This window comes from Girardinichthys multiradiatus, chromosome 23, assembly GCF_021462225.1.
Source record: "Girardinichthys multiradiatus isolate DD_20200921_A chromosome 23, DD_fGirMul_XY1, whole genome shotgun sequence".
Taxonomy (NCBI): Eukaryota; Metazoa; Chordata; class Actinopteri; order Cyprinodontiformes; family Goodeidae; genus Girardinichthys; species Girardinichthys multiradiatus.
In genome coordinates this window covers 30,402,515-30,506,719 of record NC_061815.1, presented here as the reverse complement: position 1 = coordinate 30,506,719, position 104,205 = coordinate 30,402,515, and the positions used below count along the sequence as shown (strand labels likewise).

Here is a 104,205-nt window from a genome sequence, read left to right as displayed (position 1 = left end):
GTTGAAAAGGACCTTCAGGTGGAGGATGTGCTGCCAAACCTTTTGTCTGAATTTTACTAGGATTGTGCGAGGCACAAATAAAACATTTTTTACAGTGATTTTCTGTTACTACTGAAAATCCTTGTGTGAACCACTGTAGCGTTACCGTATCAAGCATTCCCCCTTTGGAGACATGGTCTAACCCATGACTCCATTTTGAAAACCAGGTGGAAAATGTTTGGGGAAGCAAGGTTTTCCATCAGCTGAAAACCACCCTTTTTCAGAGTTAGAACATCCATTGCGTTGCCAGAGCTTTTTCTCTACTGGCGTGGCAAAGGAGTGCATTTCAATTAAAGCGAAAGAGGGTTTGGGGGTCGACGGTGAGGACAGAAAAGCAGTCGAAAGAGGAAGAGTAGGAGCGGCTTTTGCAGCTGCATCAGCTGAGGTGTTTCCCAGGGAAACAGGATCAGTGTTGTGTGAGTTAGCAGTGCATTTAACAACAGCTATTTTAGAGGGTAACAAAATAGCATCCAAAAGGCCAGAGACTTGAGTAGCATTAAGAAAAGGTTTACCATCAGACTTTAAAAAGGAGCGATGTTTCCACAATGCTCCAAAATCATGAACTACGCCAAATGAGTACCGACTGTCAGTATAAATGGTAACAGACTTCCCTTCAGCCAATTTGCAGGCTTCTGTTAAAGCCGCCAGTTCTGCAGTTTGTACAGAAAAATGCTCTTGTAAAGGGCCTGACATTAGGATTTCAAAATTTGAGCATACAGCAAAGCCCACCAGGTTAGCACCCGAGTCTGAGCGACGGGAAGACCCATCAATGTACAAGGTGAGGTCAGAGTTTGGAATAGGTTCATCAGAGAGGTCTGGTCTGGGAGTACAGAAAATCTGTAGTACTTCAGCACAAGAATGAGGGTCTCCATCATCAGCAGTTGGAAGGAGAGTGGCTGGGTTTAGAGTGGTGCGACGCTTTACAGTAATGTTGGGCATGTCAAGAAGGACAGAAGTGTACCGCAGCCAACATGCAGCTGAAAGATGTGATGTTTTTTGTTCAAGGAGAATAATCGATACAGCGTGTGGCACATACACCGTTAAAGGAGAATAACCCACAATGTCTCTGGAAGCCAGAACAACTTCTTCTGCTGCTGCCACAGCTCTGAGACCATCCAGGGAGGCCTGGAGCTACTGCATCAAGTTTAGAAGAGAAATAAGCGACAGTTCTAAGATGTCCACCATGTTGTAAGAGGACAAAGGACATGAAACCTTTCTTTTCATCCACCATCTGAATTAAAGGTTTCGCCGGTTGGGGCAAATCTCAAGCTAGTGCCTGCTGTAGTGCATTTTTTAAGTCTTGAAATGTTTTTTCTGCCTCAGGTGTCCAGGTAATGCGATCCTGGGCAGAGAGACTTTTCCCATAAATCAAAGAAGACAAAGGACTTTCCAGAACAGAGTAACTGGGAATAAATGAACAACAATAAGAAGTCATTCCCAGGAAGGACATCATTTGCTTTTTTGTGGGCGGTTTAGGAATGTTGGCAACTGCTTGAGTGACCTCAGTGGACGTGGAAGAGTGGGAGGCAGCTGAAATCACATGTCCCAAGAAAATAACTTTATTTTGATCAAACTGCAGTTTTGACAGAGAGGCTTGATCTTCCTTAGTATAAAGGTGATGTAACAATTTCAAAATGCCTGATTTGCATTGCTGCTCAGTTGGTGCACAAATAAAAAGGTCATCCACATACTGAAGGACAGAACCTTTAGTAAGATGCAAATCAGCCAAAGAATCTCTCAATGCAGCATTGTAGATAATGGGACTTTCACAATAACATTGACACAGTCTAGTAAAAGTGTAAGGTTTACCATCAAACTCAAATGCAGAGTTGCAAATGCAAACCAAATTTAGCTATCAGGATGCACTGGGACTAAGAAAACTGCATTTGAAAGATCCACAACAGAAAACAAGTTTGCATCAGGAGGAATTTGGGACAAAATAGTGTGTGGATTGGGCACAGATGGGGCGCATGGTACCACAGCTTTGTTTACTGCCTGTATATCTTGCACAAATCGGCATTCAGCAGGCTGGCCTTCAGGTCGGATTTTTTAACAGGAAATAAAGGTGTTCTAACTGGTGAGGTGGGAGTTGGCACAATTAGTCCTGTCTGGAATAGTGAGTAGAAAACTGGCCTAATGCCCTCAAGCCTCCCTTCTCAGAGGATATTGTTTTTGGTGGGGTATATAATCAGACTTAGGAGCTATGACAACTGGTTCACAATCAGAAATTAGGCCAACATCATATTTCTGAGCTGATCATATTGTGGAAGGAACTGAAGACAATAGAGGAGAAACAGAAGCCAGACTGTGAGTTATGTCCACCAGCTGAACTATGTGTGCACAGTGAAAAGAAGTGAAAACGTTTTTATAGACTTGATGTTTTTGTGAAAACCAAATGGTTGGGTCAGAGGTTACTATCCAATCAGAAATAAGAGTACACTTTAACACAAAACTTCCCACATCTCTCCACTCCATTCTCACAGTTTTGTCAAGGAAACATGAGGGAATGAGTTATCTACTGAGAAAAACTGTTGTGTTTGAGACAGGTTAACTTGCAGGGCAGCATTGTAATTATTCCAAAAGCAAGAAACCGTGTGGAGCCAATCAGAAGAAGTATGGAAAAATCTTTGTTCATAAGATTCATCCGGTCCACTCTTCACATTAGCAGAACAGTGCAAAGCATCATGACTCATAAAGTCAGCATGTGTAAGCACGTAAGCGTGATTAAGTCTGACACACGAGGACCTGATGGAAGCTTCCATTGGTACATGTATAAAGGCGTGTGTTGAGGTTCAATAATGCTATCCCTGATATCCTTGCAGCCTCAACCTCACCCAGTCCGGATGTTGTGAGAAAGAACAGATGAAGAGCAGGAAATTAAGATTAACACAAGTTTAATTTGGAAGATAATAAGTCCAATGATTTCCAATGCAAAATGAAAACATACAGAATAACACAAAGAAAGAAAATTACGTAAGGCCTTACGGAGAGATTGCAGGTTTCAGCAAAGCATGGCTGTCTTTACCCAGATGTCTCTCTCATCACAGTTGCAAGAACATTTTTATACCATCTACTTCAAAGCTTACTGACTGTGCCTTCCCCTTATGCAGTCTGGTGTTGTAAATCAGCCAAGCTCCCTTGTGATATCTATACCGTGCCCAAAAGTTGACATTTATTGCTTTATTGTCCCTACAGCCAGCTTTCACTGCTTGCAGCTGTTGAGAACTTTCTAACCTCTGCTTCACCCTTGTTCCATCCTGACTCCTGCTGTGATCTGTGATCTCTCCTCAAGGCTCACTCATGTTAAATCTCAGTTTAATGTTCCCAGATGCAAACTAAACTAATAGCATGAAAGCACATGATTTTAATTCTCAACACGTGTTAGGTGAATAATGAACCCCAGTGAAAACATCATCAAATGATTTTGCATCCGCACATGAAATTTGTATTCCTGTAGTGGATGACACCAACGTTAAAGACAATGCACACATCAAATCTCGACCTATCAAATTAATAGGTCAGTGTTGATAAACCAAAAAGGAATGTTTAAATTTTTTCCTTGTTTGTGTACTGCAAGACAATGGTACAGAAATCGTTCTTTTACAGAAGCCCCTGAAGCAGAAACTGAGTAAACATGACGAAACTATTGAGTCGAGAAATGGTTTAACCTCTTCTGTTTTATTCTGTTTTGGTTGTGTATATAGTGTTTTGTAATATGTTTGAAAGGCTTTGTCAGTACCTTCTAAACAATTTTCTTCCTGTCTCTGGGTTAATTATTGAACACACCAAGTGCATTAGGCATTGTTTTATAAGCTTCAGCAGATAAATGAGCATAATTTCCACACATGGTGTTGTTTGTGCTTCTAAGTGTTTTATGGCCTCTGTAAGCATCTGAAATTTACCCTCTCCTGTACCCTTCTCCTTCAAACATCCGACACACAGTTTAAATTTTAGATTAAGTTTAAATTAATTTTTGAAATGAAACAGTTCTCACCCGATATAGAAGTCACTCTAGTTCTTGTAATCCAGGCAGCTGTTGACGCAGGAGACGGAAGTCCAGGTTCCCCCTAAGTCTTCTCCTCAGGAGGACTGAAGTGTCCTTAACGGGTCCTCCAGCTTGGCCAGAGAGCTGTCGTCACGTCCGCCATGTGTCCAGCTTGCTGGTTCCTGCCGACCAATGACAAGTTTGTTATGGAAATCTATTATGAATAGAGTGAGATACTGCTTCAATAAATTGATTTCTCCCAAGACTAGTTTTTAAAGTGATTATTTCAAAGGCTCACAGCGTTTGAAAGGCACAAAACACAGTTCAGTGAATGCACACTGAAGTCTTTAGCGTTCCTTTATACATTACAAATCTTGACAAGAAACAGCTTCTGCAAAAACAACTCCCTAGTTAGAGACAATAGAGTGTTCTTTTCACAAGGCCTATAACCTCCTGTCTGAAACTGCTCAGGCAGTTTTTACTCTCTTCCTCTACAAATCTCAGAACACATTCAGCAAGGTTATGAGAACAATTAATTAACTCTTTTGCATGCAACTATTATAACTGTTGGTTAAAACAAAATCACTTCTTTATACCTAAAGCATAAGACAATTTTTCCACTACAGGTCGCAGGCCAATAGAAGGAGCGGGCCTTCTGGTCGGGGCCTGGGCTGGGGTTATGGATCGGGTCTTGGGGATTGGTTGGTGCCAGGACTGGTGTTTTGGCTCCCTCGGGATCACTTGGATTTCTTTGGATTTCGGTCCCTGGCTTTGGTGCCCGGTCTGTCGGCTGGGCGGGAGGCACCGAGCAGTGTGCAGCGTTGATTGGGATGTAGCTTCGCTTTAGTGGAGGGACTGGCCGGCCGGCCTGCTTGGTGCAGCAGGGTATGCCATGCAGGAGTTTGAGTGGCTGGCATGCTGGGGCGCCTCCGGGGTTTAAGTGTGGGGTTGGCGGAGTGCCTGGTCTTTGGTGTGCTGTGGAGGTCTTCCTCCAATGCTTCCTTCTGTAGCTCTGGCCCCTGTCCGGGCTGCGGTTGGGTGGGTGAGGCATGTCTTGTGCCTGCCTGCACTGGGGCGGCTGGCAGGTTGGCCATGCATGGACTGTCTTGCATGGACTGGCGGGCTGGGGCTCCTGGCATTGGCCTGATGGTTAGGCGGGCTCGGCAGTGTGCTGCTCCACTGGATGTCGTGTCCAGGGGGGTGGGAATCGAGCTGGCAGGCTGGAGTGTGGCGTGGAGCGGTTTGCAGCATGTGGGGTGGGGTTGTGTCCTCTTTTTGGATGTGGGGTCGCTGGCATTTGAATTGGCTGAGCGATGATGGTAGAGCTGAGCTGGTTAATTTTTGTCCCTGGGCTATTGTTGCATTGGCAGTGATGTGGTGTGTTTGTGTGGTTGCAGGGGACGTGGTGGGGTCCAAAGGCCAAGAGTGCATGCCACTGGCCGGGGACCTCTTGTGAGTTTGTCCCGTCTTAGGGTGGGGTTGGGGGTTCTATGTGAGAACGGTGCTCAGTGGTGTCTGGTCTGTTGCGCCTGTGGGCGAAGCCGGGGTGGGGTTGCGCGAGGCCCTTGCCTTGCTGTGTGCTAGGGTGCAGGATGCAACGGGGGTGCTTGAAGCAGGGCTGTGTGTGGCGCTTGCGCTGTGTGGGTGTATCTTTGTCGGCATTTTGGGGATGGAGCTCATCTGTGAGGGTGTACCCCTGTGGGGAGGGGATTCGTGGCATTTGGGTACGGGGGAATGTGTTTGATATCTGTGTCCAGGTTGGGGGTGGCCCTGTGGGGAGATTCATGTTGGGGTTCATTCTGTTCTGTTTCATTCTGTTGCAGCTCTGGTTGGTGGGCTTTTTTGGACCAGGTAGACCCCTCTTTTGTACATGGCCTCCTCTCCAGATGGGGATGGAGGTCGTTGGGGACTGGGGTTTGGGGCGTTGGTCGCTCGGGATCGGGCAGTGCTGGTACAAGTCTGGGCTGGTGTTTGGGCGGTCTGGCTGTCTCCACCCCAGAGAGAAGAGGACCATCTCCTGGGTCCGGGGGGTGGTTGCCACTATGGAGTATCGGCACCTGGACCTGGGAGTATAGAGTATGTATGGGGAGTGTGAGTGAGTGTACACGTCCATCATTGTGTGTCTTTACGTTGGGTGCGTGGGTGTAAGTGTTTTACACATCAGGTACGCATGAGGGTGGGAATGTGTCATTGTGACTGTGTGTGCCTGATTTTGTGTCAGGTTAGGTCTTGGGCTGCTCCTTCTCCTGGATCAGTTTAGGGCCAAATCAAATGTGGGGCCTATTTCCTTTGCGCCACACTCCCTGCCGGTGGCTGGTGTCTCTGCCTGCTGGTGTACTTGTGGTTCTCAGTGTCCAGGCCTGGGTGCTTTGGTGTGTGCCGGCTCATTCCCGGTGGCTGCTTGCCAGTGCTGGATCTGGAGCACCTCTGGAGCTGGTGGTCCCCCTGGGACTCTCCCTGCTCTTCTCTAGGGGGGTTGCAGTAGTCCCGGCTGTGGTTCTCCTGGGGTTCCTGTGCTCTGGTGGGCCTTTTGATATCTGTGGCTTGGATCTCCTCCATGTCTGTCTCAGGCCCAGAGGGGCAGGAATGTGGCTCCTCACACTCGCTATTGCATATTTTTATGGAGAAACCTTGTATACACAAGTGCACTCACACTCATAGGTGTTTACATTCAGGTGTCTACAGATACACAAATGTTCTATATTGAGCTGCAGTTACCACTAAATACATCTTGCATTCATTAGTACCCTAGTGCACTTTTTGGTAACAATGCTGTTATTATATATGTTTCTGCAGATGTAGAAGCAAGCAGGGTGTTATCTTGTAAACTCTTCATCCTTCTTTCTCTTCTCCATTCTTTTCTCCTTCTCTCCCTTTTTCCTTTTTGCCGCAACTCTCTCTCTTTCTCGCTTCTTATTTTATCCTTTTTGTTTCCATCTCCGTGTCCATAACAATTGAAATAATCCCAAAGCAGTTTCTAATAAAGTTTCTTTTAGAAAGATCAGGCAGAGCATTATGGATTTAGCTGTAATGCTCCACTTGTGAAAGTAAATCTGTTGGGCTTCTTCTTGGCAATCAGACAACAATTCTGAGTGCTACTCTGCTGGACAGGACAAAGTAAAAAAAAAAAAAATTTGAAGTATGAAAGTGTAGAGCTGCCACCCAGGCAAAAGAAAAATAAAGCTTTATCACTGCAGGCAGGTATCTGAAGGGGGCATCATCATGCATACCCTTTATGCTCCAGCATGTTTATTGCAGTTGTTGATTAGTGTATTCTTTATGGGTTTGGGGTAAACTATGTAGTGCTGTGCAATTTGACAGACTGGACTGGTTTCCCTACAGCTGGGTTTCTTTTGAACACATTGGGGTGGAAAAAATTGCTTTGGGTGGGTTGTTAAAATTTGGGCTGCTTTTCACAACATTTGTTTTTTCTTAGAAATTATTAATGGGACAATTCTATCAAAATAGTTGTCATTGTCTAGCAGAAAAGTAGAAACCTCCACATCTCAAAATCTTAAAATGTTGTGTCTTTTTACTCATATCAATAGTTTTGAAAAATATGTCAAACTTGACATCATCAATCAGTGATTGTCATTGGTTAATCAACTGTCACTGTGAAATTATATTGGTCAATTACAAAATCTCAAAATGATGGTAAGAGTTCATCTAATATACACTGAGGTGCGGCCTTTACTTTGGTACGTTTTGGCTTGATGTTGAGAGACAGCTTCATGCTAAAGGTGGAAAATACAAAAGATATTCAGAAAGCTTAAACCAGACCAGCACCACATCCCAATTGGATCTGGTGCTGGTCAGAACATGCACAGACATTTTTGGAGGCAGGTGCTAAGGCCAAAAAAGGGCATCCATTGCCAAATTTATTCATAAAATTTAAATGAAAAAACAAATATTTATGTTTTTATAGCCTCGCTTTTCTTGGCATTATGATGCAAAATTTGTAAATGAAATAAATCAATGTTTTGCTATGCAACATAGTCAAAAGAAACACACTGACTCAGGTGTGATAACATTATACATTATAACATTATTTGACTGTTTTCTGACAAAGTTGAAACATTACACTAATAATTTACCATTACCAATATCAATATAACTCACCGCACATTCATGTAGCTCAACTTAAGACCTACCTTTCATTTTAAATCACAAACCTACTTTAGGTGATTAATGTTAACATTGGGTTTTTTATTATGCTAATAAAATCAAACAGACGGCTAAGTAACATTTTCCTGCTTATTCATAATTTTTTGGTGCTGCTCTATATCATAGAACATAATATTTAGCCTTCGACATATATTAGCCTGTAATGTTAACTACCTAGCAAAATGTTAGCACGAGGACCAGTAGAAATGTTTGCATGAAAAGAGCTCCTTGAGTGAAACTTTTAGGCTGACGGGTGTTTGTCTACTTAGTTTGGACATATAAAACTTCCATATAAAATGAAGCTGTCGGTCAGTAACGCTGAAACAAAATCTCATTTTATTTGTTAAAATGTAATTTTTCAGTACGTTATACATTCTAATGTTCTTGGAGAGGATTGTAATTATAATATGTCCATCTTTTAGAATAGTGCAAGACTGATAGAAGAGGAGAGAGGATGAAAATAGAAGGATAGATAAAGAAGGAAAGCTAAGAGTGAGGAAAGAAAGTGTTAGACAGACAAACGAGGAGAGAAAAGAAGATAGACATTACTACTGCTATTACTTTATTCGTTTTATTACTCTTAGGAAATGCTAGCAGTGTGTATAGACTCTTTCTTGCTATTACACTTGATTTCATTTGTTTAATTTAATATTTTAAAATAAATGAAACCATAACTGTACCATTGTTTTCAGTATATCCTGATAACATTTATTTAAATCTCCGAGCTGGAAATGTCTCCGGATTTGATTTCAGAAATCTGATCACCTTACCTCAGGTGTGGGAGGAGGAGTGTGAGGCAAGGCGAGGCTTGTGCTTGTGTGATTGACAATTGACTTGAGGGGGCCAGGCATTTGTTGAGTGGGCATTGGCCCCTCTTGCCCCTGCGTAAAGCCGGCCTCAGTCACAACTGGCAATGAGCTGCACATGTACAGAGTTTTTGTTCATTCTGATGATGGTATTACTTTATGTTTGTTTAGGAACAAAAACATAACAGAAAAAAAACATATCTTGTACACAGAAAAAATTATAATTTAGTGCAATAAACAAAATCAACTAATGAGTGAAAATTAAAATGGTGCTGTAGGGTTGAAGCTATTTAATGGGAGAATTAAATTTGGCCACTATAGGATACATGCATTTGTATTTGTATATACAAATGCATGCCATACATTTCACATTTTTATTAGTTAGATATTACAACCAAGTATCCACTTCCTTCTTCATATTTATGCAATACTTTGTGTTGGTCTGTCATATAAATTCCTTCAAAAACAATTGAAGCTTGTGGTTGTAAGGTGACAAAATGTGAAAATGAGCGTGGATACTTTTTCCAATCACCACTAGCTTGTTGTTCTTTTTTCTCATTTCAGTTCTGTCCCATGCTTCAGTTAAAATAAGTAATCTAATATGGTGGACTATGGCCATGTTTTACTAAAAGGGAAGAGATACTCAAAGCGGTTTGACAAATAAATCTGTAAAACCAGGTGTCAGAGTCAAATGTTTTTTAATTTAAAGAGTTAGATTATTTTGTAGTAACAGTAATCTTTCGATTTATTTATTTATTGAGTAAACAGAGCTAAACAAACTGAGAGCAGGGAAGCCCATGACAACAGCCCATGAGGAGAGAGTTTATTAACAGTTGTAAAACACCTCTACCCAAGAGTGAAAGACCCTCATACAACCTGATCACTGTAATTGGAAAAGTAAGCTCCTATCTGGGACTATAATAGGGAAAAAAGCATCAAAAGCAAAACATGTATTTAAAGACTGTCAGTGCTTCTATCATGGCATCTTTATAGAATATTCTATAGAATATTGATTCAATATTGATAAACTTTTCAAAAGCCAAGCTTCCACTTCAATAGATCATAAGATATTCTCACCCTGCGAAATTTACTCAAAAATATCTAAACTTTGGAAAGTTTTGAAATGTATTTCTTTTGTATTTTTTTTTTTTTTGTAAGTCACAGAAAGCTGATTTTCAAACAGGACTTTTAAAAGGCACTTTCAAACAAAACTTAACACACAGGTAGTTTTACCATATTTGCTTTTCTCCATTAAAACTCCATTAAAAAATGACTGGATACCATCAACATTCACATGTCATTCTTTATTAATAACAAACAGGTAAATAAGGAAAACAAAACAGTACATTTCTATGAGTCTTAGAACAAATTTGTATTTCAAGATTGGCCCTTCTAAATATATATACTTATTGCTTTATAAGACATTTAACAGCAAAAAAAATGTACATTAGAATTTTAAAAATGTTTGACTTTGGTTGCTGTCAGGTAATTATTTCTTGTATTTACAAAAAGTGCAATATTTATAGTAAATATAGTCATATGAAATTTAAGTGTTAAAGTTTAACAATGTTTTTCTGATGGCATATTGATAAGAAAAACTACTGTCGTTCTTGTGCGCTCTGTAGAAATTTTAGACCCTAAAATGGAGGGAAAAGGTCAAAACTTCGGTTTTGACCCTTTGACCCAGTTTTAAATCAACTGATGGATGGTTGAAGACAGAGTGGAGAAGTCAGTCAGTTCCATGTAAAATCCCACGTATTCAGATGTTATTAGGCAGTGTTATTTGTGATCAGTTGTGGTAAGTTGCCCTCAGGCTTCGCTGATGATAAGTTATTCAAAGCTTCTGAACAGACCTCAGTCACTGGATGTTGTCATTTTCATTTTTGCTGCCTCCAAACACAGCTCTACCCAGAGCGATGAGACCGAAACCCACAACTGCAGCTGCACCAGCCGCAAGTACAACCTCACCGGCCTTCTGCACCTGCAGGGGAAGAGAAATTCTGCTTTAATTTATCTGATTTATTGTAGTTACTTCAGAAAAAATCCTTCTAGGTATTTTTAAGAGTTGGATATAAATAGATACCCAATCTACAGGGGGATCATTTAATTGATAAATGAATTAAACGATCCCTCTGTTAACAGGATCTGTTAACAGGAACTAAAAAACGGGAACATATAACTAGTTCTGTCTTCACTCCACTGGCGTTCTGTTCGTTACATTGATTTTAAAATTTTGCCTTTGGTTTTTTAAGAGTTTTAATGATTTTGTCCCTTCATATTATAGGATCATCGAAAACACCATTGATACACAAAAACACTAAGGTCAAACAACCAGTTTAGATGTTCTGAGGTCCATTCCGAAAAGAAGGGGTGCCTTCTCTGTTTCAGCCCCAGAACTGTGGAATAAGCTACTGATTTTAAAGACCCATCTCTACTCTTTGGCGTCTGAATTAAATAGAGCTTGATATCTTACCTTTTTTATTTTTATATTTTTTATTTCTTTTTGAAATAATGACTTATTTTATTCATGTCTTGTGTTTTTTTTTTCTTTTACGCTACTGCTATCAATTACTTTGTTCTTGCTGTGCAGCACTTTAGTGTAACTTGTTTGCTGTAAAGTACTATATAAATAAAGTTGACCTTGACATTATCATGAATGTGCAGTTGTATGCAGGTCAGCTCTGCCTACATTAAAGTCCCCACAGCCCGTTTGCCCCTAAAAAGCTCCTAAGCTACTTGCAGATACACCTTTGTTCAACTTCCTTCTAAATTAATGTTTTAGGTTTTACATTATGACATTGAAATAATAGCTTCTGCTTAGCCATTGCAGGGTTATTGGATCTTGTGCCTTGTTGTTTTTCTGGGGATTTCAGTTTCCTTCCACTTGTCAGCTGGTGCTTATTGCACCCTGTAACTTTCATCCTGCCTTTTAATTATTTCAAATGTCCTTTTTCTCAAAACTTGTTTGTTCTCAAGCATGTTTCTCTGCTTAATAGTATACTTTTGAGTATCTAAGGTCAGAACTACTCTCCTTTAAATCATCATTAATGTTTTTCAGGGAACTGTACATTACTTAATCATTATTCATGCCCATGGCAGGTTTATATTTAAAATTATTTCCAACAAACAAGATGTTTTTTGTATAGAAATTGAAACGGGCATCTCTCAATAAAATGTGAAACGAGTATCAATTGAAAGTTTTTTTATTCACGTTATTCAAAAACTTTTTATACCCTACTCAAATATTAATGGAAATTGTTGAGTATCATTTTGCATGTCTTTACTGGTATTTTGACAATTTATCTTTGAGCTCCAACTCTTTGATGCTGGAAGTCCTCCTTGCCATCACTCTCATCTTTAGCCTCCTCCAATGATTCTCTGTCAGACTGAACACAGGACTCTAGCTGGGTCACTCCAAAATCCTAATATTACTTCCACTCAGAAGAAATCTGCCAGGTGTATGAATAATTTTGCGATTATATGTTGCTGAACTAAGAAGTATTTTTTCTGTTGCTTAAAGGAGTACCAAATTTATTAAGCTGAGCTGGAGCTGATAAAAAAAAGTTAGTATTCAAGTATAATTTTGCAATTTTAAATGCATCTTTTAATTTTGGGGGGTCTGTTGTGATGGCTTAAAGTCACCACTCTGTGTTCTCCCTTATGCTGATAACATTTATGAAAGGGTATTATCTGTAATTTGTGTCTGAATTTTAGGTTTTGCAATTTAACACAAAGTTATTTCTTGGAAGAGACAGGCAGAGCTGTAAATTCACTGTTAAAGTGCATGCTATATAATATCACATGCTAGAGCCAGAACCAGAATCATAAATGACTCACTGCCGGGTCTCCAGGTTCTCCTGACTTCCCCCTCCTCACTGGATAACTCAACATATAAATTTTCACTATTTGAACTCCTATTAGAGCTGGAAACTTAGCAACCACTACTTTTACTTCGAGTGGTCATTGTGTTTAGCGTTGGTGTCAGAAGTCGGCATTTCTGAAATATTGTTAACTGTCTTAGCTAACTCGGCTGTGTTCTTGGCTGCTTCTTCTTTTTCTTGTCATGATTTTTCTATACATCTTTCTTGATTTTAGTCATGAAAATGAACAAAACCTGCTGTGATCTACAAACCTGAACACAGTTAAAAAGAAAAAAGTTGTAAAAATGATGTATAAAGATGAAGCAGATGTGCTGTGGTTCTTTGGTGGTATTTAGTGTCTTGGGTTCTTTGCATAAAACTCCTAGCTGCCTACCTGCCGGGACTCTGCCTTGCCATAGCGCAGTTCGTTGACAAAGTGCTCGCAGTTTCCCCTGATGATGCAGTACGGCAGCTCCAAACCAACCATATTACAGGCATCATGCACAATAACATAAGCTGGACGGGGTATGTAGTTATTGTCCAGACTGTTGTTTATCTCCCACTTGTTTGTTCCCACCACATCCCAGAGCTCCTCCTTCTTAACAACTGCCTTGTCGTACAGGACGGACATCATACTGCTGTTTCCTGCACCAGGGACTTCAGCTGATAAGACACAAAGAATAACAGGAAATTATCATGGGGGCACTTAGGCCTTGGTTTTTAGACCTTGTCTTTTGTGATTTTAGCACTATTTGCAGGTTAAATCCAAATGATTTAACTGTAATGTAGCGGATGAAAAAAAGTGCTGGCAGCTAACTATTCAATTTAATTCAGTTTAATATAGTTCCAGTTCACAAGGCTTGTTAGCTCAAGTCACTTAACAAGACAAACACATTCAGTTCGGACACTTATAGATGGATGGAAATACATTGCAGTTCAATCATAGTTACAATATAAATGCAGTTTATAGTACCATCTGGTAAAAGTTATATTATTCCAGGAAATTGCATCAAGTCGGCTTTGCAACGCTCCTGTGGAAGCATGTATTGATGGTGGAAAGTTACAACTCCTTTATAACATAAAGAAGCTACTTGTGCTGTGGTCCAACTGCTTTGATTTGTCAGTGATGTAAACCCAAATTTAACTGTGCTTTAGTTGCTGTTTTAAAAGCCATTGGGATTTTCTGACAAGTACTTAGACTAACTGCTGGTAGCAATTCAAGCTAACATGGCAATTTTCTGCATGTTGTGCTTTCAAACACTTTCAGAACATGCTAACTAATAGGTTTCATAGTACTGTGTCTGCGACTGGTACAAATCAACACAAGTGCAAAGAACAGTTTATTTTATTTTGGTTATCACTAAATTGTGTGCACAAGGCAGCCATATTGGACTTTTGTGTTAAGGTTGGTAAAAAGAACCTTTAAATTTAGCTACTTGAAATTCTGATTTCTCTGGACCTGTTGATTAGAGTTTATATAATAAAGTTTTAACTTCTAGGTACAAATGAAGCAGCGTCAATGAATATTATAAATTTTCCTTCTTCTTTTCTATTTTAGCAGTTGTTTTTATGATTTTACACAGCAAACTGAAGAAGTTTTAGTCTTGTTGTCCTGCTGTTTTAAAATGTCTGTAAAGAAGGTATATTTTCTAACACAGACCCCTTTTCAGCTATCAATAAACTTGTTTCAGATTAAAACAAATCCAAAATGAATCTATTTTTTATTGTGAAAAAGCACACGCCCCGTGAACATGTGGCCTGTCATAAGCTGCTTTTTCTCCAAGCTGGTATTTGGAAACCAGTTCTGTGTGTGTTGACTAACTCACAGGGTGGTGCCAAGTGAACGACGAAGCCATCACCCACATAAACAGCCCAGTGCTGATAAGAGCCACGGAAGATCTCAATCAGGTCCCCTGGCTTTGGTTTCTCATCATACTGGGGTTGAAAAACAGACAGAAAGAAGTTGAACGTTGCAACAAAGGTTTTTTTTCTCAACTTTTGACCTAACTGGACTCCAAGAGAAGAGGTGGATTTAACAATCACAAGACTTTTACAATAAATGAAATATATACAGTAAAACTATGTACACCTAATACCTTGTTTTTCTACTATGTACAATAATCCCATTATGTTTTACATATTTTCCAGTGCTTGGTCACACATATATGTAATAACAGACAAGTTTCAATTTAAATACACCAGTCTCACCAGTGTTGGAGCCATTTCAGGGCTTTTTTTAACCTGCCGAGGCTTGAAATGCTTTCACTTTCACTAAAGGTCTGCAGAGACAAAAAACAACCTTTAATACAAATTCCTTTAGCAGCTCATAACATAGGATTTTCAGGACTGATTCTAGCATAGGCTAATCGTTAGATAAAACCACCCTATCCTGACGGGGCATACACATCAATAATTTACAGATGTTATTCTTTAATTAAAAATTACATTTAATTAATGTTATTATTAAGATGCTCCATTGCTGAAAACATTGTGTTATAGGCGATCACAAATTTTCTACAACTGATTTTTATCATGAAACAGCATTTAACGCAATTTAATGTGTGTTTGACCCGTTTAATAATAGAAATTGCTACACATGAATAGATGTACAACAATATAAATGGTTTAAATAGGAGCATGATTAGCGCATTGCCTCCCAGTTTTAAGTATAAATCATTAGTAGGCACAGCTTACAGCACAAAAACGTGAATCGATGCGAATTTCAATGAACGGGTGTGTGATTACATCATCCCGGTAAAAGCATTTAGAAGGTTCCGATGCGTCCCTTACCTCAGACGATGGGTTCTGATCCTGGTTCCGTGAAGTGCCACGTTACCGGTGTCGCTGACAGTAAAGATCAGCTGTGACCATCAGCTGTTAGCTCTAAACACGTGACCTCAGTGGTAAAAAAAATAAATAAAAACGACGTCACCGAGCAAACGTCACGGCGCATGTTTATTCATTTTATGAGATGTGAATATCTTGAGTAGAGCGTTATATAGTGAAATAATGTTGATAATGATGGCGCTGTCTCTTTTTTATTACGGTGGCATACCAATTCAGTTTTTATTTTACAGGAATTTTGAATAAATAAATAAACTAAATGTAAATAACATTACATTGCCTTTTAAATAGCTCGTGCTTCTTGAACTTTGTCCACATTTTTATCACGTCTTAACCCAAATTTGAATGTATGTAATTGGGATTTTATGTCATAAAACAACACAAAGAGGATCATCGTGAAGTGAAAGAAAAGCGCTGTGTGGCTAAACTTTTTCAACATATATCTGCAAAGTGTAGCATGCATTTTGTATTCAGGCCACCTGCGTCAATACTTTGTTGAACCACCGTCTCTATGGTTACAGTTGCAAGTGTTTTGAGGTGTGTCTGCCAACTTTGCACACGTAGAGACTGAAGATTCTGCCCATTTTTCTTTGCAAAATAACTCAAGCTCAGTCAGATTGGATGGAAGGTGACTGTGAGCATTAAATAGAAAGTACTGGAAAAGATTCTCAGTTTCATTTAAGTGTGTACTTTGACTGGGCCATTCTAACAAATCAACATGCTTTGATCAAAACCATTCCACTGTAGCTCTGGCTGTATGTTTCTGGTCATTGTCCTCCTGAAATGGATACATTCAACCTACCCCGAGCTCTTCACAGCTTCTACCAGGTTTTCTTCCAGGATTTCCTTGAATATGGTTGCATCCATCTTCCTATCAACTGTGACTAGCTCTCTTGTTCCTACTGAGGGAAAATATCCCCACGCCATGATGCTACCAATACCATGTTCCATGGCTGGGGTGTTGTTTTTAAGATGTCAGTTTTGCACCACACATCATGTTATGTTAGTCAAAAAGTTAATGTTTAGTCCCACCTGACCAGAGACCTTGTTTCACATGTTTGTTATGTGCCCCAGTCACTGTAAGTGGGACTTCTAATGGCTGGCTTTCTTCTTTACCCCAGATTTATAAAATGCATGAATAGCTGCTCTGTCAACAGACTTTCTCATCTGAGCCAAAGCTTGTTTGCAGTTGTGCCAAACTCTATCTAGTTTTTTGATGATGGTTTCAACAACATTGTGTGGGATGTTCAAAGCTTGAAAAATTATTTTATAACCTAATTCTTCTTTAAACTGAAAGCTGCGAATCCTTCAGCAATGTTTGTTATCATGAATTGCTTAGATAGTCGAAGTAGAACAAAACCAGAGGATGAAACCGACTCAGCACACAGGATAAGACGGTAAATGAGGTTTATTTCTACTGTAGACTTTGTTTAAGGAATCTTGAGCTGGAGTTGTCCAGAAGCCAGAGGAGGAGGAGGTAAACCCAGGAATCCAAGGAGAGAGATAGAGAGTACTGGTGATGAGAATATTTACAGTGCAGTCCTTAGGAGGGAGTATTACCAGATGTTGGCAGGCAGGTAGGCAGATAGGCAGGTTGACAGGCAGGAGTCCACATAACTGAGGTTATGTTCCAGCAAAAGTCTGTATCAGCAGCTACCTTAAGAAGCCCATGAGCTCATTAGGAGAATGCGTTGCAGCTGCAGACAATGAGCTGCCAGAACCAACCAGAAGGGGAGGAGCAGAGATCCTACATTTGTTGCCTTATATTGATCATAATTGTTCTGTTTTCTATGCTTTCAGCTTCCATTTGTCTAAAATAATAAAAAATAATAATACTTTATTTTAGATTGTGTTAGTGTTTAATTCAGCATTCTTACATAGCTAACAAATTATACTAAAATAGAACATGTATTGCTTTCCATCATTGTTTTAAGTGAAAATCCACATTTATTAAAAGCATCATTCAATATCATTTACATTTTCAGTCTCTAATTCAACCTCTATGACTTTAGTCAAAACTGTCCAAAAAAAGGCCATGTGTGTGTAGATTATACCCTTTGAACTCTGGTTATCACTCATATGATTATTATTGACATGTTGTAACACACAGCAAGGTTTTATCAAGTGACTCACAGCATGAAATAATGTCAGTCTGCTAAAAGTGAGATTCTGATGAGAAAGCAGCAAGCTGATGCACCGGACTGTAACTGTATGTTAATTTGCAAAAGGTGGACTAACATCAGTCCACTTTTGACCGACCAGAGCTAATCAGAACGGGTTAGACCTGTCAGGATCTGCCATTTTGGATTTTGTTTTGGTTTTGTGTTTGTTTACTTTTCACTTAGGTTTTTCTGTTCCTTTGGGTTTAGTAGTTATGTGTCTATTCCTTCCTGATAGTTGTGTTTTCTCTCCTGCCCCCTAGTTTTAGTAGTTCTTTCTCCTCTCGCCCATAGTTCCCTTGGTGGTTGCTTTCTCATTTATTTATTACTTGGTTTTCTCCTCTGATTATTATTATTATTATTACAGTTCTCTTGGCTTCTTTGGGTTTTCTAGTTTAGTTTCTCGCTTGGTGTCTCTGTGCTTGTTTACTGTTAGGTTTTTGTTTCTGCTGCATTCTTCTAGTTTATTAGTTCCCCTTTTCCCTTTGGTTTAAGATCCCATTTTGTTGTTATTTACCCAGTTGCTTGTTTCCCCTTAAGATTAGTTGTTATTTCCCAGCCTAGCTCTTTTGTATAGTTCCTCATGTCCCTACTTTGTCTAGTTAGTGTTTCTTCCAGATTTAGTTTTGTGTTTTATGTTGGGGTTTAGATTATATATGGTTCCTTAGGTCTGTTTTCCATTAGTTTAGCTTTTCCCCGTTCCCCTGTTGAGTTCTTCCTAGAATTACTATTTATGTGAGTTTATGTTTAGGTTTCTTTCCCTAGAGTTGTCTGTAGTTTAGTTTAGTTCTCCCTTCCTGTCTCTGCATTCTGTAGCTCCTGTTCCCATAGTAACTAATTCCTTTAGTTCCCTTCAACTGGCCTGCGCACCTTCAATCATTCACTCTGATTACCGACCTCTCTCTTGCCCATTGTCTCATCATTCACTTCCCCCGTATTTATACTCACCTGTTCCCAGTGTTCCCTGTCGCCACGTCTGCAATGGTCCCGGTTCTCAGCCAGTGTATTTCCTGCAATCTATCTGCTTTCCAGTCAGTATTGCTCCAGCTCATTCCAGTGTCTCATGCTAAGTTACCATCACCTGTAAGTTATCCTCATTCTCCATTAAACCATGACCTCTGCTACAATCTTGCTGCCTAGCGTCTCTCTGCATCCTAGTCCGACCTCAACATCAACCTTGATAAGACCATAATTTATTATGTATTCAAAGATGCACAGAAAGGGAAGATGGTAATCTGAGTTTAACACACAGGGATATTTATTTCACTTAATAGGATCAAGTTAAAATCGTCTCCTTAAACTCTGATAACGTCATTCAAATGGTATATTATCACTCTGCAGACATTACAGTAATTACTGGTCAGATGAAAGTCACTGCCTGAGTCACCTCCAGCTTGGTGAGAGGACTCTGTCCTTTGACCTTACTCATGATCTTACATGTGATGTAAAGATTGGTTTTTTGGACTGTACTTGCTACATCTCAATGTTTTTAATTTTATCCCAGTATTAGGGTTTCATGCATTGAGGCATGTCAGGTCACCAGAGAACCACATGTCTGACACACACCAACATGTGCTGTCAAAATCATGAGGAACCTTTATTTTGTGGGTGAAAACCACAACACTTACCACAAGTTTAATGTAAAAAACAAAAGCTCAGGCAGATAGTTGGAAAACTCACCCTTGTTGAGATTCAAGATTTAAAATTTTAGGCTTTAAAGTGGGCGATAGCCTAACGTTGTATCTGCACTTCTTTACCACATTGTTATATAGTTATAATGCTGTAGCTGTAACACGTTCTGTGGTTAGAAATAATCACTTATATTCATCTATCCATCCATTGTCTCCACCCATCCAAGGTTTGGCTCTAGGAGGTAAACCCAGATATCCCTCTTCTTAATAACGCTATCCAGCTCTTTCTGGGTGATTTTAAAGTGTTGCCAGACTAAACAATGGCTGTTGACCTTCCAGTGAGGTCTGGGTCTGCCTCCGGGTCTCCTGCCAGTTTGATGCACCTAGCAAGCATTAAATGACTACAGGCCTGTCACCCTGACATCTGAGGTCATGACATCCTTTGAGCGACTGGTGTTGAAGCACCTGAAGGACATCACAGGCCCCCTGCTGGACCCCCTGTAGTTCACCTACCGGGCAAACAGGTTCGCAGATGATGCAGTCAACTTGGGACTACACTTTGACCACCCAGGGATGTACAGGTCCTTCTCAAAATATTAGCATATTGTGATAAAGTTAATTATTTTCCATAATGTCATGATGAAAATTTAACATTCATATATTTTAGATTCATTGCACACTAACTGAAATATTTCAGGTCTTTTATTGTCTTAATACGGATGATTTTGGCATACAGCTCATGAAAACCCAAAATTCCTATCTCACAAAATTAGCATAGTTCATCCGACCAATAAAAGAAAAGTGTTTTTAATACAAACAACGTCAACCTTCAAATAATCATGTACAGTTATGCACTCAATACTTGGTCGGGAATCCTTTTGCAGAAATGACTGCTTCAATGCGGCGTGACATGGAGGAAATCAGCCTGTGGCACTGCTGAGGTCTTATGGAGGCCCAGGATGCTTCGATAGCGGCCTTTAGCTCATCCAGAGTGTTGGGTCTTGAGTCTCTCAACGTTCTCTTCACAATATCCCACAGATTCTCTATGGGGTTCAGGTCAGGAGAGTTGGCAGGCCAATTGAGCACAGTGATACCATGGTCAGTAAACCATTTACCAGTGGTTTTGGCACTGTGAGCAGGTGCCAGGTCGTGCTGAAAAATGAAATCTTCATCTCCATAAAGCTTTTCAGCAGATGGAAGCATGAAGTGCTCCAAAATCTCCTGATAGCTAGCTGCATTGACCCTGCCCTTGATAAAACACAGTGGACCAACACCAGCAGCTGACACGGCACCCCAGACCATCACTGACTGTGGGTACTTGACACTGGACTTCTGGCATTTTGGCATTTCCTTCTCCCCAGTCTTCCTCCAGACTCTGGCACCTTGATTTCCGAATGACATGCAGAATTTGCTTTCATCCGAAAAAGGTACTTTGGACCACTGAGCAACAGTCCAGTGCTGCTTCTCTGTAACCCAGGTCAGGTGCTTCTGCCGCTGTTTCTGGTTCAAAAGTGGCTTGACCTGGGAAATGCGGCACCTGTAGCCCATTTCCTGCACACACCTGTGCACGGTGGCTCTGGATGTTTCTACTCCAGACTCAGTCCACTGCTTCCGCAGGTCCCCCAAGGTCTGGAATCGGCCCTTCTCCACAATCTTCCTCAGGGTCCGGTCACCTCTTCTCGTTGTGCAGCGTTTTCTGCCACACTTTTTCCTTCCCACAGACTTCCCACTGAGGTGCCTTGATACAGCACTCTGGGAACAGCCTATTCGTTCAGTAATGTCTTTCTGTGTCTTACCCTCTTGCTTGAGGGTGTCAATAGTGGCCTTCTGGACAGCAGTCAGGTCGGCAGTCTTACCCATGATTGGGGTTTTGAGTGATGAACCAGGCTGGGAGTTTTAAAGGCCTCAGGAATCTTTTGCAGGTGTTTAGAGTTAACTCGTTGATTTAGATGATTAGGTTCATAGCTCGTTTAGAGACCCTTTTAATGATATGCTAATTTTGTGAGATAGGAATTTTGGGTTTTCATGAGCTGTATGCCAAAATCATCCATATTAAGACAATAAAAGACCTGAAATAAATATTTCAGTTAGTGTGCAATGAATCTAAAATATATGAATGTTAAATTTTCATCATGACATTATGGAAAATAATGAACTTTATCACAGTATGCTAATATTTTGAGAAGGACCTGTATGCCAGGATCCTGTTTGTGGACTTCAGCTTGGCCTTCAACACCATCAACCCAGACATCCTCCACCAGAAGCTCATGCAGCTCAAAGTCCCGGCCTCCACCTGTCAGTGGATCACCAGCTTCCTGAAGGACCGGCAGCAGCAGGTGAAGTTGGGGAGCATCTTCTTCCACAAAAGAACCATCAGCACCGGCGCCCCTGGGGGATGTGTTCTCTCCCCACTCTTCTCCCTTTACACAAATGACTGCACCTCAGCGGAAACATCTGTGAAACTTCTGACGTTTGGAGATGACACCACCATTATTAGACTGATCCAGGACAGTGATGAGTCTGCATACAGACAGGAGGTGGATCGGCTGGAACACTGACCTTCCCTCTATCCAGGACTGGCTAACATCTCTGCAAACCCCAAACACCCTGCACATAAAGTCTTTAGGTTTTTACCTTCAGGTCAGCGCTACAGAGCGCTGTCTGGTAAAACCAGTCGCCACAGAGACAGTTTCTTCCCCCAGGCTGTTTCACTGATGCACACTTGACAGTCAGAGTTCCAGAGCAACACCATGCATACTTGGACTGATCTTACATTATATTCTTTTGTAAAGTCTGTTGTGTAAATATGTACATAAAAAAAAAATATTTTTTTTTTTATTTCCACTATTATATATACCAAAAAAACAAAAAACCCTCACTGATATCAAAGCGTACCACAGTCAAATTCCTTGTTTGTCTGTACAAACTTGGCAATAAAGCTGATTCTGATTCTTAAGAGAAAGTCAGTTTAAGTCTGTCGTTCTCAGGATCTCATTCTTTAGGTCAGAATGACAATAGGCAAGTGTTGGAATGTAGACGGACCGGTTAAATTGAGACAAGAGCTTTTATTTAGGCTCATCCCCTTGAGACAAACACTGGCAACATGAGTTCCACCAAAACTTTAATATATAATGAAAATAGGTATGCTATGTATGCACAGAAGCTATATTTAATCTGTCAATACAAAAGCCAAGACTGCCCTCTCAACACACAGAACAATGGGATCTTTAATTTACAATTGTGTGCTAATTTCAGATTTTGATTATGCTGGCTACAGGGTAGTTTCCCACTTCATACCCATATTCACAAAACAAAATAGGACCCAAAAAATGGCAGAATTTCCTCTTTTTCTCAACTTAATCATATCCAAATTATATCTGCATTTAATGCAGAGCTAACTTTAATGCACAAGCCTGGAAGCCACAACTAATCTATTTCAAATCTGCATCCAATTACATATTATCCCTTTTTTTTCCCACTTCAATTTCGGACATTTGTTTTGTAGTTATAGCACTTTAATTTTACCAACATTCTGCAAGGTGTCATACCTTCAACTACATCTTAAGACTTAAATAATTGAGGTTAAAATTGAGATTTTAGATTAGAACAAAATGCATTCATGGCTTTACACACCACAGCGGACTCAGCTGGAGGTTTTTCATCTGTTGTGAAAACTTAAAATTGAGTAAACCTGGTTTCAGATTTTACTTGCAAATGAGCTAATTTAAGTTTCTGTTGGTCCATTTATGTTACTTCGGAAATTGAGTATAAATGATTGTGATTACACACGTTTCTTAAGATATGATCAATAAATCACCTAAATAGAACCTGCCAGGCAACCTGAAGTAGCCTAAAAAGCAACATGGCTTGCTGTAATTCAAAAACAACTTTGAAACAAATTTATGTACATCATTCAGTCTGTAAAGTGTTGCATAGTCATTTCTAAGGCTTTGGGATCAAAGTGAGAGCGATTTTCCACAAAGGTAGAAAACATTAAAGGCTTGTATACCTTTACAGGAGTGGCTAGCCTTGTAAAATTACTTCAAAAAGAAGTTACAACTCATTCAGGAGTTCACTAAAGAACCCGGACCAACATCTAAATCACTGCAAGCCCCACTGAACTTGGTCGAAGCCAGTGTTTATGATTAAACAATAAGAAAAAAACTGGGAACAATGGCCTCCATGGTAGAGTTCCAAGGTGAAAGACCACTGCTGAACAGAAAGAACACAGCTGCTTGGAAAAATAACACAGCAGGACAATAATTGAAGCACACTGGCAAGTCGTCCACTGAAAAGCTCAAACAAAAAAAATAACAAAATGAAGGTTTTGGACTGGCCTAGTTAATGTCTGGGCTTCAAACTAATTGATATGTTGTGTTGGGACCCTAAACTGTGTGTTCATGGTTAAACTCCTCCACTGTGGCTACATCGAAACAAATTCTGCAAAGAGGAGTGGGCCAAAATTCCTCCACTGTGATTAAAAAAACTCATTAAATAAATTAATGAGCACCTTTATTATCACTGTACCTAATACAATAAAATTAGTAGAACTGGTCCAACATGTTTCCACGAATAAGGCGTGGAGGAACAATATGCTAATCAAATGATACATAATTAGATACATACCTTTTAAAATAATCATTTCCAAACATCTTGTTTCAATAAGTATTTAAACTCAATTCACTATGGCGCGGTGCTTTTCTTTAAAAAATAGCTTTTGTTTTTTATCCAAGCTATGTTTGTCTGATATTAAGATTTGTGTGATGATATAAAACATGTAAGTGTGGCAAAGAGCAAAAACTGAAGAAATCTGTATGAGGTTGAAAACATTTCAACAGGTCTTTAAATTTGTTTAATGGTCTGCAGAGATTTTAGGATCAAGCTTCTGTACCGATTTGCATCTGTCTTATCTGAGATTGACAACTTGTCTTTTTATTGTTTTGTTATGTAACTGAATCAAAAGGTCTTTGTTTGTACAACATGAACAGCTCAACCTGCCTTTCTTGTTTTCAGTTCATTTCAGTTTTATTTATATAGCGCCAATTCACAACACGTCGTCTCAAGGCCCTTCACAAAGGGTCTAGAATGGTGTAGGGTTGTTGAAGAGGTTAGAATAAACTACTGAGTGTTAGAGTTTGGCCATTTTAGAATGGGCTATGTGTAGGAGTACTAAGTAAATAATAAACTGATAAAGTTTGTCCATCTAGAGCCCACTGATGGTCATTGTTATACTAAAAACCACAATGATTGGGATACCTCCCTCTGTCAGACTGATTATAACCATTGGAAAAGAGAAGGGGTCATACAGGTAGCAGAAATGGAGGGTGTGTTTGGACCTCAACCATAACTGAGCCGGTTTAGGCTAAACCTGACTCCCCCTTGATCCATTCATACAGATTTCAAGTCAGGCACATACATTCCCATTAATCCTAACTATCAAACAGTGCAGTCAGATTGCAGTTATTTATTCAAAATGGTTAAAAAGTTTTTCTATTGTTGGAAAATATTCATGCTATGCTTATAGGATTGTTGTGGCTATGTTTAAGTATGTTTAATAATGTGTGAAATAAAATGTATTGTGTAACGTAGAGGCCTCCAAACAGGCTTATATTTGTGTGTGTTGGACTTAGATATCATCTGCCCAGTAACTGAAGATCTTTTTGGATGTGTCTCTGTAAATCTTCTGCCTAACGACAAGAACATATTTCTGTATGTAAGAGTTCTGCCCTATGACAAGAAGATATTTGTAGAAAAACAGGAAGTGCTGAAAAGTCATGTCAGAAGTGTCAGACAGCTCCAGATATTAAATCAGACAGTCGATTAAAATGTATGTTTTCTCATGTACAAGTATACGCCTGGCTTTTGAATAAAGACTGCTGTTCTTGGGGAAGTAATCAGAAGTTTCGGAAGTTTCAGAAGGATTCGGACGATCTTCTAGGCATCTAAAGACTGCAGTCTCTGTGTTTCTTTTATTACTTTGATTTTTATTAATAACAGTATAGGAGGTCTTAGCTTTACCAAACAAACGAGCATGCAGGAGTTTAGGGATAACTCCAACACTATCTAAGGAAACCCAGCAGATTGCATCGAGTCAGTGACTTATACTTTCTTTACATAAAAAAATTAAAATGGCTGTACATTCACATGCATGTACATACTGTTCATCTAATCCTTATTTCATTTCTTCTAAAGTTTATTTACGATGTGGGCGCTTAAAACAGAAGTCAAATGTCTTGTTTGTGCACACAGTCTTGGGCAGTAAACCGATTCTGATTAAATAAGAAAAATAGTTAACAACCACAGTAACCACTAGGTGTCGCCAGTGATGACGCCTAGCGGTTATCGTGCTTCCGATTTTTTAACGACAAAAGAAGTTCCATCTTCCGGCTGTAGGCCGTCCAGCGGTTGTATTTTGTTCTTAATTTAAACAAATAAAAAACGCCGAAAGCTCCGTCTAAATCCCCGACTCGAAGCTCTAAAACTGAGGGACGGGTTTGATGCGACGCCTCGGTGTTGAAGGAGCGAGCCATGTCTGTGGTTTTCGACGGGAGTCCAGTGAAAGCGATGCAGAGCTCTCATAGCCACACAGGTCGGACTGCTCTGAGGTAAGAGGAGCCCCCTCCTGGCAGGACACAGACACCCCCAGGAAGCGCACACATGTTCTCTGTCATGTGTTCATGTCGAAAACCCGCTGCAGCAGCTGAGGTCCAGTCAGTTCGGGCTGGATGCAGCTTGGTTCTGTCTGTTTGTGTTGCAGCTGTTCCGTATGTGGCTCCACGGCTGACAGATGATTATCATAGGAGGGAAATTCATCTCTCACACTGGCATATAACAAGCAATACTACAAATAGATTCATTTACAAAAATGTTAATAGTATTAAATTATGTGAGAAGATAAAAACTGTACAATTAAGAAAAAAAAAATGCTAAGAAAACACCTGCTAAACAATTCAAGCAGTAATAATCTGAAGAAACTAAAACAAATCTTTAAATATAGGAGTGTGAAAGAAAGCATTTATTCATATCTCTGGTTCTTTTTTCCACGTTTTAACATAACCTGAAATCTGAATTATTTTATTAGGATTTTATGTGAAATAATTGGGAAGTGAGAGGAAAATTTGACATCCGTTTGTGTTCAGCCGCAATACTCAAATGTAGCCGATTCTTCTTTGCAAAGCAGCTCAAGCTCAGAGAAAGTGAAAGGAGGGCACTAATTTTTAAACTTGTCACAGTTTCCTGTTTAGGTTTGGTGGTGCTGTTCTAACAAATGGGTGTACTTTGATACAAGCCATCCCACTGCAGCTCTTTGTCCTGCTAGAAGGTGAATCTCCACCCCAGTGTTCGGTGTTTTATAGGTTTTATTCCAGAATTGTCCTGTTTTTAGCTCCATCCGTCTTCCCATCAACTCAGACCGCTTTCCCTGTTAGGCTGAAACAAAACATCCCCACCCCGGCATGATGCTGCCGCTAATGTGCATCACAGTGTTTTGTTGTATTTGCAGGTTGTTGTGCAGTTTTCTAACCAGAGCACTTCTTTCACGTTAGCTGTGTCCACTACATGGATTGTGGGCAACTTTAAATGGGGCTTCTTTAAACCATACAATAATGTATTTGTACTGAGATTAAATTATACACAAGTGAAATAATCAATTAATGTGCAAATTGGGTGATGTCTGAAAGCCTTTGGTTGGACTGGATTTTATTAAGGGGTATCAGACTAATCCTGTTCCTCAGGGCCCACTGTCCAGCATGTTTTAGGTGTTTCCCTGCTGATGCACACCTAACTTGAATGAATGGGTGATTAACAAGCTGGTTAGCACTAGATGGCATGGTGAGGAGATCATGCAATCATTTGAATGAGACGGATCTAAAACATGCAGGACAGTGGTCCCTGTACAAGTACAAAATGTGAACAATTACAAGAGTTACTTTTGCAAGGTATTGTATATTCTTCTTGTTTATTCTGGTTGTTAGTCGAGATCTATCTTCATGGTTAACAGTATAGATTTTTCTCCTCTTCAGCTCTATAACTTGCTCTAGCTAATTGTCCCACTCCCATCCCATTCTTTCCCTTGCAGTGCCCAGGAACTCTCCCAGGAGATCAAGTCTTTCATCAGTGGCGTCGATGCCCTTCAGGGTCGGAAGCTCAGTGTCAGGGAGCACGCCCGGTGCGCTGTGCGGTTGCTGCGATCGGTCCCTGCCTGCAGGGGCGCCGTGCTGGAGCATCTGAGGGGCGTGTATGATGAGCACGTGTCCACGTTTCTTCACAACCTGGAGACGGAGGGAAATGCCAGCTCTGGAGCGTCCTCCAACCTGGAGGACATCATTCAGGTGGGGCTTCATTGAGGATTCCTACGCAGCCCTAAAAAGTCTGGAAAGGTTTTTTTATTTTTGGAATTTTTCCAAGTAGGGATGAATCTGGAAAAATGACAGCTGAGTATAAGAAAATGGTTGAGCTTGTACGTTTTTTTCTTTGTTAAAAAATAAAATTAAAGGGCTTTTTGTGTGCATTTATCATATCGATCAAGCCCTGAATCACTGATTTGATGTTTTAGTTTGCCGCTTTATTGATCATTTTGTGTTTTAAGTTACTGTGAGATAACTTTCAGATAAATGGATTTAATATAAAAATGATAAAAGAACCATTTCACAACTTCTATGGACTCTAGATCCTCTCGGATTTGGAATTTTAAAAGCGTCCATGGTTTCTGTCTGGTTTAAATTGCGGTAAAAACTTATGGCTTGTATTTAAAATAAACATCATAAATAACGTAGAGCTGATCTGAGTTGCTTCGGATCTCAGAAGAAGCAGTGAAATGATCCTGAAACAGAGGCTAAATTTAGGATTTCTTTTTTTAATGATTTGCTGAACAAACAGATGATTAAACACAACTTGGTAAATGTTTCTTAGATTTCTGGAAATTTAAGGAATGGTTTTAAGGAGATGTGTTCAGGATATCAAATATTTTTTTAGATTACTCCGTTATTCATTTTTTTCTCCTGTGTAGGAGGTTCATGGCGTCCTGTCAGAGTTCATCCGTCTCAACCCGCGAGCCTGGGCACCGCTGGTGTCTACCTGGGCTGTGGACCTTCTGGGCCAGCTGAGCAGTAAGCACGCAGGCCGCAGGGTGGCCCCCCACTCCTCCAGCCTCAATGAGCTGCTGCAGCTCTGGATGTCCTGCGCTGCCACCAGGTCCCTCATGGAGGCCTACTCCCAGTGTCTGGCTGCCATGCTAGCCTGGTGCCCCGACGCCTGCGTTGATGCACTGCTGGACACATCGGTTAAACACTCACCTCATTTTGACTGGGTGGTGGCTCATATCGGCTCCGCCTTCCCAGGAACCATCATCAGCAGAGTGCTGGCCTGTGGGCTGAAGGACTTCTGCTCCCATGGGGGCAAGGATCAGGGACTTCTGGTGGAGAAAGGCAGCAGGGTGCCGAAGATTGGCTCCGTAGTCGGAATCCTTGGGCATCTTGCAGCTCACCACTCTGACAGCATCAGGAAGGAGCTGCTCAGAATGTTTCAGGAGAGCTTGACTCCATCCACCCCTCTTTCTCCCACTTCCTCCTCAACATCTTGGGAGGCATCCCCTCAGCTTCGGCGTGCCGCTGTGCCGTTCCTGCTGCAGCTCGCTGCCATGTCCCCTAACCTGTTTGGTGCTGTGTCTTCAGAGCTGGTGGAGATGTTGCGCCCTCCGGTCCTGCTCCAGCTGCAGGCTCTGCTGCAGGGCCTCCCCCGAGAGGAGCTGGATAACATGCTGGGGCTGGCCGTCCACCTCATCAGCCAGAGTCCAACAGGGGGTGCCCGGGTGCTCAAATTCCTGGCAGACACGGCAACACCTGCTTCAGTCATCATCTCTGGTCCTACACCATCTCCTCACGAAGGAGTCAGAGAAGGTTGTGACCGCCTCCTCCAGATGCTGCTCCTGCATCTTCACAAACTCGTCTTCAACCGCTCAGATGGGGCAGAGGTCAGCCCTCTCAGTTCAGCCTCCTCTCAGCCACAGAGGGTCACCCCTTTCCTGGAGGAGCTGCGTTCACATGTCGGTCAGCTGTGTGCAGAGACACTGCGCTTGGAAAGGAAGCGCCACCTCTGGCTGCATCAGCTGCTGTGCCTTCTGTCAGTGTACGGGGGTCCTAGCGTAGCCACCGAGACCCTGTGCCAGCTTCTTACCCAGGCCCGAAACCCAGAGGAGTTGGCTCTGGCCTGGCAGCTCCACACAATGCTTTCCTCCTGCATGGCTGGGCTTATTCCTGCCGCAGTGGCTCACTGTGTGGCTCAGATTCATACACACACGCTGGGGCCCCGTCAGCTTCGGCAGCTGCTGCTCAACTTGGCTGCCGCCATCCAGAGCCAGGATGAAGAAAGGAAAGGAGCAGCAGGAGCTCATTTTTCCATGGCCGTCCAGATTGGCTCAGCGATCTCTGGACACCTCCACGATTTTGGCCCTCTTCTCCTCCACGGCAACACAGGTGTGTCTCACGCCGCTGTGCGCCTCCTCTCCTGCAGCCCGCTCCCTCGCACCTCCTCCCCTGCACACCTGCTCCTGCTATCCCGAGCTGCCGTCACTCATTTCTTCCTGGCGCTGCGGAGGAGAGGGGACGCAAAGAAGGTGGGCAGAGACGTGGGGCAGACCGGTGAGGCCGTGAGCTGTTCAGTTCTGCTCCTGTCCCGGTTTGCAGCCTACTCCCCTCTCACTCTGAAAGCGATCCTTCAGCAGCTGGTGGAGGGGGCGCTGCACAAAGGCAACGCTGACCTGTTCGGCGGGCAAATCGCTGACATGTCTGGAGCTCCTGTGGCTTCACCGTCTGTGTCCCCTGACCTGGGAGCCTCTCTGCTGGACATTAACTGTCGGTTCGGTACCACAGTGAATTTTTCCGGCAGCGTGTGGTCAGTGTTCCATGCCGGAGTGATTGGAAAGGGACTAAAGGTTCGCACTGCTGCAAACCTACCTGATCCATCAGCAGTCATCCAGGTGGGTTGATGATACATTGTGGCACTCAAAGCTCATAGCGTTCGGGTCAGAGGTTTACATTCACTCATTATGGACGCAAACATATCTTAATTTTGAGTTTTTAATGATTCATTTAATCATTATTTTTTCCTGGAACTGTAGACAATTTGAAAAACAAGAATTGGGTGCACAAATTTGAATTTATTGTGGATTTTCTTTCATCCAAATTAAGAAAAATTAGACATAACCTCAAATATATTCATACACGCCCACTAATATTTGGGAAAATGTTACTTGCAGAGACACTACATGCTTTTTGTAGCAACATCAACAAGTTTCTAGCCGAACTCTGGCTAGATGCTGGACAGCTCTACTTATCAGAATATATTGGTTTCCTGGCATGGACTCTGGTTTAAGCATAGTTTGAAATATTTCCCCTGGAGTTGAGGTCAGAGCCATTACAGCAGCTCATTGTTAACCGGCTTTATCTGTTCCAAAACCAGACCTGATGTATGTTTGGGATCAGTGTCCTGCTGATGTTGTCATGCTTCATTATTCTGTTCCATGTTATGCAAGGCACAAGTACCACTGGTAGCAGGCCAGCCCCACAGAAAGCTGCCACCAACATGCTGGACAGTTAGTACAGTGGTCTCAGGTTTGAAGCCTCACCGTGACTCCTTCAAACATACTTCATGTCACTGGTGCCAAACAGCTTAATCTTTAATATATGACAAACCTTACCTCAGTGTATTTAAGCATAGTTGATATTTTTTCAAGGGGATAGAGGCCAGGGTCGATCTTGATGTTCCTCCCTTTATCCATTCCAAAGCCAGTTTTGATATTTATTTGGATATTTGACCTGATTGTGTCCAAGTATCGCTCGTCTGACCCAAACTGTCACTCTCCAAAGAATATAAAGAACATTTAACTGTGTTGTATATACCCTCGTTTAGATTAGGACAAATCCACAACATATTGAAACCTGGAAAAACTGAGTTTACATAAATGATTAAAAGCTCAAATTTAACTGAATGGTTGGTTGTCCATATAGTACTTGTTTCCTTTTAATATAACCAGACCTAAAATGAGAAAAAAACAGTTGTGTAAAAAGTGTTTGGTATGAATTCTCTCTGCAGAACATCCAGACTCTACTGGCTGTTATAGTCCAGTGCTGCAGTTCGTCCAGCTTCAACGGCTCACAGTCGCCGTCTGATCCCGACGAGCCGCAACCCATCAACGCAGAGGCAGCTAAAGTCGTTGCAGTCACGCTGGTGGAAAACGTCTGTCCAGACGTGGCCAACGGGGAGCTGTCCTGGCCCCCTGAGGAGCATGCCCGCACCACCGTGGAGCGAGACATATACATCAGACGGTGCTTTGAGGCCCATCCAATCCTCTTCCCCCTGCTTCAGGTGGTGGCGGCTGGACGCCCGGCTCTTTGCTATTGCTCAGCTGTGCTCAGAGGCCTCCTGGCCACTCTCCTATCCCACTGGGAGGGTTCCCGCGATGCTTTGTCCACTGACTCTCCCTGGCATCTGCAGGCCTCCTGCCTACTGGTGTCCTGCATGGGAGAAGGCCAGCTCCTGCCACCTGTGCTGGCCAACGTCCACGAGGCCTTTGCCCATCTGACTCCGTTCGAGGTGAGGCTCCTGCTCCTGGCTGTGTGGGAATACGTAAGGGGCAACGGGCCGCTGCCCCAGAAGTTTGTTTTCAGTTCAGACAAATGCATGTTCTGCAGGGATTTCTCACGGGACGGGGATGTGTCCAGATATGTGGCACCGATCCACAGCGTCCTGCATAAAAACGTTGACAGACTGGGACACCTGTGCTGGCGGTTTCAGCTCTGAGACCCAGAGGGCGGATAAACTGTGAAAAACAGCTGATGCGACAGCGACTGTAAAACAGGAGCATTGCTGTCATGACACTTCAAGCAGTGGACTGAAAGTTCAAAAATGTAGAGCTGTGTGCCGAACTTTGTGTTTATCTCTTGCATTATATTTTCAGTATATCTGGCTTCTGAGAAACCCCTGGGAAATTGCTCAACTGTGATATATGTTGATAGAAAATTAGTTTATAGTCTTAATTTGTTATTTTGGTTCAGAAAAAAACACTTAAATCTGGTTGTTTTGTTCTGTAAGCATGCTTTCTATCTTTTGTTATACACACAAACGTGTTAAAACCACATTGCAAAATAAATCTCCATTTAATCCTAAATAGCTGCTGCATCTTGCTGCATCGGCAGGAGATACTGGGGATCATTACGCTATTAATCCTTAGGCAGTGAGCAGGACAGCTACCAAATTAACATGCTACAACTTGAGCTGGTATAAAGCATGGTGATGACTACATAGCTGGTCTTTTAAAGAAGCTGCTTCAGTTTATGTGGAGGACCAATCTTGGCATAATTAAGAATAAATTCAGAAATAAACAGCTTGATAAATGAATTACTTGTATTTACCCCCAACAGATTGCCTCGAGTCCATTTATTCCCATCTTTCTTTCTTTTTATATATATACGCTGCTCAAAAAAATAAAGTGAACACTCAAATAACACATCCTAGATCTGAATGAAAGAAATATTCTCATTGAATACTTTATTCTGTACAAAGTTGAATGTGCTGATAACAAAATCACACAAAAATCAAATTTATTAACTAATGGAGGCCTGGATACAAAATTAAAGTGGAAAAACACAATAGAGGCTGATCCAACTTTGATGTAATGTCCTTAAAACAAGTTAAAATGAGGCTCAGTATTGTGTGTGACCTCCACGTGCCTCTGTGACCTCCCTACAACGTCTGGACATGCTCCTGATGAGACGGCAGATGGTCTCCTGAGGGATCTCCTCCCAGACCTGGACTAAAGCATCCACCAACTCCTGGACAGTCTGTGGTGCAACGTGACGTTGGTGGATGGAGCGAGACATGATGTTCCAGATGTGCTCAATCGGATTCAGGTCTGGGGAACGGGCGGGCCAGTCCATAGCTTCAATGTCTTCATCTTGCAGGAACTGCTGACACACTCCAGCCACATGAGGTCTAGCGTTGTCCTGCATTAGGAGGAACCCAGGGCCAACCTCACCAGCATATGGTCTCACAAGGGGTCTGAGGATCTCATCTCGGTACCTAATGTCAGTCAGGCTACCTCTGGTGAGCACATGGAGAGTCGTGCGGCCCTCCAAAGAAATGTCACCCCACACCATTACTGACCCACTGCCAAACTTGTCATGCTGAAGGATGTTGCAGGCAGCAGATCACTCTCCACGGTGTCTCCAGACTCTGTCACATCTGTCACATGTGCTCAGTGTGAAGCTGCTTTCATCTGTGAAGACCACAGGGCGCCAGTGGTGAATTTACCAATCCTGGTGTTCTCTGGTAAATGCCAAGCGTCCTGCACGGTGTTGGGCTGTGAGCACAACCCCCATTTGTGGACGTCAGGCCCTCATACCATCCTCGTGGAGTTGGTTTCTAACCGTTTGTGCAGACACATGCACATTTGTGGCCTGCTGGAGGTCATTTTGCAGGGCTCTGGCAGTGCTCCTCCTGTTCCTCGTTGCACAAAGGTGGAGGTAGCGGTCCTGCTGCTGGGTTGTTGACCTCCTACGGCCTCCTCCACGTCTCCTGGTGTACTGGCCTGTCTCCTGGTAGCGCCTCCAGGCTCTGGACACTACACTGACAGACACAGCAAACCTTCTTGCCACAGCTCACATTGATGTGCCATCCTGGATGAGCTTCACTACCTGAGCCACTTGTGTGGGTTGTAGAGTCCGTCTCATGCTACCACGAGTGTGAAAGCACCACCAACATTCAAAAGTGACCAAAACATCAGCCAGAAAACATCGGTACTGAGAAGTGGTCTGTGGTCCCCACCTGCAGAACCACTCCTTTATTGAGTGTCTTGCTAATCGACAAAGATTTCCCCCGGTTGTCTATTTCATTTGAACAACATCATGTGAAATTGATTGTTAATCAGTGTTGCTTCCTAAGTGGACAGTTTGATTTCACTGAAGTTTGATTTACTTGGAGTTATATTGTGTTGTTTAAGTGTTACCTTTACTTTTTTGAGCAGTGCATATTATATTCTTTTCACCTATTGGTTGAGGTCAAGCCTCTAGGAAGTACGTACTAAGACACGTTTACGGACCCGCCTTCTAAATAAAAGCGTGCCTCATTGACTTATTTTCCCAATCTAACCAGAGGAATCATATTTTACGAACGTCAAATACCGGTCTTAAAATATTTCTAATGATGCCTCCTCAAAATATTTAAATGTGTTTTTTTTTTTTTTTCCAATAATAAATCCTAGTGGATATGGCCAATATTTTTATTATAAGAAGCTGAACTATTCTATAGAGTCGACAGGCTACAGTAAACGATGGGAAAAATGGGCTCAGGGAAATCCGTTGGGAGGAAAAAATACAAGTAAAAGATTTTTTTGACAATATATTTGTAAAGGAATGAACATATTTATGTCACATCAGTCAAAAATTAAAGAAAAAAATAAAACGAGAATGTGGGCACAGGTATAAATGATAACGATTAAAGATTTAAATTGAAGTATCAATTTATATTTCATATTTTGACCAGTTATTATATAAAACGTTTCTTTTTATTTTGTTGCATTCAATGGCACATCAATTCATTTGTTGAACTATTGGGTGAGTAATTAGTTTATTAAGCCGTTGATCCTCCAAATGTTTGACAGGTAAAGGTACACACTGTGTTTATAGCAAGGATCTGTGGCGGTCTAGGTTGCACTAGCAGTAAACAGGCACCACAATGGCCTGAAACAAATCCGGGATGAATGTGTGCGTGGTTCTTGGTGACGTGTCCGCGTCTGAGAGGGTAAATATTCACAAGAAGTTCCCATGCCTGTTCCATTTAACGTTATTCGCCAATTTAAATCACTGATTTTTAGGCGAATAACGTTCGCCTAAAAATCCGGTCCAAAAAAAAAAAAAAAATCAGCGCTTATTTTTTTTGGTCCGTTGCTGAGAATCTTCCTTTTTAAACGATCTTTGTTGCGGAGTGAAAAGGGGCGGAGCCAGACGGGATTGGAATCGAGATGGCCACCTTCACTGAGAGGTAAAGACGGAGCAGTTCCGCTATTTAATCATTCATTGTTCGCCGATTTCATTTGGTTTTTCGTTAGCTGGGTGGCTGGGGTTGAGAGTCCCGGGTTAAGGCCAGTAAATGCAAAAGCCATTAAAAGGCTTAAACGCCTTATAGTGGAAAAGTCTCGATCTCCGTTTCAATTGAATTAGCGGCTCGACAGGATGTTAGCTGGGTTAGCATGATGGTGTTCTGATTTAAAGAAATAATTGATTCTCAGTCGGCTACCACACATGCATGCATGGACCAAAGAGCTATGTAGTGTCTGCCTATTTTTTTTAACCTGAATGTAATTTATAATGGTTTTTTTTTTTAATATAAATATGAGCGCAGACTCATTTTAGCATCCGCTAGCCGCCGTGTGGCTAAAACGCTTTTGGCAACGGTCCAAATACGTTAAATTACGTCGGCAAGATTCGAAAGAAATAAACGGAAGAGTCCAATGCGGGTTCGCCCTTTAATTCAAAAGGCAATGTTTCGAGTAAGTGCAGGATCACAATGGTAAGAATTGAACAACAACTGATTTAAGGACATTTTACAACCACAACGAGTTCAAAGTTCAGTTGTTTTCTGTGTACAGTTTAACAACTCCTCCTCAGGTTTGTAGAGGGTCCCCTTGGGTAATTATTTGGCTATTGCTCAATCAAACTAGAGTGCATGAACTGGAGATGTTTGTGATGTCCTGTTGGTTTTTCTTCCGCAGGATGGGGCCTGTCTTGTTGCTCTGGCTGGCCGTGTGCCTCAGCGGGACCTGGGCTGTGGACAAAGGCAACTTCAAGACCTGCGATCAAAGCGCTTTCTGCAAGTGAGTGGAATATGTAAAAGTGACGCATTCTCTTTAAATGCGGATTTTCTAATAAATAGCACATGGTTGGAGATTTATGCCCGTTGTTTCGTTGAACCAGGCGGCAGCGAGCAGTGAAGCCTGGTGAGTCCCCTTATCGGGCCCTGCTGGAAACCATGGAGTTGACCAACACCAGACTCACCCTGCAGCTCATCAATGACAATAACAAGGTAGAGTAATGTGGGGTGATGTTCACGCTGACTTGGGTTTATTTAAATGAAAGTCTTTGAAGATGAATCCCATGCAGACATGCATTTGAGCAAAAACCCCCAAATAATTGTTGGTACAAGTCAGCAGGCATGAGTCGTTGAGCAACATTTTACAAGGCATAACTATAAAGACCAGCTCAAACTTTCTGCTGTCATTCTGATGGTTTAAAGACCTTTTAATGGGATACCAGTGCCAGAGTGACCAGAGCTTTCTGGCTCTGTGGAGCATAGTATAATCCAGTACCACCCCTCCCCCACTGGTTGCTGCACACTACCAGTCAGCAGGAGAAAGCAAGCTAATATGACTTACCAAACATTTCTGGTTATTTGGAAATACTTAATGTTGTTAAGGTAGCGCTGTTTTAATACTTCAGTTTTAGGAATGCAACCCAAGCTGATAGCCTGACTTAATAAATGGCGAATGACTCTTTTCACATTTTCACATTTATCTGACTTCACTTTATGACTAAACTGGGCATCAATATATAACAAAGTGACCACCAAAGCCACAAAACGTTTTGTTAAAGAAACTTGTTTTGATATCAAATATATAATTAAAAAAAAAGCACAATACACTACTACTAATGTAGTTGGTGTTTATGCTGTGTTTTTGCTGAAGTTTGTTTTAAAATATAAAATTTTGATACAGATATCAATTGATTTTTCTATTTTAAAGAGCAGTTCGATTTTGTAATATTTGCTTAGGTAAATGCTGTTGAACCTTAAAACTCTGGTATTTTTCAGGGTTATGGCAGCGTGAGAATTTAATACTGAATTTTACCTTCCACATAAATCCGAAGTGAAGCAGCATACAAAGAAAAATGTGTTTTTTAATGTCATCAAAAAGTGACCCATGAATAATTTTTTTTAGCTCATGTTTTATTATTTAAATTCTGTGCTGCTAGTTTTTTTTTTTTTTTTTTTTTTTTTTTAGATATAACCAGTTTCACAAAAGCCAAAGATGGTGAGGTTTGCCTGCTTAAAACATAGATGGGCAATAATTCACATAACACTGAATGCATGTAATACTTAACATAATGTTTAGACTTACTTTTTCCACAAAGATGGATTTTTACATCTGCTGTAATTTCCTCTTAGTTTTCTTTTCCCAATTCAGACACGCAGTGATGTCCAGTTAATAACGTACAGATTTGATCAAATGTTTTTGTTTCAGGGTCCTAAAATGCACAAGTATGCAGAACATTATAAAGGTGCCTCTGGCAAGCGATGGCCTGATGCACCATAAATGTGTCGTCTCATCTGATGCCTCAATATAGTGAATCAGAATGTTCAAGGTGCCTGAACTGTTATAGTAGTTGTAATGAGAACGTTCGGTCTTCTATGGGTTTGTATATCGGGGGATGGATGGTAATGGATCTATTTTTCTACCAAGTTCAAAATGTATTTAATTCAATCCTCAGGTGTACAAAACACAACAGATTTTCTGGTATTTACTAAAAGCACATATCCCAAACCTGACACAAGCAAACTGGAAGGTTTAAAGGTTTTGTTGTTTATTTTATTATTGTACCCCCCTAGATCTGCACAAGAATGATGTTCCCAAATGTAATACAATGGATAAAAATAGAAGACTCAATGTGTTGCAATAGCACAGTAAAGATAAGGCAACAAAGCTTTATTAATATATTGTATGTGGTGTAATGATGTGGCATGATCTGACATTCATAAATGGCAGCAAGATTAGATGAAATGATATAAGAGCACAAAACTCTACATGGTGATTTACTGATATGTATTGTAATAAAACCCAACATTTGAAGCAGCTGTGAAGTACAGTTTAATGTACATAATATAACAATATGTATCAAGACAGACTGTTTGACCAGATAATAAGACCTTATAGCATCTGTCAAGCATGGTGGTGGAGGAGTGATGATGTGGGCATGTTTGCAGCTACAGGAGCTGGGCACCTTGCAATAGTTGAGTCGTCTATGAGTCCCTCTGAAAACGGGGAGCGTCACCAGGACAATGAACTCCGAGGCTGCAGATCTCCAACAAAATGACTGAAATTCAGGAGTCTTTGGTCACAGATTTACTGAATTACTGCCATTAAATGTCGATCTGCAAACTGCTGAATCCTGGAGTGTGTTTAGTTTTTCTGCACACATTGTCCACCTTTTTACCTCAATCAATGTTTTTTGAGCATTTTGTTACAGTGTGGAATCTGTTTTGTTTGATAGTGAAGTTTTATTAACATCGTTTTAGAACTTAATTAAGATTATATCATGGTTTTACAGAAAACCATAGAGGTTAAAGGGGCTGTGCTTCTTTTTCAATCACCATAGGCTTTATTAAAATAAGCTGATGATGTGAGAGCAAAATCTTTTTCACAGTAAGACAGGAAGGTTAATATTTCTCCAGAGTGTAATTAATTATTAACAGTTTGCGTTCCAAGACATTAAACAAAACATATGTGGAAATATTTTAGCAGATAAAAAGCACATTAATGTCTTTTTTAAATGTCTGTGTGAACTAAAATTAAGCAGTGTTGGTCAGCACCGCCTCAAGGCAACATTCCTCTACAGAAACATCAAGTGTGTCAGAGGATACGACCTTTCTGCTGGGTCAAATGTCACCCGCTATCATCAGAGAAGCAGTTGTGCCCTCCGTGTAGACTAGACTAAATGAATTGCTTGATATGGTAAAAGTTGAAAATTCTGCGGGTCTGGCTCAGTCCGTTTACAGACGCTGCTGTGGTGTTAAAGAGAAATCTGCTGCTCTCAGGTGCGTCTCCTGCTCGAGCTCTACCGTCTCCAGGGAAACATAACGAGGGTGAAGATTAACGAGCTGAAGCCTCTGAAGCCTCGCTATGAAGTCCCAGACGTGCTCATCAGAGAGCCGCCTACCGAGCCGTGAGTGTCCTGGGAGATTTTTGACCTGCGTGGGAGTGGGAGGAGGATTTGTTTTCAGTCTCGGATAAATGTTTAAACAACAGACGTTTAATGCTACCAATATAAAATATTTGTCTTTAATTAAAAAAAAAATGTTCCCCTCTCTGCCCTCCTCCAGTCTCAGTCTGCTGTCCCAGGATGAGAACGGGGTGGTTCTGTCCCTTGGAGCAGAGTCCCAGCGGGTCATCATCAGCGCCCGGCCCTTCAGGCTCGACATCGTGGAGGGACGCGAAGTGCTGATGTCCCTGAACTCACGTGGTCTGCTTGGTTTTGAGCACCTGAGGATGCGCAAGGACACGTGAGAGTACACACACACACACACACTTCCACAGAGAGCCCTGTCTTTCTTTTAAATCCATGTTGTCACTCAGTGGATGAATTCAGTTTCTGTTCCCATGATATGGTTTGTTTTTTCAGTACTGTCTCTGACTCGTTCTGTCCTTTTCTCCCTATCATCCTAGTTTCTCCTATAAAGTAACTAGCACAGTGGCTAGCGTGTGGGATAATATCAAGAGGGTATTCTCTAGGTAAAGACCCTTAAGATTTGTATGTAATCTGTTCCTTGTGCCATTGCTGCCCGTAGCTACATGAAATATAGGGTGTCCCATCAAACCAAGTTTATTTACCCTGAGATTAATGTGGCTGTAGGTTAGGATGTGGGTGAGTGTGTGCATGGAGGTGTTTGGATGCAGTTTTTAAACTGAGGTCATTTCTCTTAGAAACGTTCACATTCTGACAATCGATCTGATCATTAGAAAAAGCTGCTGTCTATTTTTATGGAGCCCGCGAGGGGACATGGGGGGATTTTTTTCTTTTGCGTCCCCGCGCAATACTTTGTGGGAGACTCATTTTTGAGATTTATTGAGTTTTATTTTGAAATCGGCCTTAAATAAAAGGATCTTCAATCAGACTTAAAGACAGTTATTATCCACATGCTGTCAAACAGCTGAACTCTGGGCAATAATACTGGACGAAACCACACCTGACACTTTTTTGCTACTTTTTTTGCGCGCCACTTTTGTTTTTATAGTGGTTTGAACGGTTCTTCTTATCCTAAGCATTTAATCGCATTGTTGACTGCGTGTTAACCTGCAGATGACAAATAAACCATATCAGTGTTTGTTTTGTGAGCAGTTTGTCGTCTGTGCTGCTGTTCCAAAATGCACAGCTTTCTCAAGATGATTACGGTAACAAGTTTTGCGAGCGAACGCAGAAGTATTGCGTGGGGACGCAAAATAAAAAAATTCCCCCATGTCCCGTCGCGGGCTCCGTAATTTTTAGCTCTGGGATTGGTTTTAATTTTTCACTTTTGTCTGATTTCCTTTTTTATTTTTTTATTTTTTAATCATTGAGTCATCCATTGTGGCACCAGTAGCTCGTCTGTAACTGCACGATTTACTGTTTGCAAAGGGTGGAAGGTGTAGATGAAGTAGTTTACAGATGCTTAAAGTATTCGTAACCGTTACATTTTTTACACATTTATGTGACAGACCAGAAAGTGATTTTTGTTTTTCAGTAAAGCTTTAGGTTTTCAGTAAAATTTTAAGTCTAGGTTTTGACTAGGCCACTCTATAACAACAATATGCTTTTGATCTAAATCTAAACAGTGTTGCTCTTGCTGTCGCTTTAGCTTTGTTGTCCTGCTGGAAAGTGAACCTCGACCCCAGTCTTGAGTCTTTTTGAAGTCTATGAAAGATTTCCTACCACTATTGGCCTCTATTTAACTTCATCCATCAACTCCCTGCTGAAGACCAGCATCCCCACACCATGAGGTGGTGTATTCAGGGTGAGGTGCAGTTTTCCACCAACATAACGTTTTGCATGTGAGCCAGAAACCCTCTTCCACATGTATGCAGAACTATTGACTTTCTTTCAACACTTGTTTTATTCTTGACACTTCTCCACAAAGGCCAGATTTGTGGAGATTGCGACTAATGGTTGTCAGATTCTTGCCCCCGAGCTGTGCCGCTCCTCCCAAGTTACCATGGGCCTCTTAGCTGTTTCTCTGATTAATTCTTCATTCAACTTCAAGGTTAAGCACTACTTTCTGTTGGTCTGTCACTTAAAATCCCAAAGTTAAGGGGATATCAATACTTTGCGTGGCGCTGTGCAGTCTGGGTCTAAACCCACATGCCGCCTGTTTCCTCTCCTTGTAGTTTACAGGCTTTGCTGATCAGCTCCCATCAGCAACATCTCTCTTTGTGGTTCTACTTCTGTTTGCAGTTTGGCATTATTTGGGGGTCATTATAAATCGCGATGCAATGCTTCCTCTGGACGTTGACTGGTTCGGTCAGCTGCCCACTGCATGTTTACTGCTTAAGCGCACGTTCTTCTGCAGCTGAAAGATTTCTTTCATTTTTAAGCTACAGTAAGGATCAATCTCAGGTGGTGTTCGGATCTTCTGGGTTCTATCTGGGAGTTGTTCAGTCCCCATTTGTGATTAAAATGAAGTCACTTGGTTTTGTAGAGTTTTGTTTAGCTGTCTCTGGAATGAGGGGACAGTCATTAATCCTGCACCCTTTTCCATGTTTTACCTTTTAACTATAGTTTTATTTCAGCATATTATTCTGTATCATAAAATAATTGTCAAAGTGACACTTTCTTTTCTCTGCATCTCTTCCTTCACTCTGAGCAGTCAGGCTGACCCGGAGGCTGAGAACAAAGAGGGGACAGATCCAGCAAACCAGGCTGAGGTATTTGGAGATGCGTTCTTCTGCTCTTTACGTTTTAACCCCTGGTCTCTTCTCCTCCATGACTGTTTTTGCCTTTTGACTACCAGACTACAACAGAAGAGGAAGAGAAAGTAGAAGACGGGATGTGGGAAGAGACCTTTAAATCGCACACAGACACCAAGCCAAATGGTACGCTTTCCATTTTGAACTTTTATTCCAGCTGTCAGAATGTCTGCATGTTGGTGGATTTATGAGAAAACGTTCTTTTGAATGTTGGAATTAAATGAAAGGTTTAACATTTAAACTTTATTTCTAAATGCGTGGGCTGTCTCCCTCCTCAGGTCCATCTGCTATCAGTTTAGACTTTTCATTGCCGGGCGTGGAGCACGTCTACGGCATCCCAGAACACGCCGACACCCTCAAACTTAAAACAACAGAGTGAGTGCCAGCTGCAGGTTTCATTTGCCAAAAGCCATGTTGAGGGTTTTTTTAAATACAGATATGACATCTAGAATGCTTCCGGTTTTGTTTTCAGCAGTGGGGATCCATATCGGCTCTATAATCTGGATGTTTTCCAGTATGAACTGTATAACCCTATGGCCCTGTATGGAGCAGTCCCAGTTATGTTGGCACACAACGTTCAGCGTACTACAGGCATCTTCTGGCTCAATGCTGCAGAAACCTGGGTGGACATAAGTTCAAACACAGCAGGAAAGGTGAAGTCAGAATGATTTATTTCCTGCTTTTCTTTTAAAGCCAGTTGGATTTTGACTCATTTGTTTGTTCCTCTCTCCAGACTGTGTTTGGGAAAATGCTGGATTACGTTCAGGGCTCCAGTGAGACCCCACAGACGGATGTTCGTTGGATCTCAGAGAGTGGAATCATAGATGTCTTCCTCATGCTGGGACCAACTCCCAGAGACGTCTTTTCTCAGTACGCCTCTCTAACAGGTGAGAAGATGAATGTGTTGTTCTTTTGGAAAGCATCAGCATCGCTATAAAAGGTTTAATTTCCTTGGTTTCAAGTCATTTATGTTGGAGGAGAACAAACCGATTGCCTCCTTTTTAAACAATTTTGATCTCCGACTCCTAGAAATGTTGATTGCAAGTTTAACCACAAATGGAGATTAACTAGTTAAAAAGATGGAACATTTAATTATTTGCAGTCTTGGCTATCATAAACTTCATTATTTACCCTAGGTTGTTATGCTGTAGTGCAAATTTTATGAGATGATGAATAAAATTGACCCTAACCAATTAGCCTCTTTTATGGATTTTTTGTTTTTGTCAATCCTGTGGTTCAAGTTCACTAGCAACACCCAGTGCTGATACTGTGAAACCTCACAAATCAAGAAATGCTTAATATATAACCTGTCCGACAACATGAAGTAGGCTAAAAGATCTGAAAAAGCAAAATATAATGCGCCGATCCAAAGAAATTAGAATGCAGCTGAGAAACCCAAGTCATTGACATCAGTTTGGAAATGGTTACAACACTTTGGGGCTCCAGTGAACAAGAATGCTTGTTTAGTGTGTAATGAACATGACCGATAAATAATTTCCTGAGAGTTTTCGTTGAGAAGACGACACACAGACTAAAAATGATCCCACTGATCGTTCTACCCCTCAGGCACCCAGGCCTTCCCTCCTTTGGCCTCACTGGGCTACCACCAGTGCCGCTGGAACTACAATGACCAGGAAGACGTGCGTTCGGTGGACGCTGGCTTCGACGAGCACGACATTCCCTACGACTTCATCTGGCTCGATATTGAGCACACAGATGGGAAGCGCTACTTCACCTGGGATCCTCACAAGTTTGACTCACCAAAGGAAATGCTGCAGGGTCTCTTGGACAAAAAACGTAAGGTACAGAATGCGACAAAATGGTCTCCTTCCCAGAATTGACACGAGTTTCACAACCCCTCCAGAGTTCCTACGAAACCAGGAGTTTAGTTATCATTTCCCATGTCTGTATAAGTTCTGAATAAAGAGTCTGCCATGGAAAATTGGTTGTTTTCAGACTTGATTTCCTACTGCAGTACCTAATGGACAAAAACCGAATTCACTGAAAAATAAGGACTTTAAAAGAGTAATATATATTTAAATAATGTCCAGGTTCATTGTTCATACTGTTTTTTTGAGTTGCTCGCAGAAGCAGAATCATTCAGAAATGTACATACGGGCCATGTGCTGTGGTACACCATCTTACATTAGGTTTCCTTTCATTGAACCTGTGTTTCAAACTATTTAAACTTTTACAAACAAACTGAAGGTCTCACAGATGATGAACTGTATTTTGAAGAATCAGGAGGATAATAAAGTCCAGGTTTGCCAAATCTAGGTGGTATAGCTTTTGAAGTAGCCTGAGCTAAGTTAGTCCAAATGCCATAAAAAGTGGTTAAATATTCCTTTACCTTACTGCCGACTTCAGCATTGTTTTTTCTTGATTTGTGGAATTGGAGTAAATGTTCAGTTTATTATTAAAAACTGCAGTAAACAGAGAAATCTGAGTCTGGAAAAAGATGGAATTCTGACATGAAAAACGTGTCTGCATCGTGATTATGCTGCTTTAAAACCTTCTTGAAGTCTGTTGACTTGTAGCTCAACAGACATCTATCTTCCAGATGGTTGCAATCGTGGACCCTCACATCAAAGTAGACACCAACTATAAGATCCACAATGAGATCCGCTCTCTGGGTTTCTATGTGAAAAATAAAGATGGTGCAGACTACGAAGGCTGGTGCTGGCCTGGTAAGACTCCGAACTCTGGCATATTATTTTCAGAGATTAAAACCAGATTTATCTAATTTTGCCTTTTTATATTCTTTCTGTACTTCTGATGAATACTAGGTAATGCTGGTTATCCAGACTTCACCCGTCCTGATATGAGGGCCTGGTGGGCCAGCCAATTTGCTTATGATCAGTATGAGGTGAGTTTATAGATTTGTGTTCATGTTGATGCACCTTCTGGTAAGATGAAACATTTAGCATTTCAGCTGTGCAGAGTAAAGAAGGAAAACATGGCCACCGTCTCATCCCTTTCCAAACGTTGGTGCCTAATTAAACATTGAAAACATCTGCATTTCTCCTATTTACTCCTTTCTCTACTTGTAAGCATCTGACATGATTACCGCCCTTGAATCTGATGCATTTGTCATAAATTTTAGACTAGAACGTCTTCTGTAATATGCAGTTAAGATTAAACGGAGTGTGTCCGCTCTGCAGGGCGCCACGGAGAACTTGTATACGTGGAACGACATGAACGAGCCTTCTGTGTTCAACGGGCCTGAAGTCACCATGCACAAAGACGCCATGCACGGATCCTGGGAGCACCGCGAGGTGCACAATTTATACGGCCTTTATGTGGTGAGTGTGTTCAAGATAACTGATAGGTTATTCTTCAGACTTTTGAGTTTTATTTTCATGTTGTTGTTGTAAGTATTGATGCCTAAATGCTGAGGGGCATCACTAATAGCTAAACTGATCTATTGTAGCTGTATTTGGTCTTCTTGTCACAAATTAGCTGGTGGGAAATGGAAAGAAAAATAATGCAAACTTCTCATGATCTGCAGCACATGGCCACAGCACAGGGTTTGTTGGAGAGGTCTGGGGGAACTGAGAGACCATTTGTCCTCACCAGAGCTGTCTTTGCTGGTTCACAGCGCTACGGTGAGGCCTCCACCATCTTTACCCCCAGATTACCTGCTAATATCGAGTGGGCATACAATGAACCTACGTTGAGATAAAACCAGCCATGTTACAATCAAAGAACTTGTTAATTTATTTTAAATAGTCTTAAGACGTGAAATGTGTTTTGTGCGTGCAGGTGCTGTGTGGACTGGAGATAATGCTGCTGAGTGGGATCATCTGAAGATCTCTATCCCCATGTGTCTGAGTCTGGGTCTGGTGGGAATCTCTTTTTGTGGTGGTGAGTTTCCACGTGGTCTTTGGACCTGTCCAAGTCATAAAGGCATCCAGATTTTCCATACATGGGCTTAGACATACAGTACAGTTGGCTTTTTTGGGTTTTATTGCCCAAGACAAAACTACAAGGCCCATAATGCAGTGCAGCAAATGGCCATATGAGGGTGGAAGGACTTTATTGCTGGAGATTCAACCTTTTCCAACAAAAGAACTTGGTTGCTCTGCTCTTGTTTCTGACTTGTTGTTGTTTGGAAAGTTAAAATAATGTTCTTCTTCCCAGCTGCTATGTTATTGGGAAGTGGATATTTAAAGGAGTTTAGCTTGGAAACTGATAATTTAATATTTGACTAAAAGTTGTTAGTGAGTTTCAGACCAAGGTTTAAAAAAAAACACCCAGCTTAGGTTAGCTTAGGTTAGCTTAGTTATATTTAACCTACTAATAAAATGAATGACAATTATTTCTATCATGTAGAAACCCTGTCTTCCATTCCTCATACAGTGGTCTTTTTGTTGCATTAATCTGAATATGTAATGTCTGTTTTATGGCTTTAAAGCTTTAGTTTGATCAGGTGTAGACGGTGTTGCACCTGCTGGCATGGATCAGTTGTTTCTCTGTCTTCTTCTCATGCGTCTCATTATTGGTTGAGTAAAATAATGATCTGCAGTGCATAAATAATCAGGTCTGTTAACAGATTTTCCTGCAGTGTTTGGTAGTGTTGCTACGGAAGCAGGCCTATGCTGTTGCCATAGTGAGAGTAATGGTTGCCTTGGTAATGAGGCTGCAGTCATCTTTTAGTCATGGTGGTTTGAATTGGTTGATTCCTCTGGGACAACGGAAATTTATTTGAATAAAATTTGAGAAATCTTTCTATGAAATGTGCTTTTTATGTCCCATTTAATTTGAGTTTAATATTCAATATTTATTTTTACCTTGTACTTTTTTTGTTTGTTTTTTCAAACAGGTCTCACTCTTAAATGAGATCTTTGATCTCAATGAGACAACCTGTAAAATGAAACGTTAAAAAAAATCTATCCTTTTGTTTGTAATGAGATTTCCTGCTCTTTGTATTAAAAACCAGAGTTCCAGTTTGAGGAAAAGCTCCTTGAAGATCAGTTTATCTAAACTCAACCCTCTATCATCTTTTTCATAGCTGACGTTGGTGGTTTCTTTAAGTCTCCGAGTACCGAGCTGCTGGTGCGATGGTACCAGACGGGGGCCTACCAGCCTTTCTTTAGGGCCCACGCCCACATGGACACGCCTCGCCGTGAGCCTTGGCTGTTTGGACCAGAAAACACAGCTCTGATCCGTGAAGTCGTGCGCCAGCGCTACACGTTCTTGCCTTACTGGTACCAGCTGTTCTACCATGCATATCACACCGGAGAGCCCGTCATGAGGTGCGGACTGGGAGGGGGCTGAGTTTTATTTTATTTATTTTTTTCATGTTTACTACAGATGCTCATAGGAGTGAAGGATTCATGTGTGAAATAATGAGATTATTGTTGGTCACCAGGAAGAGATCCCAGATTTTTATTTCAGAGCTAATGGCTGATAGAAAAATTGTAGTATTATTCATGTTTGGTTTTTTTTTTTTTTTTAACTTAAACACAGTTTTAAAAGAACAAAATACTTGAATGAGAGATGTTTGTGCTGTTGTTCCAGTCCACAGAAATACATTGCATTTCAGGTAAATAATAATCTGACTTGATCATTTCTGTTGCAGACCGCTTTGGGTGGAGTATCCCCAGGATCCTGCTACTTTTGCTTTGGATGATGAGTTCTTGCTTGGTGAGACACAAAACACACATCTCTTTCTAAAATGAGTATAAAGAGCTTCATCAGATTGCTTCATGGATGCAGTTACCGACTAGTTCTGCTGTTTTGTTTTTTTAATAGAACAGCTCTTATCAGTATTTTGGAGCTGTTTCCTGTCTCCAGTTTTTCTCAAGCTTTGACCTGCAGATACCAAATTCAGCTGATTCTGGATTCCCATTTTAAACTGTAATAAAGGAAGATGTAGCACTCAAAATGTTTTTAACTTTCTGCTGTGAGTAGTCGACTGTTATTTATAGTAGTTGTAGAGGCGACGTCAAACTGCAGCAGAACAGTCATTGGACCTACTATAATATAAAACATGGACAAATGATTATGCCAGGTTGATAGTGGGAACTATATAGCATCTTTAATTAGAGATTATTGTGGGTAGCCTGACTGAAACTGTTATCCTTTTGTATTTCCTTGAGATATGTATCTCAACTGTGGTACAAGTATCACTGGTGGCTACTTCTACTGCATTTGTTTTAACTCTATAGTAGGAACTTGGATCTGGAAATGGTATCACACACAACATAACGTTTCTACTGTTAGCAGTTCAAGCTGCTGTATATTTTGGAGTTTTGTGTTTTACTAATCCAGCAACATGTTTTAATATTTTGGTTTTATGAACATAAGACAAACTAAAGGAGTTCAGCAGTACTACTATTTTTAAAATGTCTGTCATTGTGGATGTATTCTGAATGCACTGCTGACAGGTATAAAGATGTAGTAAAAATACGTTTTAAATAGTTTATCTTCCTCCGACTTCCTTTCAAAAATACCTCACCAATACTGAAAATGGCTAAATTTGAGTCTCGTTCCTTCAGTGCAACTTCCACACTAAAGAGCGGTGCTCTCAGCACGACCTGGTAGTGGCGAAGTTTGGTGCTTTCACTGATTGGAAATAGATTGGATTTTTTTTAGCTTGAAGGTGGTTTGTGTCTGGTCAAGGCCGATCAAACTAAAAAATGCCCCATTATTATTGATATCAGCCCAAATTTTCATATTGGTCCCTAATGTTTACAGAACCGACTCTATTGCAGGTGATAAACGGATAATTTGGACAAGCTCAACATCTTTATGAAAAGAAAGTGTCAAATGCCTGCAGATGGTGTTATATTGTCAGAGCTGCAAAACTTGTTTTTTCAGTTCAGACGATAGAAGGAAAATGTTGTGCTTCCAACTTGTTTCTGCCGTCACCTTGTGGTCAAAAATGTTACATAATGTGGGTTTAAATATGATTTTAGCTTCTGTTTCTTGAGCTCATTGTGTAGCTTGTTTACTCATGAAAGATGATTAGCATACGTCTTTTAGATTATAGGTTGTTGGGAAGTAAACTCGAATAAAAACTGGAATTTGGTTGTTCTAGTTGGCCACATGTAAAACAATGATCGATTTCCACCTGTGTGGCCTAATTCTACTGTAGGTCGAGACCTCTTGGTGCATCCTGTAACTGAAGAGGGAGCCAGAGGAGTCACCGCTTACCTGCCTGGGAAAGACGAGGTGACAGACTCACTTTAAGGTGCATTATGGTTGTTTCTAATGTCAAGAGGAGATGATTTACTGTGTCTTTGTCCTTAGGCCTGGTTTGACATCCACACCTTCCAGAAGCACAATGGGGGACAAAACCTGTATATCCCTGTCACCATGAGCTCTGTAAGGCTACATCCATCCAACCTGATGTCAAGTTGAAATGGATTTTAATTTTCTGTCTCATAAATGATAGTTTTTAGCCCCTGCTGTTTTCTGTCACAAGCTCCCTGATTGCGCCGGCCTTTTTTTCCTTTATTGTTAGATTCCGGTGTTCCAGCGCGGCGGCTCCATCATTCCCAGGAAGCTCAGAGTTCGCCGGTCCTCCACCTGCATGGAGCATGACCCGTACACTCTGTATGTGGCCCTCAATAATCAGGTGAAGAAACGTAGCACTGTCTACGAGCAGCTGCAGGATTCTGCTGAGTCCCTGCTGTTCTTTTATATGGTGCACAATGCTGGTCCTAATTTAACTTCTGATGATGTTTAACAGAGAACCGCAGAAGGAGAGCTGTACATAGATGACGGCCTCACGTTTACCTATGAAAAGAAGGAGTTTATCCACAGGAGGTTTTCCTTCATCAAAAACGTTCTCTCCTCTGTGTAAGTTGCTTTCTCCCAGCCGCCAAAGTTTACCTGTTCTTCCAGCTCGGTTATTCACACTGTTAAAAAAGAAGAAACAACATTGGACAATAAATATAAAACTTTCACAACACTAAGTTTGTTGTTTTATGGAACGTACTTGTATAGGGTTGCACCTCATAACTTTAAAAGATTAATTTGTACATCTGTCTGCTCCACAGTAACCTTGAACCTGACGCCCAGTTTACAACCAAGTCCTGGGTGGAACGCATCGTCATACTGGGAGCCAGTAAACCCAGCATGATCACTCTTAAATCTGCTGGTGAGTCACTGATGCTCTTTGTCACACGATATGGGACAGATGCAAAACATACAGGGTTTTGCGACCTTGAGACCGTAAACTGAAGGTTTTAGTGGTATAGAAAAGCAGATGCTTGATTTAGATTAATAGTGATGGATTCAATACAGATTAAAGAACAATTATTGTATAAAAATGTCACAGATTCCCCTGTGAACAGATTAATTTGTAGGCAGTTATTCGAAGATTTTGATGGTGTTTAAGTTTAGGGGTAAACGCCAACAGTAATCAGTTGAACCCAGAACAAAAGAAGAGCACTTTTGTTTAAACACTAACAACTTTAAAACAATTAATTTAACCGATCCCTTAGGAAGCAGCGGGCTGCCACTGTGCCACGCCTGGAGAACATTTTGGGGCTAAGGGTCTTGTTCAAGGACTGGTATAGATGACATCATCTGTTAGTCTGATCTTCGCTTCATTGAGTTGCGGCTAATTTCAAGTTTTGCTTACAAACCAGCGCCTCATAATCTGGCGTCCGGCTGACAATACCTTATGATCTGCTATGATATTCGCCAGTGTTTTTCTGGCGAAATGTTTGCAATGCTTGTTGGTCCAAAAGTAATCCCAGTCCTGTCCTTTTTACACACATTTTTCTGTTGTACTGCGATGCAAAATCCAGTTTTCTAAAATAAAGATTGTTTTTTTTAGAAGACTTTAACCATGTTATTAAAGCCATAAACTCTTCACACAAAATGGCCCAAAAAATGAAATGGAGAAATGTGAGATTACAGATAAGTAAATGTTTGAGATTTTAAAATGGGAAATGTGCAGTGACCTTGGAGGGAAGCTGTAGATCTGCATTGCATTGTGGTCATCATTGGTTCAGTAAAGCGGAGCTGGTCTCGGAGCGGGTAATTGAGCAAATTTAAAGACGTTCAGAGGATATGATCGAGATTCTTGTTAAATTCATATCCACCATGGAGTCTGTGAAGTTGGTAGTTCTTGAGGCTTTGGAGTGTTTCTGAAGTTGCATATATTCAGTATTCAGGGTCAGTATTTAATACTTTTGCTGTTCCGTTTTTTGCAGATGGTAAGGAGAACCAGCTGGAGTTTGATTTCGACGCCTCCATGTCTGTGTTGACGATCCGCAAGCCCGGCATGAACGCGGGGGCTGACTGGACCGTGACCCTTCAGTAACTGCAGAGACTAAGACAGAAAAAGATGAAACTAGACTGAAGCAGAAGGAGATGGAGAGAGAATAGACAGAATACCCTAATCCTCCAGACTAACTAGAGCAGGATCACAGAGTAACTGCACAAACACACTGATTAGTTTCCATCCACATTAACGTTTGTTAAACTAAGACACAGAACTCTGCCATTTCCCTTTGTGTTCAGTTCCACTGTAAGACCTGACGATAACGATTAAAAATTACTACTAGATAGATAAAGTTTGTCACATTTTTCAGGGAAGAAACAATGGAGTGGGTCAAGCCCTGTCACTTTTACAAAACTTTGGCATTGTATTTCGCTAGTAAATCTTCCTCTTGGTTTAGCACACAGTCTGCCTCAGATGATAAACGCATCACTGTAAGGGGTTGTTGGTGTTTATAATGAAAGCCAACATCACACACTCCACCTGCTGCTGATCCCTTTCTGGATTTAAAGAAACCCATATCATTCCTCTTCTAAGCAAAATCCTCAGATCAGAAAAGAGCTCAGCCTTCTTTCCTCGTGTGACTTTAAACAGTTTAACAGCAGTCTCCTTTTATGGTTTCTAATCTTTAATCAAAGCAGTTTCCAGATCCACAAACACGTCTTTATTTAGCATTCCACAGCAGCTCATTTTCATCCCGCCTGTCTTTGAGTTGTCACTCTTGAATGGAAATAATTGTTCTCATTGCTTCTGTGTTGAAGTAATTTTCTTTATGGCACGGGAGGGTTGGAGGTTAAACTGGAAATCACCTCAGGGGATGGAACCACTGGCTGTGGATCATTCTGCGGATGTGTTTTCACTTTTTAGCTATTTTTCTTCCCAACGTAGGCTGTTTTTTTTATTGCACTTAAAGAAGGGTGAGCCCTCAAAAGATATCTAGATTTTCATGTGTTTCCTAGGCATTAGTTGAAATTTAAGGTATTCTTATCATTTGGGTTTTGATAATTAGATCAACTACAATCAATGAAAGCTGTTCAGGTTACAGTGGTCCACTTAGTCATCTGATCTACAGAAACATCTATCCAGAATGTACATCCATCTGCCATCAAGTCAAATCGTATTTGTGCAAGTTTGATTGTTTTTAAGAGCATAAATGTTTCTGCTGCATCTTTTGTTTTTTTAATAGCTTGAATTGGTGAAAATGAAAGTTAAGGACTGCACTTAAGTTGTCAAGGTTGACTGATGTACTCTAACAGATGAGACCAAGTGAAAATAAAGTTGACCAAATGTGAAAAATAACATGTCTGATTTCTTCAGGATAGTTTGGGTTAAACTATTTTATATACAGTGACTCATTTTGGGAGATGAACAGATTTAAATTTGTTCTGATGTGTTTCACAAAACACTCAACACTGCCAAGAATCTTTTTATATGCGCTTTAAATTATACTGCAATTTTTAACAATTAAAAATGTATATACGGTAATTGTCCTGGACTAAAATGGATAATTATAATTTGCACCATCTTACTAAAACTTACTAAAACTCTTTTTTTAAAACAAAAGCCTAAATTCCAAGGATTAGTAAGAAAAACCAATTTGGATTATTAGATACTGATGGTCAGATAAAGCTTCTTTGTGCACTGAAGCTTTCCATACATTTGTGTTGGAAAGTGATCAATTTCCTCTGATCTTTAAATTCTCAGTGGCTCCCCCTGGAGTTCAGACAGTACAACAACATCTAAACGTTATGGCTTTCTGAAGAACTGGATCAAATCTGAAATACTTCAAGGAATGTGCTTGTAAAACTGAACACATTCACTAAACACCATTTTTAAATAATTGTTTAAACTGGTGTGCTTTTTAGGTATTAAATTAAACTTTTATTATTTAAACTTGTTTAATTTTCTTTTTATTTTAAACTATTTCCTCTACCTTGTTGGAATAAAATGCAACATTCCTTTTATGCAAAAATAACAGACTTTTGTTTTAGTACACATTTGTTGTATTATTGAGCCTTATCAGAGTAAAGTATTTCGGCTGGCCTTTTGTTTCAAAGCCGCAATGGCAAAAAGTTCTGGATAAAGAAAAACAAAATGAGGGTATATTTCTTTGCAAAACAGAATAATAATGAAATGCCCACAAGGTCTACAATGTGTGAGGAAATTTGTAATTGACCATTTTCTAGGTCTGAAAGGTGTGGACAAAAAAAAAATGTTTATGAAAACAATGTTTGGTTTTTCCAGAAACACCAAAAATCTAATGATGCTTAATAAATGCAGTGATTTTTTTTATTTATTATTGATCTATATATATTGATCAAAATTGCATCCTTTATGTTTGATGTTCTGCATTCCATCTTGAGTTTTAACATTTTATCCATCAGCAGTAGGTAGAAGGGTGCTAAGGCTGGAACTGCCTAGCATGAGGCCTAGAGAAAGACCAAAGAGGGGATTTATGGATGAAGGGAAAGAGGACATGAAGGTATTGGGGGTGAGAGAAGATGGGGTTAGATGACTTGCTGTGGTGAAAAGGTGAAAGAAAAGGATGCATCAGCAGAAAGTTTTGGCTGAACATGCATACAAAAATCAAAAAAAGGACCATTTTAAAATGGTTTTAATGCCAAAGAGCCCAGTAACAGTGCTATTTTTAATTTTCACAAATGAAATAAAGGAACCAAATTTCTTCAAGAAAAATGGTTGGAAGAAAATGGATTTGCTGAAGGATGCTCCAATTTCCTCTGATCTTTAAATTATCTGGAGTTCATACAGTACAACAACATCTAAACGTTTTGGCGTTAGTTTTTTTTTTTTATTATTAAATTTCAACTTATGTTTTTGTCATGTTAAACAAAATGCAAATTCTGTTTTCGTACTGTTTTTGTCCATTTCCCTTTCCTTACACGGCGGTCTATTGTGAGTGCCGATTGGCCATTCCAATCTCCATGGTATCAAAAATTAACCAATTAGAGGAAAGCTTAATTTTTAAATGAACATATTTAACAAAATCATTGCTAAAATGTATAATGCTCTGACTATAAATAAACGTTTCGTTCTTACTTGTCGCCAAAACCAAAGCGGTTACTGTCATCTTTTTATAAACTGCAGTTAGTATTTTTGTCGCGTCCTAATGACGTCAGTTAATCTTCCATCATGGCGGCGGAGGGCTTCAAGGAGATGAGCGGTAACGGGGTGCTTGAAGAGTCTCCAGGTAGAATGAATAATGCTTTTCCAGATTAAAGTTGGCTGCGGTTTTACAGATACGACTTTGACTTTTGCCCCAGATGTTTTGAATTAAGTTTTGCATTTTAGTTTATTTTAGAGGAGGGAAGCATGACAAGCTAGGCTGAGCCGGACACTGCGACACTGAGCAGAGCTGGATAGGCCACACTGTAAACTGACTTTATGAGTCCTTTAACTTTCAGCCTGGCTGAAGATGTTGCTCTTCAGTTTCATAAAGTAATATCCACATTAACACACAAACACATGGTTTTTATGTACACATAGCTGCTTTGGTTATCTGTTATTAATGGGAATCTCTGCAACAATCTCAATTTCTTGATTGTTATTGAATCGTGTCTTTCTTAAATCAGTTGAGCTCCAACTATATGCACGCAGGTTTTCTTTCACAGCACGTCACCTAATTAGTGTGGCTGTTCTACTGTCATAAAAGATTTATATTTAAAAATAACAATTGCAGCTTCTATTATCGTCTCTCATTACAGAACAATGTTTGTTTTTGTCATTTGCTATAAATTGAATTTCTCGTTTTAAATACTAAAATACAAATGGTATTTGGCATAGTTAAAAGTTACAATAATATTGTCTGCTTTATGATGGTCAAAACGTATTGAATATTGGAACTAAAAAGAAAAAAATCAAATTAAAGCAAAACTGCTTTCTTTTGTTTGTTTTGGTCAGATTATCCTCCCCTGTTATTTAAAACTGGGATTTTGGTTTGACCTAATTGGCTGAAATGATTAATAATCAATGTAAAAGAAAACAAAAATCCCCATATTTGCTGCCTCCTTCAGTCTCAACTAAATATACCTGAAACAACAATATGCAACATACTAAAACCAACGTCAGAGTTGTGACCCCATCTTTCTGTTAGGTATACGAGCATAACAGCCCAAAAATTGTTTTTATTTGTATGTAAGTACATTTTTGATGCTTTTACTTTTTTCATTTAACAGGATTTTTGAAGATTATCTCAAAGCGACTGATTTAGTGATTGCAAACTACAGTGAGGTTCTGAACCCAAATGTGAGAATCACCAATCCATCAGCCAGACATCAGAATCGGTCAAACGTCCTTTGTTTTGCTCCGATTGGTGATCCACTGGTTAAATACTAAACAGCCTGATTTCTTCTATTTTTATATTAGATGCATCAGAGCCTAGATTGCTCATCTTCTTTAGATATAAACCAAATGTACTTTGAGGCACTTTTTTGTGTTTAGTAAAAACAAAATAAACAAAGGTTAAGGGCTTTCTAAAAGTGGGAGTATTTCTGTAAATTCCTTATTTTCTAAGAAAGAATCTGAAGTGTTTCTTTGTGTAAAAAGTCCTTAGAAAAAATATCAGGTTAGACCTGAAATTAAACCAGAAATTGTTAGCAGGCAGGAAAAACCTGATGGGGACACCTTACTGCTCTGGAGGGATGTTCCTCTGGCTCTCACATCTATGTTGACCATTGACCTCAACGTGCCGTTAGACCACAGCTGTTTGAAGTATCTTTGGTTAAATGCAGCTAAAAATAGCCATCAGTTATATATATTGTTTTGCATTTTCTCTTTTCTAAAGCTATGGATGTCACTGAGGCTCCACCGCCGCCGCCGCCACCACCACCTCCTCCTCCTCCTGAAGCATTAGAGGAAAATGGCAGTGCAGCTGTGGCCCCTGAGGCTCCTGCAGGCCCCGAAAGCTATTCCACAGTCCCAGCAGCAGCGAACGAGGAGGGGGAACTCCCTGCAGACTTTGAGCGGCTGTGGAACGCCGCGCACGACAATCCTCAAGACTTCACCAGCTGGACCGATCTGCTCCAGTACTGCGAGCATGAGGTGTGTTTTCGGCAAACTAGAGGGATTATTTTAGTGGAAAACAGAACAAATCAAGATTGCCTTTCACTGTGAAGAGGTATTGATACCCAGAGCGGGACTTTTTCCTCTCATCTTTTCAGGGTCATGTTATTGCGTCCCGCAGGGCGCTGGAAGCCTTTCTGGTTCGGTATCCACTCTGCTACGGCTACTGGAAGAAATTTGCCGACCTGGAGCGCCGTGCAGGGGACAACAACAAAGCAGAGGAGGTAAAACTCCTTTACAGTTTATTTACGTCTTCACATTCGATGTGTATTTGCTCAACACGGATTTATTTTTTTTATTTTGTTAATTCCCTCTTGCTGTGTTAGGTGTGTATTCGCGGTCTTCAAGCAATTCCTCTGAGCGTAGATCTTTGGATCCACTACATCAATCTGCTGCTGGGAACACTGGACATGAACTTGCCGGATTCAGCTGTACGAATTCGCAGGTAAGCAAACTTTCAGTCACATTTTAAATGTAATGTTTTTCACACTCCATTCAGTGTTTAGCTCCACGTTTTATTTGTTTAATTTCCCTCTGAATATTTTGAGTATGTGTTGGGTCGGACATTGACAGCTGCTGAAGTTTCTTATTTCGATGCTACCTGAATGTCGATAATTATTATCAGTCTCAAGTTTTTAAAACTGCTTTAAACTTGAAAGAATATAAACAGAGAAGTGCACATGGTTGATTGACAGCCTGGAAATGTCTGAAAAAATAGAAATTTGCTTTTATGGTTTTCTAGGTCTCTTTCCAGAAGTTTTCAAAATGTTCAGTATTCCAGATGTTTTTCTTTCTTCCATTGTCCAAAGAGCACAAAACTAACAATATTCAATAAATGCATTTGATTTATTTATTGCTTTGTGATTAAATACCTTGCTTTATTTTTGCGATTTGTTTCCTGTTGCAACTTGATTTTAACATTTTATCCATTAGTAATTCTTCGTTTGGTTTTGACTTGTTGAATGAAGGTACTTTCCTTTCAAACGTTTTGAACAAGGCAGATTTTGCTCTGTTTTTGGACCGTAGACCACTTTATATTCAGTTAAACTTGAACTATCTCTTAAACTGAGTCTGGTTGGAAAACGTTACACAAAGGACTAAAAGTTCTATTTTTAATTTAATTTATTTTATCTTATGTGGAAATGTTTACAAAGTATAATTTAAAGCATATGTATACACAGGAAGTTACTCTAATCCTTACGTAAAAGTCCTTGCAAGTCCAAGAGTTCTAGATTTTAAAATTTAGTTGATTTATTTGAGTTCAATTTGTTTCATGATTTGTGAAACCTACGGTTAATAATGTTTAATAACTACTCGAGCAAACGTTGATATTTTGCTCACAAAAACTCGGAATATTTTAAAACTTCTGAAAAATATTTAGAAATTTGAGTCTGAAAAAGTTTGGAATTTATAAATGTTTAGGAACTATAAGAGTGGAAAATAAAGTCATGATAATACAAATTATATTGTAATAACATAATAATATACATTTTTCTTTGGTTTAACATCTTCAGTGTTTTCGAGAATGCTGTAGCAGCATGCGGTCTGGATTTCCACTCGGACCGCCTCTGGGATCTCTACATGGAGTGGGAAAAGGAGCACGGGAACATGAGGAACGCAGCGGCTGTCCTGGACAGAGCGCTCAGAGTTCCCACTCAGCTCTACAACACCCACTACGAAAAGTAAGACCACCTGACTGCTATAGACAAGAGTCTTTAAAGGTGACCAATAAAACCCATATTTAAATTCACTGAGAAAATTTAACCGGTGACCAGAATCAGACTGATTTCATCTCGATTAGTCTGGCTAACAGGTAGCGTAACAACAGTCTTCATTGTGGAAGTGGTTAGTTACTGCACCAGTTTTAGCAATTAATGATGACTGACGACATGAGTTCGCTTCGTTCATCCTGGTCGGTGTTTACATCCCGCCGCAAGCTAACATGCAGGTCGCACAGCGCATGCTCGCCGACCAGATACTGAGTGTGGAGCGGACCAACCCGGACTCCTTAGTAATCGTCGTTGGCGACTTTAACAAAGGTAATCTGACCCACGAACTCCCCAAATATAGACAGTTTATAAAATGTCCGACCAGAGAGGACAACATTCTGGATCACTGTTACACCACCATCAGAGACGCTTATCACGCCGTCCCACGTGCTGCACTGGGCCAATCCGACCACATCATGGTCCACCTGATTCCTGCATACAGGCAGAAACTAAAGCTCTGCAAACCTGTTGTGAGGACGACAAGGAAGTGGAGCAGTGAGGCTGTGGAGAATCTCCAGGCGTGTTTAGGCTGTACAGACTGGGATGTGTTCAGGACTACTACCAACAGTCTGGACGAGTACACAGAGGCTGTGACTTCCTACATCAGCTTCTGTGAGGACAGCTGTGTACCATCATGCACCAGGGTGAGTTACAACAACGACAAACCCTGGTTCACAGCTAAACTCAGAAGGTTAAGACTGGATAAGGAAAAGGCCTTCAGGAGTGGGGACAAAGACATATACAGAGAGGCTAAGTACAAGTTTGGCAAGGCAGTGAAAGAGGCCAAACGACTGTACTCTGAGAAGCTCCAAAACCAGTTCTCAGCCAACGACTCTGCGTCTGTCTGGAAAGGGCTCAAGCAAATCACCAACTACAAGCCGAAAGCCCCCCACTCCATCAACGACCGACGCCTCGCCAACGACCTGAACGAGTTCTACTGCCGCTTTGAAAGACAAAGGGACAGTCCTGCAACCATCCCCCACGACACCCCCCAACAGCTGCAGCCACAATCCACCACCCCCACCTCCCCAACCTCAAGAGGGGCCTTGGCACCTCCAACCCCCACCCTGAAGTTCCCCCCCACCAGCCTCCTACCCACGCCGAGGACGGCTCTTTCCATCCAGGAGAGGGACGTCAACAAACTCTTCAGGAGACAGAACCAGCCAGCCTGAAGCACTGCGCTGATCAGCTGTCTCCAGTCTTCACAGACATTTTTAACACCTCACTGGAGACATGTCATGTGCCAGCCTGCTTCAAGTCCTCCACCATCGTCCCTGTTCCCAAGAAGCCAAGGACCACAGGGCTTAATGACTTCAGACCCGTCGCCCTGACCTCTGTGGTGATGAAGTCCTTTGAGCGCCTTGTGCTCTCACACCTAAAAGACATCACCGACCCCCTCCTGGACCCCCTGCAGTTTGCCTACAGAGCCAACAGGTCTGTAGATGATGCAGTCAACCTAGCCCTTCACTTCATCCTCCGGCACCTGGACTCCACAGGAACCTACGCCAGGATCCTGTTTGTGGATTTCAGCTCTGCCTTCAACACCATCGTCCCAGCTCTGCTACAGGAGAAGCTCTCCCAGCTGAGTGTGCCCGACTCCACCTGCAGGTGGATCACTGACTTCCTGTCTGACAGGAAGCAGCGCGTGAGGCTGGGGAAGCACGTCTCTGACTCCCTGACCATCAGCACCGGTTCCCCCCAAGGCTGTGTTCTCTCTCCTCTGCTCTTCTCCCTGTACACCAACAGCTGCACCTCCAGTCACCAGTCTGTCAAGCTTCTGAAGTTTGCGGACGACACCACCCTGATCGGACTCATCTCTGATGGTGACGAGTCCGCGTACAGATGGGAGGTGGACCATCTGTTGGACTGGTGCAGCCAGAACAACCTTGAGCTCAACGCTCTAAAGACAGTGGAGATGGTTGTGAACTTCAGGCAGAACCCAGCCCCACCTGCCCCCATCACCCTCTGTGACTCCACAATTGACACTGTGGAATCTTTCCGCTTCCTGGGAACCATCATCTCCCAGGATCTCAAGTGGGAGCCAAACATCAGCTCCCTCATCAAGAAAGCCCAGCAGAGGATGTTCTTCCTGCGGCAGCTGAAGAAATTCAACCTGCCAAAGACTATGATGGTGCACTTCTACACAGCCATCATTGAGTCCATCCTCACCTCCTCCATCACCATCTGGTACGCCGCTGCTACAGCCAAGGATAAGGGCAGGCTGCAGCGTGTCATTCGGTCTGCTGAGAAGGTGATTGGCTGCAGTCTACTGTCGCTCCAGGAACTGTACACCTCCAGGACCCTGAAGCGGGCAGGGAAGGTTCTGGCTGATCCCTCCCACCCCGGTCACAGACTCTTTGAAACTCTCCCTTCTGGCAGGAGGCTGCGGTCCATCCGGACCAAAACCTCACGCCACAAGAACAGTTTTTTCCCATCTGCCACCAGCCTGGTTAACAAAGCCTGGAAACCACCCTGACACCCCCCCCCCCCCCCCCCCCCCCCCCCCCCCCCCCACCTTTTTTTTTTTTTTTGCTGACAGGACACCTGTAACCTGTAACTCTATGCGTTACATTAACGCTCAGCTTGGACTCCTGCTTTACTTGCACAATGATCACCTGCACTGTTGTACCGCCCTGGCATCTTATACTGCTCTGTATTTACTCTCACTCACTTAAAACTGTGCACATATATTTATATTATATTGTAGATATGTTTATACTGTTTAATTTGTACTGTATTGCACCGACTACGCCAAAACAAATTCCTTGTATGTCCAAAAACGTACTTGGCAATAAAGCTTTTCTGATTCTGATTCTGATTCTGATAAAGCTTTACAAATATTCTTTCCTGTGTTTCTTTTGTCTTCCTCATCCTGCTGCATTGTGCATCCTTCCTCCTCCCAGGTTCAAAGAGCACCTCAACAACCACCCGCCCAAAGACGTGCTCCCCTCTGAGGAGTACGAGGAGCTGAGGGCGTTTTGCCGGCAGAGCCAGAAGGCAGAGCGTGCCGAACAGGCTCCGGAAGTGGAGGAGGAGAGGCCGCCGGGGGAGGAAGAACCCGCTACACCTGAGGGTGCAGACTCGGTGGGTAATACACGCATGCATTGAGTTATTAACTGCTTTTAAACACATGGTTCTGACTAGAAGTGAGCCTTTATGAGACTCCACCATCAGCTTCCTAATTAATAGCTCTTAAAATTTTAGGTTAATTAACTATTTAATCATGATTTAAGTGGCCGTTCTAAACAAAATACTTTTTTTTTCTGGAAGATGTTTGCTGATAGTAATTAATGTTTAAGATGAATATTGGGAGGAAGAAATTGGTTTTTATGTGTTTAATTCCTTGTCACAGCGCTCAGAGTTCACTGAAAGCACTAAATGTTACATTTTCATGATTGAGTTTCCAGTTTTTATGCCAGTGAGAGATAAATCATGTAAATGTAGAAAATAACTCCTTTCTTTGCTCTCTGTTCAGGAGGAGCTGATGCAGAAGATACGGGAACAGGTGCTGCTTCGTAGAGACAAAGTGTACCAGGACAACGAGGACGAGGTCCGGAAGAGATGGAACTATGAAGATGCGGTGAGTTTCTGCTGGGTTCTTTCTCTGGTCCTTTTTACCAAACATAAAAATAAATTTGGGTGATCGAGTCTCAAAATTTCAGGGCAGATTCAATAACTAAAACATGAGTTAGAAAAATAGAAACTGTTTAGTCAAGTTTATTCTCTCCTGCTGTCGTTGGCTCTGAAACCCATCAGATTTCCTTGTTATTTTACAGATCAAGCGTCCATATTTCCACGTCAGGCCGCTGGACCGCCTCCAGCTCAGAGCCTGGCACACTTACCTGGACTGGGAGATCGCTGAGCTGAACAGGGACACCAAGGACGCCACACAAGGCGAGGACACACATGGTAAAACTGTTTGTTTTAATTTTTTCTTTGATGTTTGAAAGTATCTGTGTGGTTAACACTGCTGTCTCCTAACAGATCCAAACCAGGAATCAACAGAGGAGTCTGAGGTCACAACGCAGCCTCGGGCAGCATCAGATGATGTAGCAGACGCGCAGGGAGACCAAAGAGTTCGCATCCTGTTTGAGCGCTGCCTGATCGCCGTCGCTCTGTATGAGGAGTTCTGGACCAGGGTGAGATAAATGACATATCTACCTTTATCTCTGAGGTGCTTGTAATAATGCGTAACACCTATCGCCGTGTGTGTAGTACATTCAGTACCTGGAGCCGCAGAGTGTGGATGAGGCCCGGGCTGTCTACAGGAGAGCCTGTGAGGTGCACCTCCCTAACAAACCCAACATCCACATGCAGTGGGCCACCTTTGAGGAGAGGCACGGTACGACAAGCACTTTGTTTGTTTCTGTTCTTCTAAAGTTTTAATTTTCAAAGGAAAAAGTATGGTTTCTGCCACAAGATTCAGAACACTTGTACTTGCTCATGAGAACTCCATGTCTGACTCCACCAGGTGACCTAACTGAGGCCCGGCGGGTGCTGGAGGCCCTGGAGAAAACCCTTCCTGGTCTGGCTGTCATACGCCTCCACCGGGCCGCTTTAGAGCGACGAGCGGGCCAGCTGGACCAGTCGGAGGCCTTGCTGCGAGAGGCAGTCGCTGAATGTAAAGAGAGGCCAATGCTGCACGCCTTCTACTCCATCAAGCTGGCTCGTCTGCTGCTCAAAGTGTCCAGAAACCCTGACGGCGCCCGCACAGTTCTACAGGAAGCACTGGAAATTAGCCCGGTGAGATTAGAGATGGAAATTGTAGATCTCTTGTCCTGTGCGGCAGCTAAACAGTATGGTGGGTCTGGGTGCCTTGCAGTGTCAGGGATCAATTAGCTACAAAAGTGGGAAAATTAACAATTCCTCTTTTTTTTTTTTGCACAATTAACTTTTTAGAAATTATAAAGAGGACATTTCTGGTTCAGACAGAAAACTGGACTGCAGCAGCATGGATTGAAGTTTCTGTTTTACGACCCAAACGATGATTCTTCTAGTTAGACTGCTTTAGATGAAGACTTTTAATAAAAACTCTTAGCATTTTTCTGTAAATCCCTCTTTTCTCAGGACAACGACAAACTGCACTTGAACCTGTTGGAGCTGGAGTTGTCTGGGGACCCGTGGGCTTCAGCCGAGGCGGTGCAGGAGTGTGTGACTCGGGCCCTGGCGGCTCCTCTCACCCCACAAGCCAAGTTACTTGTGTCACAGAGAGGCCTGCAGTTCACGGAGGAGTACAGCAACTCTGTTCAGAGGTTCAGTATCACAGTCTTGATTTAAACATTTCTGACCATCCTGACAGGGTCTGGTAAAGCATTTTTATCTAAAAGTGAGGTTCTGCTGTCTCTGTAGCGTGTTGGCCGTCTATGAGGCGCATCAAAAGCTGCTGGAGGAGCTGGGAGGAACAAAGAGAGAAGCAGAGAACGGGTGAGAAAGCGTCTCTGTTCCGTATCTATGATACACTTAAAAGCTAACTTTGTATATAAAGAATAAACTTCAATGTTTCTACTTCTTTTAAAGCAACACCTCTAACTTACAGGCCGGTTTAAAGGCTTTAGAGCTAATGTTCCTCCTCTTGAACCTAATCTCACTTTGTCACGGAACAAAACAAAATTTACAATTTGGACCTTCATGAAAAAACGGTCATGGAAAAGTGACACTGCACATAGCCCTTAGCTCCCCGTCCCAATGGATGATACCGCCACCACCATGCTTTTCTGCAGCAGGGCAGAGAAACTGGTCAGAGTTATGGGCAAGATGGATGGAGCTAAATACAATACAATCCTGGAGCAAAAAACCAGTTAATGGCTGCAAAAGAGTTGAGACTGGGGCGGAGGTTCACCTTCCAGCAGAATAGCGACCCTAAACATGCAGCCAGAGCTGCACTGTAACGGTTTAGATCAAAGCATATTCATGTGTTAGGATGGCCTAGTCAAAGTCCAGACCTAAATCCACTTAAGGAATATAAAGAAAAATGTATGTTTGGAATGTGCAAAATGGACTAAAACCCTATCGAGATATTTTGTGATTTTTTTTTGCTCCAATAATAAAAGAACAACTACTGGATTTTTTTCCACATTTCAATACCCTTTTTTATTGATGTGTTCATTGAACCAAGAGTGGAAAAAATAATTAAAGTAACAATCCAAACAATACTGTCTGTGTTTGGGTCGGCAAACATCATCAATTAGTTTATAGAAATCACAATTCTTAACACGATATCATGTTTCCTGACAATTCCCCTTAATACTCTCCATCCAATCGAACTTTGAGCTATTTTGCAAAGAATCGATCCATTCTGTAGATCTGCAGCTGTAACTGCAGCCAAAGTTGGATCTACGTAGTATTGACTAAGTAAGACTAAATGCAGATGCACTTCACACTTTTCAGCTTTTTCTCTGTAAAAGATTTTAAAGCCACGCATCAGATTTCTCCTGCTTCACTATTATTACCGACACAAGTCTGTGGTTGTAACGAGACAAAATGTGGGAAAAAGTGTAGGGGCGTGAATACTTCCACCAGGCAGTGTATAACAGTTCAAAATATTTAAATAACTTGTTCCATTCATTAGCTTAAAAATATTAGTTTATTTGTTTTAATCTGGTTCCTAAGGGACGAGGATCCAGAGAAAGCGAGCAAAACCGCCGACAGCTCTTCTGCACACGCCGTATCCAGCGCATCAAATGTGCCCGTCACCACGCCGCCGCTGCCTCCTGTCATGGGCACCGACACCAGCACCCAGGCCGAGTATGGAGCTTACAGCAGCTGGTACCAGGTGGAAATTAAGAGTTTCTGACATTTAATGAATAAAGATTGTTTCCTTTTCTGGATTTTTCTGGATAAAAAAATGGTGTTAAATGTGTCTGAAAATGTTTTAGCGATCCCTCGATTTGTCTCTCTCTTCTGAAGCAACCTCAGTATGGCAGCTACGGCAACTACGGCTACCAGAACACCTGGAACTACAACCAGGGCTACTATCCGCCCAGTTAAACAGAACAACAGCATCTCTGGAACCAGTTCGATCCACTTGAACAACAGACTCAAACTCACAGTCCTGCTGAAACGTATCCCAGCATCCCTCTGTGTCGGTGAATAAGAGAAGAACGGCTCATTAAATATCCCGGTTCTGAGGAGCAGCTGGGAAGGTGACTAAAGAAAAACCACGGCATCCGTTTTCTGTGACGTCTCTTGGTATTAATTAAAATTATTTTTGTATTTGTTGTCAAATCGATGCTTTTGCTCATGTTTGAAAGTCGCCTATTTTACCCAACTTTACAGTGTAAGAATGGTGCTTTGTACCATTTTTCTCTGCTGTTTCTAATGTACATAAAAGGTGTTTTATAGTGTGTCGCATCAAAGCTTTTTTAGTCTGTGTTCTTTCTTCCAAGATGAGGAGAGAAAGGATCGATATGAAGCTGGAACTCACAACACCGTTTCTTTCACATACCTAGATGTACAAATACAAGGAGGAGACATTCTGTAGTAGAAATGCAGCATGTTTAAAAGCCCAGTTCAGTTTCTCCTGTGTTTTTAGCCAAGCTGGTTGTTCTTAGTATCAATGTTAAATCCTTGAGTCCAATTTAACCCAAATTAGTAGGTTTGGATATTTTAGTGAGATACAGCAGCAACTTTAGAGATTGTTTCAGAGAGAGTAGATGGAGTCCAGTACTAAGTGCTAAGGAAGTGCTGGTTCTTTCTTTGGCTCCAGATCAGCTCATTAACGGGTCAGAATAATTTACAAACTGTTTGTATTTCAAGATTTTGCTCAGCCTTTATCCATTGGTGATTATTTTTTTAATTACAATGCCGTCCAGAACTATTGGTAACGATGTGCAAAAAGCTTTCAAATGAATTCATCTTTTAGCAAAGAAACAATTCAGCCTTTAATTAAGAGTCCATTTTAAGTTAATTGACGAAACTCCCGGGTTGTTCTGCGGAGAACCCTGAGCATCCTCTTCCTGAGACGTCGTTCAACAACAGGATGTCTTCAGTCAGAGGCTTCTTAAGATCCACTGTAAGACAGACTGCTTTCTGCCCACAGCCATCTACAACTCCTGAATATAAGTTACATTTCATTTCTCTTTGGTTAATAAAGTATTTTTGAGTTGAATGTTTGAATTAGTAACATAGGACCTCTTTTTTCCTTTAGCTTGTTAAAATTAAAATGTTTCAGGACACCTGGAGGTAAAGCTCCCAGGTCAAATAGAAGGTCACTGGGTGATGCATTTGGTACAAGTTATTTTCAGTCATCAGGGTCATGGCAACTACATGAGGTTTCAACTTTCCCTCAGTTCTTCTGAAATCATTTTGACACCTATCTAGGAGTATTTGTCTCAGTTGAGCAACCTGGAGTTAGGAGCTGCTGTTTTTTTTTAGCACACGGAGGCCCATCCTCCTAGGCTCATTCCTACACGTCCCTCCTGTGGGTCGTTGGGAGTCTACAGACTGTTGTAGCTACTTTACTATTAGTGACAAGCAAAAGACAATGGAGGCTTCATTTTCTGCAGAAGAATCTCCACCCAATAGTTTAGCAGCCCTTCTCTCATACATCATGCTTCTTGGATCCAAACAGTAGTGGCATCGTCTGGTAGCGTTATTTCTTAATTGTACACATCTTTAACACGTTTGAAGGTGCTTTTCAATAGAATAGCAGAGTTCAGGCTTTTACATTTGTTTTTTATATTTGTTAGCTTCCAGATTACACAACAAACAGCAATATAGCACAATGATATGATAAATTGTCTACTTGGATAACTAATTATATAAACAGAGCTAAATAGTAGATTTTAGGATGATTTCATGGGTATTTTAAGACAGACCTTTAGTAAAACAAACCTAGCTGCACCATTTTCAGGTTTTCTACTTTAATTAGATTTATTTTTACAAAATATCAAAAAAGATAAAATAATTTATAAAATTCAGCACATCAGCTCAATTATCCCAGCCAGCTTTATTGTAGTCGGTTCCCTGTGAACATGGCTTTCAGCAAATCTGAACTTATTAAAAAAATGGCAAAGTAAATGTCACAAAATCAGGAAGATTACAGATATTAAACCTAAGGCCCTTTCAGAACCACTTTAGTACATATTCTTTAGCAACACAAGGGGTCGGGTTAAAACTGAAGGACTTGGTTCTGTGCAATTTTTTTATATAAATGTGTTGAAACCACGAGAGATCCTTCAAGTATCAGTCAGAAGCCAGCTATCTTCAGTTCAATCAGCTGAGGTCAAGGTCCTGTTCAGCGCCTATCGTGTTGCAGAACCGAAGCTGCATTCAGTCAGTCTTTAAAAACCAAACCCACATCAATGTCTGAGGAGCTCATACATGTCTGAATACAGCTTCACCGTGTCTCTGCTTAGGTTCAGTTAGCTGGCTTGTTGAGTGATACTAGCAGATGGCAGCTCTGCTCCTGGACCGGTCTGTTTGGGCCGATTCTTGTGTTCACATCGTGGTAGTGGTGAGGTAGGCTCACAGAGCAGATCCTTCTCACTTTTTGGTGACAACCAGCACAGCTGAAGGCACCAAACCTGTGCAGAGAGACAAGAAAAGGCGATTATGATACCCAATAAATTCTGTGTGATCAAAGCTCGAAATCACGGACGTTATGACATATTTATGCAGAACAAAAAGATTTGATGCCATTTAAACTCTAACCCAGCAGTAAATTAGAGGGGATTGCATTTCCTGTTTTCATACGCTCACCCAGCTCTTTAAGAGGCTTCTCCATGTCCATTTCAGTGTAAACGTGGCGCGGGTAGGGCGACAGCAGCGTAAAGTCCTGACCCTCAGGTGTGCTGCTGTTCATCTGCACGTAGACACGCACTGCCGCCAGCGGCTCCTGGGCCTTGAAGACCGTGTTGATGGTGGAGCCGTCCAGCAGACGGACCTTTAAATGAATCGATGAAAGGAAGAGTGAAATAATAGAGTGAAAGCAACATTTTATCCTTATATTCAACTCTAACGGGACAGTGATAGTAAATTTCAATCCGCAGCTGATCAAACTGTCCACTTCCTCAGCAGCTGAAATCACATTTCAAGCGGTGTTCGAAGAAATGCTACGATTATTTCCACAAAGAACAACCTGAGAGTACAATGAAGCTTTATTTACAGGGTTCCTATGTTGTTTTTACTTTACAATTCCAAACTTTTCAAGACTCGATGTGCATTTCTCTTTTTCTACCTATTTTATTAACTATGTAAACAACAAACAAATGGGACCAGCTTTATCCCAGCAAAACAGACTTATTGAAATAATAACAGAAAAAAAGAGAGCAAAAAACAACACTTCGTAATTTTCTTCATAGTCAAAAAATATACCACAAGGCCTAAACATTAAACCAATACAGAGGGGTTCCTCCACAATTTCCAAGTAAAACGTCCAGACTGAACCTTCTACAGATATTAAAAGTTCACAAGTGGACCACCTTTATACATGAAACCTGCAGAAAGAGAAACCAGATGGATGGATGGGAGGGAGGGAGGACACAAGGATGGATGAAAGGAATAAAGCAAGGAGACAAAGCAGAAAGGAAGATTACAAGGAAGGAAACACTGAAGGAAGCAAGGATACAATGAAACAAGTGAGGACATAAGAATTGAAGGCAAGAAGGAATATATAAATTCCTCGTAACTAAATACATGTAAACTGGAGCCGATTACCTGTGCTTTAGTCTCTATTATCCTAAAAATGGGGGTGGGGGATACTTTGTGTTGACGAATGCCATGAAATCTAAATAAAATACTTTGACGCTTGTGGTTGAATTGTGACAAAAACTGGAAATACTTTAAAGACTATGAATATTTTACAAGGACCTTAACATCCAGTGGGCGGATCAGGCAGCTTTGATTGGTTGTTGGTCTGCTGACTAATAATGGAAGGAAGGTCACAAGGAGGAACGAAGGAAGGATGCAAGGAATGAAGGGAGGATGCAAGCATCGAATGAAGAAATAATACAAAGAAAGAAGGATACAAGGAAGGACATAAGGATGCAATGAAGGAGGAACAGAAAGGAAGGAAAGAATGATCAACAAGGAAAGGGAGGACACAAGGAAACCATGCCTGAAGGAGGAAAAGGAAGAAGGGAAGGATACAAGAAAGGAAGACAGGACACAAGATAAGAAGAAGAAATGATTAAAGGAAGAATACAAGAGGGGAAGGATACAAGGAAGGAAAGAAGAAAGGCACATAAAGTGCTGGGCAATTTTAGAATCAAAATCTCTAAGTAATCAACTGCAAAGAGAATTTCATACAACAAATAACATGTCTGAGGCGTGCACCTGTATCCTGGACTCATCATACTCCCTCTTTGTGGGTGGAGGGCCCTGACCGGAAGGTGACGACGGACTGGGTGGGGTAGGCTGAGATGATGTCGCTGTGCTCGAAGGTGCCCCACCTCCAAACTAAACCACAGAAGATAAAAAAAGAGAACAGTCAGAGTTACAGAAAGAAATGAGAAATAAATAAGAGCACCGTGTCTGAATTACCTTCTGTGCTCTCTCCTCTCGGTCTCGTGCGATTTTGTCTTTAACCCTTTGCCTGACATGACAAAAAAAAAAAAAGCGCCAGAGTTACAAACTGTAATGAGAAGTAAAACCATCGTGATCTTAAGGAAAAACGTCCTCACCAGACACTCTTTCCATGAATTATAACATCATAAATAATAAACAAAAACGGCATCACTATACACAAACATCCTGAAAAGTTACAGTCAAATCTTGCACATAAATTATAGTGACTTCTGATCCTTCTGCGTTGTGCTTCAGGACTTTTAAAAGTTTATTAAGAGTCTCGGTTTATAAATTCATTGATTGTTATAAACATTTTTTTTGTTGTTGCTTTAAATATCTAATTATGAATGTTCTAAGGAGCTAACCTAGCCAGTTTGTCTTCCATCTTCTCTTTCCTCCGCTGGTCTGCAAGCTTCTTCATTTCATCGTCCTGTATCTTCTGCCGTATCTGCTGCAGCTCCTGGCCCTGCCTCCTTCGCTGCTTCTCTCGCTCCACCTCCTCGGCTCGCTCGCGCTCTCTTCTCTCCGCCTGCTTCATTCGCATCAGCTCCTCTAGTCTAAAAAGGAGCGACAAACCAGATCGTGAAACAAACAGCCACTCTCCAGGAAAGATAAACACGTAATATTAAATCTGTAGCTTCGCTTAAAACTGTTCAGCATCAGCTCCGACCTTTTGACTTGCTCGCGTTTCTCCTCCTCTGTCATTGGCTGCTTTGAACCCTCCGGGTTATCGCCATCCATGTCATCTCCCTCTGCGATTACTGAAGTTAAAACATGACCACAATGTGACATCTTAAACACCTTCAAACAAATGGTTCACAAGGACAGATGCACCTTTGCACAAAGTACATCCAGACACCAAAATCATTGACACTACAAATAAAACTGTTATTAAATAATATTTCCCCCCCCCCCAAAAAAGAAACATGCACCAACCTTCACCTGTGTCACCTGTGTCCCCTGCTGTCGGCTGCTCTGCGCTGGTCTGACTATCTGCCTCTCCTCCTAAAACAGGAGGAACGTAAGGCTCATCGATGTCTGGGTCATTCTCATGTTCCATTAACCTAAATGAAGCATCCAAAACAACAGGTCATCACAGAAAGGAGTTATTCTATGCTCTTCTCTATGAGAATACCATATGGGTATCATTGTGATGTAAAAACAACACAAATCAAAGAGAGACGAAACTTCACTGTGTGAATTTAAGGCAAGCTATCGCACAAAAAGGAACCATTCCTTCAAATGACAAACTATACTTCCTCCCATACAGGTACAAAGACTAGATATATTAGCTGATGCTTTGCTGCTTATACTGGTTGATAAAAAAAACAGTCAAAAGATTTTAGACTACAAACAGCAATATGAATTGGTGTGTGGGAGGTCCAGGCCTTTAGAAAAGCAAAAAATGCTAAAAACCAGTACGGCTCATGTCTGCTCTGGCTTGAGCGCTCCTCAGTTTAATAACTGCTAAACAAAATATTTATAGGAATATAGAAAACTTAAACCTACTGCCCTGCTACACACATAAAGATATTATTCACAGATATTTCGAAGCAGAAATCTGAAAACCACAGCCAAACCTTTAAAGGGGGAAAGAGTGACTGCTACTGACACAATAATAAAGAGCTATAGAAATCTGGAGCACTACTTAAAACTGCTTTTTAATTGTTATTTTGAGTTAAAGTTTTAATAATTCCAGTTAAAGTAAAGAAAACCCAAACAATCAATTGTTAGACAGTTGCAACCAGAGGTCTAAATATTTCATAAAAAGAAACCTTTTGCCTTACTGTTTGACATTAAATCAGACTGAACCTTTCCCATTTTAGGTTTTTCACATTGATAGATGTCAATGTCTTTATCAGTTTTTGTATTTCTTCAGATCATGGTCTAATGTGTTGCTTTTTCACATCTTTTTGCCTGCTTCAAGTTGTCAGACAGGTCGTATTTATTGATTTTACAGGTCTGACAGTAATCAAGCCTAGATGTCACCAGTGAAATTGAAACACAAAAATCTGATTAATCATAGTTAATTAATCATTAATCATAGTTAATTAATCATTTTAAATTAGTTTGATAACTTGAACAAAAAAAAATGTTAAACAAGCAGAAACAGGAAAAATAAATAAAGAGGCATATCCTTTTAAACAACACTTTATATGGGTCTCACCAGTCCATGGCTTGCTCTATCCCCTGGTTTCCTGTATTGGCCACAGCTTTCTCCCTGAAGAAGAGAAATAAAGGACAAGTTACACAGCTTTAACCTTCAGCTCATTGAAATCAGTCAGATCTGAGGAGGATCTGAGGAGGATCATCACTCACGCTCTGTTTCTGCCAAAGCCCATCTCCAGAAGACTCTCTAGTGTTGTTAGCTCTGCCATTTTGACCTGAAACAAGCAAGTTATCAGCTTCCATGAGTCATTTACAGAAAAAAGGGAAAACAACAACTCAAAAAAAGATTTTCCTCTTGAAAGTAAACACATTCACGATATTTTCGGGGTAAAAAACAAGGAGAACACATTAGTCTTTCCCTGAGAAGCAGCGTGTTAGCAGGCTATTTACAGTTACAGCTGGAATCATGCTAAGAGCTAACGTTAGCATTGATGGCGCTAACGAAGCTAGTTTTACTGGCTAAAACGATTAAAACAACCTTGCTATGAATCGTTCACGATAAATATCTCTTTGGTATCTTAAATACAGATTATCATAGGGTTACTATTGTTTTTAAGGTGTTAATATCTGAGATAAAATAGAGATTGATAAAGGGAGCGGTGTTAGCCACTTACATCAACCTGCTACAACGTTTTACCAACACGGAAAGCCTAGTGGGTCAAAAGGGACGCTGCGGAATTTTTTTTTTTCTTTTTCAGTTTTCAATAAAAAGAAATTTAACACAATTACAAACGGTGGTGGGGTGCTGTATCTTTTATTTTCCACAACTTTGAAGTTTGTGGATAAATTGTGACAAAATGGGAAATGATCCCAAGGCTATGAATACTTTTACAAGCCCCTCCAGATTTCAGTAGGTGGATCAGGGACTTTGATTATTGACTGGTCTGCCTAATCTCCTAAGGTATTTTTATTCTTACATGTTATCATTAAATAATCATGCAATGACTGATCTCAGTATCAGTCATATCACATTGCTACAGATGAATGACTGAATATGAAACTATCTGTATCTGCAGCAGCTCTGCAACTCTCAAATTACATGTGGAGCCAAAATGTTGAATTTAAGATGCTCCATCCTTACAAATGCTTCTGGATTTTATTAAATTAAACTTCTGCAGAGCAACATTAAACATAATAATAATAATAATACATTTTATTTAAGAAGCGCCTTTCTGGCACTCTAGGTCACCTTACAATGAATACAAATCAATATTAAAAACAAGAACAAATAAAAAATAAAATAAAAATATAAACACAGCGATCAAGCAGTTAAAATGTAACAGTGCGAAATAATCAAGTGCAGAAGGCAGTCCTAAACAAGTGAGTCTTTAGTGAAGATCTGAATTGAGAAAGTGAATTTATGATCCTTAAATCGGTTGGTAGAGAGTTCAAGAGCCGAGGAGCAGAGCGGCTGAAAGCTCTACCCCCCATGGTGGTGAGACGGGCAGAGGGAACAATCAGGTGAATAGATGAGGACGATCTGAGAGTGTGAGAGGGAGTAGCAACGTTGAGAAGATGGGATAGATAAGGTGGAGCGAGATTATGGACAACCTTGAAAGTGAGAAGAATTATTTTAAAGTCTATATGGAACTTGATGGGGAGCCAGTGGAGCTCTGACAGAACAGGAGTGATGTGATGGAAGGAAGGGGTTCTAGAGATGATATGGGCAGCTGAGTTTTGAACTAGTTGAAGCTTATGAAGAGATTTGTGTGGAAGACCGAACAGGAGGGCATTGCAGTAATCAAGACGGGAAGTGACAAGGCTATGAACGAGGATGGCAGTAGTATGTGAAGTGAGGGAGGGGCGAAGACGACTGATATTTCGCAGATGAAAATAGGCGGACCGGGTCATGTTATTGATGTGAGATTGGAAAGAGAGAGTACTGTCGAGGATGACACCCAAACTCTTTACCTGAGGTGAAGGGGAAACAGAGCAGTTGTCAATTTCAATGGAAAAACTATTTGTTTTGGATAATGTGGTTTTTGTGCCAATTAGGAGAACCTCAGTTTTTTCACTGTTTAATTTGAGTAGATTGGTGGAAAATCATGATTTTATTTCAGTCATACAGTCAGTAAGGGAGGTAGACGGAATGTTGGGAATGGGTTTGCAGGAAAAATAGAGCTGGGTATCATCCGCGTAACAGTGGAAACTCATAAAGTGTTTCCGAAAGATATGGCCAAGGGGGAGGAGGTAGATTATGAAAAGAAGGGGACCCAGGACAGAACCTTGGGGCACACCCGAAATGACAGAAGAAGGCTGAGAAGAAAATGCTTTTAGCTGAATAAATTGAGAGTGATGGGAGAGATATGATATAAACCACTTTAGAGGGGTCTGAGTAATACCAATGGAGGAAAGTCTATTGAGGAGGGTGGCGTGACAAATGGTGTCAAATGCTGCACTTAGGTCAAGGAGGATAAGGATGGAAAGTAAGCCTGAGTCAGCTGCCATGAGGTGACTTTTATGAGAGCAGTTTCTGTACTATGGAGAGGGCGGAAACCAGATTGGAACTGTTCATACAGGTTATTATGAGATAAGTATGTGTGACGTTGAGTTGCTACTACTTTTTCTAGAATTTTGGAGATGAAGGGTAGATTAGAAATTGATCGAAGATTATTGAAGTTAGTGGGATCTGCACCAGGTTTTTTCAGAATAGGACTGATCACTGCAGTTTTGAATGAAGCAGGAACAGTTCCAGTAGAAAGAGAGGAATTTATAATAGTAGAAATGATAGAAACTAATGAGGGAAGACAGGCTTTAACTAGCACTGAGGGGAGAGGGTCTAATTGACAGGTGGACACCATGTTTAATTCTCTCTGAGGAAAGTTACTCCATACCTTTTAAGACAGAACAGGAAGCAAATTTGATCCTAAAGTTAATGATAGTTCAATGTATTAAAGATTTGTTTACAACATATCATTGGTTCATTTGGTTTCTGAATCTGGTATTTAAGCTATGTTTTGACAGCAATAGTCATGTGCAGGGAAGGAAAAGTGTAATTGTGTGGGCAGTCCTCAGTTTACTGAAAGAGTTTGTTGTCTTTTGGTTTGTTTGATTTAATCCTATCATGGTGTTTTCATTGGTGTTCAAACTATATAATTTGCTGACTTTTATGTGCAGGTTGGGTCTGTTACATATTTACAGTAAGTGTAATGATTAATTTTTCTCTCCCCCACGCAGTCTTAAGCAGCTCTCAGTCACGAGTCCAACCATTACTCAGACTTTTCTCTCTGTATGTGGTTTTTCTTTCAACCACTCACTGATTTTGTTTCACACTTTTGATTGTAATTCTTTGCCTTTCTTTTCTATTTGTATGTACATGCAGGGTTAACATGGTAAGTATGAGCTTTATTTATTTGTATTTATTCATCAAACTGGTCTGCATTAAAAATCAGTTTTCTCGCTGTATTTAAGCTGGTGTTGAGGAAAACCATGACCTTGAGTTATGACCTGATATGGTTTTGTATGGTAAAAAATGAATGTTGTGTTTAGCTGTGGTATATGTTTACTACTTGAGGAGCAAAACGTTTATTCTAGATATAATTTTCAACGGAAACATTTCACAAGAAGGAACAAAAGGGCTTTTTATAAAATGTTGAAACTAAGTAGAAATTGAAAAGCTTCAAAGATTTCCGGGTTTGGTCATTTGCTTTTAGGCAAAAAACAGGATGTTGCATGACCCTGTTTGATATGCACAAGTTGTAATGGATTGAGGCCATCGTATGTCATTCAAAGGTTATATTCTGTAAAAGTATGATGTAAAGACTTTTGCTATTGTTGACAATGTGCCACTTCATTTCTTGTTTGCAAACCTTATAATGATGTGAATATACAGGTGCTTATGAAGCTTCCCATATTTCCAGTGAATAGAGAAAAAAATATGTCAAGATGGGGAAACATGACAACAATAATAGGAATAAAGGTCAATTTAGTCTATCTAAATTACTTTATGGCTCTGTTCACAGAGGATGGGTCAAGGGTCAAAGTTCACCAAGGATAAATCAAGTCTGTCAGTCATTTTCTACCGCTTATTCCATAGTGGGTCGCGGGGAAGCTGGTGCCTATCTCCAGCAGTCTATGGGCGAGAGGCGGGGTACACCCTGGACAGGTCGCCAGTCCAAATCAAGTCTGATTTTGGGAAATAAAGATTAAGCATACCAAAGGAAACAATCTATTTTTCAAATGAAAAACTATTTTAATCCCAAACATGATTAATTTAAATGGACTTGAAATTCAAGCATCTTGCTCTTAACACCTTGTGTTTAACACCTTGTACAAGTTTATTGAGTGAATAACCCTGATTTTATTGGAGTCAAAGGGTGGACTGTAATGTTGTAAAAACCGAGATTAGATATATGAGATTTCAATTATATTTTATCAGGTGTAGCTGCTATCACAAAAGGGATTAAATGCAAGACGGGCAGTAAAATGGTGTGACTCTACATGATCGGCGGGTTGAACAAAAGAGGGCAGTATTATGTCACACAACTTAGCTGGGACTTTACAAGTTAGATTTCATGAGACAATTAAAAGGCCAAAGTGTCCCATTTAAAGTAATATTCAAATGTCATCTACTCCAAAACTGAGACTCCTGCTTTGACTCGGTAATCAGTAGATGTCAGCTGAAGACCGGGCAGCCAGACCTGGGATGAAAGCCTCAGGGTTTGTGCTCGGTACTGTCAGCTGTGTTGTTTCTGTGGGTCTCACCAGCTGTAACAGCATCTCCATTTGGAAAAGCTCGGGCATCCAGTGGAGCTGCTGTTATCTGTGGAGGGACACCTCTCTTCATCAAAACTCCACGCTGGACTCTCTGTTGTGTGGGCTCAGTGACTCTTTCTGTGTGCTCTTTTTACATTTGGTTTATTTTAATTTAGGGGTTGATGGTTGCTATAAAATAAAATGTTTTGTGTAAATCCACTTAAAGTGTCAGTGTGTTTTTTTCTTTCTTTTGATGAAACGGAAGGTCAAGTTTTTCATTATGATAAAAATATTTATGCAATGATTTTATGCTTGCATTTTCACAAGTGCATCTCAATAAATTTATATAGAATTAAAAACTTTATTTATTTCAGGTATCAGTTCAAAAAGTGAAACATGCATGTTAAACAATTCATTAACCTTATGGTCTTTTCTAAGAGACTGAATTTAGCCTTTTCTTCTGTTATTGTTTTTTTTTTCCACACTTAAATGTTTCAGATCATCAATCCAATGTTCCTGACAGATAAGGATAACCCAAGTAAATACAAAAATCAGTTGAAATGATGATGTAATCTATTACAGGAAAAAAAGTCATCTAAACCAATTCGTTCTACTTGAGAAAATATCACCCCCAAAATTGTTAAATCATCAATTAACTGTCAATAACTACTTTTACTGGTCATGCCAGGCCCTGATTACTGCCAGGCCTGAGAAATCACTTAATCCAAACCATTCTGACAACAGGAAGTAGGATAGCTTTAGCATCTGTTGGTCTGGAAAGGCTTTAGGACTCCACACTGAGAAAATATAAAACAGTGGTTCCTTCTTTGAAGTGTCAGACCTACCAAAATAACTTCAACACCACATGGAAGAGTTATCCAGGAGGTCACAAAAGAACCAAGAGCAACACCTGAAGCACTATAGACATCACTTGCCTCAGTTAAGGTCAGTGTTCTTGATTCAACAATAAAAATGACAAGGAACAAAAATGGGATCCATGGGAGAAACCACTCCTGACTAAAAGAACACAAATGCCGGTAAACATCTTAATGATCCCCAAGACTGTTGGGGAAATATTATGTGTAAACACGAGACAAACAAAGAACTTTATGGAAGATGTGCGTCCCACTACACGTGCTACAGAACAATATTTCAAAGAAAGAACGTCACACAGACAGTCTAACGTACAGTATTGGTCCGGGGCTGCTTTCCTGTTTCAGGACCCGGATGACTTGCGGTAACTGATGAAACCATAATGTCTACTCTCTTCCAGAAAATGTCTGGCCATCAGTTTCTGATCTTAAACTTGAGTGCAATAGGAGGCAGCAGAATACTGATCCAAAGCACATCAGTAAGCCTTTGACTGGCTCACAACAAACAAAATAAAAGCTATGGGGCGGTCTGGTCAAAGTCCAATCCTAAATTTAAGATCCCACAATAAACAGTGGGCCAAGGAGATGTAAATCTTATTTCCAGTTACCACAAATGCTTGATGGCAGTTAATGCTGCCAAGAGTGGCACAACCAGTTATATGATTTAGGGGGTGATTACTTTTTCACATAGGCTCAGGTTGGTTTGGACAGGTCTTTTCCACAAATGAAAAATGACATCATTTGAAAACTGTCTTTTTTATTTAGTCGGGTTACTTTTGTCTGATATAAAAATTTGTTTGAAGATCTGAAACATTTAAGTGTAACAAAAAAGCAAAAACAGAAGAAATCTTTAACAGGGCAAAGACTGAATAAATGAACTTTTCAATGGCGTTTTGATTTCTTGAGAAGCAGCTGGATACTGTATGTGATTAAACACAATTCCTATAAATGGTAAAAGGTTTCCTGGAATACATATTTAAATGTTTTTCAAAGGAGCAAAATCCCCCCCAAAAAACAGATTCTCATTTGCAAGTGAGTGAGAGGATTTAGGTAGTGCAAAAAAATAAAAATAAAACCAAAAGTGAAATTATACTTTGTTTTTAGGGGACATTGAGTAAGAAGCATCTTGAAACCAAAAGCAAAAAGAGACATGACTAATTGAAGCACAATGACACCAGTGTGCATATTAATGAACAGAGCTCCTTATCCCATTCCAGAAACACGATGTTCCAGAAATGATCATGAAGAAAATAGAAATCTGACATATGATGGCAAATGAAGTTAGACTGTGCAACACACAGGCAACAAAACCATGCTAACTGTGATACAAAATTAATAAAGGAGATCTAAACAGGAGCATATTACAACATTATCCTGAAGAGATGCAGAAGGATCAGACGCTAAACAAGACGAAACATCCATACTGGGGATCAAATAACTAAAGCAAATTTTAAAAAGTGTGCAAAATGGCCAAAAGGAGACCAACAGCTAGGTCGGAAGTTTATTGTGATGAGATACAGGACATCTGTATGAATGAAAAATACTCAACCGTAAAACCTACTTCTGCATGTTTTATTTCATTTTTTTTCAAAAGCCTATTTTAATCTGTTGCAAATGAGAGGAGAAAACATAAGAAGAAAGAAGAAATGCTGTTATTTATGGCAAGTGATTTTGTCATATAAAAGAAAGATTTTTTTTGTTTGTTTGTTTGTTTTTTAAGTAGATATACATAAATAATTTCTTACTGGATTAGAAGAACATTTAGAATACCTTAGACATCGTTTTTCCAGTAAAACAAACAAGGATCATTTTAACTGGTCAACATTTTAACCACCAAAAATATTACTGACTTGAATATATAACAGATTGAAAGGCAATATCATCTATCCATCCATAATCTATAAAACCTGTTTATTCTTGCAGGGTTGCAGAAGGGTTGGTGCCTATCGGCAGCATTCAATGGGCCAGTGGCAAGGTAAGCCCTGGACAGGTTGCCAATCCATCACAGGGCAACACAGAGACACAGAGGACAAACAACCACACACACACCGATTCACACATAAGGGCAATTTAGTGAGACCAATTGAAGTAAAAGTCATCATTTTGGACTGTGGGAGGAAACTAGAGTACCTGGAGAAAATCGAAGCATGCACGGGGAGAACATGCAAACCCCATGCACAAAGACCCCAGTGTGGGACTCAAACCCAGGCCCTTCTGGCAAGGCGGCAGTGCTAACAACTGCACCACTGTGTGGCAGTACACATGAATTAGAAAAGTTACATCATTTGACCAAAAGAAGGAAGACTTTCCAGGTATCTGAAATGTTATGAACAAGAAGAAAGCTCTTTTTAATGACAAAGATTTGATAGGTGAATGAAGTTGGCCCCTGCCTTCTTCAAATCAAACAGAATTTGTGTCAAACGTCTGTGCTCTGTTTGTGCTGGTTTGTGAAGCAAACATTTTTGTTTGTGCATGTTCATTTTTAAGATATTAATAAAAGTTTCCAGAGGTCACTAAAGGTCAATCAGCGCCCCCACTTTCTTCAAGACAAACAAAACTCTTGTCAATCAATTGTGCTACGTTTGTGCTGGTTTGTACTGCGTCATTTTTGGTTGGTGCCGCTTTTGCTTTAAAGTTATTCATAAAGGATTAAAGGTCAAAAGGTCAAGCAGCCCCCCAACATCAGCCAAATCAAACAAAATTGGTGTCAAAAGTTTGTGCTATAATGTGCTTGTTTGTGCCAAAAAAATTGACTTTTTTACAGTTTTGACGCTATTATTTTGAAGATAATAATAAATGTTTCCAAAGGTCATCAGAGGTCAACCATAAGGGCTATTTGACTTTATAAAAAATCTAGACCATCTCTGATGCAAATCAGTTTGAAGATACTTAAGAGTGGTGAAATCTGAACTAGACTATTTTAGATTTATTACAGATTCAATAAAAAACAGTTTGCGATCTGTAAAACCTTTGTTCTAATGGTTCTACTCCATTAGAAGAAACTCAATATAGGTGATTTAAGGCTTTCTTAACCTTAGATACAGTCCAGCTTCAAAGCTACTCTTCCTTGACAGCTCAAACAATGACAAAATTGTCCCAGACTAATAACGTATTCTATAAAATACAATTTGTAGTTTGTAAAAAACCTTGCCAGAATTAGTCAAACATTTTATTTTATTTCATTTTTTGCTTTTTCGGCAGGATAGTTTATCTATCTAAATAAGGCAGGTAGCATTGGATTTATTTTCTTCCTTAATCAGTCATTTAATGCATTGTATTAGTTTTTAATCTGTTGATGCAATGCTTAGCATTTGGAGACATGTTGTGTGGTTTAATTATATGCTACAATGACCTACCATAACCGTGTGGCATAGGAAGATATTGATGACGTAGACTGGAGTGGCTGCTTTCGTTGAGACTTTTATTGTGAAGTAACACTTCCGGTTGCGGTGGTTAACTGATAGTCGGTTGCTAAGGGGGAAGCTACTTTTAAAAGGTTACTACGTCTTTTCTGTATACAGCCTCGTCGCATTTGACGGACGTTATCTGCCAGGAGCTTGGTGTTTAAGGTGGGGTGTCGGTGGGAGTGTTAAATGTAACTTAAGGTCGTCTGAAAAGAAACCCTCCCATAAACGACTCAGGCTCGTCGTGCGTGGCCACTGGTAAGCTAGCGAAGAGGAGGGTGGGGACAAAACTTAAAAAAGACCTCGCCCCAGTCGTTGTTTCACTCCATCATACAGGCAGCTTATCTGTGCTCGGCGTGAGAGACCCCTCACAGTTTAATTAGACAACCATTCAAGGGGAGACCGGCACAGCTGTGTCAACTGAAGGTTAAAAACCAGCAACCATGTTCAGGAAGACCTTGAAGAAGGACCCAGAGCTTTTCCAGAACGTCTCGGAGGGGCTGCGGAAGCTTTACCGAACCAAACTGTTCCCGCTGGAGGACACGTATCGATTTCACGACTTCCACTCCCCGGCGCTAGAAGATGCCGACTTCGACAACAAGCCCATGGTGCTCCTGGTTGGGCAGTACTCCACCGGTAAGACCACCTTCATCCGGCACCTTATGGAGCAGGACTTCCCCGGTATGCGCATTGGCCCCGAGCCCACCACTGACTCTTTCATCGCGGTGATGCACGGGGAGCAGGACGGGGTGATCCCGGGTAATGCCCTGGTGGTGGACCCCAAGAAGCCCTTTCGTAAACTCAACGCTTTTGGAAATGCCTTTCTCAACAGGTAAAAAAACCCTATGAACCGTAAAGTCATCATTAAGGACCGAACCTAGATTTTTAAGTGATAATGCCTGACTTTTTAGGTTATTCTATGAATAGTCATGTAGTGTTTTCACTAAATAGAGTAGGGAACAAAAGTCTCATAAGCACACCATATGTGATTTAAATCTCTCCCTGCAAGTCCTAACATGCACCACACCTTTTTTTTTCTTGAACAAATTCACAATGTGCTGTTGCACAATCCTTGCTAAAGCCTCCAAGAGTCTTCCTCCTTTCATCATCCTGAAATAATGCATATGTTTAGTGTCAGACAGGTGGAAAGTCCACCCCTGTGTGTTTATAGCAAAGAAAAGGTACGGTGCTTTCCAATAACCTAATCTAATAGTAGGGAGCTCTTTCACTTTGGAACAAACGCATATCAGGTTTTTTTTTTTAAGGTATTCAAAAGTACTTTTCAAAATCAATCTTGATGGACTCGATCCTAACAGTGTGTTCCCTTGAACATAGATAAATGTGAGGTATGCTGCTTGGCAACATGCTGACCTTGCCGTGTCCTTATAAGCCAGGGCCATAAGTTACGTCCCTCTGGCTGTAAAAGTATTACCACACCAGCCAACTCCTATTACCAGGCTTAGCTGTGGTGGGTGTAAGGTTGCTGTACATTTCTTTAATTCAGTTATTTGCCAATAAAGAGTTTAATTTGCCAAACAAAAGCTCTCATTTTTCCTCATTTCAAAAAATTAATTCATCATTTATTTAAAGTTAATTTGCTCTGATTAGTCACATTAAGGACCTAACCTGACTTGAATATTTAATAAAAATGATGACAGATTCTTGAACTTAATTCAACACAAACGGGATGAAGCTGACTCCTTAAAAACCACCTGTGTGTCCTGTGAAGTCTTATCACAGAGGGTTAAAGGTTTTACTGTACCTGCAGTGTGATTGTAAAGCTAGCAGATGTTTCGTCTTTCTTCAAATTAATTCAGCTCATGAGAGGTTGTTCTTGGAGAGTGATTACCCAGATTCTTTGGAACATTCCAGAGCCTTCCCAAAGGATTATCCGAATGGATTTTCCCATCTTATGAATCACTTCAGTCAGATAAGTCAAAGGTGTTCTCTAGGTCAGGTTGTTTTTTTACTTACTGGCACAAATGAATATTTGATTGAAGGAATAATACTAAATGAAATGGAGCTAGTGGTATGATTTGAGCTACAATGAAAGCCCAGGACATTGGAGACGTTCCCACTTTTCCCACTTACTTTATCAAATGAGCTTTTCCCAGTCAGGCGAAGAGAGCAAATGTATGACTGTACGTGCTGAAAGCTAAAACACCTGATCCTGTTATACAATGTGTGGATTTCTTATGACATCAGACATCCTAAAACTTGACATCACTTCCTGGTAGAGGATGTGGGAATCTCCCCTTCTAGCAGAAAACTATCCAGCTAAATAGATGGTCATAATAACGGGCAGACAAATGGCTAATTTTGCTTACAGTTTTTGTAATCTTAATTTGCTGTGTACACAAGATTATTTGTTGTGTTGCCAGGAGCTACAGTAAGATAATCACTCAAGCACGGACTTGCTCAGTGGGCTTGTTTCCTATTATCAATAGGAATTCCTTCCTGCAATTATGTAGAGTGTTGTCCTTATCAACCAAGGAAGCAAACTTCTCGGCCATCATTCGTAATGAGAAAAGTTTGATAATTATATTTCATGTATCGCTTTAGAAGAGTGGGAAGTGTTCGGCTTTATCAGACAAATATTCCGTGCTCGGACTTTATTAAAGACTAAAGAGGAAAGCAGATAAGACTTTGTATAAACAATGGCTTATTGTTTAATGTCACGTCATTTGTCAAACTGTTGGGCTAAGCACTTTTGTTCATCTGGTTTTATTTGAATTCAGTCTGCATCGCTGACACTAAACTACATTCAACTGCAGTTAGGTGGGTTTTGTCTTACAGATAAGACGCTCAAATGTAAATATGTTTAAACGATACTTTAGATAAATACATTTTTTGTAAAAAAAACACAAGAGAGTTGTAGCGTTGGTCTGTTTTTGGCTAATTTGACCACATACCTCTGATTCAGTATGTAGATAGGGATTTACCTGATTCCTCAGCTATGAAGCAGGATAACTTCAGACTGACTTTGTGATTATTAATTTTCCAGAATAACGCAGCTTGTTTACGTTTTAACTGGCTCTATCAATATTTCAAATTGTGAGAATAAATACATCATACAATCTAAGAAATCTAAGAATAAATACATTATTGCCTTTCTTGAGATTTGTTTTTTTTAGAACGACACTAATTTAGCTTCTAAACATTCAAAAATTGGTTTAATTTCAGTTAGAAACTGTTCTCTTCAATACCATTGGATTGTAAAAGATTCTTACCATTTAAACAAAGAAATGAGAGCTCAAAGTGCAGAGCGCATCATAGTTGCCAAACGGTGTGTGTGATTATTTTTATATCCACAGCAATCTTATCAAGATTAATCAAAAGCACAACTAGAATACAAACTCTATGAGGCAATAGCCTGCATTACAGTTACTTGCTGATTACAGGCTTTATTGAGGTTATTTTCTTTCTTAGTTTTGTGTGTGTGTGTACGTGTGTGTGTGTGTGTAGGGTTGGTTATCCTGTCTCGGTGTGTGTTGCCCTGTGACGGTCTGGCGATGTGTCCAGGGTGTACCCCTCCTCTCGCCCAATGACCCCTGCAGATAGGCACCAGCTCCCTCTTTGACCCTTTAAGGATAAGTGGCATCAGCCCCTCTGCAACTCCTGATATTGATGACCTTTAACATTAAGCGCATTCACCTGTTTCTTAACACCTTAAATATGGTTGGTCATTCAGCGTCACCTGTTTCCTTTGAAATTCACAAATCCCGACTCAGACCAGGGTTGATTCACATTGTTAGTGTTGTTTTCAGCTGGTATGGAAAATGAATGAATGAATATTTCACCTGAAAATACTCTGATTATGTTGATCTTTTTTTTTTTTTTTATAATTCAGCTGATTACTTTAGTCTTGCCACTTCTAAAAGGTGGTAATAAGAAAATCAAGGATCAGACTCTTAATTGGCTGAGTAGATGAGACTGTGATGTCAACCCTTCTGTGCTGCTTTTAACCATAGTTATTCAGTGTGTAGATTAGACTTTAACTACCAGGCTCAGAAGGGTCTTATCTTCAGTATAAGCAGTTATTTATGAAGAGCATAAACAGAAATCAGTCATGGGATTCTCTCACCGTGAACACTCACTCTTAGGGAAAGCTTAGGTTGGTCCAGTTGATTCTGGCCGTTTCTTATTACCTTTTAAATCTTTTTAAACCACGTTTCCTCCAAAGTAACCTGACAGTTCATCTACAACTCCTGACCAGTATGCATATTTTCTTCGGTTCTGGTGTTTGACTTTTTGTGCCACTGTGGGCCCCAGTGTATTTCTGTGTTTTCTGTAAGCCATTAGTCAGGAAAACTGGAGTCAGCAAAGCATAAGTTCCGCTTTGGCCCACCCCGACCCACACTGGCCGGCTCCGTCCTGTCCTGTAGCTCCAGGACGCTGACTGTGCTCTTTACTGGGAATCAGCAAAATACAGAAAGGTACCAAGAACTCTATAGCAACTGGTAAGATAGATGATGATTCAGACTTTCTAACAGGAACAAATGTTGAAAATGGCCTTAGTAGTAACCTTCCAGTTCACGTTCCCAGTGCGACTGATAGCCGACCCAGTTCCCCTTTTATATGGGAAACTGAGGTTACGATGTGAAGAAGGCTAAAGGTCAGGAGGCGTGTGTTTTCCTATGTCCACATGCTGAACTGTCGTCGCAGTGAGGATGGTTCCAGCTTCTCCTGTACATAGTCACACGGTAGATGAGTTCTTGGACGGCTATGTCTGCATATTTCTGTTTCTAAAAAGTTCAGCCTGGGTTTATCTGAGCATTTTGTCCTGAAACTCGGTTTGTTAGGACAGACGGTTCGAAGGAAAACTTTACAACATTCTAACTGAATTTTGTTTGATAAAACCTCCAAGAGAGAAGGAGAGGAAAAACTTGCACTCCTGCTATCTTTCTGTCGGTGTTACTGTAAGGTGATACCACTCTTCAGCTCTGAACGGAAGGAGCCATTTTCCTACATTTCTTTGCTGGCACCTTTGTAGATTTTTCCATTTTCCCTTTTGCATTTGGTTCAGGACCTCTGTTAGGGTTTGTAGTTTGTGCAGTTGCAGCAGGAATGTGAAAGCATGGTTTTCCCAGTCTTATGACCTGGTGCCTCTGAGCTCATGCTGTGCGTTTCGGTTCTGTTTGGCTGAAGGACCAGCAGAGTGAGATGTAATCCTCTCAGCTATGAGGTGTCCTAACAATCTGACTCTTTGTCTTGAGAGGGTCGTAGTGGGTTTGTTTTAAAACAAGTCATCTTCTCCCACGCTTTGTGGTGTGTGTGCGTCTGTTCTTCAGCTTTTTGCCTTTTTTATATTTCTGTTGGAGTCTTCCACTCCCGTTTAAGATTTAAAGCCTTGTGAACATCCTGAGGCACTCTGCTGCCGTACATTATGTTGTTCTGGGAAGCAGTCAGACCTACAATTTTAAGATTTATTGTTGTTCCAATATTTTCCGTTTTTATCTTACTTACATCGATGCAGGCCCTTTTTAAAAAAGAAAACGGGTTATGCTGCTTGGAGAAATCCACATCAACATTGTTTCTCACTTTGTTGTTGTAAAAATACACAAACAACAGTTAAAGTTTCAACGTGAGCTCAATAAGTTAAGCTTGATTGATGTTTGGGCATTAGATCTACTTCGCCTGCATATTTATGGCCGTTTATACCTTAAACAGGTGGTGCTTGTAGGGTTCCTACACAGTCTGGAAAAGTCGGGTTAATTAGGAAATTCGACTGGAGTATCGTCAGGGTGGTTGAGTCTGGAAAAATCTTTCAGGCTTTTCCAGACTTGTTATCCCTGTCTTATTGTTTAAAAGTTGTATCCATCAATCTGTCCATCCTGTTCATCAACCTGTCTACCCATCTGTCTTTCTATTAGGGAATATCGAAAAGGACTATTTGGAGTGCAGTAATTGTTAGCTAATATATTCCAAATGTTTTAAACTTGGATTTTTCATGCTAATTTAATAATTGGCCTGGTGAGCAGAGTCTCAGGGAAGCAGATGCTCACACCGGACACAAATGGGTTTGGCCAAAAAGCCTCAGAGTCATGTATGCTCCAGGGATCACTGCAACCCTATACCGATGGCGCATATTTAATCCACAACTTTATATTAAGCTTTAGATGAAATACATGTTATAATATAATCAGTAATGTAAGATTTTCAGGCAAAACTGTCACATTTCTTGGCTAAATCTTTTAGGATCTGATGGTTTCCTTCATTTCTAGGAATTGCATGCTATAAATGCAATGAAAAAGCTGAAATGTTTTAATTTTCTTCATTACTCCTTAAAGCGGATTAATTACTACCTTGGTGAACAGTCGGAAGTTGTTACTGAGTAGCTTCAATTTGCTCATGAATGCCAGGTTTATGTTAAAACAACCTCACCCAGCTGGTTTGCTGCTCTTATTTTGCCCCGTCTCTCTCTCTGTTTTTTTTTTTTGTCTTGCTCAAATTTACTTTCGTTTTCCCGTTCTGTGTCCCTCCTCTTTTAGATTCATGTGTGCCCAGATGCCCAACCCTGTCCTGGAAAGCATCAGCATCATTGACACTCCTGGAATCCTGTCTGGAGAAAAACAAAGGATAAGCAGAGGTCTGCTTCACACACACATGTTCACTTGTGTTAACATTATGCCGTGGCACACCCTCTAATCAAAAACCATGAAGTAGTGCAATCAGACAGCCTTGCAAAATATAAAATAAACCAGGAGGAAGTTCAGATGTAAAAAGAAACCACCCTTATATATGTCCCGTTTTCTGAAAGCTTTTCAGGCTGCTACAGTTTCCTACACTGGAACTGTAGCAGCCTGCTCAGATTGCTGTCAAACCTGTATTTGGCTCCACTGACACCATTGAGGCAAACCGTAACCAAACAGAGGCCCTCACAGCTTAACAGAATCAAGAGGAGGCCGCACAACACTTGGAAGCTCATTTCCTGGCTATGCAGATGGGTTATCAACATATACGGTTATTTATACTGTCTTTTATTTAACCCGCAAAGAAAAAAAAACCGTCTGATTATGTTCCTGTTGGTTATTTTTGTCTCTAATAACCCTGTGCTGTAATATTTCTAGTCTTATCTTTTTTTATCTTCTGAGTAATTTCCCTGTGCGCTGCTTAAATAAACAAATTCATATTTTTCCACACGTTCCTACAATGGCTTGACCTGCAGGGTCATTTTGTTGTTGCAGCATATGTGTTTTAAAAAAAAAAACTTGATGAGCTTTCAGAACATGGGGAGAAGATAAAAAGTACAGCTGAACAAAGCTTCTGCTTTTTGTACCTGATTTTCGGTCAGTTTAAGAGGAAACGCACGTATAAACAGTGACGCTTTTTATTTTTTGTTCCTTGTTTAAAGGAAGTCAAGTGAAATGGCCGAGTCCATCGGTCCGCTCTAAATGACCGTCTCTGATTGCACAGAAGGAGCAAACAAGAAATGTATTATTTTTATTTGGTTTGTGAGGGGTGACAGTGCATGCAAAAGTATTCAGGTTTTCGTTTCTGGTTACAACCACAAACTTCTGTGTTTTATTAGACTTTAATGTGATCGACCAATACAAAGTAGTGTATGATCGTTAAGTGGAATGAAGATGGTACATAGTTTTCCACATTTCTTAGAAAAAAAAAAGTTTTGAGTGTTTTTATTTAGTCCCTTCCAATAAGTGCCTTCAGAAGTTGCCCAGTAGAGGCCATCTGTGTGCAATTTAATCTTAGAACATTAGTGGACAGCAGCATCTTGTAGACCAAGGAAAACACAAAGATCACGTTTAATGCAGGATTAGGTGTTTTAAACAGCCCTGGTAAATCCATCACCCAACAATGGGAAGAATATGGCACAGCTACAAACCTACCAGGGCTACCCTAACTGATAGGCCAAGCGGCCCTTCGTATCTCTGGAGGAGCTGCAGAGATTCGTAGCTTAGATAGGATAATCTGTCAACAGGACAGTTATTAATCATGCGATCCACAAATCTGACCTTTATGGAACAATGTCAAGAAGAAAGCCATTGTTAGAAGAACGTTGTATAAAATTGTGATGGCGACGAGAATGTTCGGTGGTCAGATGAGACCACAGTTTCATTTTTTTTCTCCCTCTGACTGAGATTGAGCTATTTTTAAAAAGAAGAATGGGCCACAAATAAAAGCTGGTGGACACATGTTCCAAAACACTCTTATTTTTTTTCTTATTTAACAAAAAATATTAAAAACCAATTAGATTTTATTTTCTTCCAGTTCACAAATATGTACAACTTATGTTGGTAAATCCCAATAAAATACATTGATGTTTTAGGTTGTAACTTTGAGACTTTTCTGCCTGAAGGTCACATTGAATTAAAGATGAGTTTTGGAGTATTTAAAGGGCACAGATGTCAGAAGATGTTGGCGAACATTTTTGCACAGGCATGGATATTTTGTTGCCATGATGAAACATAGTTTTTTGCGGCAGGCACAGGTTGAGGTGACCTTCTCTATAGGGAGTAACAGAGTAAACGCGACGCCTCCACCGTTTTCTCCTCATACTTAAACATTCCTACTCTCCGACACATCCAGCCCTTTCTGAATCAACGTCCCCCTGAACTCTGTATCTGTATAAACATGGGTACTGTAGTGTAATCCATTGACGTACTGTACGGACTGTGTCGTATATAAACAGATCTAATTAGACTCTGCAGCTCAGCTGTGACGGGCACAGGCATGTCTGGACTTGGAGCGACTGCAGATACTCGTTTTGTACCATTTAGCAGGAAGCTTTGGCTTTACATCAATTCTTGTCTGAGCTAATCTTTAAGAGGGGCTGTGTGTAACTAACCTGATGTTCTCCAGCAGTACGTTATTCTTAATCCAGAGCTGCATTGTTCATTTTAAAAGCGTTGGGTAAACCTGCTTATCTAATGAAGCGTCAGTAAAACACCCAAAGGCAATTCATAAATGCTTCCCTCCTGTTGTGAAACTCAGTGCTTTTTTGTTTCGGCCAGCATGTAAGCCTCAGTTCTTGTTCCTGACTAAGCTATGAAGTTGCTAAAGAAACAATAAAACGTTTTTTATTACATTTTTTTTGCAGAACTATTTGGCGTTTTTCCCCATAGTGTCCTCTAATGACTTGATGGTGAACAATGACACATTGTTGCCCCTCAGAGGACAGAACAAAATAAGATATTCTGAAAAGCAAAGTAAAGATTGTGGGGAAAACATGATTCTCTGCCAATATTAAATGAGGGCCCAGGAGGTTCTCCTACATGTTGACAGTAAATATATGTAATAGTACTTACACCAAACTAACCTGTCAGGTTTATTTTGCCTAACTCAGCACAGGTCCCTTCTCAGTGTACACTTTGACTTGAAAGTAAAACTCATACCTGCCCTTCAACCTCAAGGGTCTCAACCACAGATGGTACCTGGGCTGCCTTTAGAGGGACTAGGAATAAATGGTGGTAACTTTTTAATTTGATATGTGAATCATTTGGACAGTTATGCTTTGTTTCATTTACCTTTTTAAAGTCGAAACTTGGATCTGGGAAAGGAATCAAACCAAACAGCGATGCAGTTTCCAACCATTTGTTTCCTGCTCAATGATTTGCTGAGATAACCAAGCTAACTTCTGCTAGCAATGCAAGCTAACTACAATTCATTTCTCTGCATTTAGTTGGCCACAACTTCACTTTAAACAGAGCCTCTACGGTTTCCTGTACTTGTTTACAGGAAAATAACGGAACAGAGGTACATAAACTTCAGGCCATCATTGCATTAAAAAGATCAGTGAAATGTAAGCTTTAGATAAGAAGAAATGAATAGTAACATTTAAATTTAAAAAAGAATGCTTTGATACAATCTGTACAAGATATAGGGGCAGCACACTATCTGGATCTACTGGGGTTGGACAATGAAACTGAAACACCTGGTTTTAGACCACAATAATTTATTAGTATGGTTTAGGGCCTCCTTTTGCGGCCAAAACAGCATCAATTCGTCTTGGGAATGACATATACAAGTCCTGCACAGTGGTCAGAGGGATTTTAAACCATTCTTCTTGCAGGATAGTGGCCAGGTCACTACGTGATACTGGTGGAGGAAAACGTTTCCTGACTCTCTCCTCCAAAACACCCCAAAGTGGCTCAATAATATTTAGATCTGGTGACTGTGCAGGCCACGGGAGATGTTCAACTTCACTTTCATGTTCATCAAACCAATCTTTCACCAGTCTTGCTGTGTGTATTGGTGCATTGTCATCCTGATACACGGCACCACCTTCAGGATACAATGTTTGAACCATTGGATGCACATGGTCCTCAAGAATGGTTCGGTAGTCCTTGGCAGTGACGCGCCCATCTAGCACAAGTATTGGGCCAAGGGAATGCCATGATATGGCAGCCCAAACCATCACTGATCCACCCCCATGCTTCACTCTGGGCATGCAACAGTCTGGGTGGTACGCTTCTTTGGGGCTTCTCCACACCGTAACTCTCCCGGATGTGGGGAAAACAGTAAAGGTGGACTCATCAGAGAACAATACATGTTTCACATTGTCCACAGCCCAAGATTTGCGCTCCTTGCTCCATTGAAACCGACGTTTAGCATTGGCATGAGTGACCAAAGGTTTGGCTATAGCAGCCTGGCCGTGTGTATTGACCCTGTGGAGCTCCCGACGGACAGTTCTGGTGGAAACAGGAGAGCTGAGGTGCACATTTAATTCTGCTGTGATTTGGGCAGCCGTGGTTTTATGTTTTTTGGATACAATCTGGGTTAGCACCCGAACATCCCTTTCAGACAGCTTCCTCTTGCGTCCGCAGTTAATCCTGTTGGATGTGGTTCGTCCTTCTTGGTGGTATGCTGACATTACCCTGGATACCGTGGCTCTTGATACATCACAAAGACTTGCTGTCTTGGTCACAGATGCGCCAGCAAGACGTGCACCAACAATTTGTCCTTTTTTGAACTCTGGTATGTCACCCATAATGTTGTGTGCATTTCAATATTTTGAGCAAAACTGTGCTCTTACCCTGCTAATTGAACCTTCACACTCTGCTCTTACTGGTGCAATGTGCAATCAATGAAGACTGGCTACCAGGCTGGTCCAATTTAGCCATGAAACCTCCCTCACTAAAATGACAGGTGTTTCAGTTTCATTGTCCAACCCCTGTATGTCTAACTGTAGTCCTGTTGAGGATTTTTGGAGTGACAATATTAATGAATAATTAACTTGTATTTTCCAGACTCTTTTCTGACTCCAGAAGTCTCCACCACTGTTTGTGAACTTTCACTTTTTACCAGATCCTACCAAATATTGCATCCCAGCAGTCCTTTGTGGTTGCAGTATTAAACACATCCATATAATGATAATTGCAATTCCAAATATTCTGCAGTTCCAGAAAAATGTCCTGTGGTCCAAATCAGAAGTGCAAATAGTTTTTTAATCTTTAGATCCAGTTTTGTGAGAGGTCTGATTTTTCCAGCTGTAACTCAGCCCTCAAGAGACTTTTCTGTGAATTCTTCCAACTACATGGTGCTACTTGGTAAACTTGGTATTTATAGAGGTGAGGACCACTGCTTTAAACAGTCGGTTCTAAAATAGATGTTAGCTGATCTTTGATTTGATCTTTGTCCATGTTTATCATGGGTTTCCAGCTTTATCTCTTCAGTGTGGTAGAGGCCTCTCAGCTGTTGATGCTATGTGCTTTAAGTCTGGGCTTCAACATCTGTCTGTGTGTCTGATTCCCTGAAGTGGGTTTACAAACCGGTTTATTAGAGGACAAATACGTTGGACCATCTCCCCCAGTTTTTCTCTATGAGTGTAAACACAGACTCGTATTTGTTCAAAGTGCAACTGCCTCCTATGTTTCTCCTCTATTTACACTTTTCTCACACTTTCACTTTCATTCACCCCCTTCTCTCTTTGCCTCTCATACAGCAGTCTTTGTGTTTCTCTTTGCCTCCCTCTCATTTGGCTCTCTCTCTCTGTTAAGATGTATTCAAACAAGAACCAAAGCAAACCAAGTAGGAATGTATGTGCAGCAGATGTGGGGGCGATGAAACCGCAGCTGAGATGAAGTTTTACACCACAGCTGCATTCTTTTCTGTTCAGATACACAGGCTCTAATCGAAACCACAGGCCTGTTTCTGTACTTAGGACGGTAACTTTGTATTCTCTGAGTCAGTGTATTGCTCCCCTCTGTGGCATTTTATTCTCAGGAGTTCATGTCAGTTTTTTGTTATTACTAGCGACGTTTTTATTAGGCATGCTAGAGAGCTCTGTTTTAATGGAAGCACCTTCTTCCCAAAGGCCAGAACTTGCTGTACAATAACAGGTGAAATTGTCCTGAAGGCTTCTATATTGTCTTTACACACCTGGTTAAATGTTAACCAGGTAAAAAAAAAAAAAAAAAAAGTTGTTTCTAAACGTCATTGGAGCAACATGACATTGAATAAGAATACATTGAAAGTGTTTAACTTTTTATTTTATTTTATTGGCATTATATGTGAGACAAACACAAAGTTGGAAGAAAAAGGATTCTTTGTTTTTAGTCATTTAAAAATCTGAAAAGTGTACCATCTATTTTTATTCAACCCCCTTATTCTGATACCCCTAAATAAAATGTTGTGCACACTTTGCTTGTCCTTAAGATGTTCAGACAAACTAGCCCTACCAAGACAAGGCCATCCTGCTTCACTGACTGGCAGGTTAAGGAGAGCATTAGACAGAGAAGCAGCAGAGAGGTCCATGGGAACTCTGGAGGAGCTGCATAGGTCTGCAGTTCAGGTGGGAGAATCTGTGCACTCCACAAAAATGGCATTTATGTAAAAAAAAAAAAAATGCAAGAAAAACTTGTTGAAAGCAAGCCATAGGAAGTTTTGTGTTCATTTAGCCACAAATCATGCACAGGACCCAGCAAACATGAAAGAAGGTGCTGTGGTTGTATCCAGAATGTTGTGTGGCAGAACATTAACACTTCACATTACCCTGAACACACCATCCCCTCTTTAAAACATGGTGGTGGCAGTATTATGCTGAGGGTGATGTTTTTCTTCCGCTGGGACTAGAGAACTGGAGCTAAACAGAGGGCAGTCCAGCCAGAAAGAAGCTGGAAAAGACCTGAGGCTGGAGCAGAGGTTTCTCCTTGTAGGACAATGACTTGGCATAGAGTCAGAGCGATAATGGAATGGTTTACATCAAAGCATGTCCATGTGTTAGATAAGCCTCACTGAGGCTGGGTTGTGCTGCAAAGAAGAATAGGGTTAAATTTCAGTCTCCAGCTCAAAGCTGTTAAAGACATGGCCCAAAGGTCTGGAAATTACAGAGAAAGACGGCTTTGCGTGTGTTGGCTCAGAGGGGCTGAATACATTTCCCCCCCCTCCTTTTCAGATCTTCAGTCGTAAATCCGTATCCATTACCTGCCATTTTCTTTTCCATTTTTTCCTTCCACTACTTTGTGTTGGCTTTTAATAAAACAACAAACATAAACACAAGCTAGTGATGTTAATATGACCAGTTGTGATTAAGTTCAATAAGTATGAATACATTTCCAAAGCACCATCTGTTGTCTAATTGAAGATTCAGCTCCTTTTAGGTTCCTGATGTTGGGTTCTTCCGGGGTAAAAATGCATTTTTCTAAGGACGTTCGTCACTACAGTCAGTTTTCTATTAGCCTTTTTTAAGAGCTAATGTTCATAACGAAGCCAAAACAACCTGCTCATCCACGCTGCTTCTCTTTTCCTCAGGTTACGACTTTGCCGCCGTGCTCGAGTGGTTCGCCGAGCGCGTGGACCGCATCATCCTCCTGTTCGACGCCCACAAGCTGGACATCTCCGACGAGTTCTCCGAGGTGATCCGAGCTCTCAAGAACCACGAGGACAAGATGCGCGTGGTGTTGAACAAGGCGGATCAGATCAGCACTCAGCAGCTGATGAGGGTCTATGGAGCGCTGATGTGGTCATTGGGAAAAATCATCAACACACCCGAGGTAAAAAGCTTTTGGTAATATTTTATGGGAAAATAAAGAATGTTTGCTTTATGTAAACTCTATGAAATTCATTAACTCAGTCTTTTTGGGGATATTGTTAAATTGTTACTTTATTTTGCACTGAAACTACAAAATTATATCTTGATGGACTAATTAGCAATTTGACACACTTGGAGCTTTCAGGTAATGTTTCAGTGGAAAATCTGGACAGAAGATGAGTGGGAAGATTACGAGTTGGTCAGTGTTACACGGACGTTTTTTAATTATTCCTTTCGCTACGTTGACACCCTGACTGTAGTGAAAGCAAAAAGCAGTTTTAATATCAGCCTTTTCAAATTCCATGTCCTATCATGTGACTCAGTCTTATGACTCTTCCTAACTGTTGAGTTAATGTTTGATCCAGGGTCATATTCATCACCGGATCCCAGAGAAACCTTTGGATCTTGCAGATCATTATTCATTGACTTTCACCCAGAATTGCATTGAGAAGGTTTTAAATAGGAAATGAAGCACAAAGCACACAATATTAATATTTTATTTTTGCCCCACTGACAGCCTCACAGTCTGGCGGTGCTGTGTCTCACATCTTATTTGCCACTTTCATTTGTACAGCATAAATGTTTAGGGCAACAGCTGTGATGTTTGTGACCTCCACTGTGTAGGTGTGGGCAGATGAGAGTAACTTGAGATAAATGGTGATTTTTTACGTGTGGAAACTTCCAGGTGGTCCGTGTGTACATCGGGTCATTCTGGGCTCAGCCGCTGCTGGTCCCTGATAACAGGAAGCTGTTTGAGGCGGAGGAGCAGGACTTGTTCTTGGACATCCAGTCTTTGCCACGAAACGCTGCTCTGCGCAAACTTAACGACCTCATCAAAAGGGCACGCCTTGCTAAGGTTAGTATTAACAACATCAGAGAGCTTTATCAATGCCAGCAGGCCCTTCCAGTGTAACTAGGTATAGGTCGGCGTAAGATTCTCCAGGTATGATAACCTTGGGTACGAATATCATTGTATTACCACAAAAATGTAAAACTAAACAGAAATGAAATGATCTGATTGCATTTGTTTAAAACAGATAGCTTTGCCAATTGCAATTTTAAAATATTATTAAATTAATAAGAGTGATTTGTGGCGCTCCTTTAGTTTGCACACATTTTGTTTTTCGTGACCAGAAATATTTCCCAAATAGCTAAATTGGCCATGCACCACAAGCAAAAAGAAATATTACAGCATCTTCTAAGATGGTGGAAATTTGAGACCAAAAACTATATATATAACTAGATTGTTTCCTTTTTTAACAACCGGGGAGGGATACATCAGATGGCCATAAATATCTGCACACAATTACATGAAAATTACATAACCTGCACGGTGGCGCAGTTGGTAGCACTGTTGCCTTGCAGCAAGAAGGTCCTGGGTTCGACTCCTGGTGGGGGGTCTTTCTGCATGGAGTTTGCATGTTCTCTCCGTACATGCGTGGGTTCTCACCGGGTACTCCGGCTTCCTCCCACAGTCCAAAGACATGCCTGTTAGGTTAAGTGGTCTCTCTAAATTGCCCTTAGGTGTATGAATGAGTGTGTGCTTGGTTGTTTGTGTGTTGCCCTGCGATGGACTGGTGACCTGTCCAGGGTGTACCCCGCCTCTCACCCATAGACTGCTGGAGATCGGCACCAGCTCCCCCGCGACCCACTATGGAATAAGCCGTAGAAAATGACTGACTGACTGAGTTTAAGAAACTGTTGGAAGATTACTGCTATCAGAAGGGTGTGTCTCATTGTTCAGTCTTATTGCCCATTTTATTGTCTTTCTAACTCTCTCACTGTGTGGTTTTTGACCCATTACCAAATTGTCACACAAAAAGTGTCCTCTGTTGTGCAAAGTTTTGTATGCAATTTTAAAATGTTTTTTTTTTTGACCTGCTAATTTAGGCCAAAAATTATTTTCTGTTTAAGAACTATAAGACTAAATATTTCTTCTACCTTCCTAGTTATTTATATTGAGAGCGAAGGCTGCTACGTGAGGGTGCACTCACTTAAAACTGAGTTTTACATTTATTTTAAAGCAAAGACAAAATGATTGCCAAGTTGAGATTTGAAACAGTCTTTATCATCCTGTTAGCAATTAGCTCAGCCTGCATTAATAGCCGACTCTGTGTGTTCCTCACAGAACGTAGATCTTTCACCTGAGATTTCCAAAAGGCTGCCAACATTTTCAAATCCAACATGTTCTATGACAGAGGTTGAAAACTAAGAGACTTTGCTGTACTCGGTTCATCCTTACTGTTATCTGCAGAAAGTCTTGCTCTCGCTCGGTCTCCTGCAGCCTGAATGAGCTACAGTTTCCTTTTCTAAAATGTTCCTCTGATATTTTTTAATGACTTATTGATGCTGAAAATAGCCAACTTTGAGTAACAGCTTTCACACCAAAGAGTGTTGTCTGTCCACCCTGGTCACTCTTACAGTCTGAGTCAGGGCTCAGTATGTCTCATTCTGGTCACCATCTGATATCTATGTAAAGAAAACTCAAGTGATTACTCTTTATTCCTAATGGCTGTTTGCTCCTTTGTAACCACCACCCACATTTAAATACTCAGCACAATGTTTGTTTTTTAAACTGCTTTTTTATATTGCATGCTCAACCTTTTACTTCATTTTCAATCTGTATACATTTATTCTCATTTTTCAATGAACAGCATAAACCTAATAGGCCCTAAAAAAGCTGCTCCTGCTCCTGTTGTCACTCAGGTGCAAGCCTACATCATCAGCTCCCTGAAGAAGGAGATGCCCAGTGTGTTCGGAAAGGAAGCCAAGAAGAAGGAGCTGATCTCTAACTTGGGAGAGATCTACCAAAAAATCGAGAAGGAGCACCAGATCTCACCTGGAGACTTCCCCAAGCTTGAAAAGATGCAGGTGAGACATGAAAAGAAATGGGGGTGCAAACTAAGAGTCATAGACCCACTGGAGATGCATGATGCATACAGTGAGGGGAAAATATCTATAGAGTACAACGACCTTCCAACTTTTACTCTTCACATCTCTGCCCCGGTTTCCTGCCACTGCCCTCCAGGAAGGGCCAGGACGGGGATGGGATTTATTTTTCCTGGTTTCTCAGGAAATCCTGCTTCTTGTTCGCTGCTTCCATTGGTCACCGTTGAAGACTGATCTATTTCTATCTTCAATTCCTGTTTTGTTTCCTTTCAGGAGCTGCTGAATGGTCAAGACTTCACCAAATTTTCAGCACTAAAGCCCAAACTGCTAGAGACAGTGGAGGACATGCTTGCCAATGACATTGCCCGTCTAATGTCAATGGTGCGTCAGGAGGAATCGGCTATGCCGAGCCAGACCGTCAAGGGTGGAGCCTTTGAGGGAACCATGAGCGGTCCTTTTGGCCATGGCTACGGCGAGGGTGCCAGCGAAGGTATCGACGAGCTGGAGTGGGTGGTGGTTCGTGATAAGCCCACATACGACGAGATCTTCTACACTCTCTCTCCCATCAACGGCAAAGTGTCAGGGGCCGCTGCCAAGAAGGAGATGCTGAAGTCTAAGCTGCCCAACACGGTCCTAGGAAAGATCTGGAAGCTGGCCGACGTGGATAAAGATGGCTTCCTCGACGATGAGGAGTTTGCTCTGGCCAACCACTTGATCAAGGTGAAGCTGGAGGGCCACGAGCTGCCTGCTTCGCTACCCGAGCACCTCGTGCCCCCGTCCAAACGCGGGACTGTGATGCAAGCTTAAGGCTGCGGAATGGAGGTCGCCCACGTCAACACTCATGTTCAGGACTCTCATTGCCAAAAGTTAAACCATGAGCATGAACAGCTTCGTCCTCCATCATGCTGCGAGTCCCCTAGGCTTCCTGAAACACCGGGATGAGGCAGCGCCACAATGTTCTTCACCAGGGAGAGACTGGAGTGTTTCTGGGGGGGGGGGGAATATTCAGATTTATATGTTATATGTGGGGGGGGGGGTTCTACAAGATAATGAAAGGACTAAATGGGTTAATGGAGTGATGGGCCTGAACGTGACTTTATGAATCCTGTGTAAACACATCTTACAAGTATACAGTCCTTATTATAATAAGTTGATCCAAAGACATATAGTTTGTTTTTCCATTTGGAGAGAAAGAAAGAGGAAATGAATTAAAGCAACTGTTAGTTACTTTATATTTTTGTATTTCCTGACTGTTAACTTTGAATCTTTAGATCTTTGAATCCAACTGTTTCTCTTTTTATTTTGGCAGGTGAATGAAAAGGAGTTCTGTACTGTGAGACTTTTGCTTTCTGAAGACACAATGATCGACAGTGTGTCAGATGAAAGTCTTATTCAAAGCCTTTAAAACTAATAGTTATTAAAAATAAATACATATTTGCTGAATAAACCTGAAGTGAGTCATAGTTTTGTGCTTTAATTTGCCTTTTGATGGTAAATCTGGTTTGTTTTCGTGTGTTCTCCTGCCCCCTGCTGGACAGACAGCCAAACAGGCCAGAGGAGGACATATAAGGTCATCTAACCACGAAGATACTTCTGGCTGCATATTTCTGAGGGCAAATTAAAACCAGTGGCAGAGGCAGACACTTGACATTCTCTGGAGCAGTATGAGGACACATGGAGCCGATTTAGAAAATGTCGGTCCAAGCTCAGACTGAGCAGCGCAAACAGGAAGAGTCCTATATTAGAGTCTGGTATTTATTCATCAGGTGTTTTTTCTCAGTTTAGAAGGCTGCCATATGATAGATTAGTCACAAACAAATCAATTAGATTATCTTTTGTTTCCACAATGCCCCATCCACCAGCTTCAACCTGACGGCGGACTGAATCAGCTCAGAGCGTTAGTTCACTGCCTTAAAACACAATGCTACGTTTCATTAAAATGTTCTGCTCACAGTCATGCATTTCTGTTTCATCAGCGCCCACAGCTTCCTCCATCATGGTTCACAAGGCTGTCAGCTTCACATGGTCATCAGGTTTCACCTCTAAGGGAGGGTAGAGGCGCCGTCTGCTGACTCGATATGGTTATTACAAGATCTTTCAGGTCGCATTTGTGAATAATTTTGATGCCCGATGTCTTTTTAAGGGCGAAATAATTATAACTACTTTAATGGATTTTAAAAATTAAAATTTGTTGCGCTAGTTGTGATTTCTTCTAACCCATAAAGGCTCAAAGATATATACTCACCTATTATTAATTAAATGACCCACTGGACACATTTTGTAGCCATTTGTTGACATAAATGTGACTGGATATTTGAACACTAAATATGGGTTAGCTTTAGTTTTAATTGGTTGGTCTTCATGCATAGTTTAGGTCAGGGGCTTAATGTTGGCATCCATTTTGTACAATGCTTGAGTAAGACTAGCATTCCCTTAGCATGAAAGGGTCAGATGGTTGATACTTGGACACAGTTGGGTGTACAAACAGGGCAATAAACCTTCAAACTTATTCAAAATCTGTGGACTATACTTGAAAGCCAAGGTCATATAAATGAATTCCTGCCAATCCTGGCAAAAGAGTCGTCCAAATCCAGAAAGATGCAAAAGCTTGTGATTGTTGTGCATCTCTTTTTGGGACATTAAAATAAAAATCAGCATTTGTATTTGAGCCTGTGTGGATGATTTTAACACTTTAGAGAAAATTACCTGTAAATGTAAACTTGTGAACCTAATTCTCATTTTTAAAAAGCACTAAAGTTGTTTGATCTGTCTAGTCTGAATAAAGAACAAATGCATCATTAATAGCCCATGATTAGCACTGAATGTATGTAAACCTTTGGCCAGCTCTGGTGACCCAGCTCTCTAATGAGCAGTTTTAAAGCTAAAAATAAAATGGCATGGTTATTTCAATGTTTTTTGTTAATATTGTCTTCTCCATGTTGTGAGTGTTTGGTAAATGTCCCGTGTTTATGTTCTTTCCAGATGTTTTGTGGTCTAATTTAAAGCACCACAGCTATTCGTGTTCAGGTTAATAGCGTTGCCAGAAAGCTGCTGGAATGGACACTGGAGTGTGAAGTGAGGAGCAGCACGACTCTACATCTCTGTGTTTTTCTGTTTGTTTGCATTGCTGTGAGCATCCAGCATTATATCTACCATTTACACTGTTTCCTTTTTCCTGCCTTCTTCCATCAGAGCAACCCTACACTCTTCTCATCCTTCCCTTCCTTTTTTCCCACCAATGATGGAGCGCTTCTCTTGCCATCTACACTCCTCATTGTCTCTCAGTATTCTGGCTCATATCCATGTGTTTAAAAACTGTCCCACTGACCCCAGCCGTGAGGGGGACTGGGTCGATCTTGTGTAACAGAATCATGTGGTGGGAGTGCTGCTTCTCAGAGCCAGGTGAGGAATGAAGCACCTGTGTGTGTGAGAACAGATCATCTTAATTAGTGCCCATCGCCCATGGCAACTGTGCTGAATTTAGAACAGGAGGATTGATGATGAGCCGTCTGTTTTTTTATGCTTTTTAGATTGGGCTTGAAGCATCTGAAGCAACGCTATCCGTTCTTTGGTAACGTCTCTCAGGGAACTGACAACATTCTTGGTTTAAATGTGAAATAGGAAATTATAAATGGCGATGAAATCCAGGGATTACTCATTATTGACCTTTACTTAATACAAAATGCAACTCATTGGATCACATATTAAAACTAAAAATGTTTTTGTTTTAGAAACAAAAGATATTTATAACTGTGGTGTATCAAACTATTTTTTCATATCACTCTTTGGGAACTGAGGAGATACATTACGGAAACATTAAAATATATTTTTTGTCTGCCTTGTTTTGCATCAGATGCTTTCATTTCATGCCAGCGCAGATCTTACTCTCCTTGGGCAATGAAGTCATGTCGTTGTAGAAACAAAGCAGCCTTTCTATGAAAAAGACCTTTTCTCTATATATCAAACCATCTGCAGTCCTTATACTGTATTATTTCAACAGCATTAACTTTAAAATGACTGACTGCATAAGTCTGTAGTCATAGTAATTGCTACATGGGGAAGGATCTACTGCAAGGGTTCAGCCATGTTGATTTCTAAATTTAGAGTAATTTCCCTGGAGCTTCTTGATGCTGTATTGCTAATACTGCTAAATACAAAAGAGCTGATCAGTAAACATGCTAAAAACTGTTTTCGTTTTAGTTGTGTGTGTTGAATCCAGGGCCTGATAAATTATTGCACTGACTTCTGACTCCTTGGCACACCTAAGAAGGTGTGTATAAAGCCCGAACATGAATTTTCCCTACAAGGCAGCCACATGATTTCACACTAGCAAAAAAATATTTTGCACTTAAAATTAATTAATAAAGTGCAATTATTGAGTGGAGAAAAAAATCCCACATAAAGAAATGATTGAAAAATACTTTTCTGTCCTCACTACATCACAGATGTAAACATGTGGAGTTTGCTAAACCCTACTGGAATTATGTGCTTTGGTCAGATGAGAATAACCTTAAACATCTTTACCAGCAAACCGTCTAGGTTTGTTTGACACATAAGGTAAATTTGTTGAGCATTACTAAGTACGGTGGAGGATCTGTGATGCTATGGGTCTGTTCCTCTTTCAAAGGCCATGGAAACCTTTGTTAGGATGCATGGCATCATGAACTGTTTGAAAATCCAGGACATTTTAAACAAACATCTTTAGGCCTCGGCGGGAAAAGCGAAGATTGTTTTAGTTAAAAGATCAGGGCCCGTATTCACAAAGATTCTCAGTCCTCTCAGAGAGCTGCTACCTTAGCCAAAAAATTATTGACAAGGACTCTCAGTTTAAGAGTGATTCAGTTCACTGCTGAGAGCGACTCTCAGCAAAACTGAGAAATAAAGGTGGAGAAAACTGAACTGAACAGAGGAGCGGAGCCTGCTGGTAGAGGAGAAGAAAGGAATGTTGAAAGATAGATTTGGTCCTGGGATCACAGTGGGAACAAACAGGCATTCCAGAGTAGATCTATGCATCGTTCCCTCTGCTTTCAGCACCAGCCTGGAATGTGAGCAGCACCGGTACCTGCTGCATTCAGAAGCTAGAGAGGAGGTAGCAGCACACCAGAGAACATCTCCACAGACGGGAAGCGTTGGAGATGACCATTTAGGCTTAGGCTGCTGATATCATGATGTACAATACAGCAAATACTTATAAACCTCATTTAGATCTTTCTTCTATGTATGTAGTGCTTATATTATTGGACTGTATTGTACTGTACCGTGAAAAGCATTTCACAGTCTGTAAATATTTAAATAACTCTGTACTATATTGTTTGTAATTTTGTTCACATTTTTATCATGGTTATTTATTATTGTTTTTATTATTTATTTATATTTCCTAATATTATCTAACTAGAGGTGCACTTTTAACCTGTCCTGCTGCTGAAACTTTTTAATTTTGCCCTAGAGGGATGATAAGGTTAATCTTATCTCCATATTAGTAATTGTATTATTGTTAGAGTGGTTTATGTACTCCTTTACTGGACAATTAAAGGGGTGGATCCCTACATGATCAAGCCGGTAGCGTTTCATTAATTCACTGTTATTCATTGTTCGGAGAAGATCTCTCCGTTCTGTCTTTCCACCATCTTCTCTACTTAAATCACTCTTAGGCTCACTAAAGTCCTCCTTACTACCCTTAACATTTCCTCATGTTAGGAGCTCTCTTAAGGCCTAAGAATTTTCATGAATAACTTTTATCTTAAGAAAAATGTTAGACTTTCTTAAATTCTACCATTTTTCTTAGAATGATGTCACCTGGAGCTACTTTTACTCTTAGGATTCTTTCTGAATATGGGGCCAGAATACTTTTAGTTTAACCAACCATTTTAAAATTTTTTTCTCTTATTAATATTCACCTGGAAGCCAGTTATCAGCTCCAGATTTACACATTGTAATCTAGTTCCTTGATTCTCTTTCAATAGTTTTATATACAATTTAAATCATTAAATACATTTCTTTAAATTTAAAACTGTAATCTTTTCCTATTTGTTTCTTCAGTCCCCATACTTTATTTCTAAAACACTGAACCTGTCTTAGGCTCTTTTTGGACTTAATTAGTTGCGAGTTTTATTGTTTAACAGGTTCACATATTAAACTCAAGTCAAAATTTAATTTGGACTTTAAATTCAACATAAGTGCATTTAGCTTAACATCATAGATTCAGTTATTTTCAATAGAAATGTACCAATCAGTTGGCTGGTTTTTCCTTTGTTCAGCTATCATCAACAATCAAAACTAAAAGGTTAGATATTTTTTCCTCTATTTCTTATATGCATCTAAGAACTCCCACCAATTTCTCTCCAT

At 40.7% G+C, this 104,205-nt stretch overlaps 6 protein-coding genes across 10 annotated transcripts; 4 read left to right on the top strand and 2 right to left on the bottom strand.

Moving 5' to 3' along the window:
• Positions 1-10,279: 10,279 nt before the first annotated feature.
• LOC124859960 (phospholipase A and acyltransferase 3-like) lies at positions 10,280-15,766 on the bottom strand. Of its 2 annotated transcripts, none has more exons than XM_047352882.1 (5): positions 15,645-15,766; positions 15,063-15,133; positions 14,681-14,789; positions 13,249-13,517; positions 10,280-10,975 (listed from the first exon to the last, which is right to left on the bottom strand). In XM_047352882.1, the coding sequence occupies exons 2-5, from the start codon at positions 15,075-15,077 to the stop codon at positions 10,853-10,855; spliced, it is 516 nt and encodes a 171-aa protein (XP_047208838.1). In that variant the 5' UTR covers positions 15,078-15,133; positions 15,645-15,766; the 3' UTR covers positions 10,280-10,852. The 2 variants fall into 2 exon arrangements, with proteins under 2 accessions (XP_047208838.1, XP_047208839.1); XM_047352883.1 differs by lacking the exon at positions 15,645-15,766 and adding an exon at positions 15,549-15,596.
• Positions 15,767-25,828: 10,062 nt separating this feature from the next.
• Positions 25,829-32,653, top strand: ints5 (integrator complex subunit 5). Its single transcript, XM_047352944.1, has 4 exons — positions 25,829-26,093; positions 27,566-27,818; positions 28,496-30,463; positions 31,579-32,653. The coding sequence occupies exons 1-4, from the start codon at positions 26,017-26,019 to the stop codon at positions 32,284-32,286; spliced, it is 3,006 nt and encodes a 1,001-aa protein (XP_047208900.1). The 5' UTR covers positions 25,829-26,016; the 3' UTR covers positions 32,287-32,653.
• Positions 32,654-35,412: 2,759 nt separating this feature from the next.
• On the top strand, positions 35,413-52,787 carry ganabb (glucosidase II alpha subunit b). 4 transcript variants are annotated; one of them, XM_047352946.1, is made up of 25 exons: positions 35,413-35,523; positions 36,254-36,355; positions 36,456-36,564; positions 39,349-39,476; positions 39,634-39,813; positions 39,977-40,042; positions 42,151-42,208; positions 42,295-42,376; positions 42,529-42,625; positions 42,726-42,903; positions 42,984-43,137; positions 43,817-44,052; positions 44,811-44,937; positions 45,037-45,116; positions 45,412-45,552; positions 45,759-45,855; positions 46,013-46,114; positions 47,262-47,505; positions 47,832-47,896; positions 49,350-49,426; positions 49,505-49,579; positions 49,719-49,832; positions 49,947-50,056; positions 50,257-50,357; positions 51,421-52,787. In XM_047352946.1, exons 1-25 carry the CDS (start codon positions 35,504-35,506, stop codon positions 51,528-51,530), a joined length of 2,853 nt encoding a protein of 950 aa, XP_047208902.1. In that variant the 5' UTR covers positions 35,413-35,503; the 3' UTR covers positions 51,531-52,787. The 4 variants fall into 4 exon arrangements, with proteins under 4 accessions (XP_047208902.1, XP_047208901.1, XP_047208904.1 ...); XM_047352945.1 differs by having other exon boundaries at positions 35,415-35,523; positions 42,723-42,903; XM_047352947.1 differs by lacking the exon at positions 35,413-35,523 and adding an exon at positions 35,905-36,149 and having other exon boundaries at positions 42,723-42,903.
• A 1,763-nt stretch (positions 52,788-54,550) lies between these two features.
• si:ch211-114c17.1 (pre-mRNA-processing factor 39) lies at positions 54,551-65,691 on the top strand. Its single transcript, XM_047352781.1, has 15 exons — positions 54,551-54,696; positions 56,290-56,546; positions 56,666-56,791; positions 56,894-57,012; positions 58,082-58,249; positions 61,240-61,420; positions 61,812-61,916; positions 62,113-62,245; positions 62,321-62,475; positions 62,552-62,678; positions 62,808-63,079; positions 63,404-63,588; positions 63,686-63,760; positions 64,946-65,108; positions 65,243-65,691. Exons 1-15 carry the CDS (start codon positions 54,639-54,641, stop codon positions 65,321-65,323), a joined length of 2,205 nt encoding a protein of 734 aa, XP_047208737.1. The 5' UTR covers positions 54,551-54,638; the 3' UTR covers positions 65,324-65,691.
• Positions 65,692-67,264: 1,573 nt separating this feature from the next.
• Positions 67,265-72,664, bottom strand: ubxn1 (UBX domain protein 1). Its single transcript, XM_047352689.1, has 10 exons — positions 72,625-72,664; positions 72,161-72,225; positions 72,009-72,062; positions 70,778-70,905; positions 70,512-70,602; positions 70,207-70,398; positions 69,818-69,869; positions 69,611-69,733; positions 68,036-68,219; positions 67,265-67,860 (listed from the first exon to the last, which is right to left on the bottom strand). The coding sequence occupies exons 2-10, from the start codon at positions 72,217-72,219 to the stop codon at positions 67,820-67,822; spliced, it is 924 nt and encodes a 307-aa protein (XP_047208645.1). The 5' UTR covers positions 72,220-72,225; positions 72,625-72,664; the 3' UTR covers positions 67,265-67,819.
• Positions 72,665-81,015: 8,351 nt separating this feature from the next.
• ehd1a (EH-domain containing 1a) lies at positions 81,016-99,313 on the top strand. The gene is made up of 6 exons (XM_047353900.1): positions 81,016-81,813; positions 87,473-87,570; positions 94,692-94,933; positions 95,657-95,827; positions 97,678-97,842; positions 98,134-99,313. Exons 1-6 carry the CDS (start codon positions 81,425-81,427, stop codon positions 98,665-98,667), a joined length of 1,599 nt encoding a protein of 532 aa, XP_047209856.1. The 5' UTR covers positions 81,016-81,424; the 3' UTR covers positions 98,668-99,313.
• The last annotated feature ends 4,892 nt before the right edge of the window (positions 99,314-104,205 follow it).

Excerpts from the sequence above, each read along its gene's own strand:
- LOC124859960 (XM_047352882.1), bottom strand. Across the intron at positions 13,518-14,680 it reads CGTTCACTTGGCACCACCCT|CTGAAGTCCCTGGTGCAGGA; the intron begins GTGAGTTAGTCA and ends GTGTCTTATCAG. Across the intron at positions 10,976-13,248 it reads GCAAGGCAGAGTCCCGGCAG|GTGCAGAAGGCCGGTGAGGT; the intron begins GTAGGCAGCTAG and ends CTTCCCCTGCAG.
- ints5 (XM_047352944.1), top strand. The coding sequence starts at position 26,017 with ATGTCTGTGGTTTTCGACGGGAGTCCAGTGAAAGCGATGCAGAGCTCT. Across the intron at positions 26,094-27,565 it reads ACAGGTCGGACTGCTCTGAG|TGCCCAGGAACTCTCCCAGG; the intron begins GTAAGAGGAGCC and ends TTTCCCTTGCAG. Across the intron at positions 27,819-28,495 it reads ACCTGGAGGACATCATTCAG|GAGGTTCATGGCGTCCTGTC; the intron begins GTGGGGCTTCAT and ends TCTCCTGTGTAG.
- ganabb (XM_047352945.1), top strand. The coding sequence starts at position 35,504 with ATGGCCACCTTCACTGAGAG. Across the intron at positions 36,565-39,348 it reads TCATCAATGACAATAACAAG|GTGCGTCTCCTGCTCGAGCT; the intron begins GTAGAGTAATGT and ends TGCTGCTCTCAG. Across the intron at positions 40,043-42,150 it reads ATCAAGAGGGTATTCTCTAG|TCAGGCTGACCCGGAGGCTG; the intron begins GTAAAGACCCTT and ends CACTCTGAGCAG.
- si:ch211-114c17.1 (XM_047352781.1), top strand. The coding sequence starts at position 54,639 with ATGGCGGCGGAGGGCTTCAAGGAGATGAGCGGTAACGGGGTGCTTGAA. Across the intron at positions 58,250-61,239 it reads TACAACACCCACTACGAAAA|GTTCAAAGAGCACCTCAACA; the intron begins GTAAGACCACCT and ends TCCTCCTCCCAG. Across the intron at positions 65,109-65,242 it reads CTTACAGCAGCTGGTACCAG|CAACCTCAGTATGGCAGCTA; the intron begins GTGGAAATTAAG and ends TCTCTTCTGAAG.
- ubxn1 (XM_047352689.1), bottom strand. The coding sequence starts at position 72,219 with ATGGCAGAGCTAACAACACTAGAGAGTCTTCTGGAGATGGGCTTTGGC. Across the intron at positions 69,734-69,817 it reads GAGAGGAGAGAGCACAGAAG|TTTGGAGGTGGGGCACCTTC; the intron begins GTAATTCAGACA and ends TCTGTGGTTTAG. Across the intron at positions 68,220-69,610 it reads ATGATGAGTCCAGGATACAG|GTCCGTCTGCTGGACGGCTC; the intron begins GTGCACGCCTCA and ends ATTCATTTAAAG.
- ehd1a (XM_047353900.1), top strand. The coding sequence starts at position 81,425 with ATGTTCAGGAAGACCTTGAAGAAGGACCCAGAGCTTTTCCAGAACGTC. Across the intron at positions 81,814-87,472 it reads GGAAATGCCTTTCTCAACAG|ATTCATGTGTGCCCAGATGC; the intron begins GTAAAAAAACCC and ends CTCCTCTTTTAG. Across the intron at positions 97,843-98,133 it reads CCAAGCTTGAAAAGATGCAG|GAGCTGCTGAATGGTCAAGA; the intron begins GTGAGACATGAA and ends GTTTCCTTTCAG.